Source organism: Larus michahellis, chromosome 6 (assembly GCF_964199755.1).
Source record: "Larus michahellis chromosome 6, bLarMic1.1, whole genome shotgun sequence".
NCBI classification, from domain to species: domain Eukaryota; kingdom Metazoa; phylum Chordata; class Aves; order Charadriiformes; family Laridae; genus Larus; species Larus michahellis.
The window spans coordinates 18,256,951-18,359,949 of record NC_133901.1 but is presented as its reverse complement, the minus strand read 5'-3'; the positions used below and the strand labels follow the sequence as shown (position 1 = coordinate 18,359,949).

General features: G+C 48.9%; 2 protein-coding genes across 5 annotated transcripts; one reads left to right on the top strand and one right to left on the bottom strand.

Annotated features, from left to right (window-relative positions):
• Positions 1–19,683: 19,683 nt before the first annotated feature.
• ST6GAL1 (ST6 beta-galactoside alpha-2,6-sialyltransferase 1) lies at positions 19,684–64,918 on the bottom strand. Of its 4 annotated transcripts, none has more exons than XM_074592159.1 (8): positions 64,839–64,918; positions 51,327–51,493; positions 34,033–34,161; positions 32,563–33,244; positions 28,634–28,731; positions 24,612–24,713; positions 23,163–23,337; positions 19,684–21,185 (listed from the first exon to the last, which is right to left on the bottom strand). In XM_074592159.1, the coding sequence occupies exons 4-8, from the start codon at positions 33,191–33,193 to the stop codon at positions 20,944–20,946; spliced, it is 1,248 nt and encodes a 415-aa protein (XP_074448260.1). In that variant the 5' UTR covers positions 33,194–33,244; positions 34,033–34,161; positions 51,327–51,493; positions 64,839–64,918; the 3' UTR covers positions 19,684–20,943. The 4 variants fall into 4 exon arrangements, with proteins under 4 accessions (XP_074448260.1, XP_074448259.1, XP_074448261.1 ...); XM_074592158.1 differs by having other exon boundaries at positions 64,595–64,909; XM_074592160.1 differs by lacking the exons at positions 51,327–51,493; positions 64,839–64,918 and adding an exon at positions 37,391–37,529.
• A 27,797-nt stretch (positions 64,919–92,715) lies between these two features.
• On the top strand, positions 92,716–98,664 carry ADIPOQ (adiponectin, C1Q and collagen domain containing). The gene is made up of 3 exons (XM_074592785.1): positions 92,716–92,883; positions 95,983–96,202; positions 96,640–98,664. Exons 2-3 carry the CDS (start codon positions 95,992–95,994, stop codon positions 97,164–97,166), a joined length of 738 nt encoding a protein of 245 aa, XP_074448886.1. The 5' UTR covers positions 92,716–92,883; positions 95,983–95,991; the 3' UTR covers positions 97,167–98,664.
• Positions 98,665–102,999: the final 4,335 nt, after the last annotated feature.

Below are 102,999 nucleotides of genomic sequence, written 5' to 3'. Positions count from 1 at the left end.
ATCTTTCAGACGAGTTTCACACTGAAGTACATCCACAGCCCTGCCACAGTAGCTATTGAAAACCGGCGTCGCAGCACTTTAATTACCTTGCATTAGTCAAGCCAGGACCGGGGAACACAGAGGTCTGGGGGAATGAGTAATGTGGGGGGAAAAAAGGTAATTGGATTTTTTTGATCACGGAGGGAGTTGGATCCATTTCGAATTGCCCATGTTAGATCTCTCCCTACACATATGGACACATATGGACACATATCACACGTAGCACGGTTCCCAGCTGCAGCTGCCCAGGAGCGAGGACGCAGGAAATCTGCCTGCAATTCTTCCCTGGAAGTAAAAACATCTAGCCCTAGATGAGACCATCAACAACCTTAAAACTGTGTATTACATTTAAAAGAGAGCAGTACTGAGAAATGACTGCCACAAAAGCCTTCCCGGGCTCAGCGGGTTCCCCGAGCAGCCCACGCCGGACGTCTCCAAACAGCCCCCAGGATGATGCAAGGCCCTGCATCTCCACTTCCCCCACTGAGCCTGCCAAACGCCCTCCAATCCATCAAAAGGCATTCCTCTTCAAAGGTCTTAAATCTTTGGTTTTACCGCCAAGCACCGAAACCCTCGGATGCAGGCCTGGCCTGGCACAGCGCCGCCCTACCACCTCCTTCAGACCCATCGCCATCATCTCCTCGCCACCATGCGCGCTCTGTGCGCATCACTACGAGTGTCCCTGTTTCAAAGAGGTATTACTGATTTTTACAGGGGTCTTTTCCTTCCAGGGATGTAGGGTTATTTTTTCTCTGTAGCGTTAACAAAAGCCTTCGCATACTCACACATTACTGCACAACCTATTTCTTTTTTTATCCTTAAGCCACAATTGTAGTAGTAACCTAAATAACACCAAATGTTTTGAAACACAGAAGCTGAACCCATGAAGTGAGGCTTTTGCTGAGGTTATGTTGGTGGATGAAATCGAAGCAATCGCTATTCATTGCTAATGAATACGCATCAGTTATTTATTCCCAAGCACACACTTTCAAAGGGTGGTTTGTTATTTTTGGATTACAAAGCACACCAGGAATTTTTCAGTTTATCTTTTCCTTTCCTTGATATTGTCTTTAGGTGGATTATTAAATTTCAATATGTATTTCTACATTAATATTAATTTTGCAACTATGTGACTGGCGATTCTCGTATATGCAAGAATCTGTTCTGTCTTAGAGTATACAAATTTGGCTTTGGTATGTGTCTTTGAGGTGTTAAATAGCATGTGGCTTGTGACATATATTTATGTTTTCAACACAGATTGCTAGTTTCTGTTCCATTAACCCTGGAACCTGTGGCAAACACCACCTGCAACCTGCCCCAGCAAGCGGCTTGTCACTGCACTCATGCTGTTTGCAAACATGCAGGACGTTGGAGCTATAAATAAAAAATATTCTCGTGCTGTACCTTGCTAGCCTTATTTCCTGCGTGCAAGCGGAGCGGTTGGGTCTCTCCATGCTTCCACAGGTTTTGGCAGAGGACTCAAAGCTGATTTTCACAGTAGCCATAGCAGCAGGGATAGCAACTCGAGAAACGGGATCGCCACCACTCAGTGTACTCCAGAAAGAACCCCTGTAAAATATGATGGTCCCAAAAGGTTTCTAATCCTTCAGAAACATTTGGGAGGCTTCAGCTTTCTTCCCAGGCAAAAAGTCTGGGAGCGCTTCGGCAAAAATAGATTCCCATTGTTGGGTGCAGGAACAGCAACAACAAAAATCCACTTTCAGAAAAGGATTCAGCTTTCTCATAGAATGCGTTGGGTTTCCTTGCAGAAGAAGTTTTATCATCTTTTCATAGAAGGAGAGAGGAGGCAGCATCAAATACTCTTGCTTTATCCACTGTGTTTACATGTCATTTTACTTTAAAATACATTACTAGTTTTATGCACTTTGCAAGAAGGCCAGAGGGCAACACACAGATAAGTGTGACCCCCCACCCCACCCCGTCTCTTGCGTAAAGTGTAAGTTATCAGTTGAGATTTAAACATAAAAGGAACACATTAGCAGCAGCATTGAGACTGCCGGTTAAATTCGTCACCGAGATGATAGAGCCTGAGAGCTTCTCCACATCTTTCCACAGGATTTTCCAGTTATAAGTGGAGCAGAGGGTGTCTTGTAAATAGTTTTTAATTACAACGGTGGTTTTAATTGTAACATACAATGTATGTTCCTCAGCCGGGAGGAAGGCCATTTCCAGCAGGGGAAAAAGCGAAGATGAGGCAGTTTTGGGCCGTCAAAGTCTGTCACTTAAAAGCTTCTGCCTGGGAGAGAAGTGCCACTTTACAGGACATCGGCACCCTGGACCTGCCTGCTCAGAGACAGAGGGAAATCAGTCCCAGTTAACTAAAAGAGGTATGGATTTAAAGTGAATTGGTTAATCTGCATTAAGATACTTTATTTCTGAGTAGGTGGTCTTTACTCTGCTTTAAGATACAACTAAACTGAAGTCCAGTACAGTAAAGCGAGACTATTTGAAATCCAAGTCCACACGAGGGTTTAACGCAAGTTAAACAATCTGCTTTTAAAATGTTAATTCAGATTAACTTTCCCCACATATCCCTCACGTAGCCAAAAGTCCTCCAAAGAGTGGACACTGGATTGTCCCCAAAGTCGGTCCCTGCCCTCCTGATGCCCTGAGCATCTGCAAAATGCACCACAGCTCCGGACATGTCAAGGGCTGTCGAAGGGCACATATCCGTCACAGACCTCCGCTCTTCCCAGCCCTTTCCCGTGCCTCCCATGAGGTGAACACTGTTGTATTTATTCAGTTTAGTTATTCGACAGAAGCTCAGGGCAGCGCCAACAAGGTGCCTGGAAGGGGGGCGGCTGTGAGCGGAGAGGGCTGGCTGAGTGGGGGGAGCGCTCGCCCCCACAGCTCTGCACCGGTTTGGGTACCACGTACCCCCACTGCAGAGACACCCCAGAGATACTGACACCACCACAGAGCCCCCGCCGCAGGGCTGGCCACTAGAGCCACTAGAGATGCTCCAGACCTCAAAAGCCTTAATGAGGTACCACCACAAATTTGCTGATGGCTTCTGTACAAGACAGCGTGACCCAGCGGCACGCCTATAGCACCCTAAGCCACAGCTGTCATCAAAGATAAAAATGAAGCCGACGATCCTAACAAGTTCAAAGGATGCCTGTTGCTACGTCCTAATGGCAGCCCATTTGCTATGTCACATTTGATGCTGCTAAAAGATGAGACTTCTCATTGCCTTCAGTCCCACAGCAGCCAGCATTACGCACCATAACCATGTTTTCATCGAATAAATCAAAGCCTGCTGCTCCTGCCTAATGAACCCTTGCAAAATACCTCCCAGGTATGAGATTTAAAAGCCTGGAGTGCTTTTGAGGGCAGAGACACTGAAAAAAAGCTCTGCTGCTGAGGGTTCATTCAAGTGTCACACTTAATGATCTAAATGTAGTAAAAATGCCCTAAGTGCCAGCCAGAAACAGTTCTAGCAGCAGTCACTGCAATCCAAGAAGAAAAACATCCTTTCAAAGGAGACACGGGAGGAATGAATACAGAGGATCCTATTTCACTCACTCTACATTATCAGCTGATGCAGTTACGCAGCCCAAACTAGGTGAAGAACAGAGCAAGAATGTCAGTATCTATTAAAAGAAAGATATCAAATAAAAGAAGATGATTAAAGTCAAAGTGTACACAATCCTGTTTCATAATAAGAACTGGAAATAGATTTATACAAGCATTCTATGGCCAATTACCTGCCTTTGCTTTGGGGAGCTGCCTGGGCTTGGTAACTCATTCACATCAAACAGGAGTGACTCCTACACAGAGGAAAAAAATCCTGTCTTCCACATCTACATAACCCCAATACAGTCAGTAACTTGAGGTATTTCTGCATAAGCCCCTCTATAATGACCTTATAGAGAGAACTTCCTGTTCCTTTATATTTATTTCTGCCCATCGATGTTTATCCTCGGCACACAGAGGTGTTTGCTTCCAGTATGAAACCTCTACATGGGCACTACCAAGCAGAAGAGGGATTTAACTCTTACCCTTAAGCTCCAAAACCTCAGACCCAGCCATGCTGCAAGTTTTTCAGCATAGCAGAAACCAAAGAGGAAATAATTGCTCACCAAATAAGTCAGGTATGAAAACTGACTTCTCCAAACTAAGTCGTTCTTGGTCTGTGGGGATGTACACGGCCTCCTCCTAATGTTTTAGGAGCACACCAGCCGGAGAAGATCTTCACTCAGGAAACAACCCAGTAGCCTAGTTTGCAAAAGGTACAGATTTTGGGGTACTGGAGTTTCTGGGTGTCTCTGGTCCCAGTCCCACACACATACATAGCTTCACTTGAAGGCTGTTGAGTAGTTCCCTCAACACCAGTGTGGTCAGTCTGAGTTAGGAAGCTGCATTAAGTCTGTGCAGGATCCAGCCTGTTTAGCGAGCTGTACATTTGAGTATAAAAAAAATGAAAGACTTGGGCTCCTGGCCAGTCTCCCCGTGTGAAGTTCTCAGGCCTGCTCTAGAGAAGTCATCCCTCTGGGCCTTTGAAGAGCCAACCAATCTATAAATAGCCCGTGAGAAACATCTTAAAGTCTAAAATTAGCAGGAAAGACACTGAGCTCTCAAATATCTCAGCAGGAAGTTTCACAATCTTTTTCCGTGGTTAGACCTACAACAATCTCTCCACAGCCGCTCCCTGCAGAGCCCTTCCACCATCTGAGGGTCTCCAGGCCTGGCAGCTCCCTGCCATAGCGCAGGCACCGACAGCCCTGTGCTTGAGCTGAAACAAGATGCCCCATGTGATGTGTCAGGGTCCTCGTGACCCCTTTGCGCACGATAGAGGGAACAGCGGGTACTCTCTAGTCGCATCAGCCTTCCATTGCAAAGAACCCAACATCGACCATGGTTTTTACCTTGAAACGGCTATCTAAATACAAATGAGGTAGAGGAAAGCAGAAAAGAAAAAGCCAAGGTAACCCGCATATAAATTTGGGAAACAACAAAAAAACTTTCCTTTTAATCCAAAAGTAGAGAATGTATTGCAACAACAGGTTTATTTTTAGTAAAAATAAAGATGAGGGGTTTAGGGTTTTTTTGAAATTGAGGTTTGAGTTATTCCTCCCAGTAGGATTATCATGTCTTATAAGACGCTTGTATGACTTAGTATGTAAGTATGACCTCGTATGTACATAAGTATGTATATACAAGTATGTATTTGTTTCTGACCTGGTAAAATCATCCCCAGTACTATTTAACTCTTTTGAGCTGCTGTTAAAGCTGTGTCCAAACACCCCAGGAGGCAGTTAGGAAACAGTTTAATTAGACTTTATACCACGGCAAACTCTTACAGCAGGGCCTCAGACATGCTGAAAACCCACCCCAGGTTCAAAAGTAGAAAGGAGAAAAAAAAAAAAAAAAAGTAAAAATTTTAAAGCGTTTCTCTTCATGTGACCTTTGAGAACAAGGACTCAGTTCCAAATAAGCTGTGCTTGAGGGAAAACTAATGGTGTCTGCAGGCGACTGTCTATGGATGACCAACAAAAGCACTGAAAAAAAGTGTCAGACGGGTTACATTTCATCACCGCGTATTTGGAGCTTGGGGACAATGCAGTGATGTCTGCTGAAGGGCTTCATTTTGTCTACCCTTGTTAACAATCTCAGGAATAACTGAAATAGAACCGGCACTCCCCTGCTACTAAAGAGGCTCCCTGGAATTTAACAAGCATTTGACTAACCCATATAACAGAAGCTGTTGCTTTCTTTCAACCCACTAAGAACCATTCTCTTTAAAAATAAGTGGAACTACGGTGTTAAAGCAATTACAAGCCAAAGCCACTCTACTTGACAGAGGCAACGCTGGTAAACTCAGATAAAACCTGTTTCCTCCAAACATGGGAACACATTCAGTTATAAATACCAGAATAAACCCATAAGGTTAATCTGCAATATAAAATCTTAATGGGAAATACAGCCTCATCTGATCACCACTTACTGAGGCAGAAAATAGGGAGCCATCACCACGTAAGACACCTCTGTAGGAAGTTTCTTCTGTTTACCAGGCATTGCTGTTCTTCCTGAAGCAAAAGGGAATAAAAAGATTTGGAATAAAATTATTCAAGTCTTAATATAGTCTTGTTATCACATCATTTTCCACCCTCTCTTTCAGGGCAGCTGATTTTTAACGGAAAAGTCTTTCTGTTTGATCAAGTTGAAGTCTATCATCTCTCACTGTACTAAATAAAAGTCACGCTTCTTTTACTGCAAAGCATGAAAAAAGAGGGCAAATAGGCCCACATTAGCCTTCCCATCATCGCATTTCATAGCTGGATCTGTACAAATGCAGTACAAACCCCACACATTTTACAATTAGCTGGTTATTCTATTGAACGTATGTAAGATACACCTCAAAAGAATTATCATAAGATATACAAGGTCTAGGGAAAATATAAGAACGTTTGAAAGCATGCAGTTGGCAAGACTAAGAGTCCAAGATTTCTTTATTATTGGAATTATCTAACATAGCACAGTGCTTTATCATAAAACAATTTCCCTTTGCAAAAAAGCACAGAAGATGATAGAATAAAAGTATGTTTATGGAACAAAGGAAGATTGATTATCAAAGCAACAGTAAGAGCTCTATTCAATCTAATTTCTACATATTGTTTTTTTAGTATCACTTGCCTAAATAGATGAGTCTGTGGGGTTTTTTTTAAAAAAGGACTTTCCATTAAAAAAAAAAAAAGGCGACACACTAGTAAATCAATGAGAATCGTAGAATGTGTTGGGTTGGAAGGGACCTCCAAAGGCCATCTAGTCCAACCCCCTTGCAGTAAGCAGGGACATCTTCAACTACATCAGGTTGCTCAGAGCCTCATCAAGCCTGGCCTTGAATGTCTCCAGGGATGGGGCCTCCACCACCTCTCTGGGCAACCTGGGCCAGTGTCTCACCACCCTCAGTGTAAAGAACTTCTTCCTAATGTCTAATCTAAACCTGCCCTGCTCTAGTTTAAACCATTGGCCCTCGTCCTATCGCTACATGCCCTTGCAAACAGCCCCTCCCCATCTTTCCTGTAGACCCCCTTCAGGTACTGGAAGGCCGCTATAAGGTCTCACCGGAGCCTTCTCTTCTCCAGGCTGAACAACCCCAGCTCTCTCAGCCTGTCCTTGTAGGAGAATAAGATTTATAAGACAGGGTTTTCAGTGCCAAAATATCTGTAGCTGAGGCTGTAAGTGCTAATGAAACCAGGAGCACTGGCTACTGTCATCAACCCGCTCAGTAACATCAACCATTCACTGCTCCTGGAGAGGGCACTTGGTCCTTGCTCCATCACTGGCCAAGACCCGGCACCGTGGTACCCTGCCACACTCAGCTGCCTGATGCAGAAGTCTGTATCAAGGCTGCTCATCACACTACAAATTTCTGAGCCCCTCTCAGTGGGAAATGCCTCCATCTGCTGAACTTTCCATCTGATACCAATCCAGAGGAGACACTTACCCCCACACTGCGTCAGAAAGTTGCTCATTAACCTGGAAGGTCGTAGACCTGTCTGACAAACAGGGATCTGCATTTCCAAGAAAAGACAGGGAATGTTTACTTTAGTTGTACTTCTCCGAATTAGCTTCCAGATAAGAATGAAGTAATTAAACATGGGGGATAGAGGAAATCCATCAGACCTGCTGGAACAGACCAGAAGAGTGAAGTGGTTACAGAAACTACGACGCTCTGCAAGGCTGTGCTTCTCTTGAATGGGTGAAACCCAATGAAGGGACCCAAACCCATCAGTTAGGAGTTCAGGTCTGACCCATCTGTCAAGACAGAGGTTTATTTACAGAGTAAATGAGATCCAGGCAAGCAACACTACAGCTTCCTAAACAATTAGCGTTTAATGAGCAGCTCCCCAGGTCAGACATCAGTTCTGTCTTTGGGCAATGTGCAGCCCCACTGTGGGAGCTTCCTCGCTGCAGTTCAGGTGACCCCAAAGGGATGTTATCTTCTGTCTTTTCACTGATAACCCCACCTGCACCGCAGGTTCATGTGCCGATGACCTTCAGATATCGACTTACCAACTCATGAGATTTGTCTGTCTTGGCAGACAATCCCAAAGCAAATGCCATTTCCCCGTGTTTCAGGCATGCGATTTCCCCGCAGGTTTCTTCAGGACAACTGGCTCCGTTGCTCCAAGAGGCACTCATGCCAGTCAGGCCAAGGTTTGGGCTACAGGCACTGCAGGATTCATTGTGGTGAAAACAGTGAAAACTTTTTAGCCTTCATTTTTTCCACCTATATCTTTTAAGAATACTTTTAACAGCATTTTCTTTTTTTCGGCAACATAAACAGCTAAGTATTTGCATTTTTTTCAAAACTGGGAAGAGTGATCTCAAGTTACCCAGCTAACAAGCCGTTTCTTTTCCGAGCTTGTGGTTGATCTGCAAATCAGAGCACTAAATGCCTTTTGGCAATCCGTATCTTCTCCCGAATAGGTTAGCAGGGAGGAAGCCGAGGACAGCTTAAAAGCTGGGGTCCCAAGAGTCGAGAGGGGAGGAGAAGGGGAGGAGACACGCAGGCACCAAACCCCTGGGGAGTTCCCCCACTCCTTGGGGGTTTGTCCCGCTTGCACACTGCAGAGCTCCTTGGGGTAAATCAGTCATCGCTTTCCCAACCGTTCAGCGTGTTTTGCTGTACCTCTCGCGAGGTTGTACCCTAAGGATGCACACAGACACGTCACTGCTTCCCTTCAGCCGGTTTCAGTCGGAGACTGGTGTGTTTCTCGTTACTGCTCATAGCAGCAGAGAGCAATGCTGGATAAATTAATTTGTAATTGGCAGAGTGGCTTGGAGATGAACAGAGGCATTCAGTCTTGGGAGGATAAACGTTAATAACTTTTGCTTCCAGGAGGAAAGTATGTCAGAAAATTATAATTAGAAAAAATCGTGCAAGAGGGGGAGAGCCACATGCACATATTTAAATGGCCGAGATGAACACTAAAATGGTGTAAATTTTCTCCCAATTTAACAAAAATAGAGAGGAACATGAGACTACTGACCATGTACAACAGTGTATCTCCCACACACTCGTAGCAAAGCAGCAGGGAACCCCCCCACCCCAAGAGCCCCCTCACAGCCAGGACCACTGCCCCAGCGAACCCAGGAGCCCCCGTCTCTCTGCCCAGAGGCAGCGGGGAGAAGGGGCTGGGGGGCAGCACCTTCCCAGCTGCACCCCCTTCTCACACGGAAACCCACGAGAGAACATAAAGTAACCCATCGGGGGTCATTTCTTCCCACCACCCATGGCCCAGCTCATCCACCAGTGCAGCACCACCCCTTGGCCGACTCCACACACGTCGGGGTATTCGGAGATGCAATCACGTCAGTATTTTAACTAAAACTGACGAACTGGGGATAGGCAAAGTCCCCAAAGTAGTGCAACTGCTGTTCTGAGGTGACGCGAAATTACTTTGGAAGAGAAAACCAGGTTTTTCAAGGCTCTCAGACAGTTCAAGTGACTCTTCATTTTAAATACTTGATTCCTTAGCTTTGTAATGAGAAAGTTGCAATTGTGCAAGTTTTTATAACACATACCAAAGGCTGTTTTAATTTAAAAATGTATTTTTAAATACTATTTTTCTCTGTGGGAAGTATCTACTTGCGGTTGAGGGGGGAGGCTGGGGTTTTATGCCATTTGATACATTTAGGCATTTTTCTTGGAGTTCCTTTCTTCCAGCCAGATATCTAAAAGCATCATGTTACCCATCTTGAGAGAGAAACTGAGGAACAGCTGTGATAACAGACACTAGAAAGCTCGTTTTAGACTACACTAGCCACTTTAATTACTTCCAATACTACAAAACCAAACAGACAAAGAATCTTCGAAGCGGCAGTGAAAGCACCAGCCAACCTACGACAACCTGAATAGACTGGAAGCACTGACCTTGGGAACTCAATTATGGCAGGCAACGTTCGTTAAATAGGAGCTGAATGAAAGAAGCTCATTTTCATTTACACGTGTCCTTTCGTTTTAGTGTGAAGATCCCCACTGATTAGACCCGCTCGCATTTTGAAGCATGTTCCAATGTTTCCACTACCCAAATTCCAACCTGTGCTCCATCCTCGTAACGGATATTGCTGTTCTGTTAGAAATACTGAATCTGCAATACGCCTATGAGAAAAGCGCCTGGTGACTTCCATCCTCTCCCAAAAGACAAGAAAAGGAGGCTACACGTGGCAAAATTAGAAATTCTGATGCACTGAAAACACCTGCCATAAAAAACAGAGAATCTCAGCCCATGACAGCCCTCCAGCTTGTGGGTCTGAATGTAGCGCATAGGCAGTTACCCGTTACCGAGGCAGATTAATGACTTTTCCCAGACTTCAAAATTAAGATGTAAATATACACCAGACTAACAAGTATCACAAGTAGAATGCAGAAGTGCAATCCGGCCACATATTGCACTATTATGGGAAAATTTGTGCTGCAGGAAGCACATAGAATAGCAAGGCCCTTCAGACCCCCAAAGTTATCCCCAGGGCCAGGAATGCCCTTCACCGCCATTCTTGCTTAAAACACTACTGCTTCGCTCTGCAGGTTTTCGCATCTTCCCCTGGTGCAAGTATATGGGTGTACATATATATACACACACATACGACTCATATAGCAATAAAAGCCAGCAGAGTCCCAACAGCACACAAACGGGCTTCTTAAATTGCACTGAACGGCACAAATCTGGCTAAGTGAGAAGCAGCCCGGCACATCGGCACAGAATCACTTCCTGCAGTCCCCTCGTGGAGCACTGGGTGCTCACACCAGTTTCACGGGGGGAACCGCTCCAGATTCGGCACCAGGCAAGGGCTTATTCGGGTTTGCAAGTGGAAACGGTTTCCGTAGCACTACAGGATTGCTGATGGACACCTGTGTATATCCTTCAGTAAAAGACCTTAAAATATCAATACTGCAGCAAAATTGCCCTGACTCAGCACACTCATGACTAACAACTATGTATAATATATACTTCATAAAAATATATAAAATTTCCTGAAGCTCATTTCACAGTTCTTCCCATTCTCACCGAATACGCCATTATCCCGGTTACTTTCCCTGATGATCATTAAGTATATTTTTAGTGTTTGGCAAATGAACCAGGGCCAAGAGCTGCCCTTGGTGGAGTAAACACCTTCGACTTCAAAGGAAGACATGCTTTTACCGGCTGTGTTGTTGGAAACTGCTGCAATCGGTTCCGCCAGATCACTATCTTCAATCAGCAAAGCAAAAGCTACGTTTGCAAATAAATACAGAGAAAATTTTTAACTTGAAGGAAGTTAGGCAAGCGGTGGTGGGGGGGTCTCTCCAGAGCAGACTTTGACCAAGGAAACTCTAAACAACTCCTGATGAGTCTCTCTTGCGCCCGGGAGCCTGACCGATGTCACCAGCTCCTCATGCTTCCACAAGCACCGCAATTCGCAACCTCATGTTGAGAAGCCCCTGCAGTCTCAGCACGCCCTTGGAAGAAAAATATCAAGTGTTTCTGGTATTTGCTGATCCATAGAAGAGCTTTGAAACACAACTTCATCACAACTGAAAACCTCAAGCAAGATACTGGGGTGTTCCCAACAGCTCTGGGGAGTTTGGAGTGATTAAGCTAATGATGGTTCTCCGGTATGGGGCTTTTGTAACAAAACGCTTGGCGTTTGTACCAGAGATGCAAAAAATCTGCCCTCGCACACTTTCCTTACGCTGAAAGCAGCGTGGTGCATATGCTGTCACGTACACTTGTTGTACAGTACTGGTACCTCTTTCTCAGTACTTTAAAATCCATTTACAGTCGTACCCCTCTCCCATCCAGTGATCTTCTTGCCGCACTACAACCTCAGCTTCATCTGCTTCAGCAAACCACGACGCTGACCTTTCCTGGGCCCACTTTTAGAATTTTTCTGTGCTTATTTATTGTTTTTTCTCTGAGCAACTCCCTTGTGACCCACCCACTCACGGTTACAGCTGGGCGCAGCGGGGAATTGCAGACCTTGGCTAACAGAAGGGTGTGCCGGCAAATTACACTTCACGAAAACAAAGTGTGACTTCAGGTGACGGTATCAGCTCAGCTGCTGTGAATTTGTGTATCAGCTTTTCCAAAGACACTTTATTGCTTAGGGTGGAAGATTACTGAATAAAGCATCCACATAATGCTGAGGCTACGGAAATACCTCAGAACACAGAAACTATCTGCTCACAAGATAGGATGGATAGGGAAGGATGACAGGATTAGACTGCTACATAGACACGGGTTTCATAAAGGAGAAACATACTCACAACCTTCACCACCCCTTTCCAACTCCCCAGAGACCTTCCCGGGCAGGGAAAGGCGCAGCGGGATGAAACCCGGCCCCTCCGCGGTGCAGGGGTCCCCGGGCACCCGCAGGGACTCTGCAACGCAGTGCGGCTGCTCACACGCTTTGGGTCACAGGGAGCAAGGCAAGTTTCTTTTTAATATTAATAGCTTTATAAGAGAACTGAAAATGAATTGAACTTAAAGCTGTTTCCTGTATTGTCCATTTTATGGCAAACAGCAGTGGAAATAGCTGATTTCTTGACATACCACTTCCTTGCTCACACATACCACCAAGACTACTCACTTGCTATTATTTTCCATTCTCTGACACATACAACAATGGTGTATTATAGCACCATCATTATATTTTATTATTAAACAAAACTGTAAAATTAAAACAGAGTAAATGAGAATTCCTCCAGGGCACTGGTTTGGCACATACAGGCAGAAGAAGGTTAGCAGGAAAGGGACTGGAGTGCAGTGCTGGATGAAACTTTCACCGTGAAACCTGGAGCACCGCAGCCTCACCAAAGCCCAGCTCCCACCTACTGGGGTCCTTACATACCCCAGACCCACCCACACTCAGTCCTTCTGCCCTCTCCTTTCTTTTACACATCTTGAGAACTGAGATCTGGGGAGACTTCCTTCCTTGTAGGACACAACTAGGGAGGACTCGGTTTTATTAGTCTGGCACCGACTACTGTGTTTGAGTTTCATATTCCTGAGAAGAGAAACCCAAAGATTGGCATTGTTGTAATATGGGTTGGATGGAGCACCCACCCAGCCAACCCCACCCAACACTGGTGTCCCAGCAGAACGTGGGTCGGGTCAAGGAGAAGTCAACCCAACAATGACTTCATTTATGAATGCATATCCCTTTTGTGGCTTTCCATTGGCATCCTTCACCAGTATCTCCAGTCAGATCTGCAAAGCAGACACTCCCAGCTACTGCTGTTTCACCTCCACTTGGTGGCAGAACCTAAATGGTTCAGACCAAGAGGCACTGTGTCTACCCGCGGGCCACAGGGACAGCTCAGACCTGGACACAAGCTCAGTATGGAAGCTCAGAGGCAATGGTTCACCTCACATGTGAGGTGAGCTCAAAGACGGCTCAAGCTACGAAGCCTGAGCTTATTGAACTTCTTGAACTTACTGAACAAGACTACAAAAGTCATGAAATCATGGGGCAGAAAAAGCACTCCAGACGCCTGGCATCTCTGGAGCCGCTGTAGAGCCGCACAGCTGGAGCCCAGCTGGACACACAGAGCTCAGACCTGCTGCCAGGATACACGACTTATCCATAGCATTACCTCATGCCGTTCAAAAGCAAAAATGCCAAATCGCTATCGCATTGTCTGACTCACTCACTGATCTTCCTATGCAAACAATTCCTACAATTTGAAGTAGGAAAAATACAGCTAATAGACCGTACATCTTATTTATGCAAACTAGAACTGTTACTCAATCACTAAAAATAAAGAAAACAGTTTCTCAAAACTGTTGGTCACAATTAGCCTGGGCAGGCTCAAATTATCTGCCATGACAATCCTACTTTAACAAGATTAAGTTGCTTCCTGTTAAAACTGCTTTCAGCATCTCAGTCCTAACAAATAAAGAAGTTTCTTCATCATTTCCCTTAAGTTCATTAGCTTGAGTCCCAACTCACGCGGCCAGTACAAATAGCCTTGCACTGGCAGCTGGGGCAAGGCAGCGCCTTCTAAATTACCTAGAAAACGCCATTCCCCTGGCAACAAATTGCTTTGCTGTTTGTCCTCGATGCAGGAGGTCCAGCTTGTCTTCCTAAATTCAAGTGCAAATGCCTCCTCACACACATTTTCTTAAGAAACATGGGCCTTCGATATACCTTTGGTAAAGCAAGAGAGAATCAGATAGGATACGGAGGAAAAACCAGGCAACTGAGAGGGGAAACAGATTCTTAGTTCATGAAAATGATTTACAGCTTCCTTAAAGGCAGAGTACTTCATTGCTTTATCCCAGTTCAAGATCTGGCTCTGTTTTTGAGAAGCAGTTTAAGTGGCAATGCAACTATTCAGCGTTTCTGAATAGGTGTGGAACACTCAGCTGAGCAGGAGAAAGCTAAGTTCCTCCTCCATATACTTGTTAAGATTAGTGTTTATGTAACACTTGACGCCACAAATAACACTGATTTTGTGATATATAAACCACATGTTGAGCATGCCATTCAGTTTTCCTATTTTTACGCTGCTGGATGTGCCTGAATCCGGTTTCTAATGAAATACATCCTACTTTCACACATATTAGTGATTTTATTTTCTTTGGGGAACGGAAATAAGTGCTACAAATGCTAGTACCGTTTTCCCCACCCAGGGCCCTGCATTTCGTTTTAGTCTTTCAATATCAGAGAAGGTCTCAGATATTCCACATTTTGACAGATTAGGTTACAAGGACCTTTTGAGGTTCTCCTGCACCGATAGAATGGGACATGCATAAGGATTAACACCATTACTGACCACTTCTGTGTCTCCTGTGCTGAAGGGGGCAGGAGCTGGTCCCTCTGCGCGCCCCAATGCCACACGGCAGGCACAGCCACGGTGGCCACCGGGAGCACTTTGGTACAGAAGGACTGCCGGTACAGCGGAGCCAACGCGCCGTCTGTCCTCCTTCAACCCCCCCCATTCACACCACTGGGGACCATCGTCTTCTCTGTCACGTGCTGATAGCTGTGACGCCGTGAATCCTCCCAAACCCACCTTCTCAGAGAGGACACGCAGATAACTTCTGCGATGCTTATAGAGTTGCCAACCCATACAGAGATTTGGAAAGCTCCTGTTGGTCTGTTGCAGCAAACAACTTTCCACCCCAGGGGCTTCACAAACCCACACGAGGTTTTAGAATTCCTTGAAACTTCAAACGACACATCCCTGTGCTAAAATTGTGACTTGAACAGCCATCGCCATCTACTGAAAAGGAGTTTGTCACAGGTTTGAAGCGGCGTTGGCTCACGGAAGTCCGTCACTACTGTTTTTGTAAAGGACGCCAGAGCCAAGCAGGAAAAGCACCACAAGACATTTGCATGAATGGAAATAAAGACATTCCAAGCTGGTTTTGTTCCCAGAAGCACAGCTTCCAGTGCACAGTGACCTTCAAAACCAGCAACATGGTCAGAGCTGGCTCGGAGACAGCATGCCGAGTTCACTGTGTCTTGGGAAGTATCTGTTTCTGTTTAAAGAGATCTAGTTTCTGCCAGAAGTTACTCGCACCAAACCAAGCCGCTTTCAGTCAAATCCTCCCGCTCCTCCCCTTCTCTGGCTTTCAGAGAGTTATTTGGAACAAATTGCACTAGACACACACTTTTCCAAATCATTTCCAAGGTCAGTTTTTCCCTGTTCACCTTCCATTCTGCCTTTGCAAACACTCATGTATTTTCCCAAAACATACTTCGAATGAAGCATTTTTTTTTTTCCCAAGTACTCATTGCTTAAATTTTCTTCCCAAATAGTTTTGGTCATTGCACATTGAACACGAGTTAATGGTAGAGTGCTAAGCTTCAAGTCTGACCTGGCCATCCGAAGACGCAATTGATAAGAAATTCTCCCTTCATCACACATGAAGTGGCATAGTAAGTTTAGGCGAGCAAACAAACAGATACAAACTCATATGCGGAGACACAAACATCCTACTGCGTCACCTTACCCTCTACCAGAGGTGGGCAGGAGTGTTTGTTCTCCCGCTGGGCACCCGGAACCAAGGCCTGCCAGCACACACGCTCAGAAGAGCAAACAGGTGAAGAACGATGAACTTGCGAGTTCCAGAGCTCTCCCTGTAACAGCGGTTGGACCGTGGCCGGAAATCCCACCTGAACGCAGAGCTGACATCCTGGAGGATAAGTAGCAGCAGGGGTGACCAATCTATAGAGGGAAGGCATTTCACAGGGCTTGGATGACAGATGGGAGTGTGAAAGCTGGCCCATATGAGGGCTCCTTCCTTTTTCAGCGGAGATAGCGTGAGGGTGCTGTGTTTGCAACCCTCCAGCGCAACCCCATGGAAGATGCCCTCCATTCCCAGCTCTAGAAGAGCAGACAAGCTGTGCATGACACGAGCTGCGCATTACCAGCTCCAGAAGACACCAGATCTCCCTTCCTTGTGTTACGGGATGACCAGTCACAGTCTTGTTTATTGAACCCATCTTCCATACCCTTCACAAGACAAGGCTGCTAAACAGCTCGATGCGTTTAGTCCAAAAAGAGAACAAATTATTATTTGTTTACAGAGCAGAGAGGGCCACTTACCAGTTTTCCTTCATTTGCATTTTAAAAACAAGCTAGAAGCAAGCCCATCCTCTTCCTTGCAAGTTCTGTCGTCAAAAAGGAGCCCTGATCTGTGACTCCTTCTCGCCTGGAGTGAGGCACAAAGCCAGCTGGCTCCCAGCTTGCTCCCAGCATCTCCCAGTGAGCACACTGTCATCAGCCCCAGGTGATGCCATGCTGAATATGGTGACTGCAGGCAGCGCCCTTCTCAGGACACCGGGTAATATGTCCGCACCCCCACAAGCTCTTTCCCACTTTCGTCTCCCCTGTAAACGCACCAGAGCACTTCCATCCCTGTGGCGTATTGTTTCTGGAGCGTTTGCTAGGGCCTAAGATACGTATGGTCACGCACACAAATTATCTGCTCCAAAATGAAGCCCGATGTTTCAGCGCTGTGCCTTGTATCATCACCCAAAGCAAATGAACGTGTTTCCCTGCCAGGGTGGTACAATTCACAAGCGAAAAGAAACATCCACAGTGCCAGGCAAGAGTATCAGACTTCATGGTACACAACAGAGAAGAATAAGCCACCTTGCTTGTGCCCACCCCTTTATTTGGGTGCAGGCCCAGAAAACAAAAGGAGTATGTGGCTGGGGTGGCTTGTGTTTCTCTCCAGGGAGTGCCAGCATGTATTTTTTAACCATCACTGTTGATATAGTAGCGTCTTGTCAGATCTAGTTCCCACTCAACCACTCCATTCTTCTCGGGGAGGTGAGGAAGAGTGTGTTGACTCAGGTGCATATGATTTGCATTTCTGGGACTTTTCTCCCTGTTTTTTCCCTTTAGTGAAAGCAAAACAAAAAAACCCCACAGGCAGTTTTGTCAGCCCAGACAATGAAAGCTCTCCTCCAAAGACAACAAAGTCCAGTGTTCCTCCGCCAGTAACACACTGTCATTTGCTTTCACGTTGTCCAAACACTTCCACATCCAACCACGATCCCCAATGGCTGCGCTTACCTCCTCTGGGCTCCAGTCTTACCAGATAACCTCCCCACATCCCAGCCCCCGGCTCCAGTACACCTTTAAAGGCAAAGAGGAAGGATCGGTTTCTAGCTGGAGTGCCAGACCAAGAACAATCTTTGCTCCGTATTGCACGTTAATCCATTTAAGACCAGACTCCTTGATAGGGTGGGTATATTTATAGTGTGGAGAAAAAAAATAAAACCCTTTTCACTTCCTAATATCTTAACATCATGAATCAGTTTCTACTGCCTTGTCTAAATAAATTATAATATTTGATTATCACAAGTCTCACCAAAGGTTGAGATTTCCTCCAGAAACTGTCTCTGGTGTTGGAATTCTAGGTCTTTAAAGCTATTTTTTAAATCTGGATCAGCTAGGTATTCAAAATGGCAAGCAAGGACCAATATGTGCTCCCAAGAGCCCACACTTCGAAAGAAGATATCTTGACAGTGTTTATTGACCAATCCACTGTCATAGTAAAATATACTTTTTGCTGATTAATCATCAGAGGTGCAGAAATAGATGGAATACTAGATAATGCAAAGCTTAAACTTGAAGTCAAGACAATTCAGGGGTGATGTCTCTGTGAAATTTAAGCTGGAGTTCCCATCTCCTTCCAGTATTTCCCTTTCGTTCCCTTGCCATTCCCCTTCCCTTTCAGTATTTCAAAGGCCGTAGCTTCTGCAAGTGCTATAGATTAGTTTATACTGCAGGGAGAAGTTATGAAGTTACAGCTAAGGAAGAGTATTTCTAAGCAACATTCAGAAACAGAAATAACAGCACAACTGAGAGGAGAGATCTTTCCTGCATCGAAACCCAAAATAATCCCCTCATTCTCCTACTCCCCAGAGTTGCTGACCTTCCCCCACACCCTTCCCATATCATTATGGAGCATCTTTCCCAGTACTTAGCCCTTCAGTGGCTGACTGGGAAGGGCCGTGTTGCTCTTTTCCTGCTTTCCACACGGATAGAAAGCTGTTCAACACTCTGGAAATGGTTACAGACTGCAGGAGGGATGAGGCTTTTGTTACAGTCTAGCTATTGCTACCCATTAACTTATACTTGGCTCTTCTAAATACCAGACTTGTCGTCACTTGCAATTTATATTAGATTTGGATCTACGCAGCCAAAAAGAGGAAAAAAGGAGGATTAACACTGGCCTATTTTAAGCTCTGTCATAATTCTTGTAAAACTCTGTTTAGATTGTAAATGAATCACATTAGATCTAGCTAAAACTGTTAGCATCATGTTGTAAATGTCATGCCCAGTGCAACACCATTGCCCGTAAGTAACCGAGGGCTCTGGAAGTCCCTGGGGAGCCTGTTTGATGTTTTGCCTTCTTGCAGGAGCACTGCAGAGGAGGAGGTGGTTTGGGGGACCCCAGGCGAGCAGCAGGCAGACTGCGCTTGCTTCCCTGCAGCCAGGTACTATCCATCCATCACACGGCCCAAGCCCGGGAGGGCAGCTGGACCCGTCACCCCAACAGGGGAGGGGAGGGAGAATAACAGTGTGAGAAATAGCAAATGAGACAGCCTAGGAAAAAAGGCAGAAGCTATTCAAATCCCAACTAAGCACATACTAAGAAGGCAAATCGCTGTGGAAGACAACCCTGTGATCCAAGGGCGAGAGGTAGGACCATTACAAACTAAGAGTTTGGAGATGGAAAGAGGTTTGCTACAGTTCTCCTGAACAACCTCTGCTGGGTTTTCCTCCATAAGCTCTCTCCTTCCCTAACAGTGAAAAGAAATGCTTAACAAGGCACAACCGCTCATGGGCTTCATCACATTCTTGTCCTAGTGCCCTTGAGCAGCAGCGTAAGGACCTGAATTTTTTTACACGTATCTATCACATGACATGCAGTTTGTCAACACTGACAGATCTGACCCATCCCAGATGGGCTGTGCAGAAAAAGCCAGCCTTGGTGCTGGAGCAACAGCTCTGCAGCAGTCCTCTCGCCAAGATGGAGCAAGAGCTGAAGGCTTACTGAAACGAGCAGGCGAGCAGCTCCCTCCCGGCCCCGCCTGCGCTGCCGCAAGTCCCCAGGGACCCGGAGCAACGACATGTACCCTGGTTTCACCAAGCCAAGAACGGGCCAATGACTTCACAGGATTTATTCAAAACAGGAGAAGAAATAGCTTTCTTTACAGACATCATGAAACGCATCAGTACGGAAGAGGACAGGGAAGGTGTTCTCAGCAACGTGCAGCGATCGCAGAGTTACTACTGCCACCATGCCACTCCGGGAGAGTCCCCTTGAGCAGGGAGAAGCTGCCCTCCTCAATTCTACCCGTGTTTCAGCGTGAGACGCAGAGCACACCCTCCCTCCCCACCGCTCATGCAGCACAGTGGCAATGCATCGGCTCCCCACCTATTCAGAAAGCAAACATCAACGGAGAGATCACCTCGGTTAGCTCGCAGAGAACGGGAACTCATCTGGCCACCAGTGACGTGGCATTTCTGTTACTGGAGATGAGCCAGCAAGTAATTTGCTAATAATTGCAAAGGCAGACCAGCAGAAAGCTGGAAAGAGGTACCGACTTCCAGTAAGTTCTCCCATTTGTGCCTTGGAGCATCTTCCCCAAGATGTTTTTGAAATAAGGCTTCTTCTGTACCAAGCACAGCACTGTCCTGGAGAATTAAATGTTCACTAAAATTTATTTTAAGCAATTAAACAAAAGTAAAAAGATTAAAAAGTCTTGCAAGAATCACTGAAACGTGAATTGCCTCCCTCTTCCTTTGCCAAAAATGCCACATGAATGATTTCAGAAGTCTTACAATTTGAAAGGAAGTTGCCATTGTTATTTTACAAACTGTTTATAAAATCAAATATTTTGGACTAAAACTTTAGCTTATCAGTACCCAGCTGTGACAGTGTTTCCATAAATCAGCCCTGCTCCAAAGAGTTCCGAGGACTATGGGAACAAGTTTTAAACTATTTTTCTTGTTTCTCAATGGACCAGGTTCCTGGCTGTCATAACCCCTTTGAAGCAAAAGAAACTATATTCGGCATTTGATCCTGACTTGTGCAATCTCTGCTTAGAAAGCATCTCCTGCGGCTCCCATACGCCATGATCGGTTGAGATGAAGACAGAGATATCCACCTACTGCATGAGCCTGGCTCCACCGGGAGTAAAATTATTGCAGTGGCTCATGCAGATAGCGCGTGGACGTACCGCAATGTATTAACACCGCCTTACAGTTGGGAAAAGTTAGGCAACAAAGTCCTAAGAGCAAGTGTTGCAACATGAAAGAGCTGTAAAAACACCAGTGCTTAAACCTAACAAATTGGACAACCCTGATTTAAAAAGTGCTTTGACAGCCCTGAAAAATTCCTAAACACACTAAAAACTGATCTGTTAGCAATGCACATTTCGAAAGCCGGGCAAAGTAACTTTCCCGTGAGTATAGATGTCCTCATCTGTGCCCCGATTAATATGTTTCACCAAGTTTTTCTCAAACAGGAGGGGGTGGTAAGCTCCCATAGTACAGGCACGGTCGTGAAACTTCTGGTAATAGTGGCAAATGTCCGTCTGCCGTTTGGAAGGGAGAAATTCGTACACGTCCACTTCATCACAGAGCGTCATCATGATCACGATGCCTAGGGAGGGAAAGAAAGCAGACATCCCCGTGTCAAACCAGACAACACGTTAAACATTCCCACGAGACAGGCTGTCAGCAAGGAGCATCCAGCCCCAAGGGGAAGGGTTTTCTTTTTGAATGTTCAGACAAGAGAGGGAGAAAACAAGGCTGGCCAGATGGGGCTGTTTTCTGCAGCCCTCTCTCGCAAAGCCCACGATCAACTTGATTACGGCAGATTGTTTACAGTGACAGCCATGCCAAAAGGCCAATTTTTAAGAGCGTTATCATTCTCCGTGACCTTCGTGGAAACTCGGGCGTCTGCCAACCCTGCACTGCAATTAGCTGATCCAAACAGCCCATCTTGGGTAAGCAGCCATGAGACCTTCACCTTTTCCCCACCTGCCTCTTGTGAACGCAGGGGATATGAAAAGCGAGGGTGCCTGGAGATGGCTCAGGGAGCCTGAGCATCTTCTGCTCTTCAGGCTCCCCCAGCTCCCCCGCAGCAGAGCAGTGCTGCCCTCCTGTGCCTTCCGACAGGCACATGAACCTCTTGAGGACAGTCACGCCAGTGCTGGGCACAGACCTGTCAACTCGCTGGCCGAGTTCAGAAGTAAGCCATAGTTACTGGCTACTTTTCTTCCAAGTGCAAGAAACAGCAAATATTTTTGCTATTACTAGGGAAATAGAACCAATGTATAACATCACAGAAAATCCATGCAGTATCTGAGACATCGGGGACCATGCATGAGCAGAGGAACACAGTTTACAAAACATTAGAAGCACCCATCCGTGAAACCGCCTGTTTAACTAAGGTGCATTTTAAACACGTTTTCATCCACCTTTTCAAATTACAATTTTCGTTCACGCTTAGGCCTTCCAGCAAACACAGCGCTGCAAACCAGAACTCGTCTGTGCCCCCGAGTCTGGCGAGGTGACTTGTTTAAAAAAGCAGGTAACTTGACTCAAAGTTAAGCCACAGAGGAATTCGCTGTCTGACATGGCCTGGTGCCTGCCTCCAAGCCCCTGATTCCAGTTAACACCAAACCAACTTTGCTGCTGAAGTCATTGACTGTGCTGTTACGCAGTTGTTCTGCACGTATCCCAGCAATGATGAAATAGGTGCTGGGCAAGAGCAAGGTTGTAGAAGAAAACGAGATGCTAGAGTGGCAAAAATAAGAACTGGCTCTGTTTACATGGATGTAGAAGGGCGCAGAGGAGGGGCTAAAGCACAGCAGCGGGACACCCACATGGCAAACAAAACCATATGTCTATGCTGTGACTCCACATATATGTGAACTTCCTGAGAAGTTCACTCCTTTTTGTTCAGCTGATTGTGAGATCTGCTCTCCAATAAGAAGGAAAAGCTTTGCAACAGCAGAATGGAAAACGACCCCCTTTGCTGAGAGGCTGGATTTAGCATGCTGATGAACAAGACAAACGTTGGCATGCTGAATAAGGGGGAATATCACTGAACTTTTCAGAAAAACTATTCACCCTGACCATCCCCAATGCCCCATTAAGTCTTTAGCTAAATATCTTTTTCTGTATATCTATATTTTCATAGTTACATATATTTTATATATATATATATATTAAAAATGGGCAAGCACTTAGATTTCATCTGCAGTAAGCAGATTTATTTGCCTGACAAGATCCGAGCCTGCAGGAGCCGTATCCTTCCTCTCACACCCCGTGGGAACTGCTCTGGCGCTAGAAGCTAGAAATCCTGGAGACCATCTCAATGGTGCAATCTGCCCTCCTGTTTCCATGTGGAACCAGGCCATGTTTGTAATTGCTGTTACAGAGGGGTGCTGCAAACCGCTCCTTTAACACAACTGAGCTGCTGCTTTAAAGACAGGAAGCTTAAATTTTGGCATAAGACAAACACTTGAAAAGCAACTCTGATAAGCACCATAAATCTGCAGTGGCTTGGAAAAAAGGCATCCTGGAAAGTTCCTGCAAACCAAACAAGAGGTTTAGAGGGCAATTATCTTACCGAGCATTCCTGATGACGGTGGATTAGGCTGAATATGCTCCAAGGAATTCTCCTGCAGAATATCCCAGAGTTGCCACTGCATTTTTGGATTCAGGATATAGAAGGGCTGCTCTGGGTGCACACTACGATATGATTTATAGCTTTCAAAAAAGTTGTAGTCTGGTTTTCTGTACCACTGCAAAACAGAAACAAGAAGTCCGACTCTTTTTTTATTTCTATCCCGCTCTTTCCCATAACCAATGGGAAACGAGGATGAGTGAACCTGCTGCTGCCAGGGAGAAAAGGTCCTGCTATACCTGCACACACTCACCTTCTGTCCCCGCCCCCCCCCATCTGACCTTTGACTCAGTGAACAGAGCAGGGAAAAACCCAAACCTCCTCTCTTTGGCAGTGAAGTAGCAAGAAATAAGACGAGCCATCTTGTATAACTTCATTCTGCACCCCCCAATAGCACATGATGTTGAGAAGTCTACCTTAAATGTTACAGACCCTGACTCCTCTGCATGCTGGAGTACAAAACATCCTATTCTGCAGGCAAGTGTCCCCCTCACAGCCTCCTAAACCAGGTTGAGCTGACTTGCATCCTAAAACTTTCCCTTTCAGTAAAAACACTTAGGAAGGACTTATGTGTTCTTCAAGTCATCTTGAGATTTTTTTTTCCTATGCTAAAAATATCCCATCCTGGTTTCACTGACTCTTAAAAATGCTGTATGTACACCCTCGTGTCTACTGGAGGTGTAGGACTAGACACAAGAATAAATATCACTGAGAAAATAGGAAATGGGAGTCCAGAGAAAGGAACACAAAGACCTCTCAGCTACAGACAGAGCTTAAAATAAAAGTAAAGAATGGACTATTCATTCCTACCCGCTTTCACCCTAAGCCTCCAAAGCTCATCACTTATCAAATAACAGTCTTTTGTGCTCAAAATGAAAAGTGAATGCTAGAGGGATTGGAAGACCCACAAGTGAAAGCCTAGCTGACACAGAGAGGAGACGTTTGCTAAGATCTTCAGAGGGTTTCCCAATCTATTCATAATGCATTAAGTATATCTCATGTCTGACCGGTGCTTGAGATATCCAACCATTGACCGTGTCAGCAAATCTTACAGCAACTGTCAGAAAGAGGAGATCATCCTCTGACGAGATGGCAACTGCTGCAGCCAGCAGTGACCTCCTCCCGGCGGCATCAGCTCATGGGAAAGCAAAGGTGGTGACTGTTACACTTGGCCTGAGGCCTTCACAGGGATCAGGAACAGGCAAGTGTCCCCCTAGGAGCACCCATGCATGGGATAGTCTCAGAAGTACATACAGATATATCCATGATAATGAAAAGGTAATGAAGAATGGCCTTAAAAATGACAGATCGTCCACATTAGGAGGAAGTGGGTTAACAGAGGCACTTCAAAGCATACGAATCTGATTTTACTTACAGAAAACTCAGGCTTACCTCATGAATTTCTGCATGATATGGTGCTGGATCCCACACAATTAAGATTCCAGTGTTATACAGCGCTTCCCTCAGGAACTGCTGCTCCTCAACAGTTATGAGCTTGAATAACAACAACAAATACAATATTATACAGTATGCTGTCAGAATTAGCAGAGAGCCAAGCAATAAACCATACCTGGATGCAGCCACAGCCACCCCACTGCTGGTTACTGAGCATGCCCCACTGCATACAGGGACGGACACAATCCCCAGTGATGCCCTTCCAGTGTCCCCTCCAGTCCTATCTAGCAGCACAGGATTTAGTGGAGAGTCACAAGAAAAGCTGTTGTTACACTTTACAAGGTCTTCTTTATCCCTCTCCAATAACAAAATAAGGATACAACCCACAGAGTGACCCAGCTTTTATGATGGATACCATCGCTACAACTTCCAGAAGCAGAAGGGAACATCAGTTGCTGCCACCAGTCACCAGGACAGCCCAGGAGGAGCCTAATGCAAACACACTGTTGGCTTTATCAAGAACCTCCTCTTGAACCTAAAAAACAAGTCTGCACATGGGTGGTTTCTCCCGAGCAGCACGAACTTGGGCAGCCCGGGCTCAGCGCTGGGACAACTTGCTGTGAGGGCACCGGTGCAAGGGACAAAAGACCTCGGCACCCCAGCTGACCCTGGCACTGATCTCCACGTCGCCTCTCCAGAGCAGGGTGCTGCAAAACTTAGGCAAGGGAGTTTTCAATCTCACGAGAGCAGCAATGAGAAGGAAAGCACCCCAAGGGCAAAGCACATGGGCCAGAGACAGGATCAGTGCAAAGCAGCTGCTCCACCACAGGCTTCCCCAAACAAACAAAACCAGGTGGTTTAAACAGAGAAGTTGCCCTCTACAGTCTGGACATGAGCTCGTGACACCTGGGGCCAACCCAGGTCCTGCAGCAAAAAGCAAACAGTCACAATCAAATGAGACAGGGACTGATCTCCTGTGCCCTCCCCACCCAAAGGCATATCCCATGCTGACACAGCTTGTAAATATTTGCTGAAGAAAAGTATCATCATAAAAGTCAGCTCCCATTTGTCCTGATTTTCTCCATGGATTTAATGAAGAGCTAGCCAATTTAATCCTTGAGTATCCCGGCTAACCCCAGCAGCAGGCTGCCTTCCTGGCTGTCCCCACAACCGGAGCACAAGGACGCGCTGGCCAGGCCAGACGCGAATTGTTCCAAAAGCAAAAAAGGTTTCCTCACATCTGTTCTTAACTCTGCGGGATTAGGCTTTGGCCTCGACTGCGTGTACTGCCCGGTTTCATTTCCTTACAGTAGCTAAAGTATCTAGGCCACTTGTTGGCTGGAGCATGCAACACGGCAGGTGTGAACTTCTGCCTCCGCTCCGTGGACACCACAGGAGAGGAGAGGATGGGGCAGCTGGCACCAGCCAGCCCCTTCACCAGGTACGAGTGGGATGGAGCACCGCCACGGGACAGGAATTATTTTCATTTCATTGTTTCTATTGAAAGGCTAGAAAACTTTCAGGAACTTTTCTGATGTGAAACAGGTGAAGGGAGGCTTCAAGAGAGACTGAGCATCAGAGAAAGGTCAGCCAAGCAAAGCCATATGAGTTGGCAAAGGCACCCAAACCCCTAGAGAGCTGAGACAGGCACAAAAACAAAGGGATAAGAAACCAGGTGGGGAGCACCCCCACAGCCACAAAGCGTTTGCTGTTTCCTTCCCCACACCACAGAGCTGGCTCTCGGCACTGCTAGTTATCTATCAGTCAACTTAACCCGTTTGCTGGGGGAATCTGGCTCCCCAGATAACTTTAGCACCTATTTCTTCTGTTTAACGTCAACTGATTCTTTCCAAGTAGTTAAACTCATTTAAATTGCTATAGGACTGATCTGTCTTGCCCAGCTTTTTGATCCTAATTAGTCACCTGATCTATTGATTTCCTAGTTAATTTGTTCTTTAGCCAATTCACCGTTTAGCAAGTATCTTACTCATAGAGGCCCTACTCTCCTGGTACGTTTATTGACCATATCAAAACAAGTTCCTTCTCTCCTGCTACCGCAGTCAATGCCCTGTAATCTAAGCATGCTCCCCGTTCCCATCACAGTCTTACTCCATTCCACCGATGTGCTATCTCCTTTCTTTTCCTCCCTGCAGACTCGTTAGTGCCAATAACAGCAAATGCAGCCAAAGCAGAGTGCTCTCCATGACAGCACAAAGCCAGCCAAGGAGAACTGTAAACAAGGGCTGGGAGGAATGAGGTACTCTGGTCCTCGATCAGCTCTGCAGAACGGAGTTGTGTCCTACAGAACGACATTGGCACTCCTCCCGCACACTCTTCTGCCCTTATTTTTGCAAGATGTGACTGCCTTCCCAGAGCAAATTGATGCCTTGTGTAAGACTGCAGGAAAACATACCATTAAAGGAAGCAGTACTGACGAACCAGTGAAGGTCTAAGAAAATAAGCAAGGCAATGTTAAAGAATTTCTCTATTTAGAACTGCCACTAAGCTTGTGGACAAACAAGCCTATCCTCAGATCTGAGGATCCAAATTTCAACCCCCCCCCAGTATCAATCTATTAATCTTTCTCTATGCAGACCCCACTCTACTGTTGAAACCATCCACCCCCAGATATGTGCTAGAGACTGGTCAACAAATTACAGAAAAACATCTCCAAACAGTTATTAAGCAACTTCGGGCCGCTGGCCACACATGCCAAAGGGCTACTACTCAATACAGACTAGTTCTGACAGATTAGATTCCGGAGATCCCGTTCCCTTCATTTTGGGAATAGACCAAGGATTGATGAATAGCAAGAGCCAAAGTAAGAGCAGCCAGGACACAATCCCATCCCTGTTCCCAGCATCCACTTAAAATGTAAGAAAAGCCAAACCCAGAACAAGAACAAACTACAGCTCGTCCAGCCAGTACCTGATGGCTGCAAGCAGCTAAAAACAAAACACAATCAGGCAAACCCACTAACAAGAACGTTCAAATGATGTCGCCATGACTAGAACAGCACCGAACCATTAAAAGTGCAAATGAAAACACGGAAGAAAACCAGGCTCCCACTCCAGTGATCCCTGAAGATAACAGGGACTGCAATAAGAGCTGTTTGGCTTGGAAACTCCAGCAGAGAGACTCCTGCACGATTCACATGGAGAGCATCTTTTCTCCCATTTAGCACATTTAGCATGTTTTAGTTAACTTTAGCCTCAAAAACTGCAACCATTACGCTCTCCCTGTAATTGAAATTTTCTAAGCTGGTGTCTCCATTCAGAGGGGATGGTGGCAAATAAAAAACATCACCCATGGCTGCAGGCTGATCTGCATGGAGAACAGAAGCACTATAATGACACGGCTGTAACGACACTTGGTCCAAAATAAGAGGATCCACACAGACAGTTATTACTGCTGTATTACAGCTGTACCATCACACAGTTACTCTCCTCCCTGTGCAGATAACCCTGGTGCCACACAGGTCATGTACATGGTTTTGCTAGTAAATTACTTCATATCACAGTGAGTTTGGCAAAGGGCGCGTCCTCCAGAGAAAGTTTTCTTAAGTGATAACACCTATATGACATCATAAAAATACACACAGAAGGGAAAGATAGAAAAAATGGAGATGTCAAACAGGGCTGAGGAAAAAAGGTGTCGGCAGCCAGATATGTCTGCTAAAACCAGATCGGTTCAGAAAGGACAAACTGTCCCACATCCGACTGGTGGTTTAACGCAGGGGGAATTGAGATGCAGCAGCACAGAGCACGGCGGCCAGGGGGGACGGCGAGCAGAAAGAGCAGAAAACAACATTCGCACAAGAAGCAAGGGCATACTTCAGAACAAACCCAAAATGAACTAGGGAAACTGGTTACAAGCTAGCTCCATGTCTTGCCTCTGAAGAGGATGGCCAAGCTCCTGCTGCTGCTTTGAGAAACTTCAAACCTTGTTACATGGCAGCAGAGGGGAGGTACGCAGCTCTGCCATGCTTGGCCCGTTCGGCACAAGTTCATCACACCTACCTGGGAGTTCACAAGGCGAATTGTTGTCTTTTGCCCCACATCTTCTTGAAACCCCTTGGTAGGAGCCCCATTGAATCGCAAGACGGCATCGTGGCTGTCTGAAAGCAAAACAGAGTGAAAACCCATGAGCTAACAACTGTTTTTTGAGTGACAGAAGAGATGTGTAATAGGTTATTCACCTGTGCTTCTAATGCAATCTGGCTAGTCCTTGGCTTTCCACGTAACAACTAGAAATACCAAGCCAGATTCTGTGGAAGAAGTTGTTAGTCTAACTTCATAACCACCACACTTGTAACAATCCACTTTTTTAAACCACAATCCACTGGCCATCTGAAAGAGCAGCCCTAACATTTGCTCTGCACAGAGGAGCGCAGCATCTCCTTCCCTCTCCCTCGTCTTCCTTCCAAACACTTTACCAGGAGATAGACCAATACAGAATTCAATTACCATGTGGCTGGCCACAATCTAAGGAACTGGGAAATAACGGTCAGCCAGCGTCCTCTCTAGCAGCCTGGAGGCTGACCAGCCTGACAAACACGTATAATAACCACAGTGGAAAGTGAAGCCTGCCAGCGTACCTCCCACGTTACAGAAATAAAACCACTGCTGTGCATTTAACAGGCACAGCTTGTTACATGCCTTGGGATTCACGGCATTTTCCTCTGCTGGCATCATCTCTTAAGACAGCACAGCATTCCTCCAGCACCCTCCTCTGCCTTGGCACAGCCGGCCACGCTGCCGGAATGCCACAGAGCCAGGCTGCTGCTGCAGCACAGAGGGCATTTGTGCTCGTCACCTTGGCACCCTGACTTTTCTACTGGTTAGATTTGGATAGGAAACCTTTCATGTTATCAGAGGCGTTGAGTTAGAGGAGCGGGACCAAGTTCTTGCCTTCACACTGAGGCCACACTTCCACAGGTCACAGCAGCTGTGGGGAATTGCCGAGTCCCCAGCCAGGGCAGAAGGGCTGGCCTGGTCCAGAACCGGGTCTTTTTGAGATCATTTTCTTGAAAACAGGGGTGTTCTCACAAGCAATACTGAAGGATCAGTAATTGCTGGCAGCAAAGACTAGTTTCTCAGCTACTTTATTCTCATAGACAAGTGGATCTTGTTTAGAGCCCTTGCAAAGCAACACACCAAACCCAGAAAGGTGATGTTTCTGAAAAAAAAACAAAACAAACGTGTCCATGCTGAGAAGCGGCTCTGTAGTTACCACTACAGACCCTCAATTCCACGTCCTACCTTGCATCAGCGGAGTACAGGGTTATAATCTCCCTGTATAACTTCATCCAGACACCAAGCGTCATTACACCCTGAATTTGCATTTTAAAAAGGGTGTTTAATGACTGCAGAGGCAGAGCAGCTGGTTCTCTGAAGCCCGCTGTCTCCAGGAGGTTGTGCTGCGCTCGGTATTTCCCACATCAGATTTTTCACTGGCAATTCATAACCTCCAATAACACCAAGAGCCCAGTAAGAGAAGAGCTGCTTGTTTACAAGCTTCTTCCTGTTCTGCTCTGCCTCTCTTACATTGACTAACTGCTCATTTGATATCTTAATGTGATTACACAGAACAAATATTTCCTGGCCATTGAAGGAATAATAATTCAGCAATCCCTTGTGCTTATCTACGCAAATGCTTAATTTTAAGCCTGTCAGGTGCAGTACCTTTCTGGCACATTTCACAGAAATCACAGAACGGTTTGGGTTGGAAAGGACCTTAAAGATCATCTAGTTCCAACCCCCCTGCTTTATTTCTCCAACAAAGCCATGGCTTTTCCTACATGGAAATATGGCAGGTCAAAACTGGGAAAAAATCATACATAAATACACTGAATACTCCTGAATCCTTCGATATTCTCCCTGCAAGTGTCCAAAAGTCTGCAGAATCACTAGCAGAGATGACTGCTTGTGCAGAAAGGTTAAAGTCTGCGACCCAAGCACAGGGAACACAAGCCAGGGACACCAGAATGGGGTTAATGGCACTCGCCTCAGGCACATTACCCAGTGACCTTTCCAGCATCCATCCCTTGTGATCTGGAACAAACTGGTGCTTCAGTTTCAGGGACAGGCTCAAGCGACCGACCGTAGGAACAATGAAATGGCTTTCCATGTCTGACGTCCTCTCAGCTGTGCCGCAGCCAGAGCGCAGCCCATTGCACTTCTTGGCTGCTCCAATCCCGAATCCAAGACTGCATTACGACATGCCATAAACACCATCCCTCAGCTCTTGAGAGGGTCTCCTTACAGAGGAACGAGCAGTTTTATCAGTACGCTGGAGTCTACGAGAGACACTCTTGGCCGGAAGCCAGCTGTGTCAGGGGAGGGTGTTCAACAGAAGGTCACTTCTGTGGAAACCTTTACTGAACTTCAGGAGGCACCTAAATAAGCCAACGCAGGTACTCAAAGGAAAAGTCAGAATTGGCTTCTCAAGTCTTGACCCACCTAGCCTCAAACATTCCTAAAGAAGTGGAAACAATGACACCAACTAACTCCCCCCTGTAATTTTTAGCAGGAGGCAATGCTATCCTGGTTCATGCCACCACTGTCTTTTTCATCACATCTTTCATAGCATTTTAACACACCTCAGACTGTTCAACCTCATGCTAGCACCTGCCCACCTGTCCTGTGGACCACAGAGGAGTTTAGGGGCGACCTTCTGAGCAAGTACCAGAACAAAACCCTGACCCTCCCACGAGCACCTAGGGATTACAATTCTGAAGGCTTTGCCCAAGTTGTCCATGAATAATGGATTAAAACCTATCCATCTACTTACTTGCAGCTCAGTGCAGGCCAAAGCGAACTGATTCAACAGACAACTTGCAAACACACCAAAGTCTGCCACCAATTTCCATCGGAGAGAAAACTCCTAGGCTTTAAAACTTCCCCTTCAGTGAAGCTGCAGTTTAGCAAAAACTGAGGGAACTGCAGGCATGGGAGAGTTTTCTACCATGCACAAAATCCCTGGTTTCTGCTGCATGCTGCTTTCTTAAAGGCACAAAATGCTTTGGTATCAAAACATGCTTCTTTATAATCCACAGTATGAGAACAACACTTCAACATTTATTCATTAACCTCAGATAAATACGGTCAGATAAGACTTTGCAAAGCACCACCAAACTTTGTCTAAAGAAGAGATAAAATTACGCCCTGTCAAGTTTTCCCATGGTCTTCTGGGCCACTCAAACTCAGGCACTGCCTTATGGTTCAGAATGAAGCACTGCCACTTTTGGAAACCCATGAGCAAGAGTTACAGCACCACTGAGGTTGGAGGGGACCTCTGAAAATTGTCTGCGCCCAGCCCCTCTGCTCAAGACTGGGTCAACTACAGCAGATTGCTCAGGGCTGTGTCCAGTGGCTTTTTTCCCCCATTAGCATTTTCTTTTACTTCTTCTCTCAATAAGTCCGTCTGAATGAAAATTTTTCTGACCGTTGACTGTGCAATGAGCACACTGGCAATTACTCAACCCACCCCAAACCCTCTTAAGAAACAAACACTTGAGTAACAAAGATCTCTCTCTGGTATCCAGTATTAGCGCTACCCTCTGGTGATGCCAACGCATCACCAGAAAATTGAAAGGACTGGATGGAATAGAACTACCTGCCCATCCCTCAGCTCAACCCTTCCACTCCCTTGGGGCTTGCCTGTTTTGGTCTGCCCAAGCTCTAAGGCTCACAGGCCCTGTGATCTAGGGCATCATAAGGCAGCCTACACTGTGCGGTGTGTACAGAGGAAGGGAATATCTGACCATTACTCCCATCTCCTCCCAGGCTGTAATGTTCACTACCTTTAGAAGAAGTTTAAGGGTAATATTTCAATTTATTTTGAACACCTTTGTGACCACACCAGAGGTTTATTGGTAAGCGCATGACAGTAGGTTATTTTTATAAAACAACGTTACTTGACTTTATGCTAATAGAAAGATACCAACCTATCTCTTGTCCCAGGTGAGATGATTTCAGAGACCCTGCTGAGGACACAACGGCACAGCGACCCAGGCGGCCCACTGTTTCATTGAGGCTTTTCCCTGGTAGGTATTGCTGCCATTCAGCGGTATCAAAAGGACCATCCGATCCCTCTATCATGGTCACATTCACCCTGTCCCGTAGCTGGCAGAGCAGCTTTTCTGGGCTGAGTTTAGCAGCATTCCTCTTCCCATTGTAAGTCACATTGTACTTGTTCATGGACAGGTAGTTTTTCCTGACTTTCTGCAGCCTGGGTATGAGGTTTCTGGATGAACTGTCTTCATCCCATACCTTCACAGAGTCTGCTGCTTTCTTGGACTTTTCGGCTGTTCCAGAGGTGCTGCCTTTTACTTTGTTGTGGTTACTAAACCAATTTTTGGGTATCTGACCCAATTCACTGGCTGCTTCATGGAAAAGGCCCTGTGATTTAAGCGGGTTCCATTTTTCTGAAGTCCTGTGAACCTGCAAATCATCACTCTCGGTCTTGAAAGGAACATAGTAGCTTCTTCTGGTCTCTCTCCACAGACAAACAGTCAGAGCTACCAGGATCACCACAAGAACACACATGAATTTTTTCAACACATTGATGTGAACCATAGTGTACGGTGCATCCAAAGGGGACACTGAACACCGGGCAGGCAGCTGGTCCTGGGAGAGAGGAACACATCTCAGTCACAGCTGTGTGCACAGGCATGTGTTTATATAAATACGTATCTGCATGTGGACAAGGGGCCCTCAGAGGCATGAACACTAATGAAGCACGTAATAAGGCATATATTTGTGGAAAAAAACCCAAAGCTATGAGTTCATGAAGAGGGGGAGTTTCACCAGCCTGGTACTGACACACTTGGTGACTTCACAGGACACTTCTGCAAGCCTGCAGTGGGCTGTGTGCGCTCCCAACATGAAGCCTCACTAAACAGCTGCTGGGAGCCAATTAATCAACCGTAGGGTTTGAGGCATGTTTAGGTTCATAAATTAACGTGGTAAACATTGCTGTAGGGATGATACCCCTGGAGAAGGCAAAGGCAGATCCTGTTGTACAGGTCCTCTTTTGTGCTACCTCATATTAGCAGACACCTCCAGCTCCCATCATGTTATAAAAGGGGGCAATTATAGGAGGAGTGCCAAAAAGGCTGATGAAAGGAGCTGATGAAACATATGCCGAGGCATAAACACCTCATGAGCAGCACACTGGACCACAGAAGACAGAAGGGCACTGCTCATTTCCCTGCGTGGCTGCTCAAGGATGTGTCCAAGAACATGGAGACAGTATAGAGACGGCAGGTACCCCAGTGCTCCTCAAGAGACAAACACATGCAGATCACTGGCCACTCTAGAGAGACCCTAGTGACAACTCCCTCCTTGAGCAACTTGCTGAAAGCAATCTGCGCTAATTGTGGTATTGCAAAGTTACTGAGCTACCAACACACTACCTGGGGATAAAGCAGCAGCTCTCCAACTCAAGTCATTTTTAGCTGTTGGCAGATTTTCTTCCAAGGGTTTAAGCAGGATATCCCAAAACACAAACAGTTCTGTGACGCACTGAAGAGTTCAAGAAACACCTGCAAAAAAAGAGGGAAAGAAAAAACACCCTATTATGGAAGAACCTCATGGTTCTGCGAATGAGCAAGTATTTCCTCAGATAAGCCCTGCAGTCCTACAAAATCTGATACCCAGGCATGGCAGGGCCAGCAGCAAACACAATGACACAACGTAAGTCTTCTAACTGCTTAAATGCCCACTCAAAATGGGCATCTTCCTTCTTGGTTTGAAATCCGCTCTCAGCTAAAGCAGGAACTGGTTTGCAGGCTGTCTGCTGTGTGCTCCCACCACTCTGACAGCCTTCTCCATGGTGAAGGCTCTGAGCAGTGGATTCACCCATAATACGTTGAAGGAAAAATCCCAATGCTGATGCTTAACATAATGAACAGGGGAAAACAAAGAAAAAGCTAACTTTTCCTAGGGAAATATCTTACTGCCTATTCTTGGGTGATTATCACGCACTCTTCCTCAAACGCAGTGGCAGAGAAGACTCCTAGCTTTTTTGGAGCGAGTCATATGAAAAGTTGCTTTACAGCATACAACCACAGGTCCTCACAAAATAGTCAAATGTACTTTAGATTTTACAGTCTCACTCTACCAAGGAAACGCAACAGAAGAAAGGGAGATTTCAGTATTATACAATTCAAGAAGTAGCTTGCTTTTGCAGGAACTCTGAGTCAGTACAATGCCACATAAGCTAAATTACAAATACTACCCTTCACAGGATTAAATACTAAAATTATTAAAGCATCCTAATGCTGTCTGCTTATATTTTCTTTTAACTCTATTAAGGAACTCAACTTGATTTCTTACAGAGTACCCCACAATTAAAAAGCAAACATTGTTCTACCTCCAGTTCTTAACAACAAAAAAGATTCAAGGAGCACAAGTAATTCTAGCTTTTATTGAAATAATCTCCTCTGCCTTGACAGACCATCTCACTTTTCATTTGCTTGAGAAGCAAGCGCTAGAAAGGCACGCTGAAGTCTTTTTGGCCAGTATGGTTTCAGACACCGAGGTAGGGCAGCATGGGGAAAGGGGGGATGTTAGGAGGAGATGCAGGACATCGTGGCACGCTCTTCTGCTGAGGAGTCAACGCAAGGTTCCCCATGCTGTTTACAGTTCCTCTTCTGCTGTGGTCTCTGCAAGATGCTCTCACCACCCCTGCCTCTCCCCTAGCTCCTCTGCAGATGGAGACCCCGGTGGTCCATCCCACTCCAGGTCTGCCTGCTGCCCTCGGGGACAGAGACACATCAGGGCAGGAGAGTGCAAAAGCCACTTGCTAAAGGGGAAGGCACCACTGAGTCAGCCTCCATGCTGTCAGAGGCTCCGCGGGCAAACCACACTTGGACAGCAATGTTTTCCAAATCGAGAGAGACAAAAACCAAAACAGAGTTGTCCAGCGTCAGCTTAGTACAAAACTCTGAGACACCTCTCTCCAACCATGCTTCCTGCAGCCTCCCTACCTGACTTTACTGACGTTGTTCTTCTTTACACAAGATGAGGGTCTGGCTTCCAGGAAACTCAACCAAGATCTTCTGTGCGGGCAGGACAGAGCCTCCACACCATGGGAGGTGCCCTGGCTGCCCCACAGAGCAGAGCAGTTCGCTCTGGTCCCTGGAGGGCTCTGACATGTTTTTGACTTCAGAAGCTTCTCCTGAGGTGTAGGTGATAGCAGGCGCACCTCAATACTGTCAGCTTTTGTTTCCCAGGGCCAGGATAATCCACAGGAGTGGCAGGTTCATCGTGGTGGAAAAACCTTACAGCTCATTGCAAGTTCCTGCTGGGACGCTCCTCCCGATGCCGCACGGCAGAGGATGCCCAACAAGTCACAACACCTCCCCTCTAACCCGGACTACACAAAGGACCTGGAAAACTCACCTCAGCACAACATGATCCCTACCTTTGACGACTGTGCATGCTGCTGCAACGCAAACATTTATTTTGCTTTGATTCGTAAGTTGGTAATGTAGGTTGTGCAAGCAAGTACATTTTAGCAGGCCCACAACAATTCAAGGCACCTTTTGCTCACCAGGGCTTATCTGCGGTGCAGTTTAATTATTATTACTACTTCACATGACACAATTTTATTTTATTTGCACAAGTAGTGTCCTAACATGAGGTCCCCCTCAAGCATTCTGCCACAGATCCCTTGCTGAGCAGGAAGGCAGCTGCTCTTCCAGGCAAGGTAGGATAGCCCACAAGTGGGGCTCTCTTCCCACACCTTTAGGTAAGCACGCACTTCTGTATCACAGCGGTTAGTACAAATGGGCTCTTCTGGAGGAAATGTATCACCTACACAAGGCACAAGGTGTCAGCTATGAGTACTATGAAAGAAAGGACCAAAAAAACCATCCCCCAAACCTGTAAAAATAATTAAACAAACAGCTGCTGCCTTCTTCAAACCTAGAGCCCGACGTGGCTGTGGGGTGCAGTGCTGGCCAGCCGGCAGGCAGGCTACGCCCACACAGCAAGTCCTCTGGGGGTAAATTAATCCTGTGCAGAGAACAAGTGAGTGATGCAGTATCTCCAAGGTGGTCAGGGAATTATATCCTGCCCACACACTCTTATACTTAACGTTTATTGTCCAAGCATCTCACTGGACTCAAGTCTTAATCACCAAAGTGCAGACGAGTTCTAAAGCCCAGTCACCTCTCGCGTCCCAGATGCTGCTGCCCACCCAGAGAGCTGCAGACAGCACTGCCCTGGCAGAGAACGTGGGGCAATCCCCGTTTACACAACCCACAGCAGATTTACCCTAAAACTGCTAACAGTGTCTTCACCTCGTTAAACAAAAAGTCTATCAAGCGCTTATCTGTCTCCTATAGCGACCGACAACAGATACACAGAGAAACCATGTAAGTATGGACAAACATATGAATATATTTCTCTTCCAGTTCATGCACGTAGCTTCCAAAAAGCTGTGTCATCAGCTGTACCAAAGCCCATCCTCTGCACATTTGTTTAATTGCTTCTTGAAACCACTCACATTTCCCAAACAGCCTGAAGCAATGAATTCTGCAATTGTGCACCACGCAGAACCAACCCCTCCTCTCTCCGCTTCGCACTGGCAAACCCCATCGCACCGGCAAACCCCATCGCACCGATAGTAATCCTTCTGCCTTTGTTTTTCTGCACGTTGTTCGTAGTCGCACCACCTCTCCTAACACCATCCTTTCCCCACTTGTTGCTCTTCCAGGCTGAGTCCCGCTTGTTCCAATCCCTCCTTGCACAGCAGCTTTTCCATACCTCCGACCGTCTTGCTCAACTTTCCGCAGCACTGCCAGCAGCCCGCAGCCATCCCTCGAGGCAGGCACACCGGGACACCCCGGCTGCACACGCTCAGGCCACGCAGTCCGGCAGCAAAATAACAACGGGGCTGCTTTGTTCTCCTTCCAAAAAAACTTCCTCCCACTTCTGTTTCCCCTCTCGACCGTTTCTAAGCCCTGAGCTCGAGGCTGTCGGTAATGACTGCAGGATATTTTGCAAGCAGCACTGACTCACTGAGAGTTGTCCCCAGCACAGGGTGGAGGGGCAGGAATAAAATATGACTATACCCCTGCTGGCGCAGGCTTCCTTTGCCGTTGCACTGCCCAGACACTCAGGATCGCCGGATCCCTCTGCAGCTGCTCGGCGTTGTCTCTGGTCCCTCTGAAGACAAAGCCAGCCAAGCCCATAACCTGCCCCTTCCTCCTTTCCTTTAAAGATCCGTTATCGCTGCTCAACGGCAGAGATCTCGCAGCAAATCCCTGTGGGACTTGTGTGATGTTGTGAAACCTGACCGCTTTGTTTCCTACCCGCTAGGCAGTCGCTTATCCAGGACAGGAACTTTCTCATCCCACAACAGGTTACGTTTGGTTTTTTTCTTTTTTTCCGACGCTCTTGGTGAGCAATGTCACCAAAATCTTGACAATTCAAGCATGCTGTTTCTCTCTCTCCAGGTTCACCAACTTCCAAAAGCAAGAAGAGGAAACAGACAGATAGATTTGAAACGTGACTCTTAAGCAAACAGATGATGAGACTTTTCCATTAATTCTTACATATTCTACAGGTGTTAGTTATTTTTATTGTCTGAAGCAATGCGTCCCACCAGTATTCCTCTGAAATGCTATCACGTCAAATAACACCTTTCATTTAATTTGAACGATGATTTGAGAGATGCAGCCCCTCGGGATGGGCCCACGCAGGGATCGCATCCACCTGTTTGAATGTGTCTCTCACTGGTCTCTCCGTTCATACATCAGCATCACTCACCTGAAGTTTTTTTGCCCCTGTACGCACAAAAGCTTTTTAATTTAGCAAGTTGTTCCTCAGTCTTTTTTTTTTTTTTGCGTAACGTGATAACGATTTCATATTTAAACTTAGAGCATTTACACTTCTTTCCAGGTTTCCTTCATTTATGCATCTCCATCTGTCCTCACAACTGTGCCGTGCCCAAATACAAAGCAGTAAAACTTTGTTCCCAGCTTTTGCTGGTGTATTTTTTAAAGTTTTTATACTCCCCCATATGAACATTTTATATTTCAACTACACCTTTTTATCCCTCTTTTGTACATGCTCAGTACTAACCCTTTCCTCCACTCGGGACCCTCTGTAAAGCGCCTGTGAAGAGCGCTGTGGCTGGCAGCAGAGGCAGAATGAGTTCACATGGAAGTGTGTGAAAAGAGGATACCTAAAGGGGAAAGACATGGAGGCATGGGGCAGGAATTCCTCCATTCAAAACAACATACCCAAGGAATCTGAAAAGGAGGAAAAAAAAAAAAAAAAGATTCCAGAAGTAACACCAAATCCACATTTGCTCTTAAAATTCCCTATTCCTGTCCTGGGAGAAAAAAAAAAATATCAAGAGCCTTTATGGTTTTAAACAAACTCTGATCATGCCATTTTGCATGAAGCAGTTGTATTTTTCATGTACTCTATACATCAGATGAAAGGTGATAACGTATCTGTTAAAGCTAAAGATCTGTCCCTCTGGAGCTGCGTTTCAGAAGATCTCTCTGATACACTATTTAGCCTAGCCTGTTAATTTAACTGTGTGCATTTCAATTTTGTAAATATATAAACAAAGACGACTCACTTCTAGCAATTCTTGGGTTTTTTCCAAAATGTAACTGTGCTATGAAAATAAAACATCTGTTGAGCCATACACTTAAGTACATGCTTCCAATGCCACCAAACAGAACAAAATAAAAGGTGGTGAATGAGGAATTTTTACATGGAGAATGAGGAAAATAAGTGTTTTAAGTAAGGAACATGGTTACATTTCAGGTGACGCGTTGAGGAGCAGCTGTACAAGTCACTTGCTAATGAAATAAATCATTCCATTAGTGCTGCCTGCATTAAAAATCTCTGCACGTGCCAGAAAAAATATCCTGCTGTCGCAGCTGAAAAAAATCCTCCAGAACAGGAGAGGGAGGTCTGGGGAGGGGGCACAGGGGAAAGAGTTTAAGCATGCGTTTCATTTTGGTTTTGCGTTGTCAACAAACATTGGGATTCAATAAAGGCAGAAGCCTTCATTTCTGGCTGTGTCAGCCCTTTATTCCCCCTCTTTCCTGAGGTCCCCTGTTGTTTTTGGAGGGTGGCTCTTCATAGCAGCTCACTGCCTCCCCTTTCTGCCCTAACTAAAAAGCAGCAGTTTTGCTTTCACTCACTGCACACGCTCCGCTGGGCACCTGCAGAGCCGCACGGTCACTAACAGCCACCGAGACCCAAGGCAAGAAGTGACCTGCGCTGCCACGGCTTCCCATCTTCAGCCGCCGCCATCCCGATGGGGTGCCTGCACAGCTCTGGTCCAGGACCAGCCGATACCAGGGCACGGTCTTAAACAAAGTGCATGTTCGGAGCTGTTGGAGCTCAGCTCTAATAAACCATTTCACATTAACAAGTATGACACAGGCGATGACAAACCCGCTCCAGGGCATCTGAACCAGGTAAGCCACCTAGCTAAGGACACGTCAGCAGTCATGGCTGCAGCAAGAAGCAGTACACCCAGCAGCACCCACTGGGCTGAGAAGCAGCTTTCCCAAGACTGTTTGCTGTTGTGCTCCTCTCCAGACCAGGAGCAGACACCAACACACAGGTGCAGGGACCATCCTCAACATCGACGTACCAAGAGAGAGATTCAACAAGCAGTGCTGCAGCCCTGCCACGCTGCTGTAATGGCTGGTGACTATAACAGGGATGGTCCTCCCGTCCCTTTGCCCACCTGCTCAGAGACTGGCATCCTCAGAGGGATGACTTTCAGTTCCGACAAGTGTATCGCATCCCTGCCCTTCGCTCCAACCCTGTCAGGAAAGCTGTTAACACCAAAAAAACGATCTTCTGCAAAGCCACAAGCTCTAACCATCGCCCTGGGCCAGCAGTAACAGTCCCTGACCCTGCCAGCTAAAGGAGAAATGGGTTACAGCAGGGTCCTTTGCAGGTGCATGAAAATGGAAGGACAATTTAACTTTTAGGACAAGAAAAAATAATTATCAGAGCATGCCATGGTGGAGAACACCATATACGTGTTTCTTGCTTGGTCGGTTACTTGCCTGGAGGGATGGAGTGTTTACAAGCTCCAGAACAGGACCAAGCTCTCGGCTGGTGGGATCAGCACCTCTCCATTACAAAACCTCGTTTCCTACCCTGTGGACAGATGCCTGCTGAATATTCCTTGTTACTAGTAATGGACAGGAAAGAGAACCCACCTGCGTGGGGTGCCGGCATGCGCCAGGCCAGCCCTGGGCTCTGGCAGCATGTTCCCACTGCAATGTGGTCAGACAGCCACCACAGAGCCTTCAGAGTGCAGTTCCACACAGAAGCCATTCCATGGTGCCCCTGGCAGCCTCACTCAGCAAGATATTTGGAGACCGCTGCTGGTAACAAACCTTTTCAATCTCTAAAGTTGCCAACTTCATGTTCATGTTGAAGAAGAAGAAAGGAAGTGCATCGTGCTATGCACAAACGGCACCAATTCCCCCAAAACACTGCTTCTCCTCCCGCACCCAGACCCACCAGCATCATGGCTTATCATTACCATTCCCACACTGAAGCCAACAATAAAAATTCCCCCCCAGCCCCCCAACTTTAAAGACCAGGATGTGATCACTGATTTAGGACTATTTACTTTACATGGAACATTATGCCTTCAAATCAAACAAATCACTTCTTACTTCTTCCCAGTCATGTGTTTCTCTGTGGCGTTTATCTTTCGAAATGAGAGGGCAGTGCTTCTTTATTTTAAATTAGTGGTATGTGACAGGTCAACACTTCATGCCTCTGCAAATATCACTGTGCGCTAAGACATGTAATTGGTATTCCAAGGCCCCAGGACAATAAATACACTTTGTGCCAGCTGCAGCTACACTACCCTTCCGGATAATATTTCTCTGACACCAACCTTTTATGGGTGGGCATGATGTCTTCCCATCTCCTCAAGGCCAATCCCGTAACTCTTTACAACTTGCTCAGCGAAGGATCTAATACAATTTAACATAAGACAGTGAAATAAACTTGCAGAACTGTGCATCTACCATTGCTTGTTTTCAGTCCAGCAGCACTACTGAGGTTTGGTTCTCCTCTTCATACCCATAGCTCATATCCCTCTCAGGGATGGCAGGGCTGGCACTCGAGAATGGTGTGCCACCACAACAACTTCACTGGAGGACAGAAGCAAAATGGGAATTCTGACCATTGACTTCAGGAAGCGCTATTCAAACCCCTCTGCGTTAAGCAAAACCCTTCTTGCATTACCTTTAAAATAAACTGGTTTTCACAAAGAAATACATACTGATTCATGTAAGAGACAGATGTTAAGAGTGTTCATCAAAAAGCACCAGGTGCTAAGAGAAAAAGGCACATCCCAATGGCAATAAAGAGAATATTAGAATGGACACCAATCAGAGCCCATCAAAGCAAATAACTTTCAGAGAAATGGTAAGAAAAATTACTTAACAAGCACTTCAAGTACTTATCTCCAAAAATCAAAATAGTTCCTTTCTACGCAAGGAACTTGAGACGTTGAAGACAAATGGAAACATAAAAATTACAGTTAACTATTTTGCCTCTGACAGAAAAGGAGGTGGAAAAAAACCCACATTACAATAACGAGATGTTTTTCCACAAACCCAAAATGCTTGCTTTTGCTCTTCATAACCACGGTGTTAGGTAAGCTAAATTGATACCACTTCTACCACGCTTCACCGGTTCCACTGCTTAAACCGAGACCGAAATGACCAGAGGAAAGCCGGGTATAACTCAACACAAGCTGTCAAGGAAGCCCTGGTCCAAGTTCAGTGTTGGGCTGCAGCAGAGCAGCCGAGGCAGCAGGGACGCAGGAATACATGTACCCCAAAGCCCTGGATATCCCTCTCTGTTAAAGCAACAGCCAGGTTCACAGAAGTCAAAATATTTGCGGTAGCAGACATGAAATACCGGTTTTGCCAAGGCATGTCAGTGAGTTACATCGCCGTGCAGGGAGCTCATGGCGTGGCTGGACTTCAGACCTTAACAACAGCAAGCGCTGCTCTGTTTTTCAAACACGTCTGATTTATTCATCTGGTAAAATGATCCCCTTGTAGCATCACTTCAAATGTATCTACTGTCAATAAGACCACAAGGTCACCACCAGGGAAGGGACCTTGCCTGAATAAAATTCAATTTTATGAATCACAGGCAATATAAGAGTATGGCACAAATCTGGGCACCTAGATATATTTAAAGACATTTAAAGAGCTTAATACACGCCTTCCTCCTTAAAGTTTCACATATGTATTTAGAAAAACAGAAAACATTAATGAAACTTTCCTGATAGAGCTGTCGTTTAAAACCTCCTTGCTATTTTCTTCTCTCAGCACCCCACCCCAGACCCTTAGGGAAAGGAAAATAGGTTCAATGGTTCCTCCTACCCAAACCTAAAACTATGTCCTCTCCTTAAGGAACCAGCAGAGACGATGCTTTGTGGGAGCAGAACGGCGTGCAATGCCCACCCTTCAGTGGGATGGAGGACCAGGCACAGCCAAGCACCGGCTCCAGCTGTAAGCTCCCACACAGAGCATGCCATGCGTCTGGCAGCTCCATGGTACCAGGTACAAGCTATTCAAAGAATTTTCTTTTTCTTCCCCACTTAGCACACCCTGAAAGCATCCCAGTGACAGATTAGTGTGGTTACGGGCATGACATGAAGTGGTCTGAAGCGCAACAAATCTACACGGTTGCTGGAGGGACGAAAAGACCATGCTGGTGTAACTGGAACACATTTAGTTTACTGAAGTTCAGAGAGGCCAAAAAGGCTATAAAGGCCATTTTAGTGTCTCTCCACCCTAATATCTCCTACTCTAAGTGGTTTCAGCCTGCTTTTTCCACTATCAGAAAAGCAGGTGTAAAGCCTGGAAAGCACTACCCAGCTCCTGTCCCCAAGCAACCTATCACTCGCTTCCTATGGTTGGTGCTTTAGATATAAGTCTGGCAGCACAGCTTGGAAACAGCAACTAGATGGATCTGCCATGGATCTGAACCACACGCCTCCCCTTGAAGCAGGCTGCTCTCTCCCCACTGGTATTTAAGGCCACAGAAGTTTCAGGCACACTTGAGTCTCCACTATGAAGGATACCAACCTTGTGGCACTTCCTTACTGGCACAAAGATGGCAGCCATTAGAATTTATTAGCCTTTCTAATTTATATTGAATGTGACTGAATGCAACATTCATGGTATGAAATAATCCTGTTGGCCTACTTGGGTCAAGTACCCGGTTCTTGCTCCTCCTCATCCCTGCCCCTGGAAAGGCTCAAAAACACTAAGACCTTAAGTCCCACATACCATAACTGGCTATAAAGTAAATATCTTCACAAATTCAGACAACTAGAGTCTTCTAAGAGTGCAGTTACCCCAAGCATTAGAAGAGAAATTAGTCCTGTGTGGCTCAAAGCAGGACACCAGCAGGGGTCAAGCGTGCGAGTCTGGCCCATGGCAGACGGCCAGGACCAGCGGTGTGCGCAGGGCTCGCTGAGAAAGTAGCGGGGGAGAAAAAAAAGCAAGACGACCAATGAATCTCAGCACAGATGTGTTTTTCATCAAACCCAGGTAGCAACTTCCTGCATTGAGGAAGAGATCTAGGCAGATGATTCCAACAAAAACATAAGTTACTCCCTAAAGCAGTAAAGGAGGCCCCAGACATTTTTGTATCTCCTCCATTCGATATCGCTTTTAGTACAACATATTTCAGCAGTCTTAGAGAGCTCTTGTATGGTCTAAAAGAGCCCTCTCAGCCCCCAGAGCAATGAAAGATCCCTGCCTGCCCCCCAGGACCAGCCAGCATTTTGCTGGGAGAAGGGTTGAGATATGGGAGGAGGGATGAGATACGGGAGGGGGATGTTATTGCCAAGAGTTTGAATCCTGCACACAAGCATGCAGCTCTCTTCTCGTCTGCTCACTGCCACCTGGCCACGAAGACACCAGACTTCTTCTTTCATGAAGGGAACTCCCCCCAAACATAGAAGTCAGGCACCTGTCATGCCTAGGACGAATGGCTTCGCACAAGGCCATTCTCAACCACCGATAATTTCCATTACTAGGTACAACACTCCACTCCTCACTCCCACCTTGTTTTCTAAACATAACTGCTGAAAATGGAGCCATTTCCTACCACACAGCAGCTGGAGGGCCCCGAGATGAGCACACATGTAACAGCATTAATACAGAGAATTCACGTCCCAAGAGAAAGCCAGGTTTATCTGTACCGCAATTTTTCTTTTTATAACATCACAAATTGGTTCTGTTTAAATATTGACGTTCTTCCAGCATTTTACTATATCAGTCAGCTTTGTCCTCAGGTCAGCCATGTCATAGCACTGCCAAGCCCGACTTCATCTTCCTCACTGAGTAAATCCTAAAGGGAAGCTCAAAAAAGCACATGTAAAAAAAAACAAAAAAAACCTCAGGGGAGCCGGAGGGGATGTTCCTTAGGACTTCTGTTGGTGTCCTGCTGCTGAGAAATGCAGTAAACCAAGCAGCTGATGCAACCACTAGATATTAGACCATTCTCGGAAAGCTTCTTTTTGCTGGGTTTCACCTGACTCAAGCCCTGTTTGATCGGAAATTGCTTCTCAGTATGGATGGAAACACAATAAGATTGGGGGCGACGAGCAGGTGCTCATCAGAGCTCATCAGCGCACTCCTGACCCAAACTACATCACTGAACTCAATGTTAATCAAATCTAGGCTGCACCACTCTCAATCAGGAAGCCTAACGCCCAAACCCACACAGTTCTTCCTGGTGGACGAGAGGCTCAACGTGAGCCGTCAGTGTGCACTAGCAGCCCAGAAAGCCAATCGTATCCTGGGCTGCATCAGGAGAAGCGTGGCCAGCAGGTCGAGGGAGGTGATTCTGCCCCTCTACTCCACTCTTGTGAGACCTCACCTGGAGTACTGCGTCCAATTCTGGAGCCCCTACTCAAGAAAGATATGGACGTGCTGGAACGTGTCCAGAGAAGGGCCACGAGGATGACCAGAGGGCTGGTGCACCTCTCCTATGAGGACAGACTGAGAGAGTTGAGGTTGTTCAGTCTGGAGAAAAGGCGGTTCCCAGGAGACCTTATAGTGGCCTACCAGTATCTTAAGGGGGCCTACAAGGAAGCTGGTGAGGGACTTTTTAGGATGTTGGGTAATGCTAGGACTAGAGGGAATGGATTAAAACTAGAAATGGGATGATTTAGATTGGACGTTAGGAAGAAGTTCTTCACCATGAGGGTGGTGAGACACTGGAACAGGTTGCCCAGAGAGGTGGTAGAAGCCCCATCCCTGGAAGTTTTTAAGGCCAGGCTGTATGGGGCTCTCAGCAACCTGATCTAGTGGGAGGTGTCCCTGCCCATGGCAGGGGGGTTGGAACTAGATGATCTTTAAGGTCCCTTCCAACCCTAACAATTCTGTGATTCTAAGTAACATCTCAACAGCCCAGACGCAGAAGGCCAAAGTGCCTCACTGGGGCTTCCCCCACCCCAAGGAAGGAAACTGCACTCCAGCACCAAACGCTTGGCATTCGGTTGAAACAAACACTTACAAATCAGGTAGAAGGTGCAGAATACTGCAAAACTTCCCTCCAAGATGAGGGTGTGCAGCAAACACTATTTACAGTCATCTCTTAAAATAACAGGCCTCGATGGACTGCATGGATAAGTACAAATGCCAAAACCACCCCCGGCGGTGGCTGCCAGCTGCTGGGGTGGACTCACAGGATGCCAGAGGGGGGTGTGACACCACACTTAACTGCTTTAACGCAAGAAAGGGTGCTTCCACACAGCAGCAGTCTCACACACTGTAACTTCCTGCACAGTGCTGAAGACTGCAAGGGTGATCTCGTCCCATCTCACACATGCCCAAGTCATCTGAGACAAGGCCATTTCTTCTTGCTGCTCAACATCTGACCCAAGCTCAAAGTGGAAAAGCACTGGGCTTCAAGTTCACTGAACTTTAAACAAGGTTGACTTTTGATCTGGCTTAGATCAAGCCTTAGGTTAAAGTTACTCATTCATTTTCTTCAAACAAATCTGCCTACTTTCACTCCAGTATGCTTTTAAGGGACAAGTTTTTATTACTTGGGAATGCCACCATAGTCTCGTGGGAGCTGATCCTAGCTTCATCTCCACTTTTCTCCCTCTTCTTGCCGCAGCAATCCTTACCAGCGGTGGACCTCACTCTCCTTTCCATGATCTCCCCCTCCAGCTCCTCCGGACGGGAGCTCGGCTGCTACCACACCATGCTTTAAGCTTGCACAGGCATCTGAAGGTACACAGTCCTGGCTGTCCTGGGGTCTTCCTGACAGGAGGAACACAATTTCTTTTCCATCCTCAGGCCACCATACCAGTAGCCCCTGAGGCGAAGCTGGCAGAGAACCCCCAAGCCCTGGAGGTATGCTGGTTAAAGCATCTCCTCCCACGTAGAAGGGGACGCAACACTCCAATATCAAAGCAAAGAAAAGTGACCGAGAAGCAAAGCCCTCTCACGCTACTTTGGGATTATTAATTTACATTTCAGTGGTCTTTATTGTTTGTTTTTTTTATTTATTTCCAAGAATCAGTCCAATTCAGCCAAAGTTCTTCTGCTTCCACTGAAATGTGTCTCTCTCTCCAATATATAATAAATACACATAGGTATGTACTTAAATACCTATTACCACCTATGTTTGAATTATGTAATAATGCATTCAGGATACAATGAGAAATTGATATTGCTGAAATAAAAGCTTTTTCATAAGCTGTCCAACACACATATAGGTCAGGGTTTTATGTCCTCAAGGGAAATTACTTGTACAAGTCATCTTTGAATTTTTCCTCCTCCTTCTGACGTTATTAAATATAGAAATCACTAGTTAAATGCATCAGCCTGATGAATATTTTCTGGAGTCTGTTAGGAACAATAATTTTCAATTTTTTTTTCCCTAAAGTAGAGGGGTAGAAAATATAAGCCTGCCCCAGTTTTTAGGTAGGTTCCTCTCACTTTGAGTTGTGTATAAAGACTTATCTTGTCTGGATCTCTGTAAGGCTTTATCCGTAGCCATCTCCAATAGGATGGAGCATCACCACTTCAGAAATGAGTACACTTGCAGCTAACCTCCCATGCCCTTTTTGGGAGGTCTTTACAAGCTGACCAAACACGAGTGCTCTTTTCAGAGATCTCGGCAGATTACAGCCCAAAGAAGTGTAAAACCATTTGTGTGAGAGCAGGGAAGCCGAGCGGAAACTTCCCACGCGCTCGCCGAGAGGGGCTGGCTCCCCTGAACCCTTTGACTTCGCCAGGGTGACGCTGCTGCCGGGAGAGATGAAAGCGCCGTGCTCTGCACTGCCTGATCAAACACTCGCACGGCAGCGCTGGTGGTTAGCGCTTGACAAAACCGCTCCTCTGACTGCAGCAGTACGTAGAAGAGCTATTTTTAAGAGACCAAGGATGCACAGCACTGCGTGGAGGCGAGGAGATGGAGGGATGGAGATGGATACACCTGCTACCCGTGAGGAACCGGGTGCCTTCCTGCTGCATCTGCATCTCCACGACTCTCCTCCTGGGAAATCTTCCCTAAGGTCCTTCACATCCTGTCCAGCATCAGCACCACACAAGGGGATGCCTTAATTTCCATGGTCTTTCCCCACAGTGCAGTGGCAGGCAGCTGCCCTCCTGCCTTCGTGAGATCTGTATACCCACCTCCAGCCCTCCTCCCACCCTCCAGAAGCCTTCCTTGTTGGAAGTTCTTTCCTTATCTACATTTTCGGTCAGCTTTTCTCCCATCTCTCTCAGATCCCCTGCTTGCGGTGCCTGTTCTGGGCTCATGTCTTCTGCTTACAATATGTTTCAGAGCTGATGCATGAGTCCCAAAGGATGCTTTAAGTGCGAAGTGATGGTCAAGATGGGTGTCTTCTGCCATAGCGTACCGCAGCACGGACCTCATGCATGTAAGACAGCAGAAGCCTTGAATATACAGAATCAGGCTGACACCAGAGCAGCCACAGAGCCACAAGCACCAACAGCCAGCTCCTGATAGAGAAAGCTGCCCCAAACTGACGGGGCTGGTGGAGCCATCTCTAAAGCACATGCAAAACAGCTGCAAAAAAAGCAGATGGGCTGGCACGGCACTTCAGCATCGAGTACACAGAATTAATTACTGTGTTAATCTTACACAATATGATTACATATGCATCATCCTGTTATCATTGAAAGGAACTGTATTTTAGTATGTGATCCAAGGTTTTGCCGAGTAGGCTCTGCTGGCCTGGGCACCCACCTCAGAGAACCATTGCTAAACCTGGATGTAACACACTGAAGCACATCCCCATTCTTCTCTCCTCGGCCTTCGACCATCCAGACCCCACATATCAACAGTTCCTCTTCTCCATCGGGCAGGCTGTGCTCAGCCACAAGCCGCTTTCTGAAGGAGCAGTGGTCAGGGGCTCCCACACAGCTAGATGGAGCACTGGGGAATGAAGGGGGTGCGTGCGTCTATTTTTGGTTTTACTTCCCTATTTCAGATGTGCTCAAAGGAGGAAAGAGAAAAGCCCCTTTTCCATTTCAGATATTAACACATTAAACAGTGTAACTGCTGACAAGAGGGTTGGGCAGGCCAAGAGATAAAGATATTACAGGCCGAATACATGACTTTGCTGGTTTTCAACTATTCAACTCCCCCAGAAGCCTTTGCATATTACAAGGCAGGCCTAACCAGGCTGCCTACTCTGAAACCGTGTTTAGTAACAGGGGATTGGGTTTGGCTGTTCAACAGGAAGACTTCTGAGCTTTTTCAAAAGGGTCTAAAGATTTCGTCCTGGCACAAATGGAAGGCAACCCCTCAGTTCCGTGTTACCAAAGCACATTAAGAGAAATGATATCTCTACACTAAAAGTGAATCTGTGCTGGAGAGGTTGGCTTGGCCTTACACTTCAGCTGTCCAGAAGAGTGGCATCCAGCCAAGGCCAAAATAACAGTAATCAGTCACTGCTGCGTATCTGTTCTTTGCACATGCACACAGAGCTGCCCCGTGCTCCCACACCTCCTGAGAGAGGGTGACTCCCATGTCTACACAAGACCATGCCATACCACCAGCTCATCTGGGGTCACACCTGAGACATGTCTTTGTCCAGCGAGCAGAGGATTTCCACAGAGGAACAAGGAAGAAAAACAAAACTAAAACCCACCCCTGTAAAAGAAGTTTTACAGGCATGGAGCTCCATGACGGAGCTGCTTTTTTGATCCCCTATTCTATACCCAAATCCCACCTAACCAGAAGTCAAGCTGTCTCCAGCTTAGTTTCCTTCTTTCCCCATGAAAAGAGCAGCTGCCAAAGATGCCCAATGCAATGTGCCATGCCCTTTCTTTTCCACTCACCTACCTCCAGCAGTGCCTTGCCACTCCTGCCAACACTCCCCAGGCCCCATACCGCTCCGTCCGAACATCTGCGCAAATTTTGGCTGCCCTCTGCCCTCTTTGGGGATGGAATTTCAGCAGCCCCCAAGCAGGCAGGCTGGTGGAGCTCCACCACCCCAGCCCAAGCGTTTCAGCTTGCAATGCTACAGGTAATACAATACTGGGAGGGAAAAGTGTTCCCCTGGCCAGAAAGGAAGAAAGGGTGGTGCATTTTCCGTATTAAAGATTCAGGTTTTAAGTGGAGGAGAGGAGATTAGCATGTTTCCAGCAGAGGAGGAAGTGGGGAGCAAGAGCTGGCACAGTTTTTGCCAGCAAGCTAAGGATTTAAAGAAGCAGCTATACAATGAGGTCCTCCCAAACCTTCTTCACACATAAAAACAGGCACAAACCCAATACTTGTATTCGCAGTCACCTCTAAAAGTGCCGCCTACCAAGTTAGCCTTCCCATGCGCAAGAGAAAAGGCAGGGTCCCAGCATTACCACCTTTCCCAGTCACTGCAATGGTTCAGGCTGCCCAAGATTCTTGCTTTGCATGATCAAAACCTTACGGTGTACACTAATTGTATGCCAAAGGGTATCAGCATTCACACAATTACTGGACTAATCAAGCGCAAAGCTGAAGCACAGAGCTCTAGGAAAATTCAATACGTGGTATGGATCTTTTGGGCAAGCTCATCATCCCAGAGGGCAGTTGCTGAAAGCTGGCAGTGGGATGACAGGGGGCAGGATGCCGGCAGGGAAGAGTGACAGAAAGGACAAGTAGTGGCACCAACAATGAAAGTACTTCAGGCATGTTCAGCAGAGGTCAGTTGTGAAAGCAGCCAGCTAATTACTCTAACTTAGCACCACCAGCAATATCCCCAGACAGTTTCCGCAGAAAACCCTAACCGAAATGAGCCCCAGCACGTATCTTAAATTAATTTTATGCAAGCCAGAATAATAACTGGATATTAATTTTATGCAAGTCACAATAATCGTTGGATCTTAGACAGGTATCTCTGGAGCATAATCAATACGTATCAACATCCACAAGGGCACCAACAAGAAGCAAAATAAATGTTTTATTTTGCTTCAAAAAAGAAATATAGGATAGTTGTAAGGGGAATGGCAGAGAACCCTTCCCATGTTCTTTACCGTCCTCCCAACTCTGCAGGCAACACGAGACAGCCCCAGTGCAAACAGCAGTGCGTCTGAACGTATGTGGCCTCATCATGCCGACAGCAGCCATGCTCTTGCTGCAGGCATGTGAAAGGGAAAAGAGGGGCTGGGAAAAGAAGAGGAAGAGCCATAGTCACCACCTTCATCTCCACGTTCCTTCACTGTCCACGGCAGTTCCTGTCAAACCCTTCCAGGCAGAAGCAGGTTGCCAGGTATGGTCTGTCATAGATGCCACCACGGGGACGACATCCATGCTCTGCACGCAATTCTTCATGCTCCCATCTCCCTTTTAATCGAGTTCTCTAGCCTAGGAAGGAAATTAAGGGGAAGATGTTAGACAGCCACATCAGACTGATCAGAAACCACCCAAATGGGGACTACAACCGCCAACTGGGACCACACAGCAAGTCATCAGTGACACAGAAACACACAGAGCCTGCAGAAGCTGCTGCGCCCACACCACAGGCAAAGGTGTCCTGGGTAAGACCAACACCCGAGCCACCAACACCTTTAAACATAACTTGTGCTTGAGTAAAACTGCACACAGAGCCTTATTTTGAAGGCAAAATCTGCTGGTGAAGACCTGCTGCCTGCAGAACTCCCCAGAGTCTAACACCAGGAGTCAGGGTCCGGGAGAGCTGGTAAATGCCGAGATCAGGGCAGAAGAACTCACCCTTAGCACTGGAGTTCTAGGTCCCTAAGGAGATCTCAGCAACAAAGCCTGTATAAATGCATGTGCAAAGCCCCTCTTGCAGATCCCCCTCCCACTGAACCATCAACAGCAAAACCCACTGCCTACACTGATGCAACGGAGCAAGGATGCACTGCACTTATCTGATGACCCTTGCTGGAAACACAAAAAAGCCTTTACAGAGTTTATTTTTCTAACCTCTCCCCTACTTCTAAAAGAAACTCAGCATAACTGCAGCACGTGTCCCAAAATCCTCTTAAATAAGACATTAATCACAAGACTGTTCAGCAAGTGAGAGCACAGGGTCTGCTCGAAAAACGCCGCTTTCCGTAATTATCCTGCCCTGGGCAAGTTTCCAGTGTATGTGCATGGCCTGGCATATGTCTCACCCCCGAGGCCAGCAGCTCAGCTTTCTGCTCTCAGCAGGGAACCTGAGGGCTCACAGCTTAAGGAGAGGTCCCAATATGCCGCCATCCCAAATTACTGCCAGCTTGAACCAGCCGAGGACCGTACCCCACTGCAGCACGCTGCGGCAGGGCAGGGAAAGCAGTGGGGAAGAGATAAGCTTAGGCTTTACAAAGTTTGTGTGATGAGGAAACGGAGAAAGATAGAAAAAAATAAAAAAATAAAAAAAAAGAGAGGTAAAAAGCAAGAAGAGTCAAAAATAGAAAAAAAAAAAAAAGACGACGGGTGCTGTTCGGTGCCAAGAGACACAGGTATGCAACGCCTTACCACAAGTGCTGAGGTCCCACCAGCGTCAGCTAGTGCACGTTCTCGCCGGGTGAGAAATAATGAAACTAAAATGACACTTGGAGGGTTAGGTCAAAGGGGAAGAAAGCAGAAGGCGCTGGCTGCGAGACTGAAAAATAACGTCCTGGGCCTCTCCTGGCCAGCAGCAGCACCTCGGCCTAGCTGCGCCTTTGAGAGCCGCCTCAGCCAGCAGGGGGTCAGCCATGACAGCAAGCCACCCTTGGGCAAGGAAATTTGGACAGGCTAGACCACAGGACAGCTGTAAGGCAGCACCGGAAGGCTGGATGAGTAACGCTGAGCCTGAGCCCCAGCACATTTACATGCCAGGCTAGGAAATCCCCAGCCAGCAAGCCCAGCTGAGCAGCAGGATCCCCTTGCTGCAGGCCAGGCTGACACCAGGCTTTGTGGCCTGCAGTAAAGGCATGTTTAAGTCAGAGAAATGATGCAAACAGGAAAGAAAAGGGATGCAGAGGAGCACAGGCGGCCGAGTAAGCCCTGCACACTGGTTGTCCAACCACGCAGCACTTCTTCAGGGACATCGCTTTTGAAAACATACAGCAATCCACCTCTGGCTCCCCCCTCCCTGCCCGAGTCTGCCTTTAGACATGACTGAGAAGTGAAGGCAGAGATGCCACCACAGGCGTGCAGCTTCTGCCATGGCAGTGCCTGGGGCAGCCGCAGGGCTGGGAGAGGCACCACGGCCAGGCCAGGGCCAAGGGAGCTGCTCAGCTCTCCGCCGGCTCCCTCCCTCGCTCCAACAGGGCAGGATGCTCAGAAGTGCCCACCATCTCTGGGACATAAGAGGACGGAGGGGACACGCACCCCTCACCACGGCAGGACAGGAAGACTGCCTGCTCAGGAGCACCTCTGGCAGCCCAGCTCCTTCCAGATGTGCACAGAGCCCGTGCTGGGAGCCACCAGCTGCAGGATGGGCAGCATCCCTCCGCAGAGCTCAAATCCTCAGCACTTCTACAAGCCATGAGCACAAAAGCGATCAGGCCTCCTTGCCTTCTGGTTGAGCCCAAGCTTGACAAATTCATCAACACGGGGCAAGCATTTGCACCACCAGGAATACTAGCAGCAAGTTACCGGAAGAGAAGATACCTTGGAAGAAACCAAGGTTAAGTAAGGATCCAAAATTACCCCCTCACACACAACAATGTTGTAAAAATTATCAATGATTCTTCTTCCCTCCTCAGAGGATCTGTATGGAAAGATACTGGAGGATGCTGAACGTCTAGTACCAGTCCAGGTGAGTTTATCTGCCTGAAGGGAATCGTTCAGCATCCCTCCCACTGGCAGCCGGCAGAGACTTAATGGCTTATCTTCTTTCTACGGGTGAAAAATTATTTCTCCTTCCCACCTTACCCAGCTGCAGCATAACCAATTGCCTGACGGCTGCTTTGGCAGAAGAAAACATCCTGCTGTCTGTGTTCTTGTAAAAGAAATGATATTTGTTTATTGCTTAATTGTTAATGCTGATTCATCCCAAAATTAGAAATCTTGCCACCACAACTCCTCTACAACATAATGATCAAAAACCCTGCCTGTCAGGTTAATTATGGTTAAACAGAAAACCATTAAACCACTGCAGAGCAGTGCACCATCCTGCAGTGCCTCCAGGCCGAGCGGTGCAGCAGTGGCTCAGACCAGGGTGTCAGCATGGCCAGGAGGGCACGGATGCACACTGACACAGGGTGTCCTGCCAGGAAGCAGGAGCACGAACATTCGCCACCAGCAGCAGAGACAGCTGCACCAACTGCTCATGTCAGTCTGATGAGGAGATGATGTGAAGAACGAAGGAGCATGGGTAGGACAGGTCTACCTGATGCAGGGGAGTGGGATGTGAAGCCCAGACAAGGGCTCACCCAAGAATGACATGCTGAGGAGCTTCAGACCAGGATCATTCAATGAAGACAACTATGGCAAGGACCTGGAGGTGACCTGGGAACAAGCTGGAGAAGGGGCAACGGCTGGAGCAGTTACTGCCTCTCAGGCCACTGGCAGAGCTCACGGTTCCCCAGGTCACCAGTGGGAGCCAGCCAACAAATCCTCTCCACACAACCTATCAGCGAAGTGTCTTACCCTCCCCACTGATGGTCCGTAGAGAAGACTCTTTCATTGCTACCATCCGCTGATCACTCAAGTGGCTGAAGTCTGCGCAGTAGACTGAGGGGCCCAGCCCCTGGCAGAACAGCCTTCTCTCCCCACACATCACAAAACACCAAAAAGACGACATTGTAATCCTGCACCTTATTTTGTCACAGCATACTTCCTTCACGCAGCAGAAGCACTCTCTGAATGACAGCGCTGAAGCAAGGTTCTGCCTGTTGGGTTTTTTTTTTCTACTAAGTTAAAAAAAAAAAAAAGCGTTTTAAGTAACACACAAAGTGCCATGAGAGAGGCAAATCAAAGCTGCCAGACAGAAGCGATTCCTGCCTTGCTTCTGTTGGAGCTGACATGAAACCAAACACCTTAAAATAGACTTTTCACATCCCTTATTGCCAGACCCTTGCACAAGGTCAGACCCATGATCAAGCCTGCACGTGGGCTGAGTTTTCAGCACCAGAATTGCATTTCACGGGTGTCAGAAATTATCAAGAGGAGTGAAGTCCTGGCAAACTCCCAGAAGAGCACCCAGCCTTGGCTGGGCACCTTGTGCATGCCTCGGGTCCCCATTTATACAGCGATGCTTTCCAACAAATGCATTGCAAACTGCAGATGCTCAAACATTTACGAGGAGCACCACAGAGAAGCATGCTGGAGAACTTGAATTTTTATCTTTGGGGCAGGGTTTAAGTGCACAACGAGTAAAGCGCAGTCTCAAGCAGCAAAAAGAAAAAAATAAACAAGCCAAAACCAACCACAAATATGCATTCGTTATGCAAAATGAGCAAGGCAGCATCACACTGAGAAGAAGCTGTGAAACCATGCAAGCAGAAGCTGTAGCACACACAGAAGTCAAATTTGGGCTGTACAAGTAACTTAAACACTATCCTTCTGCAGAAGAGGGCTCAGCAGTCAAGAAAGCTGAGAGCAGTGAAGGCACTCGGGTGGTGTCTTTGGAAGGGATTTGGGGATGATGTGATCACCGCCTTGCACGGCTGACACCATGAGACCTCAACCTCTGGTACCCAGGAACAGGGTTACAGCCCTCAAGGGCAGGAACTGAAAAGCCTGTTACGGATTGCTATTGTGGCTATATGCTGGGGAAACGCACGCCCAAGTCGTGACATTATCAGGATATGCTAGCAAAGAAATCCCCTGCTATCGCATCGCCCTCCCATGAAGCGAGCTAAAAACTTGTCTGTTGAAAAGCAAGTTCAAGTGAGACTTTCAGCTTCCCACACTTGACCAGGACATGGTGCAATACAGCAGTAAGAGAAATACAGCCAACTCACAAAACAGTCGTGGCTCACGCAGCAGCTACATCATGGCCAGGCAGAAAGACCACCTGTGCAAATTATGACCAAGCCAATCCCTTCCACCCAGCAGCAGCCTCACCCAGGCCATATCCCAGCAGAATCCTTTTTCCACACCTACAAGCTTCAGAGAAGTTTCCCGACACTTTCCCCAGGCGAGGTACTGCAAGCACAAACAACATTTCCATTTCAAACCCATCTTGCTTGAGAGAAACTCAACTTCCTTGGTCCTCCTCCCCAAACCAGAGCGGAATAACTGTTCTTTTTTGGTGAGCAACACCAAAAGCAGCTTCTCCTCAGGCTTTTTTTAAGAGGGTAGTTTTGCAGCTTATCCGCAGTGAACCAGTCCACCTACTTTTTGACACAAACACACAGCTAATAGTCTCCTGGTAACCGGCTATAAAAACTTCATTAGAACTACTGAAAATACCAACAGCTAATTCAGTCTGGGGACAAGTTAAGAAGTGTAACTACAGAGAAGAGAGGCAGAATGGATCTGGACATTTGGAGGGGTTGGTTTTTTTTTCAATTTCAATTCCAGAATTTGTTTTCATGAAACCCAAGAGAAAGAAAGCAAATGATGTGCAGGGCTCAAAGATGTTCAAAGACCAGAGAGACCCAAAGCTTTCCAGGAGATGGCTGCTTAGGAACAAGGCCTGTTATTATCTGGCAGGAGCTGAGAGAGGTTAGAAGGAGCAACGTTTGCCAGGGGAGAAGGTTTCTTGGAGCGTATGGTTAGCCAGGCATTTGGCCAAGGGAAAAAGGTGTGCAGATTGGGTATTGTGGGCATGCCTGCAAGGTGCTCTTCTTTAGGCTGCTGATCTAAGAAACACGTTAAAATAATTGCAAGACTGTGACACACAGCATTAAAACACCCAATAGGCTGTGGGGCAACCTCAGATGGGGAGAAGCAGGATGCGATTACCTTCTCACCCAGCCTGAGTGTTTTCACTTTAGAAAACCAGACAGCGATGGAAAAAAGCTAGCCACGGAAACCTCACTGCCAGCACAGCCTGCAGTCACTGAAAGCCTGGCAAGAGAGCTTAGGGCAGAAACAGTGGGCCAGGCTCTTCCAGCGTCACTGTCCCATGGCCCCTGGGCACCAGCTGGCCAAGAAGGGCACGTGTTGGGGCTGTACGCTCAGGGGATGCAGAGGGCCGGCAACACGCTCTCGGTGGCTCCCTCAGCTTACTGAGAGCGCTGCATAGTGTTTAATCTCACCCCAGGTTTGTTTTCTTCCAGATTAGGGAGTTAGAGAACCAAGGAAGATCCACGCGGGTGGATCTGCGGGGTTTGACTTGCTGTCCTCACCAGCATAAAAAAAAAAAAAATCTCAGCTCGGAGGTTGCGAAGGAATAGTGGGGGGAGAAAAGGTATTTCTGCAATACCTCAAAAATAGTCAGGCTTACAGAATGTTGCCTGCAAAGAGACAGATGGCAAAAATCAAGCCAAATTAAAGGCAGGCGTGAATTTTAAAAGTATGAGTTAATATGCATTAATGACCTTGGTACACCCTCACATCTGTAGCTACAGTAAGCTTAAATTTCCTTCATTTCCATTCACTTCCAGCATGAACTAAACTAAGTTTAATTAAAGAGCGACCACGCTGAAAATTAACACTATTTCTGACATCAAATTTTACAACTAATCCTTAATTAACCCTTCTGAATTTTTCTCCTTAGATTGCAAGTGTATGATCATCTGTCCGTCTAATTAAACAATACATGAGTATCTAATGAAATATTTACCCAATTGCACTCCCATAACAACTAGGAAACCCTCTCAATCTTAGAACATGGAGTTCATTGAAATGCATGGGTGTTGTCCATCTGAAAGAGCGGGTGTTTTGCAAAGTGTTTCACAAAGTGATAAGAAGTTTCCAAAATTGAGAGTGGAAAGGCAGAAGGGAGCTATGCCACACTTGAAAATTAACTCGATTTTTGCCCCAGGTGCAGACTTGAAGGAGTTCTCCTTGAATTTTAAAAATGCACTTCTAACCATGTTTGAAATTGCTGAGCCACAGCCACAAGACCTGAAATATTCCCACTCTGCACCCACGCTACGTTATAAAAGAATAAAACAGAAGACAGGAAGTAGTGACTGCTCTGAAAACCAGCAGATAAATCTAAATAAATTAAATCTAAACAAATTCCTTCCGTGCAATTCTCCCATCTCTCTGTGCTTTCCAGATCCCTGACAGAAAACGTGCACAACACATGGGGCCACTGCTCAACACCAAGTCTCCACCACCTTTTCAGACTCCTCAGATCCAAAGGTGAATATTTTGCCAGATTCAGGACGGCTGTTCTTTAAACACATGCTAAATTAAATTTTAAGAGCTCAAAACAGGCAATAATCTCTCAGTTCCCACTTTGTACCGTGAGCAGAAAGCCTGACTAACCCATCACGCAAGTCCTTCTTGAGTCGAAGCGCCCTTCCAGCATTTGCTCTTCCCTCTTCTCCAACTGGGCACTCTCACATCTCTCAATATACCCTTTCATGTGACAGGCACAAGCAACATTTATTTCTATCGCTCCCATTTTCGTCTTCAGGATTTCCCCTGCCTCCAACACTAAAACACCTCCTTGGGACTATTTCCTTCAGCTCTGTTCCTGATTCCTTCAACCTCTGTTCCACTAAAACCTGTCCCTGCAGCATTTCTTGGAGGTCACTTACAGCACGTCGCTTACTGGAGAGGAGGTTCCCCTCCAGGATGTGTTTCATTCAGAGGGGCAAAAAGCAGCTTCCTAAGCAGAGTTACAGACTCCATAAAACGCACGCCATCAAGCTCTGGAAGGAAGTTGTTAAGGCACAACTGGTTGCTCTTTTATGGTCTTCCCAGGAACGCTCCACTCTTTCATTGACATAAGCATTTGTGAAAAGTGAATTTCAAGATCGCAAGAACAGCTGTTAACAGGAAGTGAACTTCAAATTCACAGACGCAATTATCTGGATGAGAGCAAAATCCATCCAGCACCTTCCAGACTCTCATAAAACATACACAGCCAGACTCACCCATGAAAAATCAGCACTGAGGAGCCAGAACCCAAAATTTCCATCTCGACTCCCTTTCTGCTAATGGACCTGACTTAAAAAGTGCCCAACTCCCCAGCAATTCTTTACACTGAATCTTTGCTGGGGAAAGAAGAGCTGCGTGGAGTATTAATATAAATTTATATAAAAATGTTAACAAAACAAAAATATATGGAGTTCGATCCCAACAATTACAATCTTGTACATCCAAATTTCTGATTTCCTTAAGACCCCTTGCAAGCACAGAGGATGGCAGAACTACAGTCGGGTCATGGGGACAATCAAGAAAAAACACAGGGATAATCCACCCCTGGACCAAAGTAAAGTCTTGAAGTTACACAGAACTATACCTTGGGGGAAGGAGAAGAATAACAAAACCCAACCAAAGAAAGAAACATCCCAATTTAGCTAACAAAGGATCACGCTCAAATTTTCAGTCTTGCTAGGCAATGCAGCTCATAGCATGAAGGTATCTTCTCTGAGCAATCAGAGGAGATTTTTTATTTATTTCTTTATTTAAAATACAAACTAACTGCTTTTGAGATGCTCTTTGCCTGAGCCGCTCTGTTCGGAAGGCACAGGGAGCTCTACACTACCCCTCCACTAGCAGCGTTTCCTGAGGGTTCTGTCTTACAAACAAATTTAGAAAAAAAAAAAAAAAAAATCAACTCGTTACTCTGGTATTGAGAGTTGAATGTTATTTCAAGATAAAAAGCAGCACCTTGAGATCAGTCATCTGCAGGGGGAAACCATGACCGTGGACCTCTCTTAGTCCCCAGGAGATCCATTTTAGAAAGTAGCTATCGCTGCTGCAAGATTGCTGTGACAATCTCTATTGTCATCCCATGGAGTGTCAACACACTCTCCCCGCAGACTGGGACGCCGCTGGTGCACGCAGGGTATTTGTGGAAAATCCAGTAAACGCAGTCGGGCTGATTTGGGCCCCTTTGATTTTCTAATCAGCGAACGCTGTATTACAAAGATACAAAGGGCAAGCCGTAACGCATATTAAAATAATATTAATCACTGCTGTCAACAACTTGTGTTTTTCTGCAAAATTTTACAGTTGAAAATGCAAACTGCTTCATCGACTGTAAGCGGGATGGGATGCAATATTTATGAGGGGAGCGTTAGCTTGTTTCCAGCGTCTCTCACCTCCTGGAATCCCAGGCGTGAGGCCAGGCTCCACGGCAAACACACCTGCCAGTGCTATGGGAGCTGCTGGACCAACATCAGTATGCAACGGACGGACAGATTGGCATCCTGTGCTGGATGTGTTTAGGTTCTCTTGCTTCCTCCAGCAGCGCAGAGGTAGGTACCAGCAGGCAGCTCCGCTCAGTTCATTTTCAGTAGCTGCCAGCTCCCGGAGGAGCAGTCTGGCCAAAAGCTCTCTTCTTCTGTCTGTATGGACGAACCCTAACCAGGCAAAGGCATCTGGGGCACAGGAGTAAATGTGAAAAAGCGGCAGCCTCCCTGCCCTTCAGCATCCTGTTGGTAAAAGGCGAGGGGGATATTCTGTGCAATGTTTCTATTTTAAAGAAAGATCTCACAAGCAGCCCTTTTTTTGAGCTATTAGAAGAAGAAAAAGCAAGACGCTGTGTTGCAGCTTTCTGGGCAACTTTTGTTCGAGAGCAGAGGTCATGACAGCTGGTGAGCAACAGAAGACCATAAGCAAATATTTAAGATCATCTGATGACTTGCTGGCAGAGGTGTAAATTCAGAGAGAGCCCAAGCCAAGCACCCAAGGCAGAAACCCAGCAGGCAGCTCCCAAACGCTGCTGGGGCACCAGCAAACCCGAGCTAAGCAAAGGCACCACTTGGGACCCACTGAGACAAAAAACTAGAGGACAGACCTCCTACATTGCACAGAGGAGCTCCAACACGCAGCCCTGCTACTAGTTTCACAGATGAGCTCTTAGTGGCTCATAGGACCAAATCTCATACCCAAGATCTGCAGACGAACATGCTGCCATACACAATCTCCACTTGAAAGGACCTTTACCGACCCTGGCACTAGTGAACACACCAAGAAGCACACCCACAGTCTACTGGTGCACGTTGGGAAGCACACGCATACTCCCACATGGATTTCTCATTGCTTGCCAGCATCCTTCAAACTAAGGGATCTATCTTGCAAAGATGAAACCATAACAAGAAGTAGAAATGGGCTTAAGCGCTGCCTTAAAACAATTAAGTCACTGCTTCTCAGACCCAATTCTGGACTCTCCTTTTTACCACCATTCACCTCATTACTGCAGGAATCAGAAGGAAAACTCACCTGCCAGTGGAACAAGAAGACACGCATTCGCATTGGTGTCATCAGTGAACCTCAGGGAGGGATTCTATGGAGGAAGCTTTGGGTTCACGTCTCACTAAAGGCTGAACTGCAGTGCATGTTACAGAAAGGCAGCAAACCTTGATTTTTACCTATAAGCACGTGGCTCAAATATATAAGTTTTTCCAAGGTTTTTAATCACACAAGTGATTAGAGCATCTGATAACAACAATTCCTGCTGGCACATCTAAGAGCACTTTACACTGAAAGCATCTCATTTCATCTTCTAGTGCTTTTTGTTGTTTTTTTTTTTTTTTTTAATCAGTACAATTGTAATTAAAAGAACATTCAAAGGAACCACTTATATTTCACCCTCCATAGACAAGTCACCAGTCAAGCAGCACAGATTTCAAGCACATCTGAAGTCACCAGGAATTTCAGGCAGTCTCTATGTAATTTCCATGAAAATGTTTTCCAAACGCAAAGATCCCAGCAGTTGGGCCACCTTGCACTCAGAAATAAAGGCCGTCCTCAGCGAGGCGGTTATAGCGAAAGCTGGAATATGTAGGTCAGCAATCTAAGAAGGGCTATGGTTAAGACAAAGTATCAGATTGATTCATAATGCTCTTTGATTGCTAATCCTGAGCAGAATTGTGATTTACATCACACTAGCAAAATCCAAGGGCTATAGAAAAGGTCTATGAATTTCGTAAAAGATCATCAAAAGGATTCTGTCAGATCTTTTACGGTGATCTTTATGAATGTCAGGCTGAGAGCAGGAAAATGACATTTTCACCGAGGGCTGCGTGTGCCTCGGAGCCTCTCCTGTGGAAAGGGAGGAAGACAATGACTCTGCCACATCATTTCTGCCCTTTCAAAAGCTACCAACGCAACCCACCCAGCGGGTCAGGAGAAGCACAGGAGATGGAAGAACTTCAGTTTGAGCATCTCCTCCGCGCCAGCCAGCCTGAGAGGAAAGGGCCGGACAACCTGACATGGATTTTGGCCAGCCACCCATTATCATCCTCCGCTTCCTCCAGCCCGGAGCAGCGCAGGAGCAGGGAGAGATGTGTGCTTCCCTGGTGTCTGTGGTTAAGACGCCTTCATGGGCGACATCATGCACACGCTACCTTCAGCAAAGGGCTGCCCTTCAGCGGGACATCTATCCACTGGCAGGGGCAGGCGGGGAAATAAGCCTCTGAATATACAGTAATCTGCTTCTGCAGCCCAGTGCCTCCTGCACCACGGTCTCAAGGACAGAGTTAAAGATTGGAAACATTACTGGCTGCCTCTGCTTTGCCATTCTTTAGACTGCCCCTGGCCATCTCATACCGGCACCTGATTCCTCCCATGCATTTCCAGCTCCTGCGACAGAGGACTCTGCCAGCAATTGCTTCAAGTCAAGATTTAAGTACTTGCCTATTTTATCCCTAGAATAAACAGGTCTCAGTGAACAACAATGCACCTCTGCAAATGCAATGCACCAATGCAAACCCACCTGCAGCTTGGTTTTAACCAAGCTACAGAGCATTTGCAAACAAACAGCGGCCACCAGAGCAAGCAGCCTGCTTACCAAAGCCTCATCAACAAATATTTGCTTGCACAGGAATCACGTAGATACGATCACGTCTCCCTCCTGTTTTCTGAAACTTAACCTCACATTTGCTGTTGGCAAGAGACGCAGAGGCGCCCAGCTGAGCGCTGCAGTCCCGCTGACAACATGGCAGCTCAGGGATGGAAACACCTGCACAGGGTGTCCATCTCCATTTCCAGGCCTGCCACCGCATCTGCTGTAGGCAGAGGACTCCACAATATACCCACAAAGCCTACACCAAGTCACCGCTGCTGCATATGAACACAGCCCAAAACAGAGCTCCTTCCACAGTATTTTCCTACCTAAGGGCAGCGACCGTAAAATGAAGGAAAGCAAGCCAGATTTATCTGAAGCCAAGCTGCAGCCCTGTCCTGTCCCCAGCAGCTCCCCGAACACGCACACCTCTGCACCGCCGAGCTGCTCATCTCTGCAGCACCATCACCTCCAGCAGCAACAGCACACCGATTTATGAGCTAAACCAGAAGAAAACGGATGATTTGCCAAGACTCAGCACCTGCATCACCTCCAAAGCAGCGGCTTATGCCGAGGCAAGGAGATCAGCTGCCCGGAGCAGAGGAGACCTGGAGATGGGCTGCCAGCCCTCGAAGGTCCCCACGCCTGCTGCCTCCAGCCCCCCAAGCCCTCTCCCTCCAGCAGCAAAAGCTGCAGCTAACAGAAGTTTGCCTCATTAGACGCTCTTGGCCGCTGTCCCAGGGGCCTTCTGGGGAAGATTTTTTCCTGGGAGTATTCTTCCTCCTGGGGAACGTTCAGCATCACTCACGTCTGTACAAACTCCTCAGTTACTCAAAGCTTCGCTTAAACCTTCCCTGACACAGTGACTCAGGCAAAAGGGCACAGCTGTGAAGTGCGAGGGATGTGTCCTTGTTCCCTTACCTTGTCCTGGACCCCAGATGATGAGGACAGCTCTCCAAGACACACAAGCAAGGCCAACAACCAGGTTTCGCAGCAAAAGCTGAGGACAGAAAGCTGCCCCTTTCCCTCTCAGTAACACACTTTAGGTAAACCTGCCCCACGATGCTGGGGTCTCCCTCCCCCGACTCCCCTCCAAGAGCAGGAGGACGGCGCAGCCGTGCATCACAGCACTGCCACGTATTTAAGGTTATCCCAGCTCAGGAAAAATTATTCCACCACCCTTCGCATAAGGAGGGTTATAAAATCCCCTTGGGTTAGCTACCAAGCTTTTAGGGAAGCGCAGTCCGGAGAGCATGCCACTAGGGAAGGAGTCGCACATCGCAAGTTATATTCGTTCCTCACACGTTAATAGGCAGCTCTGGTTTCTCGCTCCCTCACAGCCAAGAAAATCTCCTGCTACATCCAGCTGCCCCGCGATGGCACCTTTTCCCTCTCAGATATTTTTGTTTTGACACTGTCAATGATTAGATCCAGTTGCAGCACGCAGTTATGGAAACAGCATCGAGCAGCCGCCGCTTCCATTGCTTTACCTCCCCGGGTCCCCTTCCACCGCTCGCACTCGGAGGGGACTCGTAAATACAGCAAGGGAGATTTGCCCCGAAAGAAAACACGAGCGCGTGGCAACACAGAAAAACACGTTAAACGTTATTTTCCCTCCCTGCAGCCCGCCCTGCCGTCAGCTATTAAAAACGAACTCTGAAATTACTTACAGCATATATGGCTCGCCACAACTGGCGGGTCCGTGGGGACTGGCCCACGCCAGCACGGATCAGCGAAACGAGGATGAGGAGGGACGGGCGGAGGGGAAGGGGCCGGGGGCTCAGCGCACCCCCTCCTGTGGCGTTACCCGGCACCGGGCGGGCTCCGCCGCCAGCACCCACCGGGGTCTCCGCCGGCCCTGCCCCGCCGCCCTGCCTGCCCGGCGCACCTGCGGCCCCGCCGCCGCTCACTCACCGCCGCCCGGTCGGTGGCTGCGTGGGTCGGTGACCACCGCCGCCGCCCGCCTTTGTTGCCGCCGCTCCCCCGCCCGGCGCGGCGCGGCGGCGGCGGAGCGGGGGCGGGGGCCGCCGCGCTGGGGGAGGTGCCGCCGCCAGCCCGGCCGCCTCCGGCGGGAACGGGGGAAGCTGCCCCGCAGCCCCGCCGAGGGTGAGGGGCGAGCTGGGGGGTGTTCGGCGGTGAGCGGTACCGGGGTGGGGTGTCAAAAACTCAGGGCGGCTGCTCGCCTGGAAAGAATCGGTCATTCAGAGCAGCAGCATCCTCATCCTCCTCCCGCCGCGGCAGAGCTGCGGAGGAGGGGGGCGGCTGCCCAGGACGGCGGACCCCGAGCCTTCCCCCAGCGCAGCCCCGGCGCCTCCTCGCCCGCAGCCGCCCTGCCGCGGGTAGCGGAGGTCCTCAGCCCGGGGAGCCGCTGGAGGCTGAGGCGGGACCGGTGACATTGTTCCCATGGAGGAGTGCGCCTGGGGACAGGGTCTTGCCTGGGAGAAAGTTTCCCCATCCCCCTGCAAAACCCGTGGGTGGGAGCACAGGACGCCCTTCCCTGCCCGCCTGTCTTTGGGAAGCCATCGTACCCCTGGTATAAACACAGTGACGAGCTCCAGCAAAGCTGCCACCTATCTGTCCATTACTACAGATTTATTTTGAATATGCAACACAGATAGATCTATATCAATACTTCATTTGCAAGACACAGGCAGCTTCCCCGAGGACCTTACGGAGAGCCCTCCGGCCCGTGGCTCCATCGGGCCAGCCCCAGCACCCGCGCGTGCTGTGGCCCAAGGGCTACCCACTACAGGGAAAGTGGGGCTCATGGCTACTTTCTGTCTTAAACAAGGCTCAGGCTTTAACCACTTCCAGCCTCTTCTGTTTCTCTGCCAAACATACAACCATGCGCAGGGATCAGTGTATGCAACTACATTTTGCGAAGTTACGTACTAATGGCGCTCCAGGCAAGTTAACAAGATTATTGTTATCATAAAAGCTCGAGCTCTGGAACAGGAGAGACCCTGGCCACGCAAGCCAAAACAAGGGTCCCACTTAAATCAGTGCCATTCCCCACTGGGGGGCAATGGCGGCTGCAGGACACGGTACACTGTACCTGGCTACTGCATTTCCATCGCAAAGAGCAAGCAAACTGTTTCTGGGATGTATCCATGTTTTTCTGCCTTGAAAGGAGTCAGCTTCTGGTCTGGGGTCATATCCTACAAGTTTGTGTCCAGACCCAGCATCTCACTGTGCATTACTCCCACCTCAGCAGCAGGTGATGTTCTCCTCCACATGGACCTCTCCACTTCCACCAGACTAACGTCTTCCCAAGGGCTCTCCGACATCAGAGGAGATGAAACATCTGCAAGGACACAGAAAATATTTTTGAAATAAACCCCCAGAAAAGAAAGAACCAGCGACGCCGTTGCAGAATGCAAGTTCTCATTGCAACATCGTGCTCCCCCCAGGTGCTCCCATGGCACCAGTCTGAGCCAGGCACTGGGGGGAGAACCAAGGGGGACATACACAGCTCTCCTGTACGATGCAGCCAGCTGCTGGTGCCTCTCCCCGGCTGCAGGGGGGCTGGATAGGGTGCCCCCCGCAAGTGGGTTGATGCCCTGCCCGGGAGAACGAGGGAGGCAGAGTCTGCTTGCCTGGGCAAGGCTGGGGCACAGGGCTGGGGTCCCGGCCAGGTTTCCATATGGCATCCCCTGCCCTTCAGGACCCTTGACTGAGAAAAGGAGCACCAGGGATGGGGTTTCACAGCAGGCAGACACTTTCCTGCATAGGCAAAATGGTTTAGAGTACTTCCCAGCATTTAAAAGCTGGTTAAACCTTACATGTACACTGAACCCAAAGGCAGATGAGCTCCCGTGGCTCTTTTGAGCAGGGACATAAGTGAGACAGGCAGCTGGCCAGCCCACATTTACCACTAATTGTGGTATGTTTATGTGGATGTTTGCTCAGAAAGGCCTTAGCCTGGGCTGAGATCCTTCACTGAGCATCTTCCCAGTCCATTTGCACTTAGGCTGCGTGGAGGTAGGTACCTGCTGTCAGTACAAGGAGCTGGCAAAGGCCTCCTGCCCACCCCCTGGGGCGGCCCACGGTGGGCTCGCTTTCTGCCTCTCCCACTGCCCACTCGCCTCTCACAGAAGTCCTCTTCTTGCTGGTCCTCAGCTCCGTCTCGGATTACCCTTGAGCTGTGCTGCTTGCAGGAGGGAGCATAACTTAACACATTTACCTGCCTGGATGGTACAGAAATCCCCAAACCACTGTAAGTGCCCCCTCCTCGCCTCCTGACACTGATCATCCCTCCATTCTTGCCATACTGAGGTTTCAGACCCTGACAGCACCTGAAGATGGACCACCCATGGTGGAGGGGAACCTTCCCCTACCTTTGGAAACTCTTACAAAACCTGCAGATAACCCAGAGCAATCGTTGCTGGAGCCCGGGAGCCTCTGCGGGGCGAACCTCACCCACTCGCCTTGCCATGCCCTTGGGCAAGCAGCAGAGGAGACCACAGGGGGAGCGAGGGAGAGCATCCAAATTCCAGAGGGATGTGCTGAGCTCTGCTGGCTTTTTCAGGCTCATGACTCCTACCTTCCAGCAGTGCTTCTTTCTGGGGAACAAAGCTGGCGTCAGCACCTTCGTCCAAGTCACTTTTTCCTATGCTGCAGAAGAACAAGCAGTTACAGGGTGAGCGCTGGGAGTCATACTCACCCCTCTCCATTCGTCACTCTAAAGAGATGGGCAGCCTCCAAAGAGGAACAGCATAAAATAAAATGTTTTTGTCCTAGCGCACTCTTGCCCTGTCCCAGCCACATCCCAGGCCGGTTCAGAGACTCTTGCACCGCTCCCAGCATCGGCAGCTGCTGCTGCGTGTCCCAGCGTTACTGATTCTCCATGGGGTGCAGTTTCCAGTGCCCTTGGTGGCCTTAGTGGAAGGAAGCTGGCGTGTCCGTAGGTTGCTGGCTGGCAGCTTTGCCCCCATGGCTGTGTTCATGCAACTTCTAGTTACGGCTGTCTCGGCGGGGAGGAGGGACGCTTACCTGGGCATTGCTGGAAACGTTACAGAGGAGCACTCAGCTGCTCAATCAAGTGATTAATATTTATACTCCATGCCTGCTAATATTAGAAGTTCAGGAACAAAAGATTCTGCTTTTATGGGGCTGTCAAAAGGAATCTTCCTCAAAGACTCCTGTACCGAGAGGCCTATAAAAGTGGGTTTGAGTGGCTTTTGCGTGAAAAAAAATATTTTGTCACGTCTTCAATTCCTTAACTCTCTGATTAAAGTTTTGATAGCTTTATGACAATAAGTTGCCACCTCCTCAGCTGCCTAACCTGACTTTCCTTGCATCGCAGGCAAACCACACATGCTGGGCAGACCAGTTGCACAGAAGTCCCACCACACTTGGGATGCTCATGAATACCCTCACCCCGTGCAACAGCAGGTTTCTCCTAAAATTTCTGCGTTCAGCACAATGAAACCAACTAAAAAAAAAATAAATTGAAATTAAGATGACCCCAAAAATCCGCATTGTGCATCTTTGCTGCCCAAAGCTGCATTCTTGACAGAGGTTTGTCTAACCTGGTCTGAAAAACATCTATTGATGAGGTGTTCCAACCTGTATCTTTTTGAGGGCTTATTTATCCTGCAGTTGGAAAGTGTCTCTCAATGTCTTTTCGAAAATCGCTATTATTGTAATTTTCCCCTATCTCCAGTGGGAGAACAATTTACTTTTATATACTTAAAGGCTTATCTGGCCTCCCTAGTCTTCCTTCCCCTGGATTAAGCAATGCCAGTTTGTTCACTCTGCCCTCATAGGTCATCTTTCCAAGTTCCCTGGTCCTTCCTGCTGCCCATCTTTTGTTCCTCTCCAGGAGGAACTCAGGCTTTATCTTTGATCATAGAATGTGTTGGGTTGGAAGGGACCTCCAAAGGCCATCTAGTCCAACCCCCCTGCAGTAAGCAGGGACACCTTCAACTACATCAGGTTGCTCAGAGCCTCATCAGGCCTGGCCTTGAATGTCTCCAGGGATGGGGCCTCCACCACCTCTCTGGGCAACCTCGGCCAGTGTCTCACCACCCTCAGTGTAAAGAACTTCTTCCTAATGTCTAATCTAAACCTGCCCTGCTCTAGTTTAAACCATTGGCCCTCGTCCTATCGCTACATGCCCTTGCAAACAGCCCCTCCCCAGCTTTCCTGTAGGCCCCCTTTACGTACTGGAAGGCTGCTATAAGGTCTCCCCGGAGCCTTCTCTTCTCCAGGCTGAACAACCCTGGCTCTCTCAGCCTGTCCTCATAGGAGAGGTGCTCCAGCCCTCTGATCATCTTCACGATGTCTGCCCTGAAGGTCCTGCCCTGAGCAGAGGGAAAGCGTTGCATGGTGTCGTACACGTGCACTTCTCTCCGTATTCTCCCTTTCCTTTGTTCTTCTCAGAGGGGGTGTTGTTACAGGCTGGCGTTCAGCCTGGCACGCACTGAGCTGACCAAGGCTTGTCCTGTGAAGCCAGTTCCCCGTCAGCCCCTCGCCCGACCCCCCCGGGCAGCAGTGGCTGCCAGCCCCCTCCTCGGAGGGGGAGTGGAGCACCATGCCACCCAGCCCCCTTGCCCTCCCAGGCACCTTCCTCCTCCCGGCCCCCTCAGGATCCTGGATTCTTGCACAGGCAGGATGAGTCTTGTTTTCTGAATTCCCGTGGGTGCACTTTCCAGGCAAAAGTGAAGAAAAACAAGAGTTTGGCCACGGTGTTTCATCCCTTGGCCAGCTCCAGACAGTCTCCTGGGGCTGAGCAAATCTACCCGAGCCCGTGATTCATTAATGCTCACATTGTATTTATCTCTTCTAAGTGTTGGGACATTGCTATTCAATAAAAATATGACATATTTAACTGGTAGAGAAACGGCAGATCCCAGGCAGCAACAACAACAAGAAGGGAGGATGTATAATCCCTGCTGGCACACATGCAGCGTATACACGCAGCAACAATTAGGCAGGTTCAATTGTCTCCGATTGCAGTTGCAGACAATGCTACAAATGCAAGTCCACACACAGCCCGAGCTAAAAAAGGCGGATCCTTTTTTTTTTTTTCCCCTCTGGAAAATTTTGTGTCACTGAGTTGCCACACATGGAAGAAAGTAAAATCTCTCTTGGAGCCAGGACTCTGCCTGGGAATGGGTTAGCAATAATCCCAGCAGCCTGTGAGCCACCGTTTCTTCTCCAATGTCTGTCTATACAGGTAGAGAGTTTGGGATGGTACGGCAGCTTGTGAACTTGCATCTTCCTTTCATCCATCAGAGAAGGGAGAGGGGTCTGGATCCTGCGCCGGGACTCAGCTGACGGGGGATGCAGCTCTACTCATCTGCCCATCCCGGGGAGCGGTCCTGTTTTGCTCCTGTTCATGGCAGAAGGAGTCAAAGCATGGGGGAAAGGAATCAGTTTAAATACCCGGAACATATTAAAGGCAGTGATCACTCTTCGCTCTGTCCAGACACCGAGTTTTACCAGGGTCTGGCAGGGTGCTGGAGTTATTGCAAGATCCGGCCCCTAATAAACGATATGAGCAAAACCCAGTGTGGCAGGTCATGAGAGCTGGGGTTCTCAGATGTAGTTTTGGTCAGGGTGACGGACCACATCGATCCTCTGCTGCAGGGGCCCCACACCGTGCCCTGGGCATACCACAACCCCACATATACCATTTTATAATCTCACTGGGCTGTGATTATTATTTTCCATCAATCCCGCAGGCGCAGCAGGAAGGTGGAGCGGAGTACGCACAGACACAGGTAACCCAGCCCCGCTCACTTCCACCCTCCTCCCAGACTGGCGCAGGAGGCGGCCGCTCCAAAGCCAGATCGTGATGCACAGCAACACGCAGATGAGAAAAATCGCACCACTCCCTTTGGTGTTATGTTCCAGCCAAGCTAAAAATAGTGACTGTACAACTGCAGGTTGCGTTTCCTTTGTTTCCTTCACGCAGGAGAGAAGGTTCAAGTCTGAACAATTAACACCTAGAACGACGCCTGTGATCAGCATCCTAACGCAGTTACGTACGCTGCTAATGTCTTCAACTCCTTGCAAGTATAAAATGGGGAAGAAGATGACATTGAGCGTTATTTAGGTAAGAGAGGAATTCACACACTTTAAAGCTTAGCGGAACCAGATAATATTAATTACTTTTTTCCCCCCACACCCGTTCTTATTATCTTGATAATGGTAAAAAACAAGACAAAGCAAGAGGTAAGTTAGCCTTTCTATGAAAACAAGAAACTCCTTTTCTGCAGGGAAGGATCACACAGGCTACGCAACCTCAGCAGGGGAATTTGCTATTGCTACAGAACCTGCTGTTCTCTAAAAACCAGTTTGTAGACTGATTAAGTTCAAAATGCAACCAAAACATCTTTAAATTACCTCTTAACCAGCTAAAGCAATATCATAATTCTGGAAGAAAGTCCAGTCCCACCTACACTGCAAGCCACAAACCTACCAAGGTAACATCAGGAGGTAATTGTGCTTTCCCATGCGTAACTGTTACAAGCAGAAAGGGATGGGGGAGGACTGGCAATTTTTCACAAACTCATTTCCCAGAGGTGAGGCGTGCTGCAGCCCCATCAGTGTTCTGGAGGAGAGGATCATCTACCTTGGGTCACCGCCAACAGTCTGGGAGGTCACGGATGAGCAAGGGGGATTTTCTTGTCCAAGAGCAGCGTCCCCCAGCCCAGGCTCACGGGCAAGAGACTCCTCCTTGCAGAACTCTCTTTTATTTCTCATGGATGCGTGTTTCTTCAGGCTAGCAGGAAGAACGCGGTTGCCTGCAGCCGCTACACAGTCAGTATTCGTTCCTTTGGGCCAACAGAGGTCGGTGGCCATCCCTTAAAGATCCAGCGCCTGCAGAAGAGCTGCCCTTCACTCTGCAGACACGGGATTGCAGCTCTCACACCTGAGAAGTGACCGTCAGCGGTCCCCAGTTGTCATGGATGAGTGGAATGCACCTCACTCAAAAGAGAGAGGCAGCAATATGTTTTCTTGAGGTAAAATAATAACTTGACAGAGTTCAATAAATTTGATGGAATTTAGCAAAGTTTAACAATGGTTTACCAAGGTTCAGTAAGTTTGATGGCAAGGTTCAACTTATTAATTACTGCATGGAAGAAACATACAGGGGAAAATTGGGTTAGAAAGATTCACGCAAAGACTGGAGACACAAAGGGTAAGGAAGACCCTCTCGTTGAGTCACGAGGTTCAGAGTGGACCCCTGGCTGTTTAAATGCCTGATGGAGCCTAGGTGCGGCTAGGTCCAGTCTTAGTCTCGGACTTAGGCAATGGCTTATGCCTAATGGAATTATCTATGCAAATTTCATAATAATTAATATTGAGTAGCTACATGGGTTAGTAATGTTTCACTAGTATTAATTCAGCACGCTATCGGTCACTTACCGAGGATCTGCCACCAGTAAGGGATCTCTCCACCTTGGGCAAGGAAGGATCTCTTAGTCTCAGGTAGGGGATCTCGAACCTTGAGAGGCGTCTCTGCTCGAGGGGAGAGCCACCAGGCGCGCAGTCCAGCTGCAATTCAGGGAGAGTGCCAATTGGGCCCATCCTGATGGTAATATTTATAGAGTGAAGCAGCTGGCTGCTGGTCAACAGTACAGAGATATCGTCTCCAATGTCTTCATTTTAGCTCTGGTATCGTGATCTGTACTTTGGTTATCTTGCATTTTGGGGCTTCGAAACATCTTTCCGAGACACCTTCCCTCCCTTGTACGTGAGCCAGGGGCTCTCCAGCTCGCAGGATCACCACAGGGCACGAGGGACCAAAAGTTCGGCTGGGGGGTCAAGTGCATCCATCACACCAGTCAGACCGGTTGAAGCTAGCCCAAAACCTTTGCTTTTGCCATGGTAATCCAGGCTTCAACAAATTATATACTTATTTTTGCAGCCACTTGTGCTGCTCCTTGCTCCAGTGGGCCACGGTTGGGCACAGCTTGCCTCTGTGCAAAATCAGCCCAAATCTGCCTGACTTTGCATTGAACTAAGTGAAGAGCTTTCACAGGCTCTGGCTTTCTTAGTGTTTGGGGCTTTTTTGGGGAGAGAAGGCAACAGTCTTCCCCGTGAGGGTGACTTGCACAACCATGTAGTAGTAACACACCAAATCCCTCGCCTCTCCTCTCTGTACTGTAAACCATCACGGGTCAAAGATAAAAGCACATCAGGACACCATGACCAAGTCAGAAGTTGTGCAGGGTCTTTTTTTTTTTTTTTTTTCCCCTTCTTCTTTTACAGAGGAATATTCTGAGCCAGAAGCCGCTTTTACAGGCGAGTTTTAATCTTGTTCTCTTGTCCCCCGTGAAATACAAACAAACCACATGGCTCAAAAAATCAAATGAGCTTGGTCTGGGGCTGGCTGAGTCATCCTGGTTGATTGTCAGCCTATAGTAATTAGACCGCGTGCACTAAACTCTTTCATTACAAGGCCCTCCAGAGTCAGACCCCTGACACAAAAAAAATAATCAGATGCTTCAGCCAATCCTGCCAGCACCTGCCATTAGTGATAACATAACGTTCTAATGAAAAACAAGAACTCCAACATGGAAGCTGCTCAATTTGAAGTGTTTTTCTTGGTGGAATTTAATAGAAATATTTTTTCTTAAGTTTGTTAGGAGAAAAAACAAACAAACAAACAAACAACCACCACACACCAAAACACCCAGCAAAAAACTTAGTTAACTGAAAAGTAAATTCAACAAAACGTTTTCAAGTAGTTTTTATCAGGACATACAATTCTCCCCACTCCTCAGAGTCCTGGACAAGTGCAAGGGGGGTCTACGAGCCTACTCCTGTAGAGGAGATTTTCCAGCCCAGCCCAGAATTAAGGAACTGCGGATCCAGCGTAGCTACTTCATGCTCTACCTGGTGTATGTACAGGAGAACTGAAGAATTAGGAGCTCATCTGAGCTGAATTCAATGCAGTAAATCTAAGAAACCTTTAAAGATACATCAAATCTCAGCACACACTGAACAGAGAAAGGCAGCCTCAGCAGAAACCACCATTTCCAGGTTCATCTGGACCACAGAGGGGTTTTATACCTAGCACGAGATCACAGGAGTGATCCTCCTATATGTAGGAGGAGTGCTTGGGTTGGACCAGACGTTTTGGCTCTGCTTACCAGAAGGCACCACCTCTCCCAGTTTCTCATCCAAAATCTTTGCTTTTGTGACGGTAGCAAAGAGAGCCAGCCATGAGGGGCCTTGTGCAGGCTTGCACACTTCTGCAGGGTCTTCTCCTGCCAATTGATCGAGCTGTCTGACTCCCTACAGCAGGGCTGACATTAAAGGATGTGTTAGACAAGCTTTAAGAAAAGAAATCATTGCATACCTTCCTTTTTAGTGACCTCATGACAAGCCAATTGACTTTAAAAGGTCCAAATGTATGCCGTTCCTGCGTGCTTCTACAAACTCTATGTTACCCTACGACCCCTCCTTCCCTTTACATCCAGAACGGTGCTTTGAATTTATGAAAGTGTAAGATTTCTTTCTGAAGTAATCACCTACGTGATGTTGTGCAATGCTGTGCTGGAAAGGTCCACTGTCCCTAGCAGGGAGGCAGCAGGATGTTTTTGCCGTGTGTCATTTGCATTAAAAGTTAGCCATTTCCCCTTGGTTCTCCTGGGTATAGTTTAATTATTGTACGGGTACCTGCATCCTTAACACACTTTACACCTTGAGATCCTGAATGATCTGCAAGCTACCTAACTGCATTTTCAAGTTGCAGACGTGGAAGTTCATGGACAGATTTTACAGCCCTTTCACGTGTTGATCCACATTCAAGTGCGCGAGAAGTTTGGCCGCGGTCCCAGCAAGGTATTGCTCAACACAGCAACATGCCACAGATTCTGCATTTTTAAAATTTCAAGAGAATTGGTGGGGTAGCGGGAGGTCTTCAGTCTCTCATTTTGTGATAATTCTGTGGAAACTCAAGTTTACTGCTTTCTGAACCTGGAGCTTGCCATTCGGGGGATTTTAAAGAGCTACAAACAAAATTCTTTCATCTTCAGTACCGATGTTGGTTTCCTGAAGAAGTGCAAGAAGAGGTTGTTGTAAGGGTGCTGGAAATGCTGATTCCAGCATGTCCTGTGTCCGTGCCACACATAAGATGACAGGTACTTTGAATCCTCAGTTGAGAAAGTACAGTAGGGGAGGCAAGGTGTCCAACAGGACTCGCCTATCTGATGCTGTTTAATCTACATCCAAAACAGGATTAAAGAGAGCTCACACAGTGCCTGGAAAGGCACTTCCCAAGGGTGCCGATGCTCGCGGCACTTGGCTGCGCTTACAGCATCACAGCAGAATTTACTCCAAATCAGCCCCAGTGTGACAAACCCAGGACCGGGACTGAGACCGTGCTCACGCTCAGCCCCGCAACTGCGTGATTTAATAAAACATCTTGAATTTTTTTTCTACTAGAAGCACAGCAGGGAGGTTGTCGGGACAGCTTGCCAGTCCATTACTGTAATTTAACATCAAGATGCACTTTTTCAGGGCTGATTTCCAAAATACTTCAAAGGGAGAAGCCTGTTGTCACTCCAGTGAGTGGCAACTACACAGCTCCTGCATCTCTGACAAGAAAGGCCGCGCAGCTGTGTTTGCTGCCCTAGCCCAGTCATAGGAAACAAACCTAAGCACACAAGCACCTTCCCAGCCACCGGTACCCACCTCTCCCGTGGAGTTCGTTGCCTGCGTGGTGCCAATTAAGGGTGCAAGACAAATGGCAGTGGATTTACACAAGGCAGTAGCATCCCCCAAGCTGATGGCTGTTCCTTTTCAGCCTCTCCCGGCGGCAGCAGGGAATATTTACCTCGATAGCGTTTCAACATTGCAGCATCACCAGCCAGTTTGGGTCTGGCACCTCCCCGCCGGTGCTGTGGGACCAGCCGGGCCCTGCCGTTCTCTGACTCACACCAGCAAGAGCAGGCTCCTCTCTGCTGCCAGGGGCTGCTCCTCCTGCCCACTGCTCCCAGAAAATTCCCCAGCGTCGCCCCTTATGCGACAAGGATAATTAATTGTTTTCTCTCTTTAAAATTCACGGCATGCATGCTTTTTTAGAGAAATATCAGTCCTGCACCATCCTTAGGATGGACTCACTCCATAGCGCTTATTATGTGACTGCTGGGTTTCTCAGAAAAAAATTGGAAAAGAGAAGGTGACAAAAATAGAGAGAAAAAAATAAAAAAGAAAGAAGAGCAGCACACCCAGACAGGTTTTTAATCCCCCTGTCAGAAACGTGGCTCCACTAACGCCACACAATTGGTGCAGCACGGACCCAGCAGAGGCAGGTCAGCTAGTCAGGGTAACCAACATAAAACACTTGCAATCTAGATTACGCTGGCCAGGATCCAAAGAAAACATTCCCTCTTCCCATCGGCCTGCAAACCACAGGCTGATGGCTGGGCTGCCCATGCCTCGGTCCTCCCACATCCCTGCACGCTTCCCTTCTTCCCAAAGGGGTGCCGCAGCGGGGGAAGATGAAGGATCGGCTGCAGCCAGGTTATCCTGACACCAGGAGAGACCATTGCCCATGCCGGTACAGGAGGATTCAAGGTCCAGAGGAGAGCTGCTGAATGCTGTTGATGGCAGACCCTGCTCTGCGGGATGAGCACTAGCACCAGAGCACTTACGGGAAAGCACAATATCCCTAAAAGCACCAGGACAACTCCAGGGACCCACAGCCCACTTGAAAACGCGCAGCTGAGGCAAGAGATAAGTGATGTTTATGCTGCTGAAGGAAAACATACAGGGGGTTCTTCTCTGGCCTTGGGATCTCAGATAAACAAGGAGTCGGGACAAATAAAGATGTCACTGGTTGATAATATGTGCACAGGAATTTCCAGGCAATGATTTATACCAGCTCTGGCTTGTTGGCCAGTGTAAAAATACAGTCACAAGCAAAACATTTGGGAGGCAGCCCTCCCGCCTCCTAAACAGGCCTCGCCTGAGCCATTTGCTCTAGTTTGCTTTAGAGGCGTTTAAGTGTGGGTCTGCGCACGCCTCCCAAGCATTCACACAGCGTCTTCTTAGCTGGTGGCCCTGAGCGCTCACTGCTGCTGCGCGCAATGCTCAAGGAACTCAAGTGCAACTTTCCAGTTGGTACTGAGGTGCAGGAGAAACAAAATCCCAGTCTTTCTGCTAGCGCGGCAGCAAGGGCAGGAGAGCAGAGCGCTGGCGAGACCAGTTTGTCTGCAGAGCTGCCTTTACAGGGAGGCTTTTCTAAGGTTCTTATTCACGGCTGGTGCGGGGTAAGCTGCTGGCGGTTATCTGTTCACGCTGCCTGGGTACAAAGGGGTCTCCCACCCGCAACCTCCACTGTCCTTTGGCATGGAGGCTTGGGTTCAAAGCACAACCTGGTTGCCACCCCCCTGGCCTTAGCTGCACAGCACAACTACCTGTTTGCAGACGGCCATACCTGCAAAGCTGTTGCGTGCCTTGGTTTGAAGCGACAACCCTTTGCTCTTCGTCCCCTCCCTTGTGGCTGCCAGCTCAGTTCTGCTGGACCCGCGGCAGGACGAGGACATGCCTTGCGTCCTCCTCAGCAGCTCCCATACAGAGAGGATGCACCTCTTCATTCAGAGGAGGGACCACCCGATGCAGAAGGTTTAAACACATCATGGAAAATCAAACAAAGATGCCGGCTCCTTTTGGCATGGATTTAAAACTATCGCCTCCTTTCCCACTGCAAGGCTGAGCATTGCAGGAGCCTCCCACCCTGCACGCCTCTGGTTGCAGTGATCATACTCGGAGCACCGGGTGATTGCTGCTGCTTTCACTGTAATCCCTCCTTGGAAACCGAAAGAGGGATCTTTCTAAAGTTGAGGAGAATGGCAAATGTCTTCCGTTCCCTGCTCCATTCTCCAGCCACTGGAGCGTCAGAGGAACTTCAGCCTGTTCTTAAAACAGTCTCCGTCTCACCCTCTGCTTTCTGCAAGACTGGCCCCAAGTACTTCCACCTTAATTTTTCACAGTGCTCACAATAACCCTGCTCCCCTGCTGTCATTTGGATGTGTACGATCACAGTTCTTCAGGGCTGCTATACCTATTTTCTTTCATCAGTTTTTTGGTACTGCCTGCTTGGCCCATGTTTTTCTTGATATATTTTATTTTTAATGCCATGTCAATGTTTGTCTTTCATGCATTTAACGCTTTAATTGTCCCTATAGGTATTACAGCAGCCTTTTCCCCTCTCTCTTATCATATTTCCAACTTCCTCTAACGAGGGACGCTTCAGCCCCTGTGCCCACACTGGCTTGCAAGGTGCCTCTCTCACATCTCTGACACTTTTTCTCTTCCTTTCCACCATCAGCTTCTCAACCACTTGTGTCTTGATCCTGTCTCCACATCACATAACCTTTCTGCATGTTGTTTTTAGGCCTGCCTCCTCACAACCCCCTTCAGCTGTGCCCATTGCTCTCCAAAGCACTTTCCTGTGGCTCCTCGACGATGCTTCACCTGCCCTGTGCAGCGCGGTGCCTCTTGCCCACACTCTCCCCGCCAGGCCGGCTTCACTGCTTCCTCGTGGCCCTTTTCAACCTCAGAAGGGCCCCATTTCCATTTAGGCACGGGCAGAATCTCTGCCACAAAATTTCCCTCAATGACAGAGGCCAAATCCCTCTCTAGTGTGAAGTGGTGACTCTCCAGTGTGACACTCCGTCACGGCCAGCTCAACATCCTCCCAGCTCCTCCGCTCCCCGTTTCCCACAGCCACACACCCCACGCAGAGGTGTGCATGCTTCAGGCCAAGCCCTCTCCTCCCACTCACGAGGGCAGGATTGCAGCGAAGGCAGCACTTCCCAAGGGACTTGCACGGAGACAGCACCAAGGCAAGGCAGGAGACTGGACTGGTCCAGTGTCAGCCTTCACCATCCACGCTTGTGATCCCTGTAAGATCTGCCCAGCAGTTCATCCTGAGCTGGGGGCTGCCATTCGAAAGAAGATCTCCTGACAGGGAGACGGATTGTGAGTCCAAAAGGAGGAGGGAGAAGAGCAGTGACGGGGATCCAAGTGCTGCAGGAGGCGTCAGGCCGTGCAGTGCTCCCAGCACCTAGCAGACACTTCCCACCAGCCCTCCCAGGACGTCTGCACGAGCACAGGACCTCCAGCGACGAGGTTTCCCCTCAAAAGGTAGTGCTGTGACTAACTTTCTGATTAAAAGAAAGGGAAAGAAGATCTGCCCTTGCAGGCGGCCCAGCTCAGAGCACAGGGAACACAGCCCTCCCTTGTCCTGCACCCTCCACCGCATTTATTTGCTTAGAAATCCCCCAGACCAGAGGAGGAGAAAACACGCCTGCTTCTGAACACTTAACAAGAGAAAAGCTCGGCCCACGCCTGGCTACTCCGTTCCACAACGGTATCCTCAAGGGTGTCCTTCCCCCTGCAGAGTCCACAGACCCACCGCGGCAGCTGTCTGTCTCAGCGGTTTGTCCTGCTGCCTGTCCTTCTGGATGCACAACACCCACTCCCTTGGTGCCGGCACGTCGAGGTGTGCTGGCCCCAGCCCAGGCTCTGCCCCTCAACATCTTCCTTGATGCAAATAAGACCGTTCATGGTTAACTGTCCTCTCCACCTGCTCTGGAGCTTTATCCTTCCATCTGTTGCTGTACAGACACCAACTGCAAATCCACAAACAACACCTCTCTAAACGGGAGTTATCCCGGATCGCCCTCCACCCACATCTCCTGCATCTTTTCTTTTCCAAGGCACGACTTCAAAATAGGATGTGACCCAAGAGCTGCTTACATAAGGGCGTGCGAAGGGGAAGCGGTGAAATGAGAAAAGATCTCAAGGAAATGAGGTTCACAAGATGATTTCTGCATTACCCACAATAAGACAGGAAGCAAAAGACTCACTATTAGATAAGAACAGCAGATAGCCGTTCATTTTCTCAATAGTCAACTGAGCTGCAAAAACAGATTTAGCCTTTTACCGCTTCCTGTTTTCACGGTGGCAGGGTGCATCCTTGCTGTCCTCTGGCAGGAGACTCAGCCCACGGTTCACTGCAGCAGGTGGCGAAGCCAAGTGTCACCAAGGGCAAGATGTCCCATCAGCAGCCTTTGCCAGGCAGCCACGGGATGAACACCAGAGCCCCCTCCACGCGTCCTCCCAGGGAGCCGGCCTTGACAGCACCTGCCTTGAAAGAGAAGTCAAGCTTTTCTCGAGTCTTTATTCCCTGACGCATGTGTATTTACTCTCAGGAGCCCAGCGAAAGGGCCAGGGTCAGCAAAGATCCATATCTATGGATTTAGAGAAGGGGCTGTTGTTGGCAGCCCCATCTGCCAGGGGTTTGGATTGCAAACGCTGGAAGGCTCCAGCTGAAAGGTGGTTCGGGTTTAGAGCAGCTGTTGTTATTTTAGTGGCAGCAGCCCGAGAGCAACATGCAAATCTTTCCCTATATTTCATTAACGACTCATCCTGATCCCATTGCAGAGTCCTTCCTGGTGACCGCGGCGCTGCACGGTGCCAAAGGTGCGGCTCTAAACACAGAAGATGGAAACAGGTGGGAGAAGCAGAGGTGGCAGGTGCAGAATGTAGAAGAGAGCAGCTATAAAATCAAATCTACCCCAGCCTCCCCAAAATCCTTGTGGCAGCTGGAAAAGCTTCAAGTGAAAACTTCAGCTTTTCAGGAGGCAGATGGGGCCTGAAAGGGAAGATGAATAAAAGCCACATTTTTTTTTAAATAGGTCTAAGTCAGAGGCAGTAGGTCTGTTAAGTGGAGAATAAAGATATCACCTTCATAGATTAAACTAGACTTTGAAATTGTTGCATTTAAGAGAAACAAAAGGGGCAAGAAACCTCTGCAGAAGCTTTTTATGCAGCACAGACAGCCAAATTAAATGTGTTCTTCTGGAGGACGGGGGAAGCCTTCCCTCAAGTTGTAATGGGCTCAGAAACTTAAAAGGGAGGAAGAGATTGCCAGAATATTCCTCCTCAAATATAGAAAGCCACAGCTGGAATGGGGCAGCATCCATGGCACGCGAATGAGAGGGGCTGCCAGGCTGGGTAGGAAACCAGAGCGATATCGCAGCAGAGCAGCTCGGAAACCACAGGAACACGCCGAAAGAGGGCAGAAATAGGAGCTCTGAGGAAACGCTTCTTGCATAATCCAGCCCAAGCGAAAAGGCAGGAAACGGTCAGAAGGAGCGCGCAGACGGTGGGAATAAAGACAGGCCAGGGCAGAGCCAACCTGCGGCAGAGCTGCTGCAAGGAGCAAGGCGGGATCGCAGAAGCATGAAACTAAATACAGAATTTTGCTGTGGAGGAATAAACCACACGTACGTAGCGCACAGGGAGGAAGAGTCTGGTAGCGCTCTATACGGGGAGGGATGAATGGTTAGGGGGGGTCCCCCAGCAATAAAGGAGATTTCCTTACACGAGTTGCTCAAGAGACGGTTGCCTCCTTTGAGGAGGTCTCTGGCCTGAGCCACGCACAGCGCGGATATGGCAAGGGAACAGGAGACAACGCCAAGGTACGGTAGACACCACTCAGCCATCCTTAGACTACACGGAGGGGAGATAACTCCTGCTGATACCTGCGGAGCTGGAGTCAAAGGGAGCTTCTGAACAGGGTCTGACCCGAGGCGCTGCCATAGCCCTGATGTCATCTCCTGACGCGGTGCAAGCTGTCCAAGGCATCGGTGTGGGTGCCACCTCTCAGGTGGTCTCCTTGGTGACAGGAGGAGGTTGCGAGACCCTAACCAGCCTGTCCGATGTGTACACCCCCTGAGAAACAGCTCTGGTGCCTAGACATAACCTGAGGGAATGGTTAAAGTACACAGCTCAAAGAAAAAAAATCAGAGAGACAACAGAGCAGGTTCCTTTTCTATGGAAATTAGAAGGATGGCGGCCTTTGCCTGTGCTCAGAGCTAAACAAGTACGCAAAACACATTGCCCATGCTTAGAATAAGAGGGATCTCTGGGGATGGGGCAAGTGCCAAACTATTTTCCACGCTGGAGGCTTCAGCTGACTTCCTCCAGGGGTAAAATCAACCAACCTCACCTAGTTGAGCTCTCCACGCTCTTAGGAAGACACTGATTTAGGAAACAGCCATTTAGACCATATCCTGCACCCAAACCCATTCACAGGCTACAACGGACACCAAAAGCCTTAAAGGTTCATATAAGGGATATACTGAAGTGGCAATAAGCAATAAAAGGACGTAACCAAAACCTCAACAGGTTTATGAAAGATTGCTCCTAGTTTATAACCCATCAGCAGCATTTTAACAACCTTCTTAGGTTGTGACAGACCTTAGAGACCAGAGTAACTGAGCCGTGACTGCGGGTAAATTCCCATCTATTGCAAGGAGCCAGCAATAGGCCTCCACCTTCAAAACCAGATTCCCTGGGAGCAGAAAGTTTGCCACAAAGTGGGACACCCCCAGTCTCTCTGCTGCCACTGCCAACTCACTGGGCTCCCCGCATAAAGAGGGGAGGATGCTCGAGGGGACGCTGCGGGCAAAGCAGGTTCCCAGGCGCAGGAGCGAGAGAGGCCGCGGAGGAGCTGGTGGGTCAGACAGCACAAAGGGAGAGGATGGAGCTGAGCAGTTCCAAAACCAAAATACACCAAAGGCTTCCACACTCTGCAACTGACTCACCGGCTGACTAGGAAGGTCGCTGAGCCCCGGGTTCCACAGCCTGCCTCCGTACAGGGGAAAAGCAGGCGGGTTTCTGTACCCAAAGCTGGGCCACTGTTCAGCAGCCTCAGGATGCACTGATGTGGAGGAGCTGCAGCTGAGACAGGCTCCTGCCCACGCTCCTTTACCACCTCTCCTCACTAGCTTTTGCCAACCCGCCTGCTAGTAAAATCTCATCACACATGAGGTCTCCACCACAGCCCTGTCGTTAGCTACAAGGGCTAATTTGTGCTGCCCTCCACCACCGGCAGAGTTGGAAATATGCTTCAGGTGTTGCTGGGTTCACCTTCTGCTCAGGAACAGCTGCAAACAACAAACTGAATATGCAGAAGGCAGTGGTGGGGAAACAAACGTCATGTGAACAGTGCAGGACACAGCAAGAAGAACAAATTCAGAGAAACTGGGTGAAATAAAAAGGACAGGGAAAGAACATTTCTTTAGGGTGATACAACATGGTCAACGCTTCTCTTTGGTAAGCGTGTACAAAAGCTCCCTGCAGAAGACAGAGCTGCTACGGGAAGCAGGAGAGCCAGGGCCCCTGGACCCGTACAGCCAAGGGGACCCGTGTCCTCTGTGAGGTGGCAGGGGTCTGCTGAGGGAAGGCAGACAGAGAGAGCCGCTATGGTTAATTTAATTGTATTTATTCCACTTCAAAAAGCAGGTAATGTCTGTCTTCCCAGAATCACAGAACTGTGGGGGTTGGAATGGACCTTCAGAGACCATCTAGTCCAACCCCCTGCCAGCGCAGGTTGCACAGGAACCCAGGCGGGTTTGAATGTCTCCAGAGAAGGAGACTCCACCACCTCTCTGGGCAGCCTGTGCCAGGGCTCTGCCACCCTCAAAAAGTCTCAGAGAAATGCTTAACGGCAGCAATGGCCTTGGGGCTACTTTTTCTCTCCATTTCAAAGTCAGAAACACTCTGCGTTTTGGAGTCATGACAATGCAGGCAGAGCGCGCTGTCCTGAAGGGAAAGGCATTATAATACTTTGCGCTCGTGAACTGGAAAATGCTATCAAGGTAGAACATGCTTTGCCTGGATGGTGGCAGGGTCTGGAGGGGAAACGTCGTCACATTTGTAATTGAATCCTAAAGACACAGGCTGCATCAGCAGCAATCACCGGGGGACACATGCAGAGATGCCGCTTTCTTACGTTTCAGAAACAAATCTAAAAAAATGACCACGACATGAAGCCAGTTATTTTCAGAGGTACCAAAAAAGGCACCGTGCACCAAGGGGAAGGTGGGAGATGAACAAAGCCTAGAAACAAAAGGGAGACAGTGGGAGATGACAAAGCCGCAGAGCACAAAAGCGCCCTGATTATCTCCAGCAAACACACGCCGGCGTTTGCAGGCTCATCACACACACAAACGGCAAAGCTGTAAGCAATTACTTGTGGTTCAGCCGGATAAAAATATTTGCAGAGAGCAAGCCAAGAGACAACAGCCAAACAAGCCACGGGGCTCGGGGCTTGGGGTCCGGGTTCTGCCCCGCGCCGCTGGGCGGAGACCCGGTGGGACAGCGATGGCACCGGTGACACCTGCCTGTGCTGGTGCCCGCTCGGGTGAGTGAAACCTTCCCTTGGGTAAGGCAGGTCACGCTGCCCAGCCATGCGGTGCAGGTGGTGTCCCAGCACCACGTGCCATCAGTGGTCCCCTCCGAAGGCTCCGACGGGAAGTTTGCTCGAGGTTTCCCTGCCGAGAGAGGCGGTGGGCTGGGAGAGAGCCCGGGGTCGGCGGGCACCACTGCTCTGCCCTGCCTTGGGAAAATGAGGCAATGCCACAAGTACTCGCTCCTGCCTCAAGTCAGCAGTCTCCATCAGGAGCAGGAATGGCTTTTGCCATAATAGGAACTAAATTGCACTTTTTAGATGAACCACTTGTAAAGTCAGTGTATGCCCACTGCAGTCCCAGACGGCAGGTACTGGGGTGTTTCCCTGTATCATACCTCATTTTGATTCTTTGAATTCCCTGAATCTTTCCCCTTTGGCTTCAGGAAAGAAAAAGCTCCTTTCTCGCTCCTCTCAAAGGAGTAAAAGAAACTGTCTCTGATGTCCCCATCTCCATCAGTGAGCCAGCAGCGAGCTTCGCAGGCAGAGCCTCAAGGATGCAAGAACACAAAAAGGAAAAAACTAAAGTATTGGGGGGAATTTTCCATGAGGTGGATACGTTTGGATTTCCAGCTGCCTGGGAAAAAAAAAATAAGAAGAGCGAGCTTAGATCCTTTTTGTTTTCTCTCTTTGCTATTCAGAGAACCTTGTGCCATCTGAGAAGAGACACAGCGGGGAGCTGCTACTTGCTTTGCCAAAGCAACGAGAAGGAATATTCTCTGTTAAAGACACCACCCTCGTAGGGATTATAAATACAAAAGGAGACGAATTTATCCAGTTGAACCTAATCCACAAAAAACACTGCAGTGAGGAGGAAGGGGAGCGCCTGGCTGTGGGCGATGAGCCAGGCGGGGACATACGAATCACGTTAAAAACCTATAAAGGAGCACCAGAAAACGCATTTTAATATAGAAGTGCTTTCACTCCCGCCTGCCTGTCCAGCTCCACGGCTTTTGCTGGAGGAGACTCTCATGATGCCGAGGCGGCAGGATCTCATCCCGGCACACCGGGACACCCTGAGGCTCGTGGTCCTGCCCGGGGATGCAGCCGTCAGGGCATGGCAGGAGCAGGAGGGTTCAGGACATGTGGTTTGCCTGTGGGTTTGGTGTCCCGGGGCCCAATCCCGCAGGATGTCCCTGCAGGCACAGGTACTCGGCTGCCTCAAGCCCAGATGAGCAGCGCTAAGGGTCTCGTGGCTCCTGTGCCTCATCCGGAGTGGAGGGTCCTCAGCATCCAGCCGCGACCGAGCACCAGCCTGGGGACACCGACACAAACCACTGCATGTTTTGCGTGTGCGTTTGTAAAGGTTTTTGTAAAACATCAGCAGAAGGAGGAAGCTCTAACGGGGGCTGCTGGCCACTACCCTATGAAGACATCGCCCCCAGCCCTCCAAAGCTCCTCGGCATGTCTGCAGTGACAGCGCGTTGAGGGCCCCAGCCCGCTCTCGGCTGCCAGACCTGCTCCTCCGGCCGGCACGTCAGCCTGCCGGCGGGCACCGGGCAAGGTGCTGCAGCCCCGGTGGGAAGGAAGGCGGCCGGGGCAGGCGGCACCCTCTGGGCTGCCAGACAGAAAGGTGCTTTCCGCAGCCAGAAGCATTTAAAATGTTGTGACAGCTGAGAGCGAACCCCCTTTGTTTCTCATGTGGAAGAGCAGCAAATTCTGCAGTGGAGGCAAAGTCGTTTGATTACAGAAAAAAAACCCCATTTGCTGCTAAAACCAGTCACAGTGTGGTTTTGGCTGTTCAAATCAGGAGAACAAGCACTTATAAAAATGAATAATTGAAGACATCATAAGTCTTTTATTAGCCCTACAGCAACCATAAATGCCTTCTGCTAAGCACAAAGAAATACCCTATCGAAAGCATCACGGATGTATCATTCTCTGCAACTTCCCAAAAACCACTTCACGATGATTTATACCGTGAAATGCCCAAAGTGAAACTATAGAGTAATCATTTCTTATCAGATATACAGTTTCTTGGTGAAATATGCATCACTCAGATTCCACAATGATATTTCATTTTATAGATAATGTAAGAGTCGTAATGCCTTTAATTAATCATGTCCTTGCTTCTAAGTGATTAGATTTTGTAAATGATGGGAGAAACAAGCAAACTGTTATCCCTTGGCAACTCCCTGGTGGTTTTAAGCAAAGATTATTGAATTTGAGCACAGAACCTCCACCAGGAGGGCAGGGGCCAATCGCTTGGCCCAAGAATACAGTGACTCAGTCTCATTGGGGGTTGAATGACAGGCCAGGAGGGTCCTGCACAGGGAAAGCAGCTCCAAAATCCAGGGGACCAGTGCCCAGCCCACCTGCCCCACTGCCCTGCCATCCCATCCGTCACACTGCAAAAGGTAGCTAATGCACGGCACAGGTTACCGGAGCCAGTGGCTCTGGATTGATACCGCAGTGAATGGAAAGACTGTTATGGCCAAAAAGAATTCTCGGGCATTTGCGGAATGCAAAGAAAAGCGTGATGGGAGGGTGTCCTCTCACCTGCAGGTCCTGTCCAGCCCCCAGTGGTGGGGCGGACACAGGTATGGATGGCACTGGGCTGTCACCAGGCCATGCTTTCAAACGCTGCAGATGAGGGCTGCGGTTTATGGAGCCCTGAGGAGCCCTGCCTGCACTCTGCCTGCACCTTGCCTGCACCTTGCCTGCCTGGGGCTGTGTCTGGAGGAGCTGGGTGCACCAGCCTGCAGTGAGACCCACTGTCCTGTTTACAATGGGGGATAAAAAGAGGGATAAGGCAGAGAAAGAGAAAGAAAATCCCCCTGCGAGGAGTCCTAAATCCCAACCGGCTGCTGTGGGGAGAGCTGGGGATCTCCCTGGAGCCCCAGCAGCAGGAGCCCCAGCATCCCGTGGCCCCTCGCTGCCTGCACTGCAGCCCAGCACGAGCCACTTGCCCCCACACTCTTCTGAAAGAAGAGATGTCTCCAGTGCTGGGGAGCGGTGACCGGGGGAGATGGTGCCATTTCTGTCCCTCAGCAACCAAAAGTGATAAAAAATAGAGGACTGGGGAACAAACACCCCTTTAAAAAGGCTAGAAAGGTGATGTAGAGTGGGTAGCCCACGGTAGTTGAGCTCCACCACGTTGCACAAATGCCGCAAAGCCCCAGATGGTGGATGAAAAGCTGGCCATGAGCCAACAATGCTCACTTGCAGCCCAGAAGGCCAATCGCATCCTGGGCTGCATCAAAATAACCGTGGCCAGCAGATCCAGAGGTGATTCTGCCCCTGTACTCTGCTCTGGTGAGACCCCACCTGGAGTACTGTGTCCAGCTCTGGAGTCCTCAGCACAAGAAGGACATGGACCTGTTGGAGCGGGTCCAGAGGAGGCCACGGAGATGATCAGAGGCTGGAGCACCTCTGCTATGAGGACAGGCTGAGAGAGTTGGGGTTGTTCAGCCTGGAGAAGAGAAGGCTCCGGGAAGACCTTACAGCAGCCTTCCAGTACCTGGAGGGGGCCTACAGGAGAGATGGGGAGGGGCTGTTTGCAAGGGCATGTAGCGATAGGACGAGGGGCAATGGTTTAAACTAGAGCAGGGCAGGTTTAGATTAGACATTAGGAAGAAGTTCTTTACACTGAGGGTGGTGAGACACTGGCCGAGGTTGCCCAGAGAGGTGGTGGAGGCCCCGTCCCTGGAGACATTCAAGGCCAGGCCTGATGAGGCTCTGAGCAACCTGATGTAGTTGAAGGTGTCCCTGCTGACTGCAGGGGGGTTGGACTAGATGGCCTTTGGAGGTCCCTTCCAACCCAACACATTCTATGATTCTATGACTCAAACAAACCCTGATGTTTTTCTCTTCTGTTCCGTTTCCAGCTGGCTGGGGTGGGGGCTTCCTTCCACCCCGCAGCCACACACCGGCGCGGAAAAGCCCTGGCTGGGCCGAGCAGGTGGGGAAGGCAGGAGCATCTCTGCTGACAGTGCCACCAAGGGCAGGCGCCGCGCTGGCTGTCCGAGACACGTCCTCCCACCATGAATCCTCCTGCCACTCTCCCCGTGAGAGATGGCTCTTCGGGGGGATCGCTGCAAACCAGCCCCCAGTCCCCCCAGCCTCAGCCAGGCTTGTGCCACCGGGGCAGTTTGCGCCATCTCTTGTCCACACCTCACAGCCCAGGGGCCTGCCCGACTTGGGCGACGAGGAAATTCGGCTGGGTGAAGGAAACTGCTCTTCTCCGTGCCTGAATTATTCAGAAACGCTCTCCTAATAAATAATTTATCTGCTTTGTAAAAATGCGTTTTCGGCGAACGCAAGTAGGCTTCAGGGGGCTGCGTGATTATCAGCTGCAAGCTCTCCTTCCTCGCCTGCGCTGACGTGTTCATTTTAATGGGCAAGTAGAAATCTCATTAAATACCCCATTAATAGCTCGGCCTGTGGAGCGGCGCCGAAGGGCAGAGCCGGGCAGAGGTGCGCTCTCAGGTGCCTGGTCGGAAAGATGCGATCGCTGCTGGGAGCGAAGTGTGGGGAGGAAGCTTTGGCAGGGGGTGTTGGAGGGGAGCGCTCCGCACACCAGATCACTGAGGTGCTTGTTCTGTTCCCTTGCTCGGCCTCTTCCCAGCCCAGAACGAGCCCCAAAACAAGACCAGCCTGTGCTAAAAGAAGGCAGTACCTGGCTCAGCTGCGGGTTGGCGTGGGAGCGGAGGGGAGCAGGACGGAGGCGTGCAAAACCCTTGGCTGTGTCTCCCTGGAGCAGCCCGGCGAGGCCAAAGCAGCACCCCGAACTGCCAGTGCAGAAACGAGCACCCTGGGAACAGCTATAACGTTAATAAAAGGAGCTTTGAGCAGTATTTAGAGGGCTGTGTTTCCTGAACAAATATGTCTCAATGTCCCTTTCGGCATGAGAAACCCTGCTGCGCCAAGATCCCTCGCCGGGAGCCAAGCAGGGATCCCCTGAGGCCAGAGAAGTTTATTTGGGATGGCCGAGAAGAGAAACGGGCTGTTGCTCAAGCCTGGCAAGGAACTGCTCTGCCCGAGCTGCCCATTGCAGGGAAGAAAAGAGCCCGTTTGTCCGTGTGAAACGGGCTGAGAAATCGGTAACCCCGCTGCCGAGAAACGGGCTGGATTCCTACAGTGAAGGCGAAGGCGTCAGGCGGGTCCCGTGGTCCTGCAGGTGGGGGCATGTCCCCTCCTCACTGCTGGCTTCTGGTGGCCCCCAAACACTGGCTCAGCACCCCCACCATGGCATGCACCCATGGGGCTCCCGTCCCTCCACCACCCAACCCACACGACCGTCACCTGGGATGAGCAACCCACCGCGCACAGCCCCGCCAGGCTTCCACGTGGCCCCGTAAAGCCCTTGTCCCCGCCTGGGGGCTGGCCCGCCTTGGCCACCGCTGCCAGGTCTGCCTGTCCCTGGACCTAAGCTGCCTCCCTGTGCTCACGTAGGAAAATCCAGTGGGAACATCGGTGTCCACGAGCTTGTAACAGACGTGGCTGAACCACATGCCGATGGCCCTCGTGCCTCCCCGGCCACACCACGGGGGACGCGAATGGCCACAGCAGCCCAATGCCATGTGGCACAGTGGCCCTGCAGGAGCTGGACTGACATCAAAGGGGCTGAGCAGCCCCCAAGGGCACATCAGACCAGGCTGATGCCCTCCAACATGCCCACGGGGGGAGAGCTCCTCTTCCTCATTAACAATTAGCCACTAGAGGGAAGTGCCATGCCCTATGGGGAAGAGTTTGGGCGCACAATGATGCACGGGGTCACAGAAAATCGCAATTTGTGGCCAGGGTCCTGGCTGCCAGTGGCACCAGCACTAAAAGCCACTTTACTGCTTTTTCTTTGGTGTCGGCTCCTCAGCCCTCGCCTTGCACCCGATGCAGGTGCCCGTGGGGCGACAGCGCAGATGGGCGCGGGGTCTGCCCAGCTGCAGGAGCGGAGTCGGCTCAGCCAGGGCCACCAGCGGTGCCCGGGGACAGAGCCAGCAGCATCCCTGGCACGGAGGCTGCGGTCCCTCTGCCGTGCACAGCCTCGGGCAGCACCAAAATAGCACGTCCCGGCCTGTCAGCCAGCCCGCCAAATGGCGTAAGCAGTTTTTGCCGTTTTTAGCAAAGTGGGGAATATCTGTTGTTTCTGGGACGTGCGGTATCCAGGGCCAGCAGAAAGACGAGAGAAGAGCCAGGCATCCCACGGGGACAGCGAGCCGGAGCAGGGCAGGAGCCAGCTCCCAGCGGAGCTGGGGGACGGGGCTGGGGGGGAGCACAGCATCCTCGGGAAGGGACAAGGGATCCCATGGGCTGGGCTCCACGGTGGTGCTGGCTTGGCCCTGATGGCGGGGGACAATGGTGGGCAGCTGGGGGCTCCTTTCCCAGCCCCGATCCTGCCCATGGGGCCAGGCTGGCCTGGGCAGCCACCCACCTCCTCCGGAGGCAGCCATCCCGTCCCCACCGCTGCCAAAGCGGCTTTTCAGCCCTCAGGTAACACCAGCGGGGATCGTGACTGCGCTGATGGAGCACAGCTGATAACGAGCCTCCTGCTCCACTTTATTCCAGTTTATAGATGGCTAAATATAACTTTCTGCTTATTTTTAACTCTGCGAAATCTGCGATCCACAAGACATTAAGTCAGTTTTTTGTTTTTCATATTTGCCGGCTCACGAGAGATCCAAGAGAGACAACAAGGCCAGGCTCAGCACAAGGTTCGTCACCGAGTTAGGTACGAGCAGCGTGTCCCGCACCGGAGATGTGGTGACCCCCGTGCAAAGAGCAGCAGCCATTGCAGGACGTGGGGACAGCAGCTTTCTCTCCGTGCCAAAGCGACCCCCCAGCCCCAAGCAGAGCCGCTGCCTCTGAGCACCGCAGCCGCGGGCACTGCCGGTCCAGTCCGCATTTGGTGGCAGGTTTTGCTTGTCGCCAGGCAGAGAAAAGGGCATTTAAAATGTTTTCTTATCACACAGCCAGAAGCAGCTCACTGGATTGTACAACATCTCCCTCTGCAGCGGGAACAGGAGCCAGCACCGACCTGCGAAGCGAGTGTGTAAGACGACAGAAATGCAAGGGCATCTGGGGTCGCATCAGGTGGTTGTACCCCCGGAGATACACCAGGCAGCCAGCGCTGCCTCCCACCCCTCCTCTGGGAGGCAGGGATAACGTTCGGGAGGCTAGTGGTGGACCACTGAAAGATTTATCCCTGTGGTACTTTCCTAACAACTGAATGGAAAGGCGATGAGGTAATTGCAGGACGACCTATTAAACATGTCAGGTCCAATTTTCAAATCCTGGCAGCCTAATAAATACCCCATTCATGTATTTTGGGGTTCAAGCTGAGAGTTGGCAGGGAAACCAGCCTTGTCTTGCTCACACCCCTGGGGGAAGCAGCTGAAAACTCCTCGTCTCCACTGCAAAAAAGTTCCTATTTCAGTTCCAAGATCCTGGTCCTCCAGCTCAGGAGATGAGTCTTCGGCAGAAGAGTGGTGTGACACGTACAAACACATACACACGGCTCTCGTAAATCACATTTATAGGAAAACAATAGGTTCAACTACATCTCCATCATATGTCACTGGGGTTGCATGAGGGATTGTTTTAAGTCCCAACAGTGCATGGAAAAAACACCATCCAAAAAAAAATAAAAATCAAATTGTTCAAATGCTGGACTAAGGGCTTGACCAAAACAGGGCAGGCAGCGAGCAGCCGTCCTGCAGCTCCTCCCTCTGCACCCTTCTCCTCAGGACTTCAAAATTCACCCTGGACGACTCCCAGCTCTACATATAAGAAGTTAGTTATGTGTTCGTTTATACATCCCCTTAGTCCTTCCAGATAGCCAGGTCTTTACAACAACTCAGTAATTCGGGATACTGTCCTGTTGACATTCACTTGGATGAGTTTCCCCTCTCCCAAGGCCACCATCTCCCCATGCCCAGTTGCAACAACACTCAATCACATTATTTGTTCCTGGTCCGACCTTGCGAGCCCAGGTTTGCCAAGGTCCCGCCTAGCTAACCTTGAACTGTCCTGGAGCAGCGGGGAGGGAAGCCTCCGATCTCCAAGGTTCGACCTCCCTTTTGGAAGGAGAGAGACACGGGGAAAACCAGACTTTGTCTTGACCTAAAGCCAAAATGTGTGATAGGTTTAAAGCCATCCACAGGGCTGAAATTACTCCGATGATTTACAATGGCGCTGGCACACGCTTGGCTGGCTTTAGACGAAACTCTTCCCCCGGCGCTGCCCTTCCCCTGGGGCAGCTTTGCCCTTCTTTGGTGCGGCAGCAGCCTCCGGGCAGGAACGGCTCTTGCCATTAAAAGGAGAAGCCAAAACTTCTCGCACAGTAATTCATTTACTAAGACACGGAAAAAAACCCCATTTGGGTGCGTTAATGCAAGGCTGTAGACACACTTTCTCCACCAGCTGCTAGCACCGTTTCCCAATTTACAGGGAGCAGCAGCTCGTGCCGTACAATCCCAGCCCTGGACGAGGAGGCTTTCACACAGGCTTCTCCGGCAAACCATTGCTCCTTCGGTTCCTATCAAATTCCCAAACCCATCTTTTCCCTGTTAAGGCTATCCCAGGGTGACAGGATTATATAAGTGGTCCAAAACTTAAGCGATGGCCAGGAAAAATTAATGGGAAAACCCAACTTTTAGGTCAGCATGCGCAATAGCAAATGGAAAATGCAGCGTCTGAGCTGACAGCTCCTCGTGCCCTTAGGGATAGCGATGTGGTAGCCGGACTTCATTTCCAAAGGGACTGCAGCAAGCCAACTAGGACTCAAAGCAGCTGGTAAGCATGATATTTATTTTTTTCCCCTCTTACTAAGTTCAGGATTTTCTCTTCTTTCGGGCTGAACGAGACAGACAGACTTTTCTGTTCACAAGAAGTTTCCTTTCTTAGAGTTATTCTCAGAATAGCCAGCGAGTATTTTAAACCAAGAATAGCCGATCTCCCCTCGATTCATACTCCTGTTTTCGGAAACGCTATTTGGAGAGCAAAACTCCCCAAAGTACTCAGGAACAACATTAAAAAAACCACATGACTCTAACAGCGCGCACTGCACTGGCACCTTTCGATTCACCTCTTTCCTCGAAGACTCCTGGGAAGACTGGGTTTGCCCCAAATCCCTCCGAGTCATAGCAGCTCCTTGCCAGAAACCGGCACCAACCCAGATTTAAGGTGCGAGTCCCCTGGAGCAAGTCACCGTCGGAACGTCAGCAAAAACTACGCTACAAGCAATTACGAAAAGAATACAGATCGACACGAGCCAAACCCCTTTGAAGAAAATACCAGAGTTGGAAAACAGATGGACTTTTTGCATGTTTTGTGCAAAGAGCTCTTTTAGATTTTTATATCTATATAAATATATAGAATATTTGCATAGCGTTATGTGAAATTTAAATTCTGAATCATCTGAATCACTGTGTAGCACTCACGAATGGCATTGTTCTTACGGATGAAGTGCTGATTTCTGCCGATAAGTGAGTTAAGCTTCACATAATACATAGGAGCTTTTTTCCCCCCTCGGCAGCCACTGTATGAACTGAAAGCCACCAAGAGCACTTAGTTCATCTATTGCTTGCCCGAAAGGTACAACTGAAATTCAAGCACAGCAGATTATTTCATGGTGCACTGATGAGCACCGGGCGGAAAACCAAAAAGAGACAGGAAAGATACAGCAAAGGGATCTCACACCTAAAGCAGAGTTTGAACTCGGAGCGAGCAGACGAAGCTTAAAACTCGCCCTTTGTAAGACACACCTGCGCCAGAGAGCTGCTGCGTCTCTCCAACCAACCACCACTTGTGGTTGAGTCAAGCTGTAGCGACAGGAGGAGTTTCCTATTTGCAGATCACAACACTTTTCTTACGAGAAAGGAGAAAACGAGAGTGCGTAAGGTATTCGCAGTGAAGAGCCGCCCGGGGACGCCCTGGGACGGGCATCGCTTCGAGCCCTTCAGAGCAAGCGGGGCGGGCGTCTGCCAGGAGAGCTGCTTTGGGTGCCTCGGATTTGCTCCACTTTCGGTCTTAAAGGAGGGTTTTATTTTGCACCAGATGATGACCTGGCTCTGAGGATGTCTATCGAGGACATATCACTAAATTTTAAATGATATTTGAGTTCCTGGCAGCACACGAGAAAGCACAACTAGCCCCAACAAAAGCACCAAAACGCAGCTCAAGAAATGCAATGTTGAGGCAGATTTTTAACCAACGCCAGTGTGTTTTCATGCAGTTGGATGCCCCCAGGCAGCCCAGGCTGATTTGGGAGGGGTGCACACGTGTAGCCGAGCCAGAGGGGACCCAGGCGGGGGGGACAGGGTCCCTCCGTTTAGTGCAGTCCACTGGGGCATGGCTAAGTGGCCCTCTCACGGTGTGCCCAAACACGCACACCCTCGCTTGCCAACCCAAGCCACTTTTAGGATTCACAGACATCTGCATCGCTTGCCCACCCTGGTTCACGGGCAATCGCTATCTCCCTCGCGGGAGCGGGGCATCTCGCTTCCCAAGGCGCGGAGAGGCAGGAGCACTGCCCAGGTTCAGGCTGTGGGCACTGGACCCCGTGGCACCCTCAGCCCCAAAACGAGCCACCGCAGGGTGCCAGCCAGTGCGGCTGCTGGAGTGCCGGAGCCTGGGTTGAGGAGTTCCCTGATTTTATCTGTTAGTTACTGCCCGCCAAGGTCATTAACCAGAGCTTTGAAGTTTTCTTCAAACCCCCCTCCCCCTGATATCCTGCAAAAACTGAAATCGCGGTAACCTCTTTGTTACGGAGCTTCCTTTGAAGCAATTATGCGAGAGCTAATAAGACATTGTTTAAAGTATGACATTTAAATAGCTTGCCTAGGAAAGTCAACCCTGCAAAGGAATTGCTCTGAAATACTATTTTTCTTGGAAATCACAGAGCTAAGGGACTCTAATGGCCATGCTGTTACTCACTTTTTATTGCCTATTATGCCACTTACAATCCTCATAACAGGACACCTTTATTGTTCCGGGGTATAATCTCTTTCCCGGGGACCAGTATCACACAACAATAGTCATTTAAAAATATCTGTTTCCTAAAAGCCTGACCCAAAGCCCACCACGGTCCCACTGATTTCTGGGAGCATCGGAGCAAAGCCCCAGGCTGGCCGTAGGGTGTCACCACCGACCCGGTTCCGGGGAGTCGCGCTGATTGCTCTGACTAGCAAGGCAACTTGAGTAAAGAAAAATATGACCCTACGGTGCCTAAACACTGCGCAACTTGTCATCCCATAGTCCAAACCCATAATTCGGGTGGAAAAAAAGCAGTATCGTAACTTCATATGAAACTACGCTCAGAGGAGATGGAAAGCCTGGCCGCAGTTTCTGTTCACGTTGGACAGACCCAGGTCAGCGGGCTGTACGCGCAGCCATAAACCGCTTGCTCAGCCTAAAGTCTTCTGAGGTTTTGAGACAGGCTCCGCCAGACCTGTACTTTCAATCAGCTGCTTACTCAGCCGGGCAGAGGTTAGAGCAGGTTGTGGCTAATTGAGCAGGGCTTTGTAAAGACATCGGCCACGGGTCCCTTGGTATCTGCTGTCCTCAGTCCGCAGCTACATCTGTGCCGCTGCAAAGAGCCCGCGAATGCCGAGGGAGCAACTCTGGCATTTGCTCCTCTCCGTGCTGGATGTGCTCCCGGGCTGAGGTCCACGCTGCTCCCAGGAGCCCCATCTCAGCTTGGCTCGCGGAGCTCACGCCAGCACCACGCTGGATCCGGAGGGGCCCTTGGGGCGAGCAGAATTGCTTTCCTTTGGACACGTGGATTCAAACTTTAGTCTTCTGTGCCTCTCCATTATTCAAGGGTGGGGGTTTTTTCATGGTTCTTTTTTTCCTATTAACATTTAAAGCTAACAAAGCTGTTGTCCACATCAGGAACCGACGATGAGGGGCTCAGCAGGCTTCCTCCTTTGCTCGCTGCTGCTGTTGGCCCCCCGTTGCACAGAGGTGGCTGCCCAGGATATCCAGCCCGACCCCAAAACACCGTGTGCCAATTGGATGGGAGGAGCGCCTGGCTACCCTGGCCACAACGGACTCCCTGGACGGGATGGAAAAGACGGAAAAGATGGAGCAAAAGGAGAGAAAGGAGAGGAAGGTTGGTGAGGAGTAGGGGGTACGTCAGTGCTGGAGCCCGTGGGCAGCCCCAGCCCTCAGGGCCAGCCCCAGCAGGTCTCACATCTCGTAGGTCCCTGCCCAAACTTTGACCAGATGGCTTTTGAATATCTGCAGGGATGGAGATCCCACAACCCAAGTCAAAGAGTTTGGTGTGGGGGTTATTTTTCCAATTAATCACGTTTTTTCAGACATGCTGCTCTTGGCAGCAATGCACGCAGCCAGGGGGGTGAGAGGGCTTTCCACTCACTGTCTCCGCTCACGGGGGATGTTGAGGTCATGCAACCTTTCCTCAGGGACACCCCTTGCTCCACGCTGCCGAGCAGATGCTGATGCCACAGCCCCCTCTGAGTTTCAGGCTGGTGGGTAGCAGCTGCCAGGACAGTGCAAACAGCTCCCCGTCCCCACTCTGTCCCCCAGGTCTGCAAGGCCCCAAAGGTGACCAAGGCGAAATAGGAGCTCCAGGGCAGGAAGGACCGAGAGGATTTCCCGGATACCCAGGGCAAAAGGGGGAGAAGGGCGAAGGTGCCTTCGTCTACCGCTCTGCCTTCAGCGTGGGGCTGAAGGAGCGAGCCCCCCACCCCAACGTCCCCATCCGCTTCAGCAAGATCTTCTACAACGAGCAGAGCCACTACGATGCCAGCACCGGCAAGTTCCTCTGCAGCATCCCTGGCACATACTACTTCGCCTACCATCTGACAGTCTACCTGACGGATGTCAAGGTCAGCCTCTACAAGAAGGACAAGGCGGTGATCTTCACCTACGATCAGTTCCAGACAAACAACGTTGACCAAGCGAGCGGCTCTGTCTTGCTGCACCTCAGCTCTGGGGACGAGGTGTGGCTTCAGGTGTACGGGGAGGGGGACAACAATGGTGTCTATGCCGACAACATCAATGATTCCACTTTCATGGGCTTCCTCCTGTACCCAGACCCAGAAGTCCATTAAAGCGGGGGGTGCTACATGGGAGGGGAGGCGGTGGCTTGACCCCAGGTGGCGTCCTGGGGCACTGGCACTGTAGCTATACTCTATTTACCTTTTGCGGGGGCAACGATTGCCAAGGGTGGACCCTATTCTCCTGTGAAATCAGCGAGGTTATACACGAGTGACTTCTGTGGGACCAAGAGTTCACTCCTGCCTCTGCTCTTGCCCTCCTTGTGGAAACCTAGGCCCAGAGTCAAATACCACTCCTGCCACATCATGAAAGAGTAACGCACAAGACGGGCTGACCTTTTCTTAAATGTAAAACTGATAAGAGAAAAATTGGTTATATTTAAATATTATATTGCAAATTTGCCTTTCTTAACCACCTAAATTCATTTAAAACAAGGGTATGTGTTTTAAAATTTGAATGGAAGAGGGAGAAGACTATTCACAAAAGCCATCTCTACTCTTGTTTTCACCTGGAACAGATGACTCTGTTTTTTCCACTGTAACTCCCTCTCTTCTTAGGGCCTTTGACTTCCACCCATGGTTTGTTGTCTCCCTTCTTTAGCCCAGGTCTTTGAATATATTCAGATTATTAACTTTCATTGATTTTCCTTTTATGTTTATCCCCTATCATTATCTCTAATGCAGACAACGTGCTCAGTTAGGGCAGGGATCTTCTCTTTTGATTTATCTGAAAAACCTTAGGAACGGTGGTGAGGCTGCACAACAGAAGCAGCCCGTTGACCGCAGGGCTGTGGGGATCCTGGGGTGGTCACAGACATGTTGGCTGCAGTTCAGAATGCCAGCATCTCCCCTGCAAACACCGTGTGTGATCAGGGAACAGAAGGTCCCTAAAGACCCCTGGGCAGAGGGGACCTCGGGGTGGAGGTGTCGCTTCCCAAATCGCTCACCTGGCACTGGAAGCGATGGCTCAAGTAATTTTTCAGCCACAGGCCGACAGCATGGGGTAAACGAGCAGCACCTCACAGTTTCCACCTGCAAGCTAGCAGGGTCCTGGCCCGCCTCCCCTCCGGGGGGGTCCCAAGCACAGCCAGAAGTTGAGAGCTAGCAACCGTGTCTCTTCTTTCCCACACCAGAAGTGGGCCATCGGCAACAGCTGGCACACCAGCTGGGCAGAGCTGCGGGTGGTGCAACCTCCCATGTTGAGTGGGCTCCTGGGACACCCCCAGGACCCGCCCCAGCTCTCGACAAGGTTAGATCAATGAGGGAAGAGTATCTAGGCTGAAATTAGTAGCAATCCCATCAAACTGCTCTCCAAGGAGCTTGCTTGACTTTTAGCTAAAAGAGGATTTGATGGCTTCTCAGATACATTCAAAGAAGACTCCCATTAAGCTTCAGAACAAGCTAACACAGATCAGCACTAATGCGTTATTACAAGCAAAAAAACAGCACTAAGAGCTTCAACTGAAATTACTTCCAACAGCGGCAGCTTCTACACTCCAGTGAATTACCACATCACAAATAACACCAACAATAAAAAACCTCATTCAATGAGAACACTCCTGCATTTTTGTACGCGTCGTTGGGAAGGGCTTGAAGAAAGGGACACTCTCCTAGCCTCACCAAGCACCCCAGGAAATTATTTATATTTTTTTTGCAGCAAGGTGGGGGCACCCTGGGCTGGCACATGCAGAGACAGCCCCCCTTTTGCTTTCCCAAGAAACTCCCAACCCTCTAGCTTTCATCAAGGCTTCAGCATCTCACCACCTCACACCGTATTTCTTCCTTTTTGGATAAGATGAGCTTTGGTTTCCCCAAAACCACTGTGCCCGGATCCACCCTGATCAGCCAGCCAGAGGGCTGGCCGCTGGCCCCAGAGGCTTCACGCGTATTAGATTTAGCAAGGGCTAAACTGACGCTCAATCTGATCATGCTGAATTGAGAGAGCTTTGAAAAACCCTGTTGTGTGAATTAACGGGAAGGGAACAGGGAAAAGAAAAAAAACCCTGAAACACACAAACTCAAAAAACTAATCCATAAACAAAAGGAGATTTAAAAATGCAGCAGTTGCTGGATCAAATGGCATAAGAGGCTTAAATTGAAAGGAGCAAGTCAGAGCTTTTGCAGTAGTTTTTTCAAATATTTCAGATGGATTTTCTGAAAGCAGGGAAAATTGAAACAATGCTAAGATGCGTTTGGGGGATAAACACTAGGAGGAAATACTAATTTAAAGACTAGTTCCCAAGAGGCAGCCAAAATGAATTATTCCTTTCCTTCCTGACACACCGCAGGAACAAATATGCTTACAGTTTTATCCCATATACCAGGTCTCAGAGGCTTAGACATGGCTTTTCACACTGCCACGCACGTCTGGTGCCGTGTGCTGTAGGGCAGAGCCCAGGGTATCTTACCAGCCCCTGCAACAGCCCCATCCCCAGCATGACCCATATTGATATGACTTCCACCCAGGCCAACAGCATCTCCCACCTCAAGTCACCATGGCTGCAGCACGAGAAATGGGGCATGCATTAGAAACTTGGGCCACGCTGGCCCTTATGGGAAAGTCTCATTGAACCCCAGGGGGTCACTAGCCCTCTGCATCGTCCCACACCACAACTCACCCCATTCGGGATGCATGCAGGTGCTGTCACACCTTGTGGCAGATGACCAGCACCCCAGGAGAGGTCACCATCGGCTCCTGGTCAGCCTCCTGGCCACTGTGGCAGCGGACGGCAGAGGGCTACCTGAAGGACCAAAACAAGCCCCGCAGCAGAGACCCAGCCTGGAAGTCCCTCTTTCAAAGCCTGGCTCTGGTTTTGGTCCCGAGTCTTTCCCTGTCCCAGCTGTCAGGGTGGGGGTGCTTGGGGCTGCGTGTCCGGAAAGAGAAGTGTCACCCAATGCTGCAGTCACTGCTGTATTCATGTATGCGCAGAATGTATGTCACACATGCACACATTCACATTACCACAGACCACGAGATAACAAAGCTCCACAAGAATGCTGTGTGTTAGTACATAACGTCTTTTATCTTACTTAATCCTTAAGCATGTAGCCTCTTTATCACCCTGTAAATGGCTTTTCCAGACTCCCCCTCACGCGCAGGTGCCTGCCTCCGTGCATGCTGCGTGGGAACGTCAAAACCATGGTCACACGGTGCTCCGTTCCCTGGGAGCGTCAAGCAGGGGTTCGGCACCGGAGCTGTCTGGGGACTCTGGCTCCAGCCCGGGGAGCTGCGGCGCCGACACCTCGCTGTCAGGACAGGAGCTGGGCTGCTTGCTGAGGGGCTTATTTTTTTCACCAAAAATAGACAGAAATCCAGGACATGGCTCCCTTTGGAAGCACCCCAGCTGTTCCTCAGTTGCTGGGCTGACGAGCCACCCAACGCTTCCCCACTTTCCCACTGCAGGGGCTGGCACCAGGACCTCATTTCAGTGCCGTGTGCGACACAGCGCATGGTCTTCGTCTTGCACCGGGTCTCTTGTGTAAATACGTTGAGGAAGCAACCTCTCCCAAACCCTGCCCAGCCCTCCAGACACAACCACAGCAGGTAATATGCAAAATTAGGCTATGGCGAGCACAAGTGCTGCTGCCTCTGTAAGCAGCGAGGATGCACAAAGGAGAGGGCAGCCTGGGCCAGGCGGGATCTGCCTTGAAGAGCATTTGCCCCTGCAGTAACCCAGGAGAACGGAAAAGCAGCTCCAGCACGAGCCACCCTTCAGCCCAAAGCACCGTAGGGACTTCTGTCTTTTACAGGACATTTTCAAACATGCTTTAAAGGGTTAAACCTCCAGCTTTGAATCCCAGGCTAAAGTCCTGATCAAGCAGAGACTTCCTGCTTGCCAACAGCACACCCTTTCTATGCTAACTGTGGGTTTTATCAAGAAAGAAACCCCTGTAAACACAATAAGACAAAGCACTTGGGAAGTTTTAAAGAAAACCCTTAAGGCTTTCTGTGTACTGGCTTTTCCCCCTTGTCACAGGCATAAATACCAAAACGCAGCTTCACCAGGACACTCACCCTCAGGGACCATCTTCCTCCCAGCGCTCCAACAAGGATGCTCCACGCAGGGTACCTGCATCACACCGTGCTTGTCCCTGCCAGGCACTTCAAAAACCAGCAAACAACAGACCAGCCCCGCAGTTAGCCCAGGCAGCAGGCTGTGACGGAGGCAAGCCCCCACCGCATGGAAACAGGGGCCAAAGCCCTCCCTTTAGGGATTTGGACTGGTTTTGAAGTCTTTCACCTCAAACCTCTGTAAGATTCCTGCTCTACTAGAGACACACACACACTTAGCTCCACAGCAGGCACCAAATCCCAGGTTAAGCCACCACCCACCCAAAAAAGCCACTTTGCACCCCCAGGAGCAGCAATCAGCCCCCTCCCAGCTCTCCCCTGGGGCAAATGCTCCCGACAGAGGCCCACCCCACCAACAGAGCAGACACAGACACGGGGAAGGGCAGGCAAAGAAACATCTTCCTCCACACCACCAAACACAGGGTGAGGAGGAATATGCTGCAGACAGGCTGGAGCCCTGAAGCTGCCCTTGGCACCATCATGGCCTCCTGAGGCTGCCCAGCCCTGCAGGTGTCTGCACCTGGGCTCTCAACAAGGCAAAAATGAGGTGAGGAGCTTCAAGAGCAGCAGCTGAGCATGGCCGGCAACTACCCCAACCAGGCTGTGAGCCCTCCCAGGGAGTCCTTACAGCCCAGGAAGCACCCAAATCCCTGCATGTGGTATGGGTATCTAACCTCCACCTCCCTGGCTCTGCCATGCCAGGGGCACACAGCTAGATTGACCACGGCAGCCCAAGGGCATCCTGCTGGCCCTGTGCTGCTTTTAGGGGAGAGCTACAAATAGGGCCTGGGAGGGTAAGGAGGTCCTGCGGGGATAAGCTCAGGGGAGCTCCTAATGAATCCAGCCTTTCTCCATGACTGAGTTGTTGCAGTTTTACTCTCCTTCCGTGCTTCATAAACCCGAGGATGGGAAAACCTGGCCAAAATAGCCACACACCCAAGGCCTGGGCTGGCTCCTGGATTGCTTTGAACATACGAGTATCTTGTAATGAAAACGCCAAGAATGACACTGGCATGCTGAAAGGGCACAGAATCACCTGCCCTCCAACAAATTTAAATGCTTTACATTTTTTTTAGACCAACCCTGACAACAGATGCCAGGGACAAAGTTGGGTCTCACTATTTACTGCCACTCGAGCTGTGGCAGGTTTAACTGGCTGGTTTTCCCTTTAGAAACTAATGTACTGCTGCAGGCACAGACATGGGATGCCTCTGGGCATAAACATTGCCAGCAGCTCCTATTAGAGAGCAACCAATATGATGAAGACACCAAGAACGACGTCTTATTTGCTGCTTTGTAATTAGGGCAGGTTCCAAAGAGAGCACTTGGCTCCTTTCATCTTGAGCTGTGTTGGGCTCTTCCCTCCCCGTACCGTGCTCAGAGAAGGGCGGCAGGAAGGCAGCAGGCTCTCTCAAAGGCAGAAAGCAAGAACACCCCCCACTGAAAGATTTCAGTCACTGCACTGACAATTCGGGAGAAATAACGTGGTTACAGCTGGAGAGACTGGCCAGCCCCATCCAGCAGGGAAACCATCTGTGAAAGCAGCCACAGCCCCTTTTAGACACAATTATAGGCTGAGCCTAATTGTGCCTCAAGCCCCTGTAATCACTTGTGCCAGAAACTAATTGGAATACAAATAGCAGCTGCACTAAACCATGAAGAGCTACAAGAAAGAGATAAATTGCTTGCAAGACTTGTATTTATTTGTGAAGTATAAACTCACTAGAGGCTTTTCAGCATGGAAGAAGGCAGAGGGATTAGGATAAAGCCCTACAGTTAGCTAATCAGCCAATTCTACTTCCATGCAGGAAACGC

Excerpts from the sequence above, each read along its gene's own strand:
- ST6GAL1 (XM_074592159.1), bottom strand. The coding sequence starts at position 33,193 with ATGGTTCACATCAATGTGTTGAAAAAATTCATGTGTGTTCTTGTGGTG. Across the intron at positions 28,732-32,562 it reads TCACCTGGGACAAGAGATAG|ACAGCCACGATGCCGTCTTG; the intron begins GTTGGTATCTTT and ends TTTTGCTTTCAG. Across the intron at positions 21,186-23,162 it reads ACCGTCATCAGGAATGCTCG|GCATCGTGATCATGATGACG; the intron begins GTAAGATAATTG and ends TTCCCTCCCTAG.
- ADIPOQ (XM_074592785.1), top strand. The coding sequence starts at position 95,992 with ATGAGGGGCTCAGCAGGCTTCCTCCTTTGCTCGCTGCTGCTGTTGGCC. Across the intron at positions 96,203-96,639 it reads AGGAGAGAAAGGAGAGGAAG|GTCTGCAAGGCCCCAAAGGT; the intron begins GTTGGTGAGGAG and ends TCTGTCCCCCAG.